Source organism: Thalassophryne amazonica, chromosome 2 (genome assembly GCF_902500255.1).
Source record: "Thalassophryne amazonica chromosome 2, fThaAma1.1, whole genome shotgun sequence".
Classification (NCBI taxonomy): Eukaryota; Metazoa; Chordata; class Actinopteri; order Batrachoidiformes; family Batrachoididae; genus Thalassophryne; species Thalassophryne amazonica.
In genome coordinates, this window is record NC_047104.1 from 151,513,427 (window position 1) to 151,657,605 (window position 144,179).

Sequence of the window (144,179 nt, forward strand, 5' to 3'; positions counted from 1 at the left end):
CATGGAATATTGTCCTGGTTAAGCAGCTTCAGAAAAGCTTACTGACAACAAAAATTAATTTGAGAAATTTGAACACAAGTGAAAACAGATTTAAACCTTCAACAAAGAGTTTCATAAAAGCCAAGAAATTTTTCTATGGCAATATTTAAAAAATGTAACAGAACTGTAAATACATTTTCCCCAAAAGCCAGTTGTCCTCCTCATATAGTACAAACGACCACATCTAGAACCTGTGGTTCCTGGGTCAAGGTCCTAGTTTATGAATGTCTATCCATTCCTGCATCTCAGGCTTGCAGCACATTCCAAAAAAAGTTGATACAGGTCGTATCGAGGTTACAGAAAATTAAATAATGATGCTATTTAAAACAGATGATGTCAACAGGTGAGTGTAATTATGATTAAATCCAAAAGCAGTATCCATGAAAGGGCGACTCTTTGAAGAGCAGAGATGGGCAGAGGATCTCCAGGTTGTCAACAAGTGCATAATAAAAATTGTAGCAATGTTTAAAAACATTGCTTCTCAAAGAAAAAAGAAAGATTGGAAGGAATTTGCAAATTTCTCAATCTACAGCACATCATATAACATAATATCATTTCTGATTCAAGGAATCTGGAGGAATTTCAGTGTATCAACATCTCTGGGCTTGAATCATCACACAGTGGAAATGTGCTGTGGTCAGACGAATCAGTATTCTGAATCTTTTTTTGGAAGAAATGGACACCCTGTGCTGTGAACCAAAGACAAAAAGGACCATTCAGACTGTTATCAGCAACAAGTCCAAGTCCAGCCTTATGACCTGTGGTTGTGTCAGAGCCCTCGGCAAAGGCAATTTACACCTCTGTGATGGCAACATTAACACAGAAAAATACACTGAACTTTTACAGAAATATATGCTGCCTTCAAAATGACATATTTTCCAGGGATGTCTGTGCATTTTTCAAAAAGACAATGCAACACCACATTTTGCACACATAAGAAAATTATGACAGTGGAACAAGAGGGTACGGCTACTGGGCTGACCTGCCTGCAGTCCTGACCTGTTCCCAAGAGAAAATGTGTGCAGAATTTTGAAGGGAAAAATGCAACACTGACAACCCCGTACCACTGCATATGTTAAAATGCGTTTGCAGAAAGAACAGGACAAAATTAACACCTGAAACACTTCATCGCTTGGTATCCTCAGTGTTAAAATATTTAGTTTTGTTTTGTTTTAAAGTGTGGTAAGAAGGAATGGCAACATTACAAAGTGGTGCTTTAGCGTCCCCATTTTTTGTAATATGTTACATGCCTGAAATGCAGGAAGTCTACGAACAAATGGAATCAAGTTTACCAATCAAAACATGAACACAGTATATAATATCTTAGGTTGATGCTGTCTGCAATCAAATGAAAGCCAAAGCAAATGTAAAGGCGGAGTCACACTGTGACAGACTGAGCAAACTGATTAGCAATAGATTGAAATCATTTGTATGGTGGCATAAATCACCTAATCTGTTGGTCTCCAGTGAATTTGGGGCTCTGTTGGAGTGAGTGAACAACCACGGATTGAGGTGCGCAGCACTTCCAGACACAAAAGGAAGACCAACAGATAATGCAGGGATAAAACTAAGGTTTACTGGCTGTCCACTGGCACGCTAACGAACAAGTATCAGGAAAAAAAAGGTTAAAAAACATGCAACCACCAGGTAAGCTCTCAGTCTGCTTTCCGCTCAAAGTTTTGAGTGTGTGCAAAACTTTCCGACTGATTTCCCACACATCAGCTGAAATCAACATTTAATGAAAAACGGCTTTTACAGGACAAAAACAGACAGGAAGGGAAATCAAAATTTCGGATCTGTTACTCATACATTTCGTCAGAGTGTGACTTAGATGAGAAGATTGCTACGATTTTGTTTCTATTCATATTTTTATCATCCCAACGTTCCTAACTTTGGGTTGCAGTATCACCACTAGCTATGTTTTCTATCCATTTCGTCATTCCAATTTTACTCTTCCTTTTTTTTGTAGTTTTCCCATATTTTGTTTACTCATCTTCATCGACTTATCATTCGATAAATATCGAGACGAACACGATCATTTTGCAGGCCTCGATACATCATCCTTTACATGGGTGTTTGTTGTCACAAACATTCCAGTGAGCTGCGCTGCTGCTGCTTTTGTCCCTCTCAGCCTCCGTCAGCAGGGGAGAAGGGGGGCGCTGTGGGCTCAGCCCCCTGTGCGTGTGAGGCGCTCCGCCCATACACACACAAAGTGAACAGTATGCCACAGTAAACAGCCACCCGAGTCGACTGCACAATTATATCCAGAACGTTTCAATCCCAAAAGGAGGAGTACATGGACTTGGTTTCAAAGCCTAATTCCACAGCTGTTGTGTGAATGTTTCAGACTGAAGACGGATCAGTCAGGAGAACCCAACGCAATTGAGCCGCTACATCACCTTTGCTAGAAAACAGCGGCAGCAAAAACTGGAAATACAACCAACCACAAAATGTGCCTTAAACATCACCATCCCATCCTGATTACCCGACTGGGAACAAAGACTGCAGCTGGATGTGGAGAGACACCCCCGCCCAATACCTCGACAATGCAAATATAAACAAGACAGTGCAAAATGGTGCACATTCACAGTGATACTCATTTTAGAATTAAAGGGATGCAGCCATTCAACAAAGCTGAAAAGCAGCATCTCAAAGGATGTACTTGCATTGTTATGCAATATCATTGCATCAATGGCATAAAATGGTCTTAAAATAATCTAGACAATAATATTGTGATATTATCGATTATCGTGATATTTTCTTAGGCAAGATATCATCCAGCAAAATTTGTTATTGTGACAGGCCTACTGCTGATGGATTGTACTGTCAGCATACTTTTTCTGTTATAGTTTTGCATGTTTGAAAATTCTTTGTTGTATTTTGTTTACTTGATCTGGAAAGAATGGCCGAAGCAGTGGGTCACCCCTCAGAGGCCGGTCTGCTTAAGATTTCTTCCTCACAAAAATGCCAGAGGGAGTTTTTCCTTACCACAGTTGCCTACGTGCTTGGCAAGGTTAGCCCCTAAACTTGTGAAGTGCCTTGGGATGACTTATGTTGTGATTTGGCACTATATGTAAACACTATATGAATAAACTGAATTACTGTGCGTCACAATTCTCCCCACAGTCACTACCTTAACATCTTTGGCTCACGCTCATGTGCCGGGGAGCACCAGATGGTGGAGCATATCTATATGTCTTGCATATCTGTATGTATGAGTGTCCACCACCTAATCACAGGTGGCACCGGTCTCTCAGACTGATATCAACTTCAACTTCAACTTTTTTTTTTATATAGCGCCAAATCACAACAAACAGTTGCCCCAAGGCGCTTTATATTGTAAGGCAAGGCCATACAATAATTATGAAAAACCCCAACGGTCAAAACGACCCCCTGTGAGCAAGCACTTGGCAACAGTGGGAAGGAAAAACTCCCTCTTAACAGGAAGAAACCTCCAGCAGAACCAGGCTCAGGGAGGGGCAGTCTTCTGCTGAGACTGGTTGGGGCTGAGGGAAAATATATACATATGATATATACATTAAAAATTGCTGAACTGTGTTGTCAAATATACCTGGGTGGTTAACCCAAATAAAAGTTTGTCTGAGAAACCTTGGTGTTAAAATGGAGAAAGACGAAACAAATCATTCATGCATCTGTCGATGGAGATCTTGCACCTGTGTATGATCATGAATTGGTTGGTTAACAAATGTCAGGAAATAATTTTAATATGTCAAAGTTAAGCACAAGATGAACAATGGATGAACTATGGTAACAAACACATTTAAATGTGGTGTTTTGTTCAAAGACCTACAACCAAAATAATTTCGATTTCCAAAGATTCAAACAGAATCTTACATGTTTTATTGACTGATAAATCAAGAAATCGTTCCTGCATTATGTAACTTATTTAACCATAAGAAGATAAGAATAAGATAAGGACAGCAATGGAAGTAAAAAGCATTTAAGGTTTTATTAACGCTCACATGACTGACTTAATTAAAGGGGGTCTGGTACCTGTCTGCAGTAAGGGATCATCCTGCAGGACGGGTCGCAGGAAAGTTTCACTCTCCCAGGGTGCAGCAGCACCTGACAGCCTCGTCAGACTTGATACATCACATTTCTGAAAAAATGTACAACTTTTTAACTGACAAAAGGACTATCTCTGTAGAGTAGCTTTTCCTTCAATAGCTCTACAGTTAAAGATAATTTCAACAATAGAAAAGGGCAAATAGTGGTGCAGCCTAGCTACAATTTCCATAAAAATTGTTCATTTTGTGATAAAAGTATGGAATTTGGCACATATATGCTAAATTAACTAATGTTCATTTTCAGATATGGCGCCATCCTGGAGCTGACCTCTATTGAGCTATTGAGCTACAGGGGTCAATAAAGAATTACACAGGGGTCAAAATTTAACAATGCTCCAATCATGTTGAAACCCACATGGGGTGTGCAGCCAGTACATTCTGAGTGCCGGTCCCAAGCCCGGATAAATGAGGAGGGTTGCGTCAGGAAGGGAATCCGGCGTAAAACAAGCCAACCCAACTATGCAGACTCAGAATCGAATTCCCATACCGGATCGGTCGCGGCCCGGGTTAACAACGTCCGCCACCGGTGCTATTGCCCAACAGGTTGCCGGTGGAAATTGGGCTACTGCTGGGCGAAGACGACGAAGAAGAGGAGGAAAACGTTGCCACGAACAGCAGGAGAAGAAGAAAACTAGAAGGGTGGAACTGAGGATGGAGCCACCAGGCAGGAGGAGAAGAGGGAGACCAAAGAGGAGGTTCATGGATGTGCTGAGAGACAACATGCAGGTGGTTGGTGTGACAGAGGAAGATACAGAGGACAGGGTGAGATGGAAACGATTGATCTGTTGTGGCGACCCCTAACGGGAACAGCCGAAAGACAAAGAAGATATATGCAATGTACCATTGTCAATCCAGGGAAGGTCCTATGTATTCTCAGCTTCAACTGTGATGGAGGGGTAGTTTTTCAATAATCTGCAGTGTTGTATAAAGTACCGGAAAATCACACTTAAGGAAAAGTACAGATACCCATTAAAAAAATGACTTTGGTAGAAGTTCAAGTCACTGATTGAAATGCTACTCAAGTAAAAGTCTTAAAGTATCTAGTATTTATTGTACTTAAGTATGACAAGTAATGTACAACTAAATGTACTCAAGTACTGAAAGTAAAAGTAAGTAAGTAAGTAAATGTTAATAATCAAAAACGGACTGATTTTTTTTTTTTATATAAAAGTTTATCTAGGCTTGTAAATGACTGGTAGTATTAGTCAAAATACTGAAAATTGTGCAAATCACACAAAAACACTTCAGAAACAAGGTTTCAAAACCTAAACGAGAGTAGGCTACTCACTAGGTGTTCACAGGAAACAGTTATTTATTTCTATATGTATTTATTTATTTTCATTGTTACATGGTTTTATCTTTTCTGTTGTGTTTTGTTTCATTAGGTTCTTTTTGTCTCTTTCTCTAAAATTGTATTGTAACATTATTAGTCTATTATTATTGACTATTATTGTTGTTGCTATAATATATGAATAAAAATAAATTTAAAAATTACAATTTGACTCTTTTACGACAACGAACGCTGAGCCATTAATTATACAGAAAACAAATCAACACAAACATGCTGATGCGAACAGCTTAATGCTGACTTTAACATTGAAAACACCATAGACACCATAGACGCGTTAGCATCGGTCCCGTTTTTAAGTTAGAAAATACATCTATCAACTGTTTCAGAAGACCATAACAGGTCGGTTTAACATAAAAATATTAAATATTACTCACAGACATATGCTCTTCAGGGTTTTAGCGGGAAAAATTAGGATAAATCGAAATAAAACAATCAATCCACGAATCGTAGATCGAAGCACTACTTCGACCTGCGAATCACTGCTTCGATTGGTTGAAAGTTCAAAGCAAAGCCGCACTGCAGAAAAGCTGATTGCAGACAGAGAAATGATCATTTTCCTGACAAACACCCCCCAAGTGCGCAACTGCAAAAAAGCCTACTGGACATGCCTCATGACAAATCAGCCTGACTTCGTTGCAGTCACTAGTAATCAGTGGTGTCTCTGGGTGAAAACAGGACTTTTTTCGTGTGTGTGGGGGGGGGGGGGGGGGGGGGGGAACGAGTAACGGCATGGCGCATAGAAAATGTATCGGAGTAGAAGTATGCAATTAAGGTCGGAAATGTAGTGAAGTAAAAGTGAAAGTAAGCTGAATTAAAAAACTCAAGTACAAAGTCTCCCAAAACGTACTTAAGTACAGTAGTGAAGTATTTTTACTTTGTTACTATACAACACTGATAATCTGACTTAAAAATAAAGCATTTGGGGTGTATTTCTGTTCTATATATCAAACAAACAAGTTGCTTCAGTTCTAAATTATGTTGAAAGCAAGAGAATGTGAAAAAAATTAATCGAAATGTTCCATATTCCTCACTGTCTTGTGGCTGTAGTTCATGTTCATTGTTTAGTTCCAATAATCTTTTGTGTTCAGTCACCTTCTGATTTCATTCTTAGTTATTATGTTTGTTTTCAACCCTGTTGCTCAGTTTTTCACTCCAAAGGCTCACATTTGTTTTTGTATTCTTGTTTCTCCTGTTTTGTGGTTATGTTTGGTTAATGGATTATCAGAGATGCCGGTTACTCTAATCTGACCTCTTTTTTCAGTAACGAATAATCTGACACGCTAATCTTTCCAAATTAGTAATCAGATTAAAGTTACTTCTCCAAATCACTGTGTGTTACTATTATTTTTGCGTTGTGGGTCGATCACACCATTAAACGTGGCCCGCGGGCAGGGGGTCGGGGTTCGACTGAACTGCCCACTTTTCCCACTTTCAGTAAGCTGCGAGCTTTTCCTCCGCAGTTTTCTGCAGCAGTTCTGAGCTGAATAAACAGTTGTCATTTTTCAAAGCGCGGTGACGACGGAACACCTGCACTCAACTTTACAAAGACATTTTTACACTTATTTCCCTTTATTTTAAACTCTGTGCCGCTCTGTCTTCTCTCTAAAAACAGCTGATCCGTGACGTGTGAACAACTAATACTTTTTTCCACCCAAATGCACCTAAACTCATGTTGCACCTAAACGACATGACATATAAAGAAACGCTGATAACCCTAACCCTAACCCTTACCTGTCAATCTGGTCGTGTTTTCTGTATAAAGAAACGTTATCCCTTCTTCCTGCTCAAACACCAAAGCAGGGGCGAATCCAGACGAAAAGGGGACGTGGAGCGGGGCAGGGATGCACCCCCCACAACACCCCTAAATTAAAGATCCACTTTTGAACCCTTTTTTTTTTACTATTACTAATAACACTATGTAACACAATTTTTGTTCCTGGCTTCTAAGTGTTATAGTTCAACTGCTTATGTCTAAAGTCTACAGAAAAATGACTACATTTAGCACAAACTTTGATTTTATTATTTTTTTTACGTTCTAGAAAGTTCTAAAAGTTTCTTGAAATTTCTACATAATTCTGGAAACTTCTAGAAAATTCTGGGCAGTTCTAGCAGTTAAATAATATTCTAGAAGACTACTCAGTAGTAGTGAAGGCGAATCGAGAATATTCTTGAAAACAGACAAATTTCAAAATATTATTGTCCTGATCACAGAAGCAAAGTTTCTGTGGAATAACAGCTATTTTCTATTTATTTAAGGCATAACAGGTTAGGAAAACACACTGTGTACCCAAGAACAAAACAAAAATAAAAATTTGTTACATAGTGTAATACTTATAATAATAATTTCAACAACTAAAATGTGTAGAGAGAATTTAAATGTTAGAAAAATATTAGAAAGAATTTAATAGTTACATTTAAAAAGAATGTTGTTAGGAATTGCAAGTTTTACTGTTACACTGCTGTCAACAGTTAAATGAGATCAAGAAAGACTGACTTATTTTTTATAAAACAAGTATTTATGTTCAGTGAAGTCAAGAAAGGGTGACTATAAAGTGAGTGTTGGCAAAACGGGTTAGCATTTTCATGTTGGGGTGGCGGGGGGGGGGGGGTGTTGTCGGCAGTAACTAGTAATATAACTTAGTTACTTTTAAAATTGAGTAATCAGTAAAGTAACTAAGCTACTTTTTCAAAGAGTAATCAGCAATTGGATTACTTTTTCAAAATAACTGTGGCAACACTGGGTATTATTTATTTTCCATTCACCCTTGTTTATGTTATTTTTCTGGCTGTTGTCTTATTAGTTTTTGCCACCTTGTGTTCGGTTCCTTTCCATGTGGATTGTTTCTGTTCTCATTGTTGTGCAGCTGTTATGATTTGTTGTTTTGCATTTAAGCACTTCCTCTGCTCGCTGTCAGGTCCTTCATTCTTTCGTGCGGTTCGTCCGTGAATATGATCGTGAGTTCTGACACTGCTTCATCATTTTGTGGTTTTGGTGTTGATCACAGGCCCGGATCCAGACCGGTCTGGACCGATGAAGTTGCATCAGTCAAATTTTTTTACACATCGTTCGTCAACAGTAAAAAAAAAAAATCTTGAATAATCCCGAATAGTGCCGAACGTGTCCCCGCGGTGAACACAGCTTTTCAGTGGTTTTCATGTCAACCTATAGTGTGTAAATTATATAGATTTTTCTGAGTTTCAGAGTCATACGAATGTACAAATAAAGTCGGATATTCAGGGTTTGGTCTGCAGCGGCTCTGTAATCAACTGTTTCTGCAGCGCGACTCCACTTTGAAGCCGTGAACCACTGAAGCAATGCTTCGATCCACTAGCTCGTTGGTTCTTTGATTCGCTGCTCTTCAGAAACGGCAAGTCCGCTTCTTAACCCCTCTCAAAGCCACTAAAATACCGTGAGTCACTTTTGTGTGGATTAAAGTCAATAACTGGGACTCTTGTCTTGTTACAGTCAAGAAACTGGAATCATCCTCCGTTCCGTTCACACAGCTCCAAACACTGCGCGGCTCTCTGCCGAGACAGAGTCCAGTCGGTATTAATAACTTCAAAACGAATTGCCACTTTAAATAAAATGACACCTCTTACAAACGTTGTAATACAGACAAGAAACTACAATCGACTAAAATGTTTTTTTCCTCCCAAAATGAAATGTGCTGTATTTCTTTACAAATTACATTCTGAAGTGAAGCACAGCAGCTGTAAGAGCTCAGCTCAGATATATGGAAAGACATTCATGCCAATAATGTCTGAAAGGAAATGCTTTTAACAAAAACTACAGATTTTGTTTATTCCTATTTATGTCCAGAGATCAAGGATTCACCATGTAGAGTTTATTATGTCCAAAGTTTATGGATCCAGTGACCAATGTCACATTTATTTACTTTAAGACTCAATAAAATGTTCAATTTCAATTCAATTTCAATTTAATTGGCTTATAAAATGCCAAATCACAACAAAAATCTAAATATACTAAAACAAATACATCACAATTGTACACATATCACAACTGTGGACATATCATTACCTGCTGGACTGTTTCTAATTTTGACTGGTATCAATGGAACATGTCTTCTGTGAACTGTCTGTATCTCAATATATTATTATTAAGAATATATGCAGTCATATTTTTATTGATTTTATCATTTGAAAAAAAATCATATATAGATTCAGGTATACGAGGTCTGTCAATAAAGTAACGGTCCTTTTTATTTTTTTCAAAAACTATATGGATTTCATTCATATGTTTTTACATCAGACATGCTTGAACCCTCGTGCACATGCGTGAGTTTTTCCACGCCTGTCGGTGACGTCATTTGTCTGTGAGCACGCCTTGGGAAGGAGTGGTCCCGCCCCCTCGTTGGAATTTTCATTGTCTGGACATGGCGGAATGAAAAGGACTTTTTTTCCATCAGAATTTTTTCAGAAGCTGTTAGAGTCTGGCGCCTGGAAACCATTCGAAAAATTTATCTGGCTTTCGGTGAAACTTTTTTACGGGTTTCACAGAGAATAAGGACTGTAACTACAGCTTTAAGGACAGCTTTAAGGACAGCTTTAAGGACGCTCGACGCACTACGCTCCGAGCTGCGACAACGAGGCACAAGCCACCGGACCATTTCTAAACGGATGGCTCTGTGGATACGAGACCGTCGTGTGCTCTTTCTCTGGTTATCACAAGAGCTGGACATCAGCCATTTTCCGTCAGATTTCACTTTTAACAAGAGATTTTGTCATGGAAAGCCGCGCAGAGGCTTTGCGCGTAAAGACCGATTCGCTTTGGAAGCGAGACAAAGGAACACCTCCATTTCGGCGTGTCAGAGGACACGTTTGGACATGTTCAGCTCTGCACAATTTCACTGATACTTACTGGACTGGCAAGCACTGAAAGCCGAGATAGACATGTCCAATCGTGTTCTCTGACACGCCGAAATGGTGGTGTTCCTTTGTCTCGCTTCCAAAGCGAATCGGTCGTGACGCGCGAAGCCTCAGCACGGCTTTCCATGACAAAATATCTTGTTAAAAGTGAAATCTGCCGGAAAATGGCTGATGTCCAGCTCTTGTGATAACCAGAGAAAGAGCACACGACTGTCTTGTATCCACAGAGCCATCCGTTTAGAAATGGTCCGGTGGCTTGTGCCGCGTCGTCGCAGCTCGGAGCGCAGTGCATCGAGCGTCCTTAAAGGGGTCCTTAAAGCTGTAGTTACAGTCCAAATTCTTTGTGAAGCCCGTAAAATTTTCACCGAAAGCCAGATAAATTTTTCGAATGGTTTCCAGGTGCCAGTCTCTAACAGCTTCTGAAAAAATTCTGATGGAAAAAACCCCAAATCATTCCGCCATTTCCAGACAATGAAAATCCGACGAGGGGGCGGGACCACTCCTTCCACAAGGCGTGCTCACAAGCAAATGACGTAACCAACAGGCGTGGAAAAACTCACGCATGCGCACGAGGGTTCAAGCATGTCTGACGTAAAAACATATGAATGAAATCCATATAGTTTTTGAAAAAAATAAAAAGGACCGTTACTTTATTGACAGACCTCGTAATTGAAAGATTTTGGCAATAAATTTGATCCTGTTTACAGTCAATTTTTGTTACAGTGTTGTTTTTTAGGACATCATATTTATACAAATAAGAAGTGTTCACTATGCATCAAGTATAATAAATATATTCAAAGAAGTGTGACAGTGTATGTTGCACACGAATAAAAGAATGAAGATTATTGAATAACAAGACGCGTACGATTTTTATTTTATCATTGGGCAAAAATGCATCTGTCAGATTTTCACTCTGGATCCAGCCCTGGATCATTTATGTTTTGCCCTATCAGTTAGTTTCCCTTATTGATTATTCACTTGGGTTTGCTTTTTTGAGTCATGTTCACATTGTCAGCTGTTTTGGAACTTTAGGGGTTTTTGGGAAATGTAATAAATCACCTTGTTTTTGCACCTACCATCAGCTTCAGTTTCTGCCTGCATTACTGAGTTCAATTTAATAGTGACAAAATGTCACAATTTGGAGTGGTTGTTGTTTTGCTTTTGTTTGCTTTTTTTGTTATTTTTCAGCATTATTTTTCATTTACTTCATTTTTTTCTTTTTTTTAATAAATCAGCCTGGTGGGGGTTCTTGTTGACCCGATGTCTCACATTATTGGTAGTACTGCACGATCCAAAGTATAAATAACTTAAACTGACCCATAACCAATTTTCTTCCAATTGATTAGTTGTCTTCTTAGTGCTAAGAAACAGGGATCACAGGTAACTTCAGTTTGGGAAAACAAAAAGGTAAAATCTTCTTACTGTTGACCGAATGAAGTTGATCATCTTTATGTAACCGTAGTCATCCAAATCTAATAAAGAAAAGAAGAGTGAGCAACTGCAACAGCAGCAAAAAAAAAATGTTAGTGGACATGAAAAACAGCACAGAGGACGTCTGCGGGTACTCACTGTGTTTTCTTATCACGTCCACGAGGCTGAGCTGGTGCTCAGCTTTGCAGTGCTGCAGGGCGGCCGACACCGAGCTCAGCAAGCTGAAAAACAGCAACACGTCCTCAGACAGAAAACAAATACCAATATGAAATGTGTCTCGGAAGGAAGCTTTAATTTAAAACATTTACACAAACAAGCTGTGAAACAAAAGGCAAGCAAAAGCTCAGACACCATCTCTGAATCACTGATATGTACCGCTGTTAAACAGAAATAAAACACTTCTACCTCAGCATTTAATGGTTCAAACCAACATGATTCTTTCATTAACAGTTGCATCATAAAGTCTAGTTGCTTGTGTGTGTTTGAGATGCGCTGCGTTAATTTTATGACTCAGAAAAGCTGCACAATAAAAAAAGAAAATTCCACGAAATACAGGTTTGTTTATGATGTCATAAAGTGCATATGAGCATCAACAATAACTTCTATGGAGGAGGTAACATTACAGGGTTCAACGTTAACTTTTTTTAATTAGACCAGAGCATCAGTTGCCTGTAACACTCATGAGATCGAACCTTACATCAACTACATCAAAATTAAGTTCACAAACAGACTTTGTGAAATTGTTTACAACATAAGAATAACAATACAATAATGCCCCACTGAGCGTCTTTCTAGTTTGTTACTCAAAAACCTTTTAGCTGATCTCCACAAAGCTAAAGAATTTAGCCATTTTCAAAAGCCAGTGGAGGCCAATTCCTGCAACTTCATGTGATGCTGGGTCATACGGGAAGAAAATATAATCCCAAAATATTTTTTCCACACTGAACTGAACTGAAGTACACATATTGGTAGACATTTACATCACATTTGAACAAGTCACATTATATGAGACATGCCAAAAGACAACTTGATTTTTGCAGCTGGCCTGCAAAGAGCCTTAGGAGAAAATAAAAGGCTACTCCTAGAGATCCAAACCAAGATACGAGGGTAGGCTGAAAAGTTCTAAGGCTCCCCATGAAGGAGTAATGCATTAACTGCATTATAGTGAGCCTTAGAACTTTTCAGCCTACCCTCGTATACCAGCTACTGTTCTGGCACTTCCAGTTGTGTATATGTGGGAGGCCAATGATCACAAACTGGCTATTTTAGCAGCCCAACTATAACCTCTATCCATAACCTAGAATTACATTTATGCATTTGGCAAACACTTTTATCTAACTCATCACTCACTCATCTTCAACCGCTTATCTGGGATTGAGTTACAGGGGCAGCAGCTCCAGCAAGCTGGGTTGGCCGGCACCTTCTCTCCTGGAATATTACACCGGAATTTTCCAGAATTTACTGGCATGTGGGTATAAATTTTGTACCCGCACTGATGTCTATTTTGAACCCCCTGCTGTAGAGTGTTAGACATGAAAACGATCGTATTGAATTTCCAATACTATCAGAGATTCTGACAGATTATGCCAGAAAATTCCACCGGACTGGCAAAATCTAGAAAAAGCGGCATTTTCCAGGGTAAATTCCGGAAAATTCCGGCGGAATATTCCAGAAGAGAAAATGCCGGCCAACCCTGCCAGCAGGGGACCCCAAACTTCCCTTTCCTGGGCCATAGTAGAGAAGCGTGAATCTTCGACTGGACTGGGTTGCTTGACGTGAGTCCAGCAACCACCTGGACAACTGAGAGCCTACACAAAAACTTTCCTGAGCCACATTGACCACCTCTGACTGGGGGATCCCGAGGTGTTCCCAGGCCAGAGTGGAAATATAATCTCTCCACCTCGTCCTGGGTCTTCCCCGGGGTCTCCTCCCAGATGGACGTGCCTGGAACACCTCCCTAGGGAGGCGCCCAGGGGGCATCCTTACCAGATGCCTAAACCACCTCAGCTGGGTCTTTTCAACACGAAGGAGCAGCACAAACAAGAAACGATTCTGCATTTGATTCTGTGGGGTGAGACTGTGGAACGGTATGAATGAGGAGTTAAAGCAGTGTCCAAACATTCAACAGTTTAAAACAAAATATAAGGAATGTGTTTTCACAGGACACAGGGATGAAGTGTGAGAGTTACTAGGTGTTCACGGGAAACTGTTATTGATTATTTATTTCTATATTTGTATATGGATTTATTTATGTTCATTGTTAGTTGGGTCTATCTTTTCTGTTGTCTTTTGTTTTGGCGGGTTCCTTATGTCTGTCTTTTTTCTAAAACTGTATTGTATCATTGTATCATTATTATTGTTACTATTATTTGTTGCTATTATTATCATCATCATTATTATCATGATTGTCAATAGTATTTTTAAGGAAACAGGGATTGATATATAAATCATTATACAGGGAGAAGGGGTGGGATTAGATAAGTTCCAACTTCTCACTCCTTTTTGAACTAACTTTAATTTTACGTTGTCTGTCGTTTTATTTTTTCTTTTATGTTCAAAATAAATCTATTTCAATTCAATTTTTCAATTCAGTTCAAAGAGGAGACACCAGCCACCCTCTTGAAGAAACCCATTTCGGCTGCTTGTACCCACGATCTAGTTCTTTCGGTCATGACCCAACCCTCATGACCATAGGTGAAAGTAGGAACAAAGACTTGACCAGTAGATCGAGAGCTTCGTCTTTTGGCTCAGCTCCCTTTTCGTCACAACAGTACGGGAGAGTGAATGCAACATCGCCCCTGCTGCGCTGATTCTCCGGCCAATCTCACGCTCCATTGTCAACTCACTGGTGAACAAGACCCTGAGGTACTTGAACTCCTTCACTTGGGGCCTTCCATGTTCCATGCCCCTAGAGCTAGCCTCTGTCGCCCGGGTGTGGTCCGTTGAGGCCCTCAACTCTCACTGCCACCTATGGGACCGTGCACCTGACCCTAGCGGTTCCCCCTGCAGGTGGTGAGCTCACAGGGTTGGAGATGGAAAGACCATACTGCCTTTTGGGCTGTGCCCAGCCAGGCTGCTGCAAGCCCAGCCACATGTGTTCGCTGACGGGCTCTCCGGGCTTCCTCTGGGTCAGATCATGTTTCCTCTTCCTCGTTGTTCCATGGGTCAACACTTTTATCATGGTGTACATATGAACAGTGAGCACGGAGGCCAGAAACAGCATGGTCAACCACTGAACAGGAGCCTTACCAGGCCCAGACCACTCATATTTTAAAGAGTAAAATATGTGAATTTATAAAGAACCCTGAAAGCAAATCCACCCCCCGCCACCAACATCCCCCCCAAAAAACAACAACAAAAAAATTTAACAGTGACCTCACCTGTCACAAAACAGACACTCAACCGTTTGACTGTCCTCCTCCAGCCACTGTTCTTCATCTTCATCATCCTCACTCTCACCATCAGACAGCTCAGGAATCTCCTCAACACCTCCATCACAGTCTGTCAAAATAAAAGCTCCATCATAGCATGACAAAATAAAATCTTTATTAATAGCTCCCATTTAAATAAAAGATTATTGCAAGCACTGCTGGTGTTACTGGTTAAGCTATGTTCAAATTAACTGGTGATAGCCATTAATTTTATATCCATAGCCAAATGTTTTGTAGGCATGGTGTGTGAGCCTTAAGGCCCAAAAATAAAACTTAAGGGAGGTTCAACAAATGCAACATATATATATACATATATACATATATATATATATATATATATATATATATATATATATATATATATATATATATATAAGTATCGGACCTTTTTATTTTTTTCAAAAACCATATGGATTTGAATCACGTGTGATTGCATCAGCCAAGCTTGAACGTTCGTGCGCATGCGTGAGTTTTTTCACGCCTGTCGGTTGCGTCATTCGCCTGTGAGCAGGCTTTGAGTGAGCAGTGGTCCACCCCTCTCGTCGGATTTTTATTGCGAATAAAATGTCTGAATGATTTGGAGCTTTGCTGCATCAAATTTTTCCAGAAACTGTGAGAGACCTCCAGGTGGACACCATTCGGAAAATTCAGATGGTTTTCAGGGACGATTTTATGGGGATTACACAGATTAAGGAGTGTTACAGCCAGTTTAAAGACCGCCCACAGTGTCTGAGAGCGCAGTGCACTCCGAGCGCCGATAGACAGGCTGAATCAACCAGATCATTTCCAACGTGAAGGCTTTGTTGATCCGGAACGTCGTCTGACTTACACAACAATGGCAGAAGACGTGGACATCAGTACTTTTTCGGCACATTCCACTGTTACAGGAGTTTTTTTTCATGGAAAGAGGAGCGGAGGGATGCGCCACCATGCCGCTCATGGCGCGGCACAAAACCACCTCCGTGTTGGTCTGCATGGCGCAAAGCAACGCCGTGATGAAGCCTCACAGGACATGTTGGGGCATGTCCAGCTCATGCACAATTTCTCGGATAGTCACATGACTGAAAAGCCGTCTGAAAGCCGTCCTGTGAGACCAACACCTTGGGCAAGGTCCTTAATCCCCTAGTTGCTCCCGGTGTGTAGTGAGCACCGTGTATGGCAGCAACTTCAGGGTGAATGTGAGGCATTATTGTAAAGTGCTGCCTTTGAGCATCTGATGCAGATGGAGAAGCGCTATATAACAGAGCTGGGTATCAATTCAAATTTCCAGAATCGATTCGATTCCAATTCTTAAGATTCAGAACCGATTATTTCCGTTCGATTCAATTCGATATTGATTTGTGTTACTGTTATTAAAACCGTTTTTGAGCTGTTACCTAATTGTCTAGTTATGCAACATACTTATACTAGTATTATATTGACGATCTGTCAGCAAATTAATGAAGTATTGGTAGTTAATAACGATGGCTATAAGACTGATGGCACAGACTAATCCCCCTCCCAGAATGATAGAGTAGTATTTTTATTTTACAAACAGGTTGAAGGGCAGCCAAAAGAGGGCGCCAGAGGGCCCTGGTTCATTGGCCCTGACACAGGTACATTTTCACAGGCTTCCATGTTTTGGCCTGATGCTTTGTTTCTTTTGGGTTTAAAGTAAGGCTCTAACAAAGATTAAAAAAAAACTATGGCTTTACTTCACAAAATGTGGTCCTCAAAATGCAGGCAACAGTGTTTCAGAGAGTTACAAATTTTAAAATTTTCCCGGGTCAAACGATCCCGGTCTCCCCTACAGCACTGGATGTGCAGCATGCATCAGCAGAACTTCAACTACAGTCAGTCTTTTCCCACAGCCACACAGCAAGTGCTGGTGGAAAAGACTGACTGAAAGTCTGTCCACAACACAGAACCTTCACGCTCTCTCCCACAGAAAAGGCATGTTATGAGGAACGGAAAAAAAACCACCACTGTGTGAATTAAACGCCGCACGATTCTCTTTTCTTGCCCGCAACAGACAAGAGTCCCGTTATCATGATTGACATCTTTAAATAGCTTTGACAGAGGTTGATGAATAAATTGTGGACCTGTTTCTTGGACAGCACCACAGACCAATTGCAGCGTCATTTCCTCAGTGACACTGTTCCAACGCCGGTGAGAAGTGGGTGTTGGACGGCCACTTGTTTGTCACCCATCCTGTTTGTGATTTTCATGGACAGTGTTTCAAGGTGAATTCAAAGAGTAGAGGGTCTCCAGATTCATGAGCTCAGAATTACATCTCTACTTTTTGCAGATGATGTAGTTCTGTTGGCCTCAGACAGTTATCTCAGAAGTGCACTGAGCAGGTTTGAGACTGAGTGTGAGGTAATAGATGATGATCAGCACCTCCAAATCTGAGACCATGGTCCTATGTCGGAAAAGGATGGATTGCCTCCTCTGAGTCGGGGAGAGCGATTGTCCCAAGTGGAGGAGGTCAAGTATCTTTGGGTGTGTTCATCAGAGACAAATCAGTGCTGCATCTAATGTCTTGTGGACATCATAGTGAAGAAAGAACTGAGCCAGAAGGTGACGCTCTTGATTTAACAGTCGATTTATGTGCCTATCCTCACCTCTGTCATGAGCTTTGAGGAGTGACTGAAAGAACAAGGTCACTGATACAAGTGGGGGAAATGAGGTTCATCAGCAGGGTATCAGGGCTTACACTCAGGGACAAGGTGAAGAAGCTCGAATATCTGGGAGGTATTTGAAGCAGAGCTGGTTATCTGCACACTGAAAGGATCCAGCTCACCCGGTTCAATCATCTGGTAAGGATGCCTCATGATTATCTAACTAGGAGGCCTTGGGGACAACCAGGACATGCTGGATGGATTATCTCTCCCAGTTTGCTTGGGAACACTTTGGGATCCCCCAGAAGGAGTTACAGGGCCTAGCTGAAGATACTAAATTGTGGGATTTAGCTGCTTCATCTGCTGCCATCATGACCCAGACCCAGGTAAGCACCAGAAAATGAATGAATGTAAATGTCTTTGTCATGTCTTTTTGTCTGGGGCTGTGTCTGCCTTGAACATTCCCGACAATGCCCTTAGGTTTTTGGGAAATGGACGCAATCAAAAAGAACAAAGAGTGACAACAGAAGGTTCTATTTAACAGTGACCATATATGACCCTTAAAACTACTTGGTATTTTCTGTGCACTTGTAGCAAAGCCTAATGTGTTAAATTAAAAGTAACTGCTTGCTGCGAGGATCTTAAGTCTTCCAAATCAAACTTTATATGAAAATTCACTAGGTATGTCTTCTATAATATATTCTATATTCTTTATATATATATATATATATATATATATATATATTATTCATAATATATTTTTATTTTCTAGAATATATTATTTTTCTATTTATATGATTAGTTTTCAACAAGTTTAAATGAAGCTTTAATTCATTTCTAACACAATGTTTAGATTAGAGCCCGACCGATATATCAGCCGGCCGATAATATCGGCTGATATAAGCCCTTTTCAAAGGACTCACTATCGGCCGAAATTCTGCCGATAGAATGCTGATAATTTCTCATAAACAGAACAGTTACTGAAATAATGTTTGTATCGGCAATGTAAAATGTCCTTGCACCATTTTCCATTAGATGGAGCTCTGACTCCATTCAACTGAGACCCCTGCCTAACCCCTTAACGCCCATCGTCACATATATGCTACAATCTCTGACTCAAATTTGCAACTTACCAAATTGACCTGTATGCCTGTTGTTGCAAATTTGGAACATACCATCATTATTATTATAACATTATAACATAAAGTCATTACCAGAATACCCAATATTACTATCTAGTTTTTGTGCAAAAGTGAAATTAATAATCTCAACATTATTTACCATCTACTTAAAGGCAAAAACACACACAAAACATTTTTTTATATACAGCGATATAAATTCGGGCATTAAGGGGTTAAATGTGTTCATCACCGGCCCCCGTAGTTCGCCGTCACACTGCACTGATCGGCTGACAAAAGCATACAAGTAAGTTTATAAGGATGTTGTGGCAATATTAAGAGTACCTGAAACTAAAGGGGGCTTGTGAAAAAGTTAACTTATGTTTACATAATGAAAAATATCCTGCCAGTCCTGTCGTCTGTTTGATTTGCACCCAAAGGGACCAAGAATGAAAGGCGAATGTTTCAAGATTTGTTTAATAACTTTTGTAGAGTTGAGGTTTTTTGTTTTTTTGTAATGTTATTTATCTTTTCCTTAGAGATTAATACAACTTTGCATATTATTTTCTACTAGACAGTTCTTTGTTACTGTTCTTGAAAATTGCACAAACATACTACAGGGTCTTGTGAAAAGAATCATATTTTACTGTTATATGATAGTTTCCTCACGTTATATCAGGGTCCATGTTTTATTGTTAAAAAGTTCTACCAGCACTAAAAACCAACCTCTGCTTGCACTAAGGTTGTTTGAAAGTTTTTTGTTCTTGAAAGTTGCAGAATAGAAAAATAAAGGAGTGTTGTGAAAATAATGTTTCCTTAGTGTTTGTGTTTCTTTCTTCTCACAATTATTTGTCTGCAACTGAAAAAGTTTTTCTACCTGTAAATAACCTATATCTAAGTTGCAGCACAAGAGGTACAAGATCAGATCAGAACTCTTTTTAAGGATATGTATTTACTAATTTCACAAAGGTTTAATTCTTGATTGCATTTTTTGAACTTGAAAATTCTTCTCTGTTATAAAGTTAATCGGTCCAAAAAAGAACATTTTATTCATTAAAAAAAAAAAAATAATAATAATATCGGCTGATTTATTGACTATCGGCAAATCAGTTGATTTATTGATTAACGTCATTTTTTTTCATCCAAATATCGTTATCAGCATCGTCCTCAAAAAATCCATACCGGTCGGGCTCTAGTTTAGATTTTATCAGAACACAAACTTGAGCTGCAATATTGCTGTGAAATGATACAACACTGATTTTGAAGGTGTCTAAATTTCAGAAACATCTTTGTGGACTTGATTTGTAAGAATCCACTCACTGGCCACTACATTAGGTACACCTGTTCAAACTGGTTATTGCACCAAATACTGAATCAGCCAATCACATAACAGAAACTCAGTGCATGTACATGTGTAGGCATGGTGAGGAGGATCTGCTGAAGTTCACACCAAGTATGAAAATGGTGTTGAGAAGTGATTTAACGGACTTTCAACAGATGGGTCAGTACTGAGTGGTTCAGAAGGTACTGATCTACAGGGGATTTAACGCATGACCATGTCGATAAGAGTTCACACAGAATGGTCAGGGAGAGAAATAAAACATTCAGCGAGCTGTGGCTCTCTGGACAAAAATGTCTTGTTCATGGCAGAGAACAAAGAAGAATGCCCGAACTAGTTTGAGCCGAGACAAAGGCAACAGTCAAGCAAAAAAAAATGTTTTCAAAAATGTTTGTTGTGTGTTGGGGGGTGTGGCTGGATGTTTTGGTGTTCTTTTCTTTTCTTTGCTCTTCAGGTGGCATGAGAACTGATTTGTCTGTGGAGAAGGTGCTGGCTGAAGAGTCCTCACCCTCATCAACATCATGTGCAGCACCTGTGACTGGTGCTCACATGCAACCTTAAAGACTTTCAGCTGAAGCAGATAATTGGATGGCGTTCTGCATTTAAGGCATGTGTGATTCAAGCAGAACTGCCGGGAACTCGACCTTGTGATGTCCGTTTGTGAGACGCTGAGGACCGCGCCTGGGTTTGACACATCGAGCCCGTGAAGCAAGGAAGGGTGAGGACACATGCTGTCAGCACATGTTAAAGGTGATTAAGTGTTCGACTAATTGTTGATAGTAACTTGGTGTTTTGTTACGCAGTATACTGGAATTGTGATGAGAATTGTGCAGTTTGCTTCTCACTGCTGTGGCGTGCAGGATAAGTGATCCTCCACTTGTTGTGAGAAGCTGCTCATTTGCATAAAGTTAAAAAATACAGACCTGAATGTGTTGCTGATAGCGTGTGTCTTTTGAAAGATATTGTTGTAACTGCTGACTTACCTCACCTCTTCTTTGCTTCACAGAGAGTCAGTTTGTCGTGTCCACCTGGGGGGGTGTTTGTCTGGTGGTAGTGGGTCCAGGAACGCCGGGCTTCTATCCTTTTGGGCGCTTAAGAGCGTGCCAACAGTCACTCCACCAGAAGGACGTTCTTTTAGTTTTGTACACATTATTATGCACAGGTGAAAAATAAATTGTTTCTGTTGTTGGAACCGCTTTCTGGTTATTTTTAGCGCTGGGTTCTGTCTGACGCAGGTCCGCTCCTCAACTCACGTCGACACATAACAGTAGTTCCCGGCCATTCCATAATGGACCCAGCGGCAGAAGCGGTTCCTTTTGCCGAAAAAGTTCAAGAACACTTGGAGAAAATATGGGAGCAATTACAGCATCTCGCAAACCAAATTAAACAAACAGACGCCCGTGTTACGGAGCTTGCAGCGCAAGCCGCTCCGCTTCCTGCTGCTCCAGCTGCGGCATCATCGATACTAGTGCAGATAACTCCGTCACCCAGAGATTCGGCGTCCGAACCGATTGTTTGTCGTCCGGAGCCTTGTGCGGTGATGCAATGTTCTCTGGTTTCTACTCAGTCAGGTTGGAGCGCCGCAGCTTTACGAGGAATGTTTGTAGATGGGTTAAATGAGTCATTAAAAGACGAGCCAGCAGTCCGTGACGAGCCAAACAATTTAGATGAGCTAATATCGTTGGTGATTCGTCTAGATGATCGGATGAAGGAGCGTGGACGCCCATCAGAGCGGGTTTTTTCGTCTCGGGGCTTTCCCCGACACAGATCTGGGCTGCCTCTTCTTCGCCCCACTGAAGCTCCTCCGACGGGACCTCTGGCTCCTCCTGTTGACGAGCCCATGCAGCTCGGACGAGCAGAGATTACTGTATTGCCCCGACATGTAAGCGTCAAGAGAAATAATGGTGACGTATCTCCAAGTGTTCTGGGACAGGCAAAATAACACACATAAAAAAAAAAAAAAAATCTAGCACGAGTAAATGTTTTGTTTTCTTTAAATAGGGGTTATAATTGTATGGGGAGTCAGAGGCGTATCTGGTGGAGTGATTGTTAGGCGGTTAGAAGTCCGCCTGGGCTCACTTAATTGTTAATTTTTTATGTGTTTTTAGGTATTTTCTGTTTGGGTTGTTGGGTCGTTTTATTTTGTTGTTTTTTTTATTTCTCTACATCCCTAACCCCAACCTCACTTGCCCCAAGACCGTTTGTCTTGTGGGTTGTGGGGTGGTGCAGGTTGGTCACGCTGAGCATTCTCAGAAGACCTCTGCACCTAGGGGGGGAGGTGTTAGAGGCGTTTTTCTTGGTTTGGTTAGGGCCCGGTTCCACTCCAGCCTCGGTGAGCCTTTGTACCGTTCATCATTGGTGTTGCCGGGGTGTGGTGCAGCGGAGACTTACCTCAGTCGGAGGGGTGGGCCGATCTGTTGCCGTTCGCCATTTCGGTAGTTCCACCCCTCCCGAGAGGCTGGGGTATGGTCGAGTTGGGACACCGGACGTATTTCCGGTTCTCTGCTGCGCCTTGGGGTTGGAGCTGGGTTAGTTTTTTCCTGTTCCCTTCTCCGGCTTAATGTTTTGAGCCGTTCAATAAGTTGAGCCGCCGAGGGGCTCTGGGAGGGACCCGGGGTCTTTCGGGGTGCCGGGGAGGGTAACAGGGTTTACGGTCGCTTTATATCCCCCCGGGGTTGTTTTTGGTAGTCCTCCGGGGGTTGATTTTTGATTTTGTTCTGTTTCCTTCCGGGTTCCACCTCCAGGGTTGATGGGACGGTCCTCTGGGGGGGGAACTGGCTTGGGGCCAACTAGCCAAGTGTGACCGGGTCTGGGGTTCTGGGGTTGTGGGGAGGGTACCTCCTGGGGTTGATGGTACGGTCCCCTGGGGGGCGCCGTTTTGCTCCATGTACACCTGGGGACCTTTGTGGGATTATGGTTCTGGCTGTTCCTCCTGGAACTGGCGATGAAGGCCTTCTGGGGGGGGGGGGGGGGGGTTGGGCTCTGCAGGTCATTCTGGCAGGGTTGTTTGTTGTTTTTCTTTTATGCATTTACGTTTGTATTGTGTTTGTGGGGCTGTGTTGGGTTTTTGCGTTTGGGAGTTTTTCTTTTCTTCCCGGGGTGGTTTTGTGTGGGTTTTATGTTTTTTTCTGTGTTGAATTGTACTGGGGAATGTTTTAAGGCTTTTGTTGATTCCAGCCGGCCTTCCAGCTGCGGTGCCTGTCCTGCTGTCTGTGGTGGACCTTAGGAGCGTGGTGCTGTCTGCTTCCTGACGTGGACCCCGGAGGGAGGTGCTGTTCTCGGGCCTGGTCTGTTCGGTCGCCTGGAGGCTTCCCGTTGATGGGCGGGTACTGTTGTGTGTTGGGGGTGTGGCTGGATGTTTTGGTGTTCTTTTCTTTTCTTTGCTCTTCAGGTGGCATGAGAACTGATTTGTCTGTGGAGAAGGTGCTGGCTGAAGAGTCCTCACCCTCATCAACATCATGTGTAGCACCTGTGACTGGTGCTCACATGCAACCTTAAAGACTTTCAGCTGAAGCAGATAATTGGATGGCGTTCTGCATTTAAGGCATGTGTGATTCAAGCAGAACTGCCGGGAACTCGACCTTGTGATGTCCGTTTGTGAGACGCTGAGGACCGCGCCTGGGTTTGACACATCGAGCCCGTGAAGCAAGGAAGGGTGAGGACACATGCTGTCAGCACACATTAAAGGTGATTAAGTGTTCCACTAATTGTTGATAGTAACTTGGTGTTTTGTTACGCAGTATACTGGAATTGTGATGAGAATTGTGCAGTTTGCTTCTCACTGCTGTGGCGTGCAGGATAAGTGATCCTCCACTTGTTGTGAGAAGCTGCTCATTTGCATAAAGTTAAAAAATACAGACCTGAATATGTTGCTGATAGTGTGTGTCTTTTGAAAGATGTTGTTGTAACTGCTGACTTACCTCACCTCTTCTTTGCTTCACAGAGAGTCAGTTTGTCGTGTCCACCTGGGGGGGTGTTTGTCTGGTGGTAGTGGGTCCAGGAACGCCGGGCTTCTATCCTTTTGGGCGCTTAAGAGCGTGCCAACAGTCACTCCACCAGAAGGACGTTCTTTTAGTTTTGTACACATTATTATGCACAGGTGAAAAATAAATTGTTTCTGTTGTTGGAACCGCTTTCTGGTTATTTTTAGCGCTGGGTTCTGTCTGACGCAGGTCCGCTCCTCAACTCGCGTCGACACATAACAATGTTCCCAAATTTTTTTTAACCAGAGCAAGAAATTTTCAACACAGCATTTCTGAACATCCTATTCAGGATCATTACATTATTTTACTTTGCACACAGAAACATAAGTATTTCACAAAAACTACCAGGGTCAAAATTATTATGCCCCTTAAGAATTGACCTTTTTGTTGAACCATAACACAAGCCGCTGTGGTGCAGTGATATGCTTTAACTTTGTGAATCAAGTAAAAAACTGAGGGTCATCATCCAATGGACACAAAGTATAAAAACTAAAATCAGGGTTTGAGCTGTCACTTGATAGAACATCATGCCAAAAACAAAAGAAATCACTTTAGACTTGAGAAAAAGAAATGTTGACGCTCACAAAGCAGGAGAAGGATATAAAACGTTATCACAGTGTTTCCAAGTGTCAAGAACTGGAGTAAGAAGCATCATCAAGAAATTCAAAGAGAGCAACTAAGTACAAAATAAACCTGGCAGAGGCAGGAAGTGAAAGATGTCAAAGAACTAGTGAAAGATGTGTCTAAAGACCTCAGAAGAACTGCCAAGACATAAGTAAATGACTCAGCCAAGTCGGTATTGTTAGTCTCAAAGAAGACAATCACTGGAGCCCTGGACAAGAATGGACTGTGAGGTTGGAGACCAAGAAAAATGCCACTTCTGCAGGAGAGACGCCTTCCTGCCAGACTGAAGTATACTAAGGACAGCCTGGAGAAATATTATGCATACTGGAAGCATGTCCTCTGGTCAGATGAGATGAAACCAGAGCTCTTTGGTCATAAAGACATTGCTTATGTTTGGAGAAAGAAGGGAGAAGCATATAACCCAAAGAAGACCTTCCCCACAGTGAAACAGGCAGTGCAAGTATTATGCTGTGGGAACGAGTCAGTGGATCTGGAACTAGGAATCTCCTCCAGGTGGATGGAACCAATAAGGAAAGAAGGATATGTGAAGAGTCTGAAAGAAAACCTCAAGCAGTCAGCAGCAAAACTGGGTCTGGATTGTCACTTTGTCTTTCAACATGACAATGACCCAAAGCATGTGTTGTGAAAGTGTAGAGACACGGACCCACAACAGGGGGCGCAAATGAACGGTCAATAGATGAGCCAAAAAATAACAATTTAATGTTGTGAAGGTGCACAACGAACATACAGACAATCTCAGAATATGATTACAGTCAATCCACAAAGGTGACGTGTGGGCAGGCTTGAGGATAGAAGACGCCTGTCCTGAGAAGAGCCGGAACCACACGATTTCCGCCGCCACCGAACCTGGTGAATACTGGAGCCGCCAAGTCCCGAATTCCCAGGTGATCACTGTCCCCGACTGTCGGATCTGGTACTGCTGGCGAAGAACAAAGACAGTCAAGTGTGGGTGTGTGTACACCCCGTAACAACAACGGTGGGAATGCCACCTCCACCTCTCACTCAATATTCTGTAGAGTACCGCAGTGATTCCTCAGGAGAAAAGAGTGCCGTCCTGCACTCACTCAGCTTCCACAGAAAGAGGAACCGGTACTCCTGCAAACACTCACAATATACATATATTGCAAAACACAAACGGCTGAGTCTATTACCTCCAAAGAAGTACGATATCTCGGCAACGAGGTGGAGATGACGTCTGGTCTTTATGGAGTGAGATGATGTAGAGTAGATGGGTGACAGCTGTCAAGAGATAATGAGTGTCCGTGGCGGCAGCGCCCTCTCGTGCCTGAAGCCCGCACTTCAGGCAGGGCGCCCACTGGTGGTGGGCCAGCAGTACCTCCTCTTCTGGCGGCCCACACAACAGCATGTGTCACTCCTGGTGAAGAACTACCTCCAAAAGACCAAAGTGAACGTTACTGATTAACGTGCACAAAGCTCTGAGTTGAATCCCAATGAAAATCTATGTGGTGAACTCAAGACCAAGGTCCATGACAGAAGACCATCACAGCTGAAAGAGCTTCACAAGAATGAGCTGGGATTCCTCAGGAGTCATGTCTGAGACTTGTTGAAAACTACAACAAAGCCTGCAGGCCTTTGTTGGATAACAATCCAGAAAAAAGGACACACATCTAAGTATTAGCATCAGGGGGGCTAATAATTTTGACCCTGGTAGTTTTTGTGAAATAATTGTTCCTTCTGTGCAAATTAAAATAATACAACCCCTGGCAAAAATTATGGAATCACCAGCCTCAGAGGATGTTCATTCAGTTGTTTAATTTTGTAGAAAAAAAGTAGATCACAGACATGACACAAAACTAAAGTCATTTCAAATGGCAACTTTCTGGCTTTAAGAAACACTATAAGAAATAAAGAAAAAAAGATTGTGGCAGTCAGTAGCGGTTACTTTTTTAGACCAAGCAGAGGAAAAAAATATGGACTCACTCAATTCTGAGGAATAAATTATGGAATCACCCTGTAAATTTTCATCCCCAAAACTAACACCTGCATGAAATCAGATCTGCTAGTTGACATTGACCGTATGTCATGACATTGACCCTGTGTGTCTTTCTGCAAGGAATGTTTACACAGTTTTTGCTCTATGGCAAGATGCATTATAATCTTGAAAAATGATTTCCTCATCCCCAAACATCCTTTCAATTGATGGGATAAGAAAAGTGTCCAAAATATCAACATAAACTTGTGCATTTATTGATGATGTAATGACAGCCATCTCCCCAGTGCCTTTACCTGACATGCAGCCCCATATCATCAATGACTGTGGAAATTTACATGTTCTCTTCAGGCAGTCATCTTTGTAAATCTCATTGGAACGGCACCAAACAAAAGTTCCAGCATCATCACCTTGCCCAATGCAGATTCGAGATTCATCACTGAATATGACTTTCATCCAGTCATCCACAGTCCACGACTGCTTTTCCTTATCCCATTGTAACCCTGTTTTTTTCTGTTTAGGTGTTAATGATGGCTTTCGTTTAGCTTTTCTGTATGTAAATCCCATTTCCTTTAGGCAGTTTCTTACAGTTCGGTCACAGACGTTGACTCCAGTTTCCTCCCATTCGTTCCTCATTTGTTTTGTTGTACATTTTTTGATTTTTGAGACATATTGCTTTAAGTTTTCTGTCTTGACGCTTTGATGTCTTCCTTGGTCTACCAGTATGTTTGCCTTTAACAACCTTCCCATGTTGTTTGTATTTGGTCCAGAGTTTAGACACAGCTGACTGTGAACAACCAACATCTTTTGCAACATTTCGTGATGATTTACCCTCTTTAAAGAGTTTGATAATCCTCTCCTTTGTTTCAATTGACATCTCTCGTGTTGGAGCCATAATTCATGTCAGTCCACTTGGTGCAACAGCTCTCCATGGTGTGATCACTCCTTTTTAGATGCAGACTAACGAGCAGATCTGATTTGCTGCAGGTGTTAGTTTTGGGGATGAAAATTTATAGGGTGATTCCATAATTTATTCGTCAGAATTGAGTGAGTCCATATTTATTTCCTCTGCTTGGTCTAAAAAAGTAACCATTACTGACTGCCACAAATTTTTTTCTTGATTTCTTATAGTGTTTCTTAAAGCCAGAAAGTTGCCATTTGAAATGACTTTAGTTTTGTGTCACGTCTGTGATCTGCTTTTTTTTCTACAAAATTAAACAACTGAATGAACATCCTCCGAGGCCGGAGATTCCATAATTATTGCCAGGGGTTGTATAAGCCCTTCGGCTGCTACCTTGTTTTTCCACTTGGGGTTGCCACAGCAGATCCAAGGTCGGTCTGCACGTTGATTTGGCACAAGTTTTACACCGGATGCCCTTCCTGATGCAACTCCAATTACATGGAGAAAAGTGGCAGGGGTGGGATTTGAACTGGGAACCTTCTGTACTGAAACAAAGCACACTAACCACTTGGTCATCACCTCTGCCACAAAGTAAAATAATGTAAGCATCCAAAATCCAAAACAAGGCTGTTTAGAAATGCTGTATTGAAATGTCCTTGCTCTGGCATGTGGAACATGTTGAAAAAAAAGGAAAAGAGTTCAATTTCATAGGTGGGCTAATAATTTTGCCCTCATTTGTGCAGCTTTCAGAGTTATAGTAGAGAAGCTTGAATCTTCGAGTGGACTGAGTTGCTTGACGCGAGGACGTTTCGCTTCACATCACAGAAGCTTCCTCAGCTAAAATTCTTGCTCTGGTAGTCTGACTTCTGGTTCTTCTCTACAAGGGTCAAGACAGAAGTCAGACTATGGAAACCACCTGGACAACTGACAGCCTTCACAGAAACATCTTTCAGAGCTGTAACGGGTGTCTTGGGGGCTTTCGCCAGTTGTACCCCTTCTTGCATAATCCCTGCCTACTCCAGCAGTATCAAAGCCAATCATTTCTTAAAGACCTGTTCAGTGATGTGGAAATGTTCATGTGTCCATCTGAGGTTCACCAACTCCTTCCATACCTTTATTTAAGGTTAGTCCCACTGAGATCGAGAACTCATTTGCAGGGGAGTCCTGGGTAATTATAAAGTTTCCAATTCACCAAACCTGCATGTCTTTAAATGTGGGATGAAACGGGGAGAACATGCAAACTCCACACAGAAAGGCCACAGGTAGGACTCGAACCTATGACCTTCTTGCTGTAAAGCAACAGTGCTAAACACTGATCCACCACATGCCTAAAAGTTAACAACCTACACTACAAGCACATCTGGATTGTTTCATTTCAGCAAAAAATGTGCCCAAATACTTATGGACCTGAATGCAACTTCAGGCTCGTGTTTTGCACTGAGGGTTTGTTAGTCCCCTCCGTTGTGTGTTCCAAAGATGGGAGCTTTTTATCTCCTCACGCACGCATTTTACAGAGAATTAATTCAACTATATGTTGTTGTGAAAAACTCGGTGCGAGCATCGACCCGACTAAAGAACACTTCGTGACAATTCACGCGCTGCACAACAAAACCATATCGTCACCTGCAGCACACAGAAACAACAAGACCTCCTCAACACATTCTCCACCCTTTCATAAGAGCTAATATTTATATTCTCACACTCACGTGGGTCTGTGTTTTCCGCCATGCTGTCGTCTGGTTGTTGTTTTTTTTTTTTTTTTTCCAAAAACTTTATTAAACAGGATATTTATTTCTCGTAAAAACGTATTACAGCGTCAAACTGCAAATGTAACACCAAAACTAAATAATACAATAGTAAGTACTATAATAAAATGGACATTTGTATAGTAGTATAGTAAAATGGTAACTTATTTGCTTTATTGATTCAAGAACGTGTAGATGACAAAGTGTTTTTAAAAGGTTTAAATTAAACAAAATCAGCTAATCAATTAAGTGTGGTGGACATTATCCAACGGACAAGAATCGAAATATAAAATCAGAAAATTAAAAAAAAAAATTTATAGTTTTGCTTCCTTGAGAGCTGACGTCATGACTACCGAGGTATTTCTATTGCGTCGCCACAAGATGTCGCCAAATCTATTTTAAGTATTTGCTCTTCTTTTTGTGCACATTAATACATGGATGCGTTAAGATAAGATAAGATCAACTGTATTGATCTCACAGAGGAGAAATTCACACGTTACGTAAGCTCTTAAGAAAACACAGGGTGGGTGCAAGTAGAGAAAAATGTTCATTAAACACCGTGTGCAAGATAAGCAATAATAGTAATACTTGTAACAGTACAAGACATAAGAAATGAGGTAGAAATAGAATATGTAGCTTTAATCTTCTGATCTGTTACGCATCCATGTATTGCACATTAATACATGGATGCATTAAAACATAAAGTTGTGTGTTTTAACAGCTGTTTTTGGAATAAATGGAAAAATACTTTTGGATTTCACTTTCCATTCATATATATATATATATATATATATATATATATATATATATGTGTGTGTGTGTGTGTAGAGAGAGAGAGAGAGAGAGAGAGAGAGAGAGGTGCTCCCCCCCCCCCCCATCGTTGTTTTTCTTTAATCTCTGTGTCAATTGTTCATGATGGAGAAGAGATAATCATGAGCATTGAAGATGTGATCGAGCAGTCTGTTCTGCAGGAGGAACCAGAACCAGCTGAGGAACCACAAGATGCGGTTCATGATGCAGAAGAGTTAATCATGAGCATTGAAGATGTGAGTGAGGAGTCTGTTCTGCAGGAGGAACGAGAACCAGCTGAGGAACCACAAGATGTGGTTCATGATACAGAGGAAATGATGACAATTGCAGAAGATGTGATCGAGCAGTCTGGTCTGCAGGAGGAACCAGAACCAGCTGAGGAGCCACAAGATTTGGTTCATGACGCAGAGAAAATGCTCACAATTACAGATGTGATCCAGCAGTCTGATCTGGAGGAGGAACCAAAACATGTGGATCATGATACAGAGATGATCACTAACACTGAAGATGTGATCAAGCATTCTGCTCTGAAGGTGGAACCAGAACCAGCTGAAGAACTAGGTCCACCACCATCTTCAGAGAATCTCCTCAGGGTATGTTTGACTTTGATTGGTTAGAGGTCCATTTTGGTTCTTTAATTTGGTTCATTTGGGACATAAATTATTGGTCCTTTAACTCTGCCCTGTCTGTCAGTCTGTGGAGGTACATCATTAAAAATATGCAAACAGTCAAACCAGTGCTGATCTACCAAAGCTGTCAGATGTGAAAAGACCTTAAAATGCAGTTAAAGTGATGAATAAGTGAACTGATGCTGTTTCCTTCACAGGCGCTGTTCCATAGTTGTGTGTATAAACGAGCTCTGGAACTCTGCTGGGACGAAGATTTCTTTTTCTCTCAGGTAAGACTTATGTCAAACCTTTAACATTTCTGTCGTCACGTCCAAATTAAACACCTTCTTCATTCTGATGGATGATGTTCATGTGCAGAGATTTGAGTCAGATGTCACATATGTTCTTCTTCATGTGGTGTGTGTTGTTGAAGGCTGTACTGATGGCAGAACTTCTCAACCTGCAGCAGAAGCAGGAGCTCCCACCTGAGGTGACCGCTGAAGATCTGACGGACCTTCTGGTGGAGCAAGTCAGCAGGTCAGGGGGAGCGAGGTGAGTTCATGACACACAGACACACTCCAGCACCATCAAAATGTCTCTGATGACCACCAGAGGACGGGTAAAGATCTAATGTGTCTCTCTGTGTTTGAAGGCTGTGGAGGCAGGAACTGAACATTTATGAGGACACGGATATCTACCACCTTCTCGCCCTGGTAACCAGAATCCAGAAAGCTTCCAATAGTTTGGATGAAATGATTCCATGAAGGTGGACTGATGGTGTAAATACATATGTCACATGTCTGCACGTTTCTTTCTTTGTTTCAGGTCTGGCAGGTCAACGTCGGCATGAAAATGAGAGACGTTGAGTTTGAAGCTCGAAGGAGACTCACATCACGAGTGTCCCAAAGGCCGTCTTTTCAGTGAGTCACATCAACTCGTGTCTTTACAAAGTCACTGGGAGGGTTCAGAGGGATTCTGAGGTGTTTTAAAATATCACTTTATCCTACAGAGATGCTGAGACCAGCAGGACGGCTCAGGACATCGCCAGGAGTCTGATGGAGATGCCTCCGGAGGCGTTTGGCTGCAAACGCTTCGGCCTGCAGGAGGTGGTGATGGAGGTTGTCCTGAAAGTTGTGCAGGACTTCTGGCCTCATCCTACAGGACTGCCCCACAGCATCATGGCCTCACTGCACCTCAGCGACACGGCCGTTAGTATCGCCAAGGCGGTTTTGGACTGGCTCTCCCCCACTCTGTCCACCGTGGACCATCGGGCCACATTCTCCTGCACCGACAGGGACCACATGGTTCTGTCCATCCTGGAAAAGGTCAGACAGATGTACAGCAAAGACGTGCTGGAGGAGGAGCTGAACTCCTTCTCTCCAGAGGTGCTGACCACCATCATGGAGGTGACGGTGTTATGTGTCGACACGGGTTGAGGAGTGGACCTGCGTCTGACAGAACCCAGCGGTAAAAATAACCAGAAGGCGGTTCCCAACAGAAACAATTTATTTTTCACCTGTGCTTACAAATGTAAAACATAAAAAGCGTCCCTCTGGTGGAGTGATAAGTGGCACGTTCTCCAGCGCCCGCAAGGATTAAAGCCCGGCGCTCCTGGACTCACTACCACCGCCAAACACCCCCCAGGTGGACACGACGAACCGATTCTCTGTGGAGCAAAGAGAAGGTGAGGTGAGTCAGCAGATATAACTCTATCTTTCGCATAACACACGCTATCAGCAACACACTCAGGTCAATGTTTCTCTTTAACTTTATACAAATGAGCAGCCTCTCACAACAAGTGGAGGATCACTTATCCAACAAGCCACCGCAGTGAGAAGCAAGCTGCACAATTCTCTTCACAATCTCAGTTTACTGTGTAACAAACACCAAGATACTATCAACAATTACTTAATCACTTAATTACCTTTAGCGTGTGCTGACAGCATGTGTCCTCACCCTTCCCTGCTTCACGGGCTCGATATGTCAAACCCAGGCGCGGTCCTCAGCGTCTCACAAACGAACGTCACAAGGTCGAGTTCCCGGCAGTTCTGCTCAAATCACACATGACTTATATGCAGACCGCCATCCAATTATCTGCTTCAGCTGCAAGTCTTCAAGGCCGCACGTGAGCCCCTGCCACAGGTGTTCCACATGACGCTAATAAGGGTGAGGACTCTTCAGCCAGCACTTTCTCCACAGACAAATCAGCCCTCATGCCACCTGGAGAGCAAAGAAAAGAAAAGAACACCAAAACAGCCAGCCACGCCCCCCCCAACACACAACAGACGGTGCAGGAGATCAGGCGGCTCTTTAAGAAATAATAAATGAATCTTTGTCTTACAGTCACTTGAGTCTCTTTTCATTCATTGTGAAGTTTGTGTCACGGTAAGTGGGCTTCCATGTGTCTTTTACTAAGGAGTGGCTTCCATCTCACAACACTCCCATACAGGCCCATTGGTGGATTCCTGCAGAGATGATTGCCCCTTCATTCATAATCCCTCAGTGTCTGAGAACTGTCTACACCAGACAGATTTAACAAACAGTATCAAAGCCAGTCATATCTTAATGATTAACATAAATGAAAGTGATTCGGAAATGTTCATGTGTCCATTCTAGTTTGACAGACTCCTTCCATACTGTTTTTCACTTTCTCCAAACCAGATTTTTAATTTAGTCCCACTGAGATCGAGAACATGCAAAGTCCACACAGAAAGGCCACAGGTGGGAATCGAACCCATGACCTTCTTGCTGTGAGGCAACAGTGCTAACCACTGAGTGACCGTGCTGCCCAGATGCCCTCCACATGACTAAGAGTAACAACCTCACTTCAAGCACATCTGGATTGTTTCATTTCAGCTCCTTGTGGTGTACAGAAGCAAAATAGCATCGACCCGACTAAAGAACACTTCATGGTTTTTGTGTAGGCTCTCAGTTGTCCAGGTGGTTTCCATAGTAGAGAAGCTTGAATCTTCGACTGGACTGGGTTGCTTGACGCGAGGATGTTTCGCTTCAAATCGCAGAAGATTCCTCAGCTAAAATTCTTGCTCTGGTGGTCTGACTTCTGTCTGACTCTTGTAGAGAAGAATAATCAAGAAGTCACAAAAGCTGGAGTTTTAAAGGGGTCTGGTTAGGTTTAAAACTCCAGCTTTTGTGACTTCTTGATTATTCTTCTCTACAAGAGTCAAGACAGAAGTCAGACCACCAGAGCAAGAATTTTAGCTGAGGAAGCTTCTGCGATTTGAAGCGAAACGTCCTCGCGTCAAGCAACCCAGTCCAGTCGAAGATTCAAGCTTCTCTACAACACTTCATGGTGTTACAACCCGGCTCAAGAGGTCGCAACAAAAGAGGGGAGACCACGCAGACCAAATGTTTTAACAATATTTATCAGAAAAAGGGATAGAAAAGATAAAAGAATGTCTGGCGTCGACTGCAGGACCCGCTGGAACGGCCCTCGTGCTCACAGCATGGCGGTGGTGGAGGCAGAAGAGTCTCTTCAGCGCTCAGCTTCACACCTGCACACAGCTTTAATAATCATCATCCAAATCAGGAGCAACGAGGAGCAGCTGTGCAGAAAGCAAAAGAGGAGACCACAGCAAACAAAAGTCCTCCCCTAAATAACCCCAACACGGCCAGGGCTGTAACAGTGACAATTCACACGCTGGACAACAAAAGCATACAGCACACAAATTCAAATTCAAATTTATTCATTTATACTCAACAAAAATATAAACGCAACACTTTTGGTTTTGCTCCCATTTTGTATGAGATGAACTCAAAGATCTAAAACTTTTTCCACATACACAATATCACCATTTCCCTCAAATATTGTTCACAAACCAGTCTAAATCTGTGATAGTGAGCACTTCTCCTTTGCTGAGATAATCCATCCCACCTTACAGGTGTGCCATATCAGGATGCTGATTAGACACCATGATTAGTGCACAGGTGTGCCTTAGACTGCCCACAATAAAAGGCCACTCTGAAAGGTGCAGTTTTATCACACAGCACAATGCCACAGATGTTGCAAGATTTGAGTGAGCGTGCAGTTGGCATGCTGACAGCAGGAATGTCAAGCAGAGCTGTTGCTCGTGTATTGAATGTTCATGTCTCTATCATAAGCCGTCTCCAAAGTTGTTTCAGAGAATTTGGCAGTACATCCAACCAGCCTCACAACCGCAGACCACGTGTAACCACACCAGCCCAGGACCTCCACATCCAGCATGTTCACTTCCAAGATCATCTGAGACCAGCCACTCGGACAGCTGCTGGAACAATCGGTTTGCATAACCAAAGAATTTTTGCACAAACTGTCAGAAACCGTCTCAGGGAAGCTCATCTGCATGCTCGTTGTCCTCACCGGGGTCTCGACCTGACTCCAGTTCGTCTTCGTAACCGACTTGAGTGGGCAAATGCTCGCATTCGCTGGTGTTTGGCACGTTGGAGAGGTGTTCTCTTCATGGATGATGCGAAGGAGATGTGTTGCACTGCATGAGGCAAATGGTGGTCACACCAGATACTGACTGGTATCTCCCCCCAGTAAAACAAAACTGCACCTTTCAGAGTGGCCTTTTATTGTGGGCAGTCTAAGGCACACCTGTGCACTAATCATGGTGTCTAATCAGCATCCTGATATGGCACACCTGTAAGGTGGGATGGATTATCTCAGCAAAGGAGAAGTGCTCACTATCACAGATTTAGACTGGTTTGTGAACAATATTTGAGGGAAATGGTGATATTGTGCATGTGGAAAAAGTTTTAGATCTTTGAGTTCATCTCATACAAAATGGGAGCAAAACCAAAAGTGTTGCGTTTATATTTTTGTTGAGTGTATATAGCGCTGAGAGCTATAGATAGCTATAGAGAGCTGGGGTAGCATTGCTTATTGCTCCCCAGCTCAGTCGCCATGTGCTGGAAATCACTCCGGTGAATGAGAGGGTTGCGTCCCTATGCCTTCGGGTCGGGGACAGGTCTCTCACTGTTGTCTCGGCCTACGGGCCGAGCAGCAGTGTAGAGTACCCGACCTTCTTGGAGTCCCTGGGAGGGGTACTAGTGCTCCGATTGGGGACACCATTGTTCTCCTGGGGGATTTCAATGCCCACGTGGGAGGCGATAGTAAGACCTGGAGGGGGGTGATTGGGAAGCACTGCCTCCCCGATCTGAACCCGAGTGGTGTTCAGTTGTTGGACTTCTGTGCTAGTCACGGTTTGTCCATCACGAACACCATGTTTGAGCACAAGGGTGTCCATAAGTGCACGTGGCACCAGGACACCCTGAGCCGGAGGTCGATGATCAACTTTGTAGTCATATCATCTGACCTTCGGCCACGTGTCTCGGACACTTGCGTGAAGAGAGGGGCTGAGCTGTTGAATGATCACCACCTGGTGGTGAGTTGGATCCGCTGGGAGGGGAGGAAGCCGGTCAGACCTGGCAGGCCCGAACGCATCGTGAGGGTCTGCTGGGAATGACTGGCGGAACCCTGTGTCAGTGAGGTCTTCAACTCCCACCTCCAGGAGAGCTTCTCCCAGATCCCTGGGGAGGTTGGAGACATGGAGTCTGAGTGGACCATGTTCTCTACCTCCATTGTTGGTGCGGCCACTCATAGCTGTGGCAATCCCCAAACCCGGTGGTGGACGCCAGAAGTAAGAGATGCTGTCAAGCTGAAGAAGGAGTCCTACTTGTCTCTGTTGGTAAGTGGGACCCCAGAGGAAGCTGACAGGTACCGGCAGGCCAAGCGTGCTGCAGCCCATGTGGTCGCAGAGGCAAAAACTTGGGTCTGGCAGGAGTTCGGGGAGGCCATGGAGGAGGAGTATTGGTCGGCCTCAAAGAAATTCTGGCAAACCGTCTGATGCCTCAGGAGGCGGAAGCAGCTCTCCACCGGCACTGTCTACTGTGCAGGTGGGGAGCTGTTGACCCTGACTGGGGATGTTGTCGAGCGGTGGAAGGAATGCTTCGATGATCTCCTCAATCCCATCGTCACATCTTCCGAAGAGGAAGCAGAGACTGGGGACTCAGAGGCAGACTCATCTATCACCCAGGCTGAAGTCACCGAGGTGGCTAGAAAGCTCCTCGGTGGCAAGACTCCCGGGGTGGATGAAATCCGTCCTGAGTACCTTACGTCTCTGGACGTTGTGGGACTGTCTTGGTTGACACGCCTCTGCAACAGTGCGTGGCGGTCGGGGACAGTGCCTCTGGATTGGCAGACCGGGGTGGTGGTCCATCTGTTTATGAAAGGGGACCGGAGGGTGTGTTCCAACTACAGGGGTATCACACTCCTCAGCCTCCCCAGTAAGGTCTATTCCAGAGTACTGGAGAGGAGAATTCGACCAATAGTCGGACCTCGGATTCTGGAGGAGCAGTGTGGTTTTTGTCCTGGTTGCGGCACACTGGACCAGCTCTACACCCTCCATCGGGTGCTCGAGGATTCATGGGAGTTCGCCCAACCAGTCTACATGTGCGTTGTGGATCTGGAGAAGGCGTTCGACCGTGTCCCTCGGGGCACCCTGTGGGGGGTGCTCCGGGAGTATGGGGTCTGGGATCCGGGGTCCTTTGCTAAGGGCTATCCGGACCCTGTACGACCGCAGCAGGAGCTTGGTCACAGTAGTAAGTCAAACCTGTTTCCGGTGCACGTTGGCCTCCGCCAGGGCTGCCCTTTGTCACTGGTTCTGTTCATTATCTTTGTGGACAGAATTTCTAGGCAAAGAGAGGGTGAAGAGGGTGTCTGGTTTGGGACCCACAGAATGTTATCTCTGCAGTTTGCGTACGATGTGGTTCTGTTGGCTTTGTCAAATCAGGACCTTCAGCGTGCACTGGGGTGGTTTTCAGCCGAGTGTGCAGTGTCCGGGATGAAAATCAGCACCTCCAAATCCGAGGCCATGGTTCTCGACCGGAAAAAGGTGCCTTGCCCTCTTCAGGTTGGTGGAGTGTCCTTGCCTCGCTGGAGAGGTGTTCCGGGCACGTCCAATTGGGAGGTGGCCCAGGGGAAGACCCAGGACACGCTGGAGGGACTACGTCTCTCGGCTGGCTTGGGAATGCCTCGGGGTTCCCCCGGAGGAGCTGGGGGAGGTGTGTGTGGATCGGGACGTCTGGGTGGCTTTGCTTGAGCTGCTGCCCCCGCGACCCGACTCCGGATAAAGCGTAAGAAAATGGATGGATATTGGAAAGGTTTAGATTAAGTGAAAATTTTATTTCAATGGTTAAATTGCTCTATGCTAATCCTCAGGCTCATGTGCTTACCAACCAAATTCTGTCACCACGTTTTTGTTTACACAGGGGGACAAAACAGGGGTGCCCCTTCTCCCTGTTGATATGTACCCTGGCAATAGAGGCCCTCACTGAAAGCATACACAAAGATCCAACTATTTTTGGCTATGATACTAATAAAACCTGTAACAAATCTCACTTTATGCTGATGACGTTTTGTTATATATCACTCGGCCTGAACTGACACTTCCTGCCATATTGAACAAAATTAAGCTATTTGGGTCCTTCTTCGTATATGGGATAAATTTGCATAAAAGTGAACTTATGCCCGTAAATGTGAATAATCCGTCCTGGTTGCAAAATCTCCCATTCAAAATAGCCTACGAGAACTTCACTTATCTGGGAATTCAGGTGACACAGTGCTATTCCTCTCTATTAAAGTTTAACTTTTCTCCTTCTGAGCTTTAACTAAGCATACAATTCTGGAATATGCTTCCCATATTACTCATTGGTAGAGTTAATGCTATAAAGATGATTATTCAATTTTCACCGAGTACAGGGAGATTCATCTCTCACACCTATGAAAGTCTGATGTCAATGACCCCTACAAACTCAATTTTTATCAAATCTAAATGGGACGAGGAATTAGGCTTAGAGAATATCCATAAATGCTCATACAATCAAGACACTGTTTGAATCAGTTCAAAGCTCTTCACCGTTTACACTTTTCTAAAGAAAGGTTACATAGAATTTATCGTGGGGTCTCTCCCGTTTGTGAGAAATGCTCCCTAGATGCCGTTACGTTAAGTCACAGTTTTATTCTTTGCTCAAAAGTTCAGAAATACTGGACTGACATCTTTGACCAAATGTCTCAAATTCTCCATGTGCAGTTGAAGCCTGACTCTTTAACAATTATTCTGGGCATTTTTGACAATGATGTGGGGTTAAACAGTGCACAGCAGTGTTTTGTATCCTATTGTATATATATATATATATATAAAGCTGACCACGTGTGTGTTTGCTATGCACAGCCGCAGGAATTAAGCTAGTTCAATCTGAAAGAAAAGTCGAGATACATCTGATAACTGTCGGCACATGAATGTCAAATAATAACTATATTTTGCACTTATGAATAAACTGTGGGTATAACTGGAATGAGATCAATGAAAAGACACGAAAAACAGTTATAACTAAGGAGATGATGGTCTAGTGGTGAAGGCACTGGGCTTGAGACCAGAAGATCCTTGGTTCAAATCCTAGCCTGACTAGATTAATCCCCTATTGTGTATAGTATAGTGTGTAGTGAGCACCTTGTATGGCAGCACCCTCACATCGGGGTGAATAGATGGAAAAGCGCTATATAGATGCAGTCCATTTACCATTTATGGATGACGTTATGGTCTCCACATTTCACTGATTTCAATTATCAAAATTGGGAGCATAAAATTTTTTGGGAGTGTGGGGATGAATAAAGATCAAGAGATGAACTGGTATCAAAGTAATAATTTTTGATATGTTGAGATTGAAAAAAAGAAAAACGTGAAAATGTTTCAAAATCGGATTATGCCCAATCAATTGAGTTTACTCCAGGTGGAGTCCAATTAAGCTGTAGAAACATCTCAAGGATTATCAGTGGAAACAGGATGCACCTGGGATCAATTATGAGCTTCATGGCAAAGACTGTGAATAATTATACACAAGTGATTTCTTTTTTTTGTTTTTTTGTTTGTTTGTTTTTATATATAAATTTGCAACAACAACCCAAACAAAAACAACAAAAAAAAAACCTTTTCACATTGTCATTATGGGATTATATATTGTGTATAGAATTTTGAGGGGGAAAAGAAAATGGAATTTCATCCATTTTGGAATAAGGCTGTAACATAAACAAATGTTGAAAAAGTGAAACACTGTGAATAATTTCTGGATGCACTGTATCTGATGGGAAGCCTTGTGGGTTTAAAATATCAGGGAAAAGTGCCACAAACCTTCAATAATTTAACAAATGTATTTTGTCAGGTAATGATAACATTCAGTATTTGAGATGTGTGAAACACAATATTGACAGAAATGATAATCAGAAATAATCTGTTTTTTTTAAATCAATGACTAAAATGTCTTGACTGAAATGAGACCAAAATACAGTTTTAGTTTTACGTAAAACTAGACTAAAATTAACAGACTTATAGGTGACTAAAACATGACTAAATCAAAATGGTATGTGAATGACTCAATATGATCAAAATTAATAAGGGCATTTGACATGAGACTAAGACTAAATTAACCAACAGATGACAAAATTAACACTAATGCTTCCACTTCTAACCATAATGAAAAATCTTGAGTCGTGAAACACTGAATTATTGTTTGGGTTAATAGGTTCTAAAAGGAATAGTTTGGATTATGTGTCGTGCTTAGTTATCATGTTATGGGATAACATATGTCACATGTCATTGAATCCAATGGATGTCAAACATGTTTGACCTTTACTTTGGAGAAAAACATTCAGCACAGTCAAAACTATTTTATTTGTTAATCCTATTATTTCATCCAATACCTTGCATAATTTTTTTTAATGAAATTGGAGCAACTTTAACTTTTGATCCCTGTACAAACTGAAACTAACCTTTGTCACCATTTTTGCTGTTTTTACCCCATAACTCCAGAACATTCCATCACAGATAGTCCAAACTATACCTTTTTGGAATTGTTATGATCAGACAAATAATGTAGTGTAATTTTCAATATGATTAGCATTTTTACATTTTGACCTCTTTAACTACCACCCTGGAATGGTTATCATACATTTTTTTTTTGTAGGCCATGGTCCACTGAGACTGGATTCTAAGTGTCATTTTGTCACCTTAATTGGTACAGATACTCGTATGGTCAAAATTGATGACTGGCCCATTGACTACAATCCAGATTTCACATTCAGACATTGCGTCTGTCGAGCTGCTGTATAACATTTAAACCTGCAGATGTCACTGTCGTACACAGAATACCTCCATGAGTCACCTCATTCACACAGCAGACCTGAAAAGTGTTTATTAAAGGTTCTAAAAGTTCATTAAGTTTACTTTTTATGCACAGTTTTCACCTACATTAGTGTCTGCTATTTACATCACAGAAAAATAGATATGCTGATGAATTATGTGTAAAATGTTAATATTTTGAGAATAAATAGCCTAACAATATGCAGAAAAAAGGTGGACATGATCAAAGACTAGGTTTTTCTTGAAGTTAGTTACTTATCAGAAGAAACACTCAAACAACCGTGTGCTTGAGTACTACATTTCTGCAGCTTTGGAGGTCCCAGTGAGCACAGTGGCCTCCATCATCCATAAATGGAAGATGTTCAGATCCACCGGACTCTTCCTACAGCTGTCTACCTGTCTAAACTGAATGATCGGGGGAGAAGGACCTTAGTCTCTGTGGAGAGGAGAGAACCTTCCAGAAGCACAACCATCTCTGCAGCAATCCACCAATCAGGCCTGTATGGTAGAGTGTCCAAACAGAAGCCACTCCTTCAAAAATGGTACTTGACAGCCCACCTGGAGTTTGTCAAAAGACACCTGAAGGACTCTCAGACCAGGAGAAACAAAATTCTCTGTTCTGATGAGACAAAGATTGAACTCTTTGGTGTCATGTTTGGAGGAAACCAGGCACCATCCCTACAGTGAAGCATGGTGGTGGCAACATCATGCTGTGGGGATGTTTTTCAGCAGCGGGAACTGGGAGATTAGTCAGGATTGAGGGAAAGCTGAATGCAGCAATGTACAGAGACATCCTGGATGAAAACCTGCTCCAGAGCGCTCTTGACCTCAGACTGGGGCGACGATTCATCCTTCAGCAGGATAATGACCCTAAGAACACAGCCAAGATATCAAAGGAGTGGCTTCAGGACAACTCTGTGAATGTCCTTGAGTGGTCCAGCCAGAGCCCAGACCTGAATCTGACTGAACATCTCTGGAGAGATCTGAAAATGTCTGTGCACCGACGCTCCCCATCCAACCTGATGGAGCTTGAGAGGTGCTGCAAAAAGGAATGGGCAAAACTGGCCAAAGATCAATCATCAATCAATCAACTTCTTTCTTATATAGCGCCAAATCACAACAAACAGTTGCCCCAAGGCGCTCCATATTGCAAGGCAAGGCCATACAATAACCATGAAAAACCCCAACGGTCAAAACGACCCCCTATGAGCAAGCACTTGGCCACAGTGGGAAGGAAAAACTCCCTTTTAACAGGAAGAAACCTCCAGCAGAACCAGACTCAGGGAGGGGCAGTCTTCTGCTGAGACTGGTTGGGGCTGAGGGAAAGAACCAGGAAAAAGACATGCCGAGAAGGGGGGCAGAGATCGATCACTAATGATTAAATGCAGAGTGATGCATACGGAGCAAAAAAAGAAAGAAACAGTGCATCATGGGAACCCCCCCACAGTCTACGTCTAGATAGGTGCACCAAGCTTGTGGCATCATATTCAAGAAGACTTGAGGCTGTAATTGCTGTCAAAGGTGCATCAACACAGTATTGAGCAAAGACTGTGAATACTTATGTGATTTCTTAGTTTTTATTTTTAATAAATTTGCAAAAATTTCAATGAAACTTTTTCATGTTGTCATTATGGGTTTTTTGTGAATATAATTCTGTCCATTTTGGAAGAAGGCTGTAACACAACAAAATGTGAAAAAAGTGAAGCGCTGTGAAGACTTTCCGGATGCACTGTATTTCAGTCTTTCTTCTCTGTGTCATGTTTTCAGTGGGTCAGTACTGACCAGACTCTTTTTAAACAACATGAAAAGATTACATGAATATAGGATTATTTATATAGATTCAGTAAAGCTTCCAAATGATTAATTGGAATAATTAATGGTTTTAATTAGAAAATTTATGGTTTTCTCAAAAGATTGCGCACAGTTGTGTGATGATCTTAACATTTTCACATCTGAGGAAAACTCTATTGAAAGTGTGTCCCCATGCAACCTTTTATTTTAGAAGTAAGTATCACTTTATTTTCAATGCTAAGGAAAAAGTCTTGGTGGGTAATTTATTAAAGTGACATGTGAGACATGACTGTACACACATTTCCATGTTTCATTACAAAAGCAAAGTCCTTCACATATGTAATTTCTCCCGGTTCTTTTTGTAGTATTGTGGCCCTTACTAAGAACCAAACCATTACTTTCCTCATTTTGCGTTTATTTAAGGTCACGATAAAAACCGGGCCTGGTACCATCACAGACAGCGTCCATCTTGTGAAGGCCCCATACGTACCTTGTACAGCACTTTTTTACTAGATGGGTGTTACAGTGGGTGTGGTTTAATCTCACATTTCTAATGTTACTGGCTCTCACCAACAGGGGGAGCTCTCCCTGTATCTGATAGAGGTGAGCTATACCGGGAATTTTGGATTGATTCAATACCAAGTAAATACAGGTCCAGTATCACCAATATTGATACTGATAGTTTTTTAAATTTAAGCTTCATAGATCCAAAGGATCCAAAAGATCTAGGACAGAATTTCGCCAAACATTGTACGTGACAACAAAATACTTTATTATCACAATCAACATTTTTGTTAAAAAAAAAAAAAATCACTCAACACAACTTAAAACAAAATCTCCTGAGGTAGAGGGCTGACAAACCACAATACAAGGGTCCCTGTTGTGTGACACAGCGCAGCGCTGCTCTTATAGACAGAGAGTAGACTTTGATGAATCTGCATACGCAGCAGTCAGTGCATGCGGGAGAGAAAAAAAAATGCTTGAGTATCGAACATTTTATACAAGGATCGTTCAATATCAATACCAGCGCTGGTATCGATATTATCATTGGTGTCAAAAGTACACACATTTGTTACTTAAGTAGAAGTATAGATACTGCAGTTTAAAAACACTCTGGTAAAAGTTGAAGTATCAACTTGACCTCTTTACTCAAGTAAAAGTGAAAAAGTATGTGCTCCAAAACCTACTTAAAGTATAAAAGTATAAAGTAACCTTAAAAAAAAAAAAAAAAAGTAGGTGCCACTATATGAATTGAAAGCTTCATTTAAAAACTGATTTGTTCTACATGTGGCCCAAGACCCAAAACCCAAAATTACCCCCCAACACCACCTGCACGAAAATGTTTCAATTGTAGAAGCTCTGAAATGCAATCTGGGACTATTCCAGACAATAAACTGCAGTGCGAACCACTGCTTCGATTGGTTCACGGTTCAAAGCAAAGCCGTGTACATATATATATATATATATATATATATATATATATATATATATATATATATATATATATATATATATACGAGGTCTATTAGAAAAGTATCCGACCTTATTATTTTTTTCAAAAACCATATGGTTTTGAATCACGTGTGATTACATCAGACATGCTTGAACCCTCGTGGGCATGCGAGAGTTTTTTCACGCCTGTCGGTTACGTCATTCGCCTGTGGGCAGTCTTTGAGTGAGGAGTCGTCCACCCGCTCGTCGATTTTTTTCATTGTTTAGGAATGGCTCAGAGACTGTTGCTTTGTTTGATAAAAATTTTTTCAAAACTGTAAGGCACAACTGAGTGGACACCATTCAATAAATTCAGCTGGTTTTCGGTAAAAATTTTAACGGCTGATGAGAGATTTTGGTCTGGTAGTGTCGCTTTAAGGACGGTCCACGGCGCCTGACGGCGATCTGCGCTTCGAGGCGGCAGCGTCTCGCCGTTTCAAGTTGAAAACTTCCACATTTCAGGCTCTGTTGACCCAGTAAGTCGTCAGAGAACAGAGAACTTTCAGAAGAAGTTGGCATGAGGAGTTTATTCGGACATTCCATTGTTAACAGTCATTTTGTAATGAAAGAACGTGCGGGCAGAGTCGCATGTCGGGCTGGACCCGACCGCGGGGGGTCGCGGCAGGAAAAACACCTCCGTTGGAAATCTTAACGGGCAAGTTGGAACATGCCCAAGCTGTTAAACAATTTCTCAGTTACTCACTTGTTGAAAGCCATTAAAAGCCGCCTGAATTCTACAAATGGTTTTCAACACGGAGGTGTTTTTCCTGTCGCGGCGCACACAGATTTGCCGAGTCGTCACGGAAACGACTCGGCGAATTTGCGCGTACGTCTTTCATTAAAAAATGTCCTTAAACAGTGGAATGTCCGCATAAATTCCTCATGCCGGCCTCTTCTGAATCTTCTCTGTTCTCTCACGATGTCCTGGGTGAATTAAGCCTTAAATTAGGATGTTTTCAGCTCGAAACAGGCCGACGACAGCGCCTGGAAGCACTGCAGGACGTCCCGCTCCGTGGGAAGTCCTTACACCGACAGAAACACCCCATAATCTCTCATCAGCCATTAAACTTTTCACAGAAAACCAGCTTAATTTCTCGAATAGTGTCCACTCGGATATTCCTCACAGGTCCAGAAAAAATTTTGATAAAGCAACGCGCGCCGTCTCGAGCAGCGTTTGAAACAAAGGAATTCAGCCGAGAGGGCGGGACCACATCTCACTCAAGGCCTGCCCACAGGGAAATGACGTCACCAACATGCGTGAAAAAACTCACGCATGCGCACGAGGGTTTAAGCATGATTGGTGTAATCGCATGTCATTCAAATCCATATAGTTAAAAAAAATAATAAAAGGGTCGGTTTATTATCTAAGAGACCTCGTATGTGTGTGTGTAGCGGGATGAAAGTCCTGGGTCCCAATTGAAAAGACGTTCCCGCTAGCTTGGCTAATGGAGAGTTCCCCTTTGGCTGACCTGGTAGAGGAACGGTGGGTTCGATTCCCCACCGTCGTCCCGGCCACGAAGGTCCTGCTGCTTCATAAGGAATTAGCACAGCTATTATCTGACACATACCACTGCATTCTTTATGATTTGGTGGGTTGGACACCATTGACCACTCGTAGACAACAGCACTGATACAGAAATCCTGGGTAAATTTCTGCAAACAAGGTTCTCTGCATCAGCTCAGCTCATTAGCTACATTTTTCCAAGCAGTTGCTCTCTAATGTTCCCTGAGATTTTGACAGAAGTGGAGAATGATCCAGGTCCAGTTCCAGCAGAGGAGGGGGGCTGAGTGTGTATTTGAATAACAACTGGTGTTCAAAGAGGCATTTGATAGACAGCCACAGCTCATGTGACCTGGAGTCACTGTCGGTGTTGTGCAGGCCAAGAGAACTAACTGCAGTCGTTCTGACAGCTGGTTACATCGCTCCTGATGCTAACGGCAGCTTAGCACTGGCTTACCTTCACCAAACCATCAGCAAACAGCAGAAAAATCACCCTGAAGGTGCCCACGTGATTGCAGGTGATTTCAATCAGGCATGCTTAAAGTCAGTGCTCCCAAACTCACCCACTATGTGAACTGTGCCACCAGGGGGAGAAAAAATACTCTTGACCCTGTCTATTGTAATTTAAAGCAGGCCTACAGGACAGTGCTGCTCCCCCGTCTGGGACTCTCTGATCACCTGTCTCTGCTGCCTTTTTCCTGCCTACATCCCTCTTAGGAGGACAGCAAAACCCTGCATTAAAACTATCACAACATGGACCGATGGAGCGCTCTCACAACTCCACAACTGTTTCTCAAGCACTGATTGGTCCCTGTTTGAACATCTGGATCTTCAGCAGTACACAGAAACTGTTCTGTTCATTTTACTGTTCTTATAAAAAAAGTGTTAAAATTGGTAAAACTTGAATGAATTAAGTTGTTTGAACTTAAGTTTGTAAATTAGATTAACTCTCAGTCAAGTCTAACTTACAAACGTAAGTTCAAACAACTTAATTCATTCAGGTTTTACCAACTGTAATGATTTTTAAGTTCGTTCTTTTTTCAGTGTAGGTTTGAACAGTTGTTGCTTTACTGAAAATAAGAATTGAACCAACTTAAATGAATTGTTTCAATTTGTAACATTAAGTTGTTTGAACTTGTTTGTAAGTTATAGTTGATCTAATTTACTAACTTAAGTTCAAACAACTTAATTCATTCAGGTGTTACCAATTGAAAAACTTTTAAAGTTGGTTCTTTTTCCAGTGTGTATTGTAACATTTTTTTGTTTTCATTAGTTTGTTTCAATATGCTGTGATGGGTTGTGATCTTGGCCAGGTTTGCCCTATGGTAGAGATTTTTAATCTCAACGAGACTTCCTAGTTAAATAATGGTAAAATATAAATAAATAAGACCAGGAAAAATATAATAATAATAATAATAATAATAATAATAATAATAATAATAATAATAATAATAATAATAATAATATAACTAACCCAATACTTCTAGAGCACATAGTGACCTCCAAAAGTATTGGCACACTTGGTATTTCACATATTTTAATTTGTTCATGCCATTTAAAATACAAAAATAAAAATTTCTAAAAGTATCTTCCTTTAACTCATACTGAAAGCAAATCTCTACAACTTGATATAAATTAATTAAAAATATAAGAGCCAAGATGAGGGGATGCATAAATAATGGAACGCTTTGGTATAATATCTGTAAATAATCAGTTTAATTGCCAGTTTTCTTCAGACAAGTCAGGGGATGGATACATGAACATTTCTGAGTCACTGAATATGTCTGAATATGGTATAGAGGAGGATTTTCTTAAAAAGAAGATTTGAAAGTTCAACTACAGTTTGCCAGAAGGAAGATCTGAGATTCAAGCATAGATTTGATGTTTTGGTGAAAGAAAATCCTCTTCTGTACCACTTCATCATGAAGCTATATAACTGCAAAACATGCACAATGTACAATTTCTCCAATCGCAGCCAGAGAAGCCTATAACTTCTTCTGGGTTGTCTGGGTGTCCTGGTGGCTTTCCTCACTCTTCTCCTTCTTGCACAGTCACTCAGTTTTTGAAAACTATCTACTCCACACAGATTTAACATAGAGTGCCATACTGTTTGTATTTCTTCATAACTGATGCAAATAAAGTCCAAGACATATTCAGTGACTTGGAAATGTACATGTATCCATCCCCTGACTTGTCTGAAGAAAACTGGAAATAAAACTGATTATTTACAGGTATTATACCAAAGGGGCCGATTACTTATGCAACCCATCATCTTGGCTTTTAGACTGAGTAATGTTAATTTTTTGTATATATATGTATGTATGTATTTGAACACCCTGTGATTTTGCAAGTTCTCTCACTTAGAAATCATGGAGGGGTCTGAAATTTTCATCTTAGGTGCATGTCCACTGTGAGAGACATAATCTAAAAAAAAAAAAAAAATTGGAAATCACAATGTATGATTTTTTTTTATATAATTTATTTGTATGTTACTGCTGCAAATAAGTATTTGAACACCTGCCAATCAGCAAGAATTCTGGCTCTCACAGACCTGTTCATTTTTCTTTAAGAAGCCCTCTTATTCTGCACTCTTTACCTGTATGAATTGCACCTGTTTGAACTTGTTACCTGTATAAAAGACACCTGTTCACACACTCAATCAATCACACTCCAACCTGTCCACCATAGCCAAGACCAAAGAGCTGTCGAAGGACACCAGGGACAAAACTGTAGATCTGCTGGGATGGACTACAGGACAACAGGCAAGCAGCTTGGTAGAAGACAACAACTGTTATGATTATTTATTAGAAAGTGGAAGAAACACAAGATGACTGTCAATCTCCCTCAGTCTTGGATTCCATGCAAGATCTCAGTTTGTGGGGTAAGGATGATTCTGAGAAATATTAGAACTGCACAGGAGGACCTGGTCAATGACCTGAGGAAAGCTGGGACCACAGTCACAAAGATTACATTAGTAACACATGATGCTGTCATGGTTTAAAATCCTGCAGGGCAGCAAAGGTCCCCCTGCTCAAGCCAGCACATGTCGAGGCCTGTTTGAAGTTCACCAGTAACCATCTGGATGATCCAGAGGAGGCATGGGAGAAGGTCATGTGGTCAGATGAGACCAGAATAGAGCTTTTTGGAATCAACTCCACTTACCATGTTTAGAGGATGAGAACAACCCCAAGAAACCATCCCAACCGTGAAGCATGGGGATGGAAACATCATACTTTGGGGGTGGTCTTCTGCAAAGCGGACAGGACGACTGCACCGTATTGAAGGGAGGATGGATGGGATCATGTATTGCGAGATTTTGGCAAACAACCTCCTTCCCTCAGTAAGAGCATTGAAGGTGGGTCATGGCTGGGTCTTCCAGCATGACAATGACCCCAAACACACAGCCAGGGCAACTAAGGAGGGGCTCCGTAAGAAGCATTTCAAGGTCCTGGAGTGGCCTGGCCAGTCTCCAGACCTGAACTCAATAGAAAATCTTTGGAGGGAGCTGAAACTCCAAACCTGAAAGATTTGGAGAAGATCTGTATGGAGGAGTGGAACAAAATCCCTGCTGCAGTGTGTGAAAACCTGGTGGAAAAACTACAGGAAATGTTTGACCTCTGTAATTGCAAACAAAGGCTAATGTACCAAAGATTGATTTTCACAGGTGTTCAAATACTTATTTGCAGCAGTAACATACAAATAAATTATTAAAAAATCATAAATTGTGATTTCCAGATTTTTATTTTTATTTAGATTATGTCTCTCACAGTGGACATGCACCTAAGATGAAAATTTCAGACCCCTCCATGATTTCTAAGTGGGAGAACTTGCAAAATTGCAGGGTGTTCAAATACTAATTTTCCTCACTGTGGATATATATATATATATATATATATATATATATATATATATATATATATATATATATATATATATATATATATATATATATATATATATAAACATTGAGGACAGTTGTGCTGAACTGAAACTTGTGGTTCCTTGAATGCGCTATGTGACAGCTGGAGTAACACGAGGCTCTCTGCATCATTCAGAGTCATCATAGAGTTCTTGGTATAACTACGTTCCCTGTCTGATATGCGGTGTGGTTGTAAATGTCGAATTGACCTGGATTACAGTTGTGTTGTGACTAAGGCTGGTCTAGATTGCTGCATCATCACACGTTTTGGCATCTTCTGTCACACGCTTCTTTGACCTGGTTTGACTGACAGCTTGATGCTTATCAGTAATTTCAGACGGTTGTACGACTTCCTACATCGGTTTCCAGCTCTCACACCTCCCACATCGGTTTTTCCCTCGCCGTCTGTTCAAAGTGCTTACACACCATATAAGGGAGCATGACTGTCACTTTACTGACTTTCCTGTCATGGAAAATTATGGTGTCAAACGTAGCTAGTATAAGCAGCATTTGAAATATGATGCCTGATTCTGTTTTTTTCTCTCTGTTTGAGGTGTGGCTCCATCCAGAGATGGGAGCAGATGTCTTCTTCTGCAAGCCTCCTGTCCTGTGCACCAGCATGGACTCCCAAAATTTCCTGTCTATTCGTATTGTTAATTGTTTTGTTATTTGTGTCTGTATCATGGCCCAAGCAGAGGGTCACCCCTATGAGTCCGGTCTGCTTGAGGTTCCTTCCTCAAATCATCAGAAGGAGTGTTTCCTTAACACTGTCGCCTGTGTACTTGCTCTAGGAGTTGGTAAGGTTAGACCTTACCTGTGTGAAGCATCTTGAGGCAACTCTGTTGTGATTGAATTGAAATGTGTATATTTCTTATTGTATCTTGTGGTTTAGTGTAACTCAGTTTCACAGTCTTTTATTCGTGATACCGTCACAAAATGAGCCACATTTTGATGATGTGGTCAAGTTCAGTTCACTATTTTTAACTCTACCCCAAACCCTAATCATACCCCCACCTCCCATCTCCCACATCACCCCAAATTTCATGAGACCATCACAAAATAATTTTTTGATGCCATCATGAAAACGTCACACAAACTAAAATCACTTTTCATGATGGCATCACAAACTGGCGTGAGATTGGGTTGACCTACGAGAGTTTCTCGTGTTTCAGGTCATATCCGGATAATGAGGCAGAAGCATGTTTATGTTTGTAGCATGGCCCAAGCAGAGGGTCACCCCTTTGAGTCTGGTCTGCTTGAGGTTTCTTCCTCAGAGGGAGTTTTTCCTTACCACTGTTGCTCTGGGGGTTGGTAAGGTTAGACCTTACCTGTGTGAAGCGCTTTGAGGCAACTCTGTTGTGATTTGGCGCAATATAAATGAAAATAAATTGAAATTGAAATTGAATTGAACTGAATCAGGACATTTTCAGAGTTTTTGAACCAAGTGAATATTCTTCCGTGACCAGAAGAGGACTTAATTTCGCTGTTTGTCCAGAATACGCTGTGACGGGAGCACGAGAGAGTGACGTGGGGGCGCGTGGGGAGGTTATGGTTACAAAGAGTGACAAGGGGGGAGTCAGGGTGGGGGGGGGTCTTGGCTGGGGAGAGGGTTAGAAATAACAAACCATGTCACAAAAATATTAAAAACCCAATGACCCGCTAAAGTGGGTCACGTGATAACATCATCGCGCTCGACCAATCACGGCATGTTCCGGACAAATAACCAAAGTAAGTCCTTTTCCCGCCACTGAAAAATATCCACTTCCTTTTTGGTGTGTTTGTTTGTCTTTTGCAATTGCAAGATAGAATTTTTTATTGTGAATCCGTTTCTTGTATCTTAAGTGTGTAAGTTAATGAAAGATACGGTTTGACTTTCGATTAAATCAGCGTTTTTTTTTTTTTTGACTGACTCGACAAAGAACACTGACTGTGAGGTGAGAAAAAAAATCCCATTTTCTTTGGACGACGTGTGATGAAAAGCCAGTGCAGGATAAAATAAATAAATAAATATACAAAACAGTCACAGGAATTATTTTGACTCGTGTGCTCAGTTTTTCTCATGTGGTCAATTTCCATCTCCTCAGAGAGATGCAGGTAGGTCTTTCTAGGACTGAGAGTTTCATAGTGGCTCAGAGGTGATGCTGAAGCTGAAGTGGGGACTTTCTGCAGAAAAAACACTGCTGTGGTCTGTCAAGTAAACACACTCGCTATCCAAGAACACACAGCATGGGAGTAATACTCAGAACATGATGGCGTGTCTCTTTGTTCTTTCCTTCTCTGCCTTTTTAAAAAAGTGGTCAACGTGCTCAAGCAGTTTATTAATAAATAAGTACAAATATAGGCTGTCTAAAAAAAACATGTACCCAAAAGTAGTCTGAAATATGAACACCACAAAATGGTTTTACTGGGAAGTAATGCTGTTTTTTCTCATTTCAGGAACCCTAAAGTTTGTTCTGCAAGACATTAAAGTCCAGGAAAAATGCCACACTTGACCCCAATTCAGAGAACAAAAATCGTCAAGTTCTGTGCAACGCATCCTAACGGCTGACCTGCATCTCTTTCCACACAAAATTCAGTCTCAGAGTGAACTAACTCCCCAGCAAATAGCAAGGAGACTTGAATTTGCTCAGTGGTTTTCTGGAAAACTGGAGACAGATGATTTGTTTCTCCAGAAACTTCAGACGAAGAGGTTACATTGATCATGTGGTGTAAAAGATAAAGAGTTAAAACATCATATGTGTATTGTAAAAATCACTATCCTTTTTAACATTGAATGAAATTTCAAAAATTCATACCTCTTGTCAAAAACATCAAATGTCTTTCATATCTGAGAGCATTATGTAGGATGGTATCCTTTATAGATGGACAAAGTTTGATCCAGATTACAAATTTTCTGGCCATTTGAATTAATATTGAAACGCTGTACGTGTTCCATTATATCTCAATCAAAATGCCTCAGTCAGTCTCATTTTTCTATTATGGATTTACCTACACCACCAAAATTCAGAAACCAAATGCCAAAAAAAAAAAAAAAGATAAATAGTGCATAGCAGAGATAACCAATGTTCTGTAAAAATTATTTGAAAAAGAATTCAGAAACTGAAAAAGTAAACAAAAAATAAATAAATAAAAATAATAATAACCTGACAACACCACAAAAAAACTTTGATTCAAGCACATGAACTAAATGCATCCTCTTGACATTTGATCACATCTATTTTGAAAAGGTACTTCTATCAGGAATTTGACCTTGAAAATCTTTTTCAAGGTAAAATTTTGTGGAACTGGAAACCAGTGCTGGCAGAGGTTTGCGCTCTAAGAGTGCAGTACTCTAATTTAATATAAGATCACGAGGTCAGTCACCCTCCCCACTTTACTTCTTATGGAGTCATATTAATACAGTAGTGTTCAGAATAATAGTAGTGCTATGTGACTAAAAAGATTAATCCAGGTTTTGCGTATATTTCTTATTGTTACATGGGAAACAAGGTACCAGTAGATTCAGTAGATTCTCACAAATCCAACAAGACCAAGCATTCATGATATGCACACTCTTAAGTTTATGAAATTGTGCTATTAGTAAAAAAAAAAGTAGAAAAGGGGGTGTTCACAATAATAGTAGCATCTGCTGTTGACGCTACAAACTCAAAACTATTATGTTCAAACTGCTTTTTTTTTAGCAATCCTGTGAATCACTAAACTAGTATTTAGTTGTATAACCACAGTTTTTCATGATTTCTTCACATCTGCAAGGCATTAATTTTGTTGGTTTGGAACCAAGATTTTGCTGGTTTACTAGTGTGCTTGGGGTCATTGTCTTGTTGAAACACCCATTTCAAGGGTATGTCCTCTTCAGCATAAGGCAACATGACCTCTTCGAGTATTTTGACATATCCAAACTGATCCATGATACCTGGTATGCGATATATAGGCCCAACACCATAGTAGGAGAAACATGCCCATATCATGATGCTTGCACCACCATGCTTCACTGTCTTCACTGTGAACTGTGGCTTGAATTCAGAGTTTGGGGGTCGTCTCACAAACTGTCTGCGGCCCTTGGACCCAAAAAGAAACATTTTACTCTCATCTGTCCACAAAATATTCCTCCATTTCTCTTTAGGCCAGTTGATGTGTTCTTTGGCAAATTGTAACCTCTTCTGCACATGTCTTCTATTTAACAGAGGGACTTTGCAGGGGATTCTTGCAAATAAATTAGCTTCACACAGGTGTCTTCTAACTGTCACAGCACTTACAGGTAACTCCAGACTGTCTTTGATCATCCTGGAGCTGATCAGTGGGTGAGCCTTTGCCATTCTGGTTATTCTTCTATCCATTTTGATGGTTGTTTTCCGTTTTCTTCCACGCGTCTCTGTTTTTTTGTCCATTTTAAAGCATTGGAGATCATTGTAGATAAACAGCCTATAATTTTTTGCACCTGTGTATAAGTTTTCCCCTCTCCAATCAACTTTTTAATCAAACTACGCTGTTCTTCTGAACAATGTCTTGAACGTCCCATTTTCCTCAGGCTTTCAAAGAGAAAAGCATGTTCAACAGATACTGGCTTCATCCTTAAATAGGGGACACCTGATTCACACCTGTTTGTTCCACAAAACTGATGAACTCACTGACTGAATGCCACACTACTATTATTGTGAACACCCCCTTTTCTACTTTCTTTTTACTAATAGCCCAATTTCATAGCCTTAAGAGTGTGCATATCATGAATGCTTGGTCTTGTTGGATTTGTTAGAATCTACTGAATCTACTGGTACCTTGTTTCCCATGTAACAATAAGAAATATACTCAAAACCTGGATTAATCTTTTTAGTCACATAGCACTACTATTATTCTGAACACTACTGTATATGAAAAACAGCAGCAGCACAAATTAAAATCTCAACAGCACAAATGTTTGCGACACTATTTTTGTTTAATTTGGGGAATGTGATCTTTAAAACGACAAGTAGAATAAACACTTTTGCAGCACAAACGACTGGTAAGAATCTGTTCTGAAGATGGTGAGGCCAACTTCACACAGGTTTCTTATCTTCTACATTTTTGTCCCTCCTTCTACCACTTTTTCCTTGCTGCTGCCTTTTTTCCATTTGCTGGATTGTCCAGTCAGTTATGTCCTTCCCATCTTTCCTGATTTTATTTTACCTCCATCTTTTCACACCAGTGTCCTGTTCTTGTTCATTCCTTCACTGTCTCATCATCTCATGATGATATGATTTTTGTGGATTTACGTGTAGGCGGGACTCAAGCAAAGTGTCACATCTCTCAGAGATCAGTGCTTCTATTGTTTCACATCACTGATCTTATCAGTGAAGCAAAAGCACCTTTGCTTTGATCAGCAGTTGCTGCAGAGCGTTGGAGATCTGCAAAAATCTCCCCTCTGCTTTCCAATGTGCTTATCAGCTCAAAGATCAGATGGGACCAGACCATAAATACATCTGCATGGACAGAGGAGACACATGAACGCTGCAGAAGAACCAGACAGGAACGCAACATGAAGCTGTTGGACATTGTCTTCACAGGCCTGGTGAGCTCTTCTTCTGCTTCTTTTTTTTTTTTACGTTAAGCTTTTTTCAGCAATTTAACAGCTCTGTGCTGGCATCACAAGTCATAATTAACGCTTTAATATCCTGACATTTTTCAAGAGAATGTGCTCTACCAAATGTCTGAGACGACCATTAAAGGGTTAAATTCACACAAAAGTGTGAATTGTGAATTCCAAACCTTGACTATCCAGGGTTGGGACCAGGAAGCAGAGTTGTAGTCTTACACACCTCTCTGCAGCTTCTCTCCCCCTGCCATCCCCTCATTACCCCATCCCCGTAGAGACGGTGCCTGCTCCCAGACCACCAATAACCAGTAAAAATCTATTTAAGCATAAAAATTCAAAAAGAAAAAATAATATAGCACCTTCAACTGCACCACAGACTAAAACAGTTAAATGTGGTCTATTAAACATTAGGTCTCTTTCTTCTAAGTCCCTGTTAGTAAATGATATAATAACTGATCAACATATTGATTTATTCTGCCTTACAGAAACCTGGTTACAGCAGGATGAATATGTTAGTTTAAATGAGTCAACACCCCCGAGTCACACTAACTGCCAGAATGCTCGTAGCACGGGCCGGGGCGGAGGATTAGCAGCAATCTTCCATTCCAGCTTATTAATTAATCAAAAACCCAGACAGAGCTTTAATTCATTTGAAAGCTTGTCTCTTAGTCTTGTCCATCCAAATTGGAAGTCCCAAAAACCAGTTTTATTTGTTGTTATCTATCGTCCACCTGGTCGTTACTGTGAGTTTCTCTGTGAATTTTTAGACCTTTTGTCAGACTTAGTGCTTAGCTCAGATAAGATAATTATAGTGGGCGATTTTAACATCCACACAGATGCTGAGAATGACAGCCTCAACACTGCATTTAATCTATTATTAGACTCTATTGGCTTTGCTCAAAAAGTAAATGAGTCCACCCACCACTTTAATCATATCTTAGATCTTGTTCTGACTTATGGTATGGAAATAGAAGACTTAACAGTATTCCCTGAAAACTCCCTTCTGTCTGATCATTTCTTAATAACATTTACATTTACTCTGATGGACTACCCAGCAGTGGGGAATAAGTTTCATTACACTAGAAGTCTTTCAGAAAGCGCTGTAACTAGGTTTAAGGATATGATTCCTTCTTTATGTTCTCTAATGTCATATACCAACACAGTGCAGAGTAGCTACCTGAAGAAAATAAGAACAACCCCAGGTTTCTTTTCAGCACTGTAGCCAGGCTGACAAAGAGTCAGCGGTCTATTGAGCCGAGTATTCCTTTAACTTTAACTAGTAATGACTTCATGACTTTCTTTGCTAATAAAATTTTAACTATTAGAGAAAAAATTACTCATAACCATCCCAAAGATGTATCGTTATCTTTGGCTGCTTTCAGTGATGCCGGTATTTGGTTAGACTCTTTCTCTCAGATTGTTCTGTCTGAGTTATTTTCATTAGTAACTTCCTCCAAACCATCAACATGTTTATTAGACCCCGTTCCTACCAGACTGCTCAAGGAAGTCCTACCATTAATTAATGCTTCAATCTTAAATATGATCAATCTATCTTTATTAGTTGGCTATGTACCACAGGCTTTTAAGGTGGCAGTAATTAAACCATTACTTAAAAAGCCATCACTTGACCCAGCTATCATAGCTAATTATAGGCCAATCTCCAACCTTCCTTTTCTCTCAAAAATTCTTGAAAGAGTAGTTGTAAAACAGCTAACTGATCATCTGCAGAGGAATGGTCTATTTGAAGAGTTTCAGTCAGGTTTTAGAATTCATCATAGTACAGAAACAGCATTAGTGAAGGTTACAAATGATCTTCTTATGGCCTCAGACAGTGGACTCATCTCTGTGCTTGTTCTGTTAGACCTCAGTGCTGCTTTTGATACTGTTGACCATAACATTTTATTACAGAGATTAGAGCATGCCATAGGTATTAAAGGCACTGCGCTGCGGTGGTTTGAATCATATTTATCTAATAGATTACAATTTGTTCATGTAAATGGTGAATCTTCTTCAAAGACTAAGGTTAATTATGGAGTTCCACAAGGTTCTGTGCTAGGACCAGTTTTATTCACATTATACATGTTTCCCTTAGGCAGTATTATTAGACGGTATTGCTTAAATTTTCATTGTTACGCAGATGATACCCAGCTTTATCTATCCATGAAGCCAGAGGACACACACCAATTAGCTAAACTGCAGGATTGTCTTACAGACATAAAGACATGGATGACCTCTAATTTCCTGCTTTTAAACTCAGATAAAACTGAAGTTATTGTACTTGGCCCCACAAATCTTAGAAACATGGTGTCTAACCAGATCCTTACTCTGGATGGCATTACCCTGACCTCTAGTAATACTGTGAGAAATCTTGGAGTCATTTTTTATCAGGATATGTCATTCAATGCGCATATTAAACAAATATGTAGGACTGCTTTTTTGCATTTGCGCAATATCTCTAAAATTAGAAAGGTCTTGTCTCAGAGTGATGCTGAAAAACTAATTCATGCATTTATTTCCTCTAGGCTGGACTATTATAATTCATTATTATCAGGTTGTCCTAAAAGTTCCCTGAAAAGCCTTCAGTTAATTCAAAATGCTGCAGCTAGAGTATTAACGGGGACTAGAAGGAGAGAGCATATCTCACCCATATTGGCCTCTCTTCATTGGCTTCCTGTTAATTCTAGAATAGAATTTAAAATTCGTCTTCTTACTTATAAGGTTTTGAATAATCAGTTCCCATCTTATCTTAGGGACCTCATAGTACCATACCACGCCAATAGAGCGCTTCGCTCTCAGACTGCAGGCTTACTTGTAGTTCCTAGGGTTTGTAAGAGTAGAATGGGAGGCAGACCCTGAACCATCCCTTAGTTATGCTGCTATAGACTTAGACTGCTGGGGGGTTCCCATGATGCACTGAGTGTTTCTTTCTCTTTTTGCTCTGTATGCACCACTCTGCATTTAATCATTAGTGATTGATCTCTGCTCCCCTCCACAGCATGTCTTTTTCCTGATTCTCTGCCCTCAGCCCCAACCAGTCCCAGCAGAAGACTGCCCTTCCCTGAGTCTGGTTCTGCTGGAGGTTTCTTCCTGTTAAAAGGGAGTTTTTCCTTCCCACTGTCGCCAAGTGCTTGCTCACAGGGGGTCGTTTTGACCGTTGGGATTTTTCCGTAATTATTGTATGGCCTTGCCTTACAATATAAAGCGCCTTGGGGCAACTGTTTGTTGTGATTTGGCGCTATATAAATAAAATTGATTTGATTTGATTTGAATGGCACATAATTAACTCATCATTCACTCATCATCACACCAAAGCAACAAACAAAACTGATGCAGACTGTATTGTAAATTTAAACTATATCATATTTTCAACATCCAGTAGTGAAACTCGGCTAGACTTTGGGGGGATATTATAATAGGGAGGGGTGTTATTTCAAAACATTTGGAAATCTATAAATGTTTGCATGGAATATGGAAATATACACAGAATAAACCATAGCAGGATAAATTTTGGGTCATTTGGTTCCAAAAACCCATATGGACAGAGCCAGTGAAGATATCGGGTTCAAAAATCGCCAGAAATATTGACGAAAATGTCATATCTTGAGAACTGCTGCACCTAGAGACTTAAAATTTGGCTCCAAATGTTGCTTGACCCCAAGTTTATATTCAACTTCCATACTAACAATAAGCTTATCTTGTGTTTTTTAAGAGTAATTGACAAAAAACCTAATTTCAGTACATATGTTATGATCAATTGGAACAAACAAAATCTATGTAGTTTTTATTTCAGGAACATCAGTTGAGTATAATCATCACATGTAACGAATGACATGGCAACAGAGTGGTTTTCTACGTCAACAGCACATATATGACACACGCGTTACTTGAAATTTTCAAACGCTCCATCCATATGGGTTTTTGGAACCAAATGACCCAAAATTTATCCTGCTATGGTTTATTCTGTGTATATTTCCAAATTCCATGCAAAAATTTATAGATTTCAAAAATTTTTGAAATAACACCCCTCCTTAATTCTAATTATATACCAACAGAAAAAGCTAATAATGGTTCACAGATATTTTTGTTGCCATAAAGTTTATGCAACAAATCTACTGGTAAAAACAAAAGAAAATGCCCACTTTTCAAGTTGGATTCAAACATGCGACAAGGTAACTCTTGCTCATTTCCACCTCCTCCACTCATGCATGAGGCGTGTTATAAGAAGTATCCGATGAGGTGATCAGAAATGTAACTTTTAGTGTTCGTCTGACCGCCATCTTCAAACATCTACACCACGCAGCCAGCAGAAGATATTTCAGGAATTTGATGTTCAACACCAGAAACACACCAGATATCTTTTTTTTTTTTTAATGTTGCTGTGATGATGGTGTTAACCTCCCTGGACGTCTCTGCTTCTCAGATATGCTGCAATGCATTCTGGGCAGTCTCCTGTGCCTCTGAGGCTGGCGATCCTCCTGTTCCATCTGGTTCTTCTGTGTGTGACTCCAAGTTGGTGTTCTCCTCAAAGGACTCCTCCTCCTCCTCCTCCTCAAGAGGAAACAATGACATCAACCGCAGGTCTTTGTCTCCATGGAGCTGGAGGTCAGTCGGGCATGAAGTATATGAATATATGAAATGTATTCTTATTTTGGGGTATTTTGTGCACCTTACTGCAGCCCCCCCACCCCGACACATACACACACACACAAACAAAAGGATGAATTGTCATGGCTCATGTGTGTCTGTGAGACTGAACAGGTGAGCAGGTTGGCACATTCCTTGCGTGAGTGTCTCCAAATAGACCAGATCACTCAGTGGTCAGAATGAACAAAAATATCATAAAAAAACAAACACACATTTTCTAGGATAATATCACATCAAATAAGGCTGGAGAGACGAGAATAAGAATTCCAGGCTTATTGGGCTCCTGTATCTTCAGACACCTATGTAATTTCAATCCTGTGTATGTCTGGGACATATTGGCATTGACAGTAAATCTGACTTTGACTTATACTCTTCTCATGTGTGTGTGTGTGTGTGTGTGTGTGTGTGTGTGTGTGTGTGTGCATGGGGTTAGAGTTACAGGTTTGATTCAAATTGTCACATCAGTTTCCCCACATTTCTTATTTTTTTATTGTGCTACTTTTTGCTATATGATGAATAAATGTATTGTGTTCTTTGTTGCAAACATAGTACAGAACTCTGCCACGTTTTGTAGGGGAGGTGATGGTCTAGTGGTTAAGCGTTGGGGTTGAGTCCAGAGGATGCTTGGTTCAAATCCCAGCCTGACCAGAAAATCACTAAGGGCCCTTGGACAATTTAGGTCCTTAATCCTCTAGTTGCTCCCGGTGTGTAGTGAGCACCTTGTATGGCAGCACCCTCACATCAGGGTGAATGTGAGGCATTATTGTAAAGCGCTTTGAGCGTCTGATGCAGATGGAAAAGCGCTATATAAATGCAGTCCATTTACCATTTGTAGGAAATGCATATTGATTAGTTTGATTGGAGGGCGCTGGAGCATTGTGTCATTTGTTTATTGTTTTTCCCATGTATGTGTGGTTTTATTCCTACACAAACAGTGCAAACACCTGAGTCAACATGATTAAATTATCAGTGATTTCAAGCAGGACACAATTTCTGTGATAGACTTTTATTATATATATACACTATATATATGTGTGTGTGCTTGAAATCTCTCTCTCTCTCTCTCTCTCTCACTCACACACACACACACACACACACACACACACACACACACACACACACACACACACACACACACACACACACACACACACACACACACACACACACACACACACACACACACACACACACACACACACACACACACACACACACACACACACACACACACACACCCTGAATGAGCTGTAGCTGTGTCGGCCCTGCAATAGACTGGCGTCCTGTCCAGGGTGTACCCCATCTCTCTCCCAGTGACTGTAAGATGTAAGATGTAGGCACACATGACTGAGCTGCTAAAATGTCACATTTCAACAAATGTAGTATTGACAGTGCATCTGGAAAGTCTTCACAGTGCTTCACTTTTCCACATTTTGTTGTTACAGCCTGATTCAAAAACATGAAAAAGGTTTTATTGGTATTTTTGCAAATTTATTAAAAATAATAATAATAAAAAAAAATCATGTGTACATAAGTATTCACAGCCTTTGCTCAATACTAGGTTGATGCACCTTTGGCAGCAATTCCAGCCACAAGTTTTCTTGAATATGATGCCACAAGCTTGGTGCACCTATCTTTGGGCAGTTTGGTCCATTCCTCTTTGCAGCACCTCTCAAGCTCCATCATGTTGGATGTGGATCGTCTGGGCACAGCCATTTTCAGATCTCTCCAGAAATGTTCAATCAGATTCAGGTCTGGGCTCTGGCTGGGCCACTCAAGGACATTCACAGAGTTGTCCTGAAGCCACTCCTTTGATATCTTGAATGTGTGCTCAGGGTCATTGTCCTGCTGAAAGATGAACCGTCACCCCAGTCTGAGGTCAAGAGCGCTCTGGAGCAGGTTTTCATACAGGATGTCTCTGTAAATTGCTGCATTCATCTTTCCCTCAATCCTGACTAGTCTCCCAGTTCCTGCTGCTGAAAAACATCCCCACAGCATGATGCTGCCACCACCATGCTTCACTGTAGGGATGGTGCCTGGTTTCCTCCAAACATGACTCCAAAGAGATCAATCTTTGTTTCATCAGACCAGAGAATTTTATTTCTCATGGTCTGAGAGTCCTTCATATGTCTTTTGGCAAACTCCAGGTGGGCTGCCATGTGCCTTTTACAAAGGAGTGGCTTCCGTCTGGCAACTTTACCATACAGGCCTGATTGGTGGATTACTGTAGTGCAGAGTTTTTTCCTCCTCTCTCCACAGAGGAATGCTGGAGCTCTGACAGAGTGACCATCGGGTTCTTGGTCACCTCCCTGACTAAGGTTCTTCTCCCCTGATCACTCAGTTTAGACGGGCGGTCAGCTCTACAAAGAGTTCTGGTGGATCTGAACTTCTTCCATTTACAGATGATGGAGGCCACTGTGGTCATTGGGACCTTCAAAGCTCCAAAAATGTTTCTTTACCCTTCCCTTAATTTTTGCTTTGAGACAATCCTGTCTCGGAGGTCTACAGACAATTCCTTTGACTTCATGCTTTGTTTGTGCTCTGACTGTCAACTGTGGGACCTTATATGTAGACAGGTGTGTGTCTTTCCAAATCATGTCCTAGCAACTGAATTTACCCCAGGTGGACTCCAATTAAACTGTAGAAACATCTCAAGGATGATCAGTGGAAACAGGATGCACCTGACTTCAATCTTGAGCTTCATGGCAAAAGCTGTGAATACTTATGTACAAGCGATTTCGTAGATTTTTTTTTTTATGAATTTACAAAATCTTAAAGAACTTTTTCACATTGTCATTATGGGGTATTGTGTGTAGAATTTTGAAGAAAAAAAATGAATTTCATCCACTGGAATAAGGCTATAACACAAAGTGTAGTAAAAGCGCTGTGAATAATTTCCAGATGCACTGCATCAAAGTGTGGCTGCTTTAGAAAAATACTTGCCTACAGTGTTTTGTTTTTGTTGCTATTGTTTTAGTGTCAGTTATAAATATGAGTGTTCACCTTAGACTACAATGTGGTTTTGTCTCTAAACTGATCAAATACTTGTTTTGTTTTTTAGAACATCCACGGACAAGAACCGGATCCCATTAACCCTGTGGGAGGCTGAGTGCAACGGCAGCTTCTGTTCCCGTCCAAACCCCCAACACAAGGATGGACTGAGTCTGAACTCAGTCCCCATCTATCAGAACATACTGATCCTGACACGTAACGATTCAAGTCCATGCTTCACTGCCTCCTACCGCTCTGTGGCAGTTGGTTGTACCTGTGTCTGGGCTAAAATCATCCAGAACTGAATTGGCTGTAATGGAATTAGCTGAACCACACATCATTCATTTTCACCCACCGTAGACAGCCACAGTGTTCAAAAATAGAAATTAACCCATCAGTTGTACTTTATGTTCCATTTTCTTCCAGAAAATGGGATTATTTAATTTTTTTAACTTATAATTTATGACTTTTAATTTCATTGTACCTTGTGTATAATGACAATAAAAAGCATTCTATTCTATTTTTTTTCCTGTTGCAATCATCTGCAGGAAAGCTGTTTTATTGCTATTTTATTTATACTTATGCTTAAGATACAGTTGCTGTAATAATGTGGTCTGTTGCAATCTTTAGTGCACATGGGCTGAGATTTTTTTTATTTAGTTACTTGTCAGTCAAAACTAATAAATTTTCATTCATGAAAACTAAAATTGTATTGTGTTGAATCAGCAGTTAATAACAGATTAATCGAACTGAGTCAAATCTGCTTTGCACTGGAGCATCTACACATAATTATCTACAGAAGCTCAATGCCCACATTCACTATTAAAAAACAACAATAATAATTTTTTTTTTTTTTGGGGGGGGGGGGGGGTGTTAAATGGTGAAAAAAATTGGGAGCTGTAGTTACCAGAATAATTCTGTATAAAATACAGCAAAAACACATAAATATCTTCAGAAAAACCACTATTGGGAATTGATCCCATGACCTTCTTGCTGTGAGGCAACAGTGCCAACCACTAATCCACTGTGCTGCTGTTGGGAAGTCCTCTGATAATAAAATAAACTGCACTTCATCTTGCTATATTAACTTATTTTTACTGTATTTGTACAAAGTATGTTAACAGGAGAAGTTCTGAAAAAAAAAAATCACTCCCGGTTTCCAACTGAGTATGATATATGTCAAGAGCATGAAACAGATTACTCACTCCATGTGACAGAATGGTGCCACAAGCAGTTCGTGTACTTGCTTTCCAAACAGAACATCCCCAGGACTACCTTTTCTCTATGTATTTATTTGCAAATTAAAATGGTATTATACTATAAAATTTACAGCATTTTCGACTGAAAGGTTCTGCCTCCATCTTGATTACTTCAATACCAGGCAAGATATCAAAGTGAAAGCAGTACATTGTATCCAGCACCTCCCTTTTACCACATTTTGTTACATTACAGCCTTATTCCAAAATGGATGAAATTAATTTTTTTCCTCCACATACTACATACAGTAAGTACCCCATAATGACAATGTGAAAAAAGGGTTTTTGTTGAGATTTTTGAAAATGTATTAATAATAATAATAATAATAATAATAATAATAATTAAGAAATCACATGTACATAAGTATTCACAGCCTTTGCCATGAAGCTCAAAATTGAGCTCAGGTGCGTGTTGTGAAAGTGTAGTGACACGGACCCACAACAGGGGGCGCAAATGAACGGCCAATAGATGAGCCAAAAAGTAACAATTTAATGTTGTGAAATGTGCACAACGAAATACAGACAATGTCAGAATATAATTACAGTCAATCCACAGAGGTGACGTGTGGGCAGGCTCGAGGATAGAAGACGTCTGTCCTGAGAAGAGCCGGAACCACACGATTTCCGCCGCCACAGAACCTGGTGAATACTGGAGCCGCCAAGTCCCGAATTCCCAGGTGGTCACCGTCCCCGACTGTCGGATCTGGTACTGCTGGCGAAGAACAAAGACAGTCAAGTGTGGGTGTGTGTACACCCAGTAACAACAACGGTGGGAATGCCACCTCCACCTCTCACTCAATATGTTGCAGAGTACCGCAGTGATTCCTCAGGGGAAAAGAGTGCCGTCCTGCACTCACTCAGCCTCCACAGAAAGAGGGACCGGTACTCCTGCAAACACTCACAATATACAGATATAGATAAACACAAATGGCTGAGGATATTACCTCCGATGAAGTACGATATCTCGACGATGAGGTGGAGATGACGTCTGGGTTTTATGGAGTGCGATGATGAAGAATGAGTGACAGCTGTCACTCCCGGCTGTGTCCGTGGCGGCAGCGCCCTCTCGTGCCTCAAGCCCGCACTTCAGGTAGGGCGCCCTTTGGTGGTGGGCCAGCAGTACATCCTCTTCTGGCGGCACACACAACAGTGCGTCCTGTTTCCACTGATCATCCTTGAGATGTTTCTACAGCTTAATTGGACTCCACCTGGAGTAAACTCAGTTGATTGGACATGATTTGGAAAGACACACACACCTGTCTACATATACGGTCCCACAGTTGACAGTCAGAGCACAAACCAACTTAAGTAAATGTGATTTCTTAGCTTTTTTTTTTATTTTTCATAAATTTGTTAAAAAAAAAAAAAAAAAGGGAGGGGGGGTTCTCTCATTTTATGGGGCGTTGTGAGTAGAATTTTGAGGGAATAAATTAATTTACACCATTTTGTTATAAAGTAACAAAATGTGGAAAAAGTTAAGAATGCGTGTGTATACTATATATATATATATATATATATATATATATATATATATATATATGAAACATCCATCTCTGCTCCACACAAATTCTTTCTCTAAACCCGATGAGTTGTGGCCACGGCTGAGTGTGATGAATGGTGTTATTTTCAAATCTTCATTGACATCAGTATTGTTGAAAATACAATAAAATATCATGACGCCGTTTTAAGTCTGTCAGCCATCCCCACAAGACGCTACTAAGGTCAAGCAATAGTATCTGATATCCTCTCACTTAAAATCACACAGTTTTTTTGGTCTCTGGATTTTTATTGTAGAATCCTAATGAAGAGAACAAGTAACGGTGGAGGTCTGCCACACGGTCTGCATCAAGGTGGTCTTGAAAAATTCCATCCTCAGTAGCCTTATTTTATAATCATAACACAGGAACTTTTAATAAAAAGTTACTAAACATTGTTTCAGTCATGAATGTCTTCACACCACCTTGGACATGATTTATAAAAACCAAGAAAGTTTCAAACATCACTTATCATGTAAGATTGAAGATAAAGTAGCATAACTGTTACACAGTTTTTACATTTTTATTGATTTCATCTTTTTTTAAACAAGATCCATGTCCTACTGGGAATCATTTTCCAAAGGATTCCTTTTGCTCAAATACAAGTTTTCATAGTCGTTATTCTATTCTATTTATTTGGATTCCCATTAGCTGCAGCTACTCTTCCTGGGGTCCACACAGATTTACCAGCACAATATACACTCAACAAAAATATAAACGCAACACTTTTGGTTTTGCTCCCATTTTGTATGAGATGAACTCAAAGATCTAAAACTTTTTCCACATACACAATATCACCATTTCCCTCAAATATTGTTCACAAACCAGTCTAAATCTGTGATAGTGAGCACTTCTCCTTTGCTGAGATAATCCATCCCACCTCACAGGTGTGCCATATCAAGATGCTGATTAGACACCATGATTAGTGCACAGGTGTGCCTTAGACTGCCCACAATAAAAGGCCACTCTGAAAGGTGCAGTTTTATCACACAGCACAATGCCACAGATGTCGCAAGATTTGAGGGAGCGTGCAACTGGCATGCTGACAGCAGGAATGTCAACCAGAGCTGTTGCTCGTGTATTGAATGTTCATTTCTCTACCATAAGCCGTCTCCAAAGGCGTTTCAGAGAATTTGGCAGTACATCCAACCAGCCTCACAACCACAGACCACGTGTAACCACACCAGCCCAGGACCTCCACATCCAGCATGTTCACCTCCAAGATCGTCTGAGACCAGCTGCTGAAACAATCGGTTTGCATAACCAAAGAATTTCTGCACAAACTGTCAGAAACCGTCTCAGGGAAGCTCATCTGCATGCTCGTCGTCCTCATCGGGGTCTCGACCTGACTCCAGTTCGTCATCGTAACCGACTTGAATGGGCAAATGCACGTTGGAGAGGTGTTTTCACGGATGAAACCCCGTTCACACTGTCCAGGGCAGATGGCAGACAGCGTGTGTGGCGTCGTGTGGGTGAGCGGTTTTCTGATGTCAATGTTGTGGATCGAGTGGCCCATGGTGGCAGTGGGGTTATGGTATGGGCAGGCGTCTGTTATGGACGAAGAACACAGGTGCATTTTATTGATGGCATTTTGAATGCACAGAGATACCGTGACGAGATCCTGAGGCCCATTGTTGTGCCATACATCCAAGAACATCACCTCATGTTGCAGCAGGATAATGCACGGCCCCATGTTGCAAGGATCTGTACACAATTCTTGGAAGCTGAAAATGTCCCAGTTCTTGCACGGCCGGCATACTCACCGGACATGTCACCCATTGAGCATGTTTGGGATGCTCTGGACCGGCGTATACGACAGCGTGTACCAGTTCCTGCCAATATCCAGCAACTTCACACAGCCATTGAAGAGGAGTGGACCAACATTCCACAGGCCACAATTGACAACCTGATCAACTCTATGTGAAGGAGATGTGTTGCACTGCATGAGGCAAATGGTGGTCACACCAGATACTGACTGGTATCCCCCCCCAATAAAACAAAACTGCACCTTTCAGAGTGGCCTTTTATTGTGGGCAGTCTAAGGCACACCTGTGCACTAATCATGGTGTCTAATCAGCATCTTGGTATGGCACACCTGTGAGGTGGGATGGATTATCTCAGCAAAGGAGAAGTGCTTTCGACTGGTTTGTGAACAATATTTGAGGGAAATGGTGATATTGTGTATGTGGGAAAAGTTTTAGATCTTTGAGTTCATCTCATACAAAATGGGAGCAAAACCAAAAGTGTTGCGTTTATATTTTTGTTGAGTATACATAAATCAAAAATGCATTCAAAGGTATAAAAGTTAAAAAAAAAAAAAATCCAATCAAATTAATCATCACACACGGTAAAGTCCATACACATAAAAAAATCCATATATGTTATGTGCAGACGCGAGTTGAGGAGCGGACCAGCGTCTGACTGAACCCAGCGCTAAAATAACCAGAAAGCGGTTCCAAAAACAAAACAAATTTATTTCCCTTTTGTGCAATAATTGTGTACAACATAAATGTGCGGTTTGTCTGGCGAGGTGAAGGACGGCGCGCTCTCCAGCGCCCAAATTAATCGAAGCCTCTGTGCTTCTGGACCCAGACTCACCGCCGAACACCCCCCAGGTGGACACGACAAACTGACTCTGTGAAGGATGGAAAAGGTGAGGTAAGTCAACAGCTTGTTGTCGTGTGTTACCTGTGCTGCTCCACAGCCTGTTCAGTGGATTTTTATTTTATTTTTTAGCACTGTTGTCATGTGTTACCTGTGCTGCTCCACAGCCTGTTCAGTGGATTTTTATTTTTTTTTTTAGCACTGTTGTCGTGTGTTACCTGTGCTGCTCCACAGCCTGTTCAGTGGATTTTTATTTTATTTTTTAGCACTGTTGTCGTGTGTTACCTGTGCTGCTCCACAGCCTGTTCAGTGGATTTTTATTTTATTTTTTACCACTGTTGTCGTGCGTTACCTGTGCTGCTCCACAGCCTGTTCAGTGGATTTTTATTTTATTTTTTAGCACTGTTGTCGTGCGTTACCTGTGCTGCTCCACAGCCTGTTCAGTGGATTTTTATTTTATTTTTTACCACTGTTGTCGTGCGTTACCTGTGCTGCTCCACAGCCTGTTCAGTGGATTTTTATTTTATTTTTTACCACTGTTGTCGTGCGTTACCTGTGCTGCTCCACAGCCTGTTCAGTGGATTTTTATTTTATTTTTTACCACTGTTGTCGTGTGTTACCTGTGCTGCTCCACAGCCTGTTCAGTGGATTTTTATTTTATTTTTTACCACTGTTGTCGTGCGTTACCTGTGCTGCTCCACAGCCTGTTCAGTGGATTTTTATTTTATTTTTTACCACTGTTGTCGTGCGTTACCTGTGCTGCTCCACAGCCTGTTCAGTGGATTTTTATTTTATTTTTTACCACTGTTGTCGTGCGTTACCTGTGCTGCTCCACAGCCTGTTCAGTGGATTTTTATTTTATTTTTTACCACTGTTGTCGTGCGTTACCTGTGCTGTTCCACAGCCTGTTCAGTGGATTTTTATTTTATTTTTTACCACTGTTGTCGTGTGTTACCTGTGCTGTTCCACAGCCTGTCCAGTGGATTTTTATTTTATTTTTTACCACTGTTGTCGTGCGTTACCTGTGCTGCTCCACAGCCTGTCCAGTGGATTTTTATTTTATTTTTTACCACTGTTGTCGTGCGTTACCTGCGCTGCTCCACAGCCTGTTCAGTGGATTTTTATTTTATTTTTTACCACTGTTGTCGTGCGTTACCTGTGCTGCTCCACAGCCTGTCCAGTGGATTTTTATTTTATTTTTTACCACTGTTGTCGTGTGTTACCTGCGCTGCTCCACAGCCTGTTCAGTGGATTTTTGTTTTGTTTTTTGGCACTGTTGTCGTGTGTTACCTGCGCTGCTCCACAGCCTGTTCAGTGGATTTTTGTTTTGTTTTTTGGCACTGTTGTCGTGTGTTACCTGCGCTGCTCCACAGCCTGTTCAGTGGATTTTTGTTTTGTTTTTAGCACTGTTGTCGTGTGTTACCTGTGCTGCTCCACAGCCTGTTCAGTGGATTTTTATTTTATTTTTAGCACTGTTGTCGTGCGTTACCTGTGCTGCTCCACAGCCTGTCCAGTGGATTTTTATTTTATTTTTTGGCACTGTTGTCGTGCGTTACCTGTGCTGCTCCACAGCCTGTCCAGTGGATTTTTATTTTATTTTTTGGCACTGTTGTCGTGTGTTACCTGCGCTGCTCCACAGCCTGTCCAGTGGATTTTTATTTTATTTTTTGGCACTGTTGTCGTGTGTTACCTGCGCTGCTCCACAGCCTGTCCAGTGGATTTTTATTTTATTTTTTAGCACTGTTGTCGTGTGTTACCTGCGCTGCTCCACAGCCTGTCCAGTGGATTTTTATTTTATTTTTTGGCACTGTTGTCGTGTGTTACCTGCGCTGCTCCACAGCCTGTCCAGTGGATTTTTATTTTATTTTTTAGCACTGTTGTCGTGTGTTACCTGCGCTGCTCCACAGCCTGTCCAGTGGATTTTTATTTTATTTTTTGGCACTGTTGTCGTGTGTTACCTGCGCTGCTCCACAGCCTGTCCAGTGGATTTTTATTTTATTTTTTGGCACTGTTGTCGTGTGTTACCTGCGCTGCTCCACAGCCTGTCCAGTGGATTTTTATTTTATTTTTTAGCACTGTTGTCGTGTGTTACCTGCGCTGCTCCACAGCCTGTCCAGTGGATTTTTATTTTATTTTTTGGCACTGTTGTCGTGTGTTACCTGCGCTGCTCCACAGCCTGTCCAGTGGATTTTTATTTTATTTTTTAGCACTGTTGTCGTGTGTTACCTGCGCTGCTCCACAGCCTGTTCAGTGGATTTTTGTTTTGTTTTTAGCACTGTTGTCGTGCGTTACCTGTGCTGCTCCACAGCCTGTCCAGTGGATTTTTGTTTTGTTTTTAGCACTGTTGTCGTGCGTTACCTGTGCTGCTCCACAGCCTGTCCAGTGGATTTTTATTTTATTTTTTAGCACTGTTGTCGTGTGTTACCTGCGCTGCTCCACAGCCTGTCCAGTGGATTTTTATTTTATTTTTTGGCACTGTTGTCGTGTGTTACCTGCGCTGCTCCACAGCCTGTTCAGTGGATTTTTGTTTTGTTTTTAGCACTGTTGTCGTGCGTTACCTGTGCTGCTCCACAGCCTGTCCAGTGGATTTTTATTTTATTTTTTAGCACTGTTGTCGTGTGTTACCTGCGCTGCTCCACAGCCTGTCCAGTGGATTTTTATTTTATTTTTTGGCACTGTTGTCGTGTGTTACCTGTGCTGCTCCACAGCCTGTCCAGTGGATTTTTATTTTATTTTTTGGCACTGTTGTCGTGCGTTACCTGTGCTGCTCCACAGCCTGTTCAGTGGATTTTTATTTTATTTTTAGCACTGTTGTCGTGTGTTACCTGTGCTGCTCCACAGCCTGTTCAGTGGATTTTTGTTTTGTTTTTTGGCACTGTTGTCGTGTGTTACCTGTGCTGCTCCACAGCCTGTCCAGTGGATTTTTATTTTATTTTTTGGCACTGTTGTCGTGTGTTACCTGCGCTGCTCCACAGCCTGTTCAGTGGATTTTTGTTTTGTTTTTTGGCACTGTTGTCGTGTGTTACCTGTGCTGCTCCACAGCCTGTCTAGTGGATTTTATTTTTTTTTTTTTAGCACTGTTGTCGTGCGTTACCTGTGCTGCTCCACAGCCTGTCCAGTGGATTTTTATTTTTATTTTATTTTTTTTTGGCGCTGTTGTTGTGCATTACCTGTGCTGCTCCACAGCCTGTCCAGTGGATTTTGATTTTTATTTTATTTTTTTTAGCACTGTTGTCGTGCGTTACCTGTGCTGCTCCACAGCCTGTCCAGTGGATTTTTATTTAGCGCTGTTGTCGTGCGTTACCTGTGCTGCTCCACAGCCTGTCTAGTGGATTTTTATTTTGTTTTAGCACTGTTGTCGTGCGTTGCCTGTGCTGCTCCACAGCCTGTCCAGTGGATTTTTATTTTTATTTTATTTTTTAGCACTGTTGTTGTGCGTTACCTGTGCTGCTCCACAGCCTGTCTAGTGGATTTTTATTTTGTTTTAGCACTGTTGTCGTGCGTTACCTGTGCTGCTCCACAGCCTGTCCAGTGGATTTTTATTTTGTTTTAGCACTGTTGTCGTGCGTTGCCTGTGCTGCTCCACAGCCTGTCCAGTGGATTTTTATTTTTTAGCACTGTTGTTGTGCGTTACCTGTGCTGCTCCACAGCCTGTCTAGTGGATTTTATTTTGTTTTAGCACTGTTGTCGTGCGTTACCTGTGCTGCTCCACAGCCTGTCTAGTGGATTTTTATTTTATTTTATTTTTTAGCACTGTTGTTGTGCGTTACCTGTGCTGCTCCACAGCCTGTCTAGTGGATTTTTATTTTTATTTTATTTTTTAGCACTGTTGTTGTGCGTTACCTGTGCTGCTCCACAGCCTGTCTAGTGGATTTTTATTTTTATTTTGTTTTAGCACTGTTGTCGTGCGTTACCTGTGCTGCTCCACAGCCTGTCCAGTGGATTTTTATTTTATTTTATTTTTTAGCACTGTTGTTGTGCGTTACCTGTGCTGCTCCACAGCCTGTCTAGTGGATTTTTATTTTGTTTTAGCACTGTTGTCGTGCGTTACCTGTGCTGCTCCACAGCCTGTCCAGTGGATTTTTATTTTGTTTTAGCACTGTTGTCGTGCGTTGCCTGTGCTGCTCCACAGCCTGTCCAGTGGATTTTTATTTTTTAGCACTGTTGTTGTGCGTTACCTGTGCTGCTCCACAGCCTGTCCAGTGGATTTTTATTTTTATTTTTTAGCACTGTTGTTGTGCGTTACCTGTGCTGCTCCACAGCCTGTCTAGTGGATTTTTATTTTATTTTAGCACTGTTGTCGTGCGTTACCTGTGCTGCTCCACAGCCTGTCTAGTGTCGGATTCCCTGTTTGGGAATCCGCTAGCTTAGCGTAGCTACTAGCTCTTAGCCGTTTTAGCATGGCGGCTTCTCCTGTCTCTCCCGTACTTTTCTGCTCTGGGTGTGAAATGTTTAGTTATTCCTCGGCCTCTTTTAGCAGTAACGGTACTTGTAATAAGTGCAGCTTATTCGTAGCTTTGGAGGCCAGGCTGGGCGAATTGGAGGCTCGGCTCCGCACCGTGGAAAATTCTACAGCTAGCCAGGCCCCTGTAGTCGGTGCGGACCAAGGTAGCTTAGCCGCCGTTAGTTCCCCCCTGGCAGACCCCGTGCAGTCGGGAAGGCAGGCTGACTGGGTGACTGTGAGGAGGAAGCGTAGCCCTAAACAGAAGCCCCGTGTACACCGTCAACCCGTTCACATCTCTAACCGTTTTTCCCCACTCGACGATACACTCGCCGAGGATCAAACTCTGGTTATTGGCGACTCTGTTTTGAGAAATGTGAAGTTAGCGACACCAGCAACCATTGTCAATTGTCTTCCGGGGGCCAGAGCAGGCGACATCGAAGGACATTTGAAATTGCTGGCTAAGGCTAAGCGTAAATTTGGTAAGATTGTAATTCACGTCGGCAGTAATGACACTCGGTTACGCCAATCGGAGGTCACTAAAATTAACATTGAATCGGTGTGTAACTTTGCAAAAACAATGTCGGACTCTGTTGTTTTCTCTGGGCCCCTCCCCAATCAGACCGGGAGTGACATGTTTAGCCGCATGTTCTCCTTGAATTGCTGGCTGTCTGAGTGGTGTCCAAAAAATGAGGTGGGCTTCATTGATAATTGGCAAAGCTTCTGGGGAAAACCTGGTCTTGTTAGGAGAGACGGCATCCATCCCACTTTAGAGGGAGCAGCTCTCATTTCTAGAAATCTGGCCAATTTTTTGGGATCCTCCAAACTGTGACTGTCTAGCGTTGGGACCAGGAGGCAGAGCTGTGGTCTTATACACCTCTCTGCAGCTTCTCTCCCCCTGCCATCCCCCTATTACCCCATCCCCGTAGAGACGGTGCCTGCTCCCAGACCACCAATAACTAGCAAAAATCTATTTAAGCATAAAAATTCAAAAAGAAAAAATAATATAGCACCTTCAATTGCACCACAGACTAAAACAGTTAAATGTGGTCTATTAAACATTAGGTCTCTTTCTTCTAAGTCCCTGTTGGTAAATGATATAATAATTGATCAACGTATTGATTTATTCTGCCTAACAGAAACTTGGTTACAGCAGGATGAATATGTTAGTTTAAATGAGTCAACACCCCCGAGTCACACTAACTGTCAGAATGCTCGTAGCACGGGCCGGGGCGGAGGATTAGCAGCAATCTTCCATTCCAGCTTATTAATTAATCAAAAACCTAGACAGAGCTTTAATTCATTTGAAAGCTTGTCTCTTAGTCTTGTCCATCCAAATTGGAAGTCCCAAAAACCAGTTTTATTTGTTATTATCTATCGTCCACCTGGTCGTTACTGTGAGTTTCTCTGTGAATTTTCAGACCTTTTGTCTGACTTAGTGCTTAGCTCAGATAAGATAATTATAGTGGGCGATTTTAACATCCACACAGATGCTGAGAATGACAGCCTCAACACAGCATTTAATCTATTATTAGACTCTATCGGCTTTGCTCAAAAAGTAAATGAGTCCACCCACCACTTTAATCATATTTTAGATCTTGTTCTGACTTATGGTATGGAAATAGAAGACTTAACAGTATTCCCTGAAAACTCCCTTTTGTCTGATCATTTTTTAATAACATTTACATTTACCCTGATGGACTACCCTGCAGTGGGGAATAAGTTTCATTACACTAGAAGTCTTTCAGAAAGCGCTGTAACTAGGTTTAAGGATATGATTCCTTCTTTATGTTCTCTAATGTCATATACCAACACAGAGCAGAGTAGCTACCTAAACTCTGTAAGGGAGTTAGAGTATCTTGTCAATAGTTTTACATCCTCATTGAAGACAACTTTGGATGCTGTAGCTCCTCTGAAAAAGAGAGCTTTAAATCAGAAGTGTCTGACTCCGTGGTATAACTCACAAACTCGTAGCTTAAAGCAGATAACCCGTAAGTTGGAGAGGAAATGGCGTCTCACTAATTTAGAAGATCTTCACTTAGCCTGGAAAAAGAGTTTGTTGCTCTATAAGAAAGCCCTTCGTGAAGCTAGGACATCTTTCTACTCATCACTAATTGAAGAAAATAAGAACAACCCCAGGTTTCTTTTCAGCACTGTAGCCAGGCTGACAAAGAGTCAGAGCTCTATTGAGCTGAGTATTCCATTAACTTTAACTAGTAATGACTTCATGACTTTCTTTGCTAACAAAATTTTGACTATTAGAGAAAAAATTACTCATAACCATCCCAAAGATGTATCGTTATCTTTGGCTGCTTTCAGTGATGCCGGTATTTGGTTAGACTCTTTCTCTCCGATTGTTCTGTCTGAGTTATTTTCATTAGTTACTTCATCCAAACCATCAACATGCTTATTAGACCCCATTCCTGCCAGGCTGCTCAAGGAAGTCCTACCATTATTTAATGCTTCAATCTTAAATATGATCAATCTATCTTTGTTAGTTGGTTATGTACCACAGGCCTTTAAGGTGGCAGTAATTAAACCATTACTTAAAAAGCCATCACTTGACCCAGCTATCATAGCTAATTATAGGCCAATCTCCAACCTTCCTTTTCTCTCAAAGATTCTTGAGAGGGTAGTTGTAAAACAGCTAACTGATCACCTGCAGAGGAATGGTCTATTTGAAGAGTTTCAGTCAGGTTTTAGAATTCATCATAGTACAGAAACAGCATTAGTGAAGGTTACAAATGATCTTCTTATGGCTTCGGACAGTGGACTTATCTCTGTGCTTGTTCTGTTGGACCTCAGTGCTGCTTTTGATACTGTTGACCATAAAATTTTATTACAGAGATTAGAGCATGTCATAGGTATTAAAGGCATTGCGCTGCGGTGGTTTGAATCATATTTGTCTAATAGATTACAGTTTGTTCATGTAAATGGGGAATCTTCTTCACAGACTAAAGTTAATTATGGAGTTCCACAAGGTTCTGTGCTAGGACCAATTTTATTCACTTTATACATGCTTCCCTTGGGCAGTATTATTAGACGGTATTGCTTAAATTTTCATTGTTACGCAGATGATACCCAGCTTTATCTATCCATGAAGCCAGAGGATACGCACCAATTAGCTAAACTGCAGGATTGTCTTACAGACATAAAGACATGGATGACCTCTAATTTCCTGCTTTTAAACTCAGATAAAACTGAAGTTATTGTACTTGGCCCCACAAATCTTAGAAGCATGGTGTCTAACCAGATCGTTACTCTGGATGGCATTTCCCTGATCTCTAGTAATACTGTGAGAAATCTTGGAGTTATTTTTGATCAGGATATGTCATTCAAAGCGCATATTAAACAATATGTAGGACTGCCTTTTTGCATTTACGCAATATCTCTAAAATCAGAAAGGTCTTGTCTCAGAGTGATGCTGAAAAACTAATTCATGCATTTATTTCCTCTAGGCTGGACTATTGTAATTCATTATTATCAGGTTGTCCTAAGGGTTCCCTAAAAAGCCTTCAGTTGGTTCAGAATGCTGCAGCTAGAGTACTGACGGGGACTAGCAGGAGAGAGCATATCTCACCCGTGTTGGCCTCCCTTCATTGGCTTCCTGTTAATGCTAGAATAGAATTTAAAATTCTTCTTCTTACTTATAAGGTTTTGAATAATCAGGTCCCATCTTATCTTAGGGACCTCGTAGTACCATATTACCCCATTAGAGCGCTTCGCTCTCAGACTGCGGGCTTACTTGTAGTTCCTAGGGTTTGTAAGAGTAGAATGGGAGGCAGAGCCTTCAGCTTTCAGGCTCCTCTCCTGTGGAACCAGCTCCCAATTCAGATCAGGGAGACAGATACCCTCTCTACTTTTAAGATTAGGCTTAAAACTTTCCTTTTCGCTAAGGCTTATAGTTAGGGCTGGATCGGGTGACCCTGGACCATCCCTTGGTTATGTTGCTTTAGACGTAGACTGTGTTTCATAATTATTGTATGGCCTTGCCTTGCAATGTGGAGCGCCTTGGGGCAACTGTTTGTTGTGATTTGGCGCTATACAAGAAAAAAGTTGATTGATTGATTGAAAGGCACACACTATCAGCAACACATTCAGGTCTGAATTTAAGCTTTATGTAAATGAGCAGCTTCTCACAACAGGTGGAGGATCATCAGTCCGTACGCCACGGCAGTGAGAAGCGAGCTGCACAATTCTCATCAATGTTCAAATATACTGCGTAACAAAATATCCAATTACTGTTAACACTTATTCAGACAATCATCACCTCTGATGTGTGCTGACAGCATGTGTCCCTCACCCGTCCTCCTTCACAGGCAAGATGTGTCAAACCCTGGCGCGGTCCTCAGCGTCTCACAAACAAACGTCACAAGGTCGAGTTCCCGGCAATTCTGCTTGAACCACTCATGGCTTAAATGCAGAACGCCATCTCATTATCTGCTTCAGCTGAAAGTCTTTAAGTTTACACGTGAGCATCATCCACAGGTGCAGCTAATAATGCTGATGAGGGTGAAGGACTCTTCTGCCAGCACCTTCTCCACAGACAAAAACCAGTTTGCATACCACCTGGAGAGCAAAGAAAAGAAAACAACACAAAAACATCCAGCCAAACCCCCCAACACACAACAATATATGTGTGAAGGTACACCAATAAATACAACCACTCCATGTATAGATAAGCAGATTTAACCCAGATTGCTCATTATGTTAATAAATGCAGTTTTAGAAGTGTTTAAAAAAAAAAAAAAAAACATTAATTTGAAGTGAGTTTGATATGATCAGGTAATAAATTCCATTCCTTCATACTCCTAAAGATGACAGTGTTCTTAATGGCATTACGTCTGGCCACATTTAGTGTAAGGTTTCCCACCACAGCATGTCTGGTTATGTATCTATGATTTTCTGAACTAAAAGAAAATATTCTAAACAAAATACAAGGTACCTTAGTGACAATAATCTTTCTAGTAAAAATGATCAGTGAATATAAAAGTCTGTCTTTAACTAACAGCCAATTTAAAATTTTATGCATTGTGGTATTTGTCCTATACGAGTAGCCATAATTTGAATAATCTGTAATTTATTTATCATTTCTCCAGTGGCATTTGACCAAACTGCTGGGCAATAGTCCAGGTATACTAATAGTAATGCTTTAATAGCATAATTCATTGTAGCACAACTTAGAAATCTTGCATGTCTTCTCATAATCGATATACCCCTGCCCATTTTTACAAAAATATTATTTATATGTTTTTTCCATGATACTTTTGAATCTACCATTACACCCAGCAGCTTGGTCTCATGTACTTGATATATTATCATATTATTAATTTATTGTTTAATATGGGGTTTTTCATAACAACACAACTGGAGCCAATAATCATAGTTAGTCTTTACTGCACTTAACACTAGCTTGTTAGATGTTACCCAGTCAACTACATTATGCAGTTCCATATTTAAAACAGTTTGTTGATCACTGCGTGAGCATGTTGATACTCGTATAAATGGTTGAATCACCTGCATACATCACTGTACTAGCTTTATGTAAAATACATGGTAAATCATTCGTGAAACTTGTAAATAATAATGGACAGAGGAAACTCCCTTGTGGCACTTCACATACTACACTCCTGGTGTTAGAGAAGCTGCAATTAAAAAAACACTCTCTGTGTTCTGTTAGATAGGTAACTATAGAACCAGGTAAGAGCTGATAACTCAAAACCATAACCAGCCAATTTTTCCAGTAACAAATCATGGTCAATGATATCAAAAGCAGCAGAGAAGTCGAGAAACACAGTACCAACTATATTCTTCTTTTCAACCCCTCTGAACCAATCATGGGATATATGAGTCAGCACCATGGCATTGGAGTGACTCTTTCTATACGCATGTTGGAAATCCCTGATTAAAGTTATTAGAAGTAAAAGTCATTAATTTGCTCATATACAATAGACTCCATAATCTTTCCTAACACAGGTAGACTATTTAAAGTCGAGAATGTAAGTCTAAATGAGTTTCTGAAATAGCAAGTATGTGTAGTTTGTATTTACACAACAGATGAGTGACCTCACTGATTTTCTTCCTCAGACTATTAATGTTAATATGTGGAATTCTGAGCCTCCTCTTCGGTAATCCGTGTTGTGATTGTGTCAGTCATATGAAAATAAAAACGACAAAAAAGCTTTTATGATATCATAACCTTAAAGTTCCAAGATGACTTTGGAGTGCTGGAATGAGGACGCATGACAACCTTATGTCTGAGATAACCGATGTCAACTGGTTTTCTGAATTTGTTGTTGCTGCTGTAATTTTTCTATTTGTCCTTCTCCTTGTAGTAAGACCCTTCGGCTGCTCCCTTGTTTGCACTCGGGTCGCCACAGCAAATCCAAGGTGGATCTGCATGTTGAATTGGCACAGGTTTTACGCCAGATGCCCTTCCTGATGCACCTCCACATTACATGGAGAAATGTGGCAGGGGTGGGATTTGAACCCGGAGCCTTCTGCACTGAAACCAAGTGCATTAACCACTTGGCCACTACCCCTGTCCTTCTCCTTGTAGATTTTGTATTTTTCCAAATAACTAATAAAAATTTAAATATGTCCACTGAGAATTGAAGCAATTGGGTTTTACTCTGTGGTCTGGTTAGCTCCATGCTAATCATCCGAAACATGAAACTTATGGAACTCCATGTCTTATTCTTTTCCCCCCACCACCATAAACTCAAGTGTTGCTCACTCACTCCATTCTTGTGATAGGAACATTATCATTCTTGTCCACTTTCCAGCAGGAATGTTTAAATTGACTTACAGCGCCACCTGCTGATGTTAACGCCAAATAAGTGGGGAAATGTGTCAACTAAAATAAGTAAGTCCTTTCGGCTGCTCCCTTGTTTGCACTCGGGGTCTCCACAGCAAATCAGAAGTGGATCTGCATGTTGAATTGGCACCGAATGCCCGTCCTGACGCAACTCCACATTACATAGAGAAATGTAGCAAGAGTGGGGTTTGAACCAGGAACCTTCCGCAATGCCACCACTTGGCTATTCTAATATAGATGGCACATTGAAATGTCTGAGATATGTTATGGAAGTTGCCATAAAAACACCCGCTGTTACCATGGAGAACTGATACCTGTTGCGCTACAGATTCGGCATCGTGTTTTCTGGGTTCCTCCCCATTGTCTGATTGGGGTTTAGTCTCAAACACAGTCACTGTGAGGTCATTCATTTGCATATACTGCCCCAAATCAGTGACCCTTTTCTCAAAAAACACACCCTTTTCTTTCTCCATATTCTGCAGCCTCAGAACTTTGACTTGCTCCATCAAATCCAGGACAGTTATCTGCAGTAGTCGGACAGTCGGAATCTCCTTAGAGAAAGTCAAGGATTCTTGTTCAGTGCTGTAAGAAATGTAACAGCAATAAGGCTTCCCATGTGAAGAAACTCAGATCTCTCCAGCTGGGATTCCTGACTCCAACTCACAAAGTCTCTGTGCTTCAGCTCTCACTAAAAACTAACAAGGCCGGATTGGCATCCGACGGTTAAACAGGTGGGCCTCAGCAGGCAGGCTGGTCTGGGCAGGTCACTTTTAAACACTACCAGCTTGTATTTGTTCTAAATGTTTTATTGTGAAAACATTGTTTGCCACACAGTGACAAATTTAATGGCGCCATCAGCTGCAATAGAGACCAGCACCCAACATTACTGTTGTATTTGCTTAATAAGAGCAATCAGAGATTTGAGCTCCACCAATCCAGCTGTAGATCACCTCCAAAATTCAGTGGAGTCTTCTTTCCTTCCATGTCCAAATATCTATCTGTGGTGCAAATTTCATCAAAATCCACGCAGTAGTTTAGATGTAATCTTCCTAACAGACAGACAAATAAATCAGTGATTTTATTACATCCTTGGTGGACGTAATAAAAAATTTGAGACAGGAGAGGTTTACAAAACTGCTGTTCTCATAACTCACTCTTATGGACTTTCTTTTCCTTGTGCCCCCCAAAAAACAGTTTGGCTTAATCCTGATTGACATTCACTCTGAGGTGTCCACAACGTCCACAGTGAGTATTATAGGCATATCCAGCTCTGGGGGAGTTAATTGTGTAACTAAAGTTTGAGGTAAAGATGTTCTATGGTTGTAAAATAAATGGCCCAAGCAGAGGGTCACCCCTTTGAGTCTGGTCTGCTTGAGGTTTCTTCCTCAGAGGGACTTTTTCCTTACCACTGTTGCTGAAATGCACACTGAGACAGAGGAGTCAATGTATTTCTGTATAATGTGTTAATATTTTCTTTTATTTATTGCACTGTATGAACCCGACTAGACAACAGTGTTTTTTTTATTTTCCTTTTGTTCCCCCACTTGGAAATATATCAGAAAAATATTGTCATATTCATTTATATTCCTCATCTCAATTTTTACGTCATATACATCCACAACAGTAGGTGGCGCAAAATAGCCACAAAATTAGTGTGGTCCCCATGCTCAGAAAGCACCTCCTACTGCCACTCCCCCACCCCGACACTTTTTAGAAATTCTCACAACAATGGACCCACATTATATTATTTCACTGTTCCAACTGCAACAGGAGAGACTTGAGGTAAAAAAAAAAGAAGAAAGAAAAATCACACCACGTCATGCACTGTTTACTTCTGCCTTCCTCCCTTTTTGATAACAGGGACTGGTGGCTCATTGTTATAAAACTCATTTTGTTTGAAACAGCAGAGGGGGAAAAAAAAAAACTGATTTTAAATCTCCTTTGGTGCTTCCCTCTTGTTCCTTCATGAGAAAATCTTTGAAGATGCTTCATTATGCAAGTGGTGAGAACGTACAGTAAGTTCCATGTGTGGAGAATTAACCGACTGACTGACATGACAATCTGAGAATCGAACACAGACCAGTTTGCAGCACTGATGATTGCACTATACTGCTTTACATAATTTAGCCAGGGTTTTTTTTTCCATGCAGTGTGCTTGTATTAGCATTATTTATCAAATAAAACAATTGTATTTATACTTAAAAACCCCAAATTTTGGTTTTCAGAAAGTTTTTTTGTTTTTGTCTTATAATCAGGGTCATCTTATATTCAGGATAATCCATTACTGTTGTACTCTGACTAACGACATAGATTCAGGCATTTGGCAGTAAACTGTTTCGCAAAAGGACACAAGGGGTGTAGGTTTTAATTCCTAACAACCACATTAGCAGGTGATTTTACTGACAAACTCCAACCCTAGTGTGGTCCCGAAAAACAAACTTTAATGTTTTCAAGGTGCTTCTTCATTTTTTGGGATCCTGTAGGGGATAAAAAAATAAATGGGTGAAATCTAAGTGCACAGGGGCTCTCACACTTACATTTTGAGTCCTCTACACCCACTTTCTGGAAGTCAGAATTTCTGCAGACCTTTTCTAAGGAAATTATATGTAGTAACCTGAAACATGGAGTTAGCTGGGGAAGCGTGGAAGCATTAAAAAGTAAACAACTGCCATAATGCAAATAAATATTCCATGTAATTAAAATGTGTAAATCTCACAAGTAAATTCTTTTTGACTGCATAATCATAAGCAACATGTCACAATGTGCTGTTCCATTCTGATTTATACCATTTTGAGCCCGTACGCCTTCTTGCACTTGTCATTTTCCAGTTGATGTCATTTACAGTCGAGGTCAGAATGACCCGAAAACCATTAAATCTGAAATACACATTTTAAAATATGTTCAGAAATAAATGCAAACCAGTTTTGTAAAACAAAAGATTATAAAAAAATACAATTACTGAAGACAAACAACAAAACAAAATGTTTTTATGAAGTGAAATAAAAAAACAAAACAAAAATGAAATGTACGCCAGACACTGCTATTAGCACCCTTTGATGAATTTGCAGTAAAACGTGACTTTCACAGCAGGAGACGGACACATCAACATTTTCAGGTCACCGTGCTCATCTTGGACTTCACATCGATCATTACGAAATACTGCTGCATCACCAGTCACAGCTTCACGGTGGAGTGGTAACGAGAAGGACGTTCATAAAAAGAAAAACAAGAAAGTAAGCTACAGTTTGCTAGAAGGCACATGGGAGGCTGAAGCCTAGTTTGGTCCACTGCACCATGGAGCTGTGACTGGTGACACAAGAGTCAAAAGTTGTACCATGCATAGCTTCTCCAATCACAACCACAGAAGCCTTCAACTCGCACAGAACTGTCACAGGTGTATTACTGGCTTCCCTCACTAGTTCTGTTATTTTTGTCAAAATATTTTTATTATACAAAAATTGGTTTACTTGCATTTATTTATGAACATGTTTTAAAATGTGCACTAAAAATATATGGGTGCTGGTAATTCGGACCACAACTGTAAATCTTGAAAAGGTCAAGGTCTGGGTGCCTGGAAAAACAAAACAATGTCCAATCTAAACCTCAGGCGAGACTATATGAATCTCATTGCAAATTTTCAAATCTGAGGTTGGGCAGAGTCCAGGATAATCTTAGGTATATAAAAGTGGTCATGCTGGTGGGGTCTGGCCGGAACATGTTAGGGGATGGGGGTTCGGTTTCGGCTAAAATCCAAATGATTTTCTAACTGTTGGGTCTTCTGACCAATGGTTATTCTGTAAATAAGGCTGCTATAATGTACAGTAACTGTCGTCCATGTGCACGGGGGTCATGGATCCACATCTGTTTTAATCCCCACCTGAAGCCAAACATATTTATATTACGAGTCCAAATCATTCTGTAATCTTTAAGTGTGTACACCAACATGCAATCAGGAAGTCATATATATATTCAGGCAGCTCAGTGGCTGTAAGGCATCATCTGTGACACTGCATTGACAGTGTACACCACATTCCCTTTTGATGGACTTTTTTCTGTATTTGTCCATCACTGGACAGTAGCAAAAAAAAGCCTTCAGGGAAAAACAATAGTTTAGTTTAAAGTCACATTAAGTGCAGATGATGTCGTCTGTTCATCACATGTCCACATGTACTGCAGGTCTACTCTCTTCCCAGACTTGAGGTTATTTGTGTTGGAGCCATCTTAAAAGTTTGCTTTGGCCATCTTAAAAGTTCCTCCAAGTTGAAGTGAAAACACTGACTGACCAGTGTTTTACATCCATCTCATTTCAAAGCCCTGTTACGTGGTTATACGAGGTCTATTAGAAAAGTATCCGACCTTATTATTTTTTCAAAAACCATATGGATTTGAATCACGTGTGATTACATCAGACATGCTTGAACCCTCGTGGGCATGCGAGAGTTTTTTCACGCCTGTCGGTTACGTCATTCGCCTGTGGGCAGTCTTTGAGTGAGGAGTCGTCCACCCGCTCGTCGATTTTTTTCATTGTTTAGGAATGGCTCAGAGACTGTTGCTTTGTTTGATAAAATTTTTTTCAAAACTGTAAGGCACAACTGAGTGGACACCATTCAATAAATTCAGCTGGTTTTCGGTAAACATTTTAACAGCTGATGAGAGATTTTGGTCTGGTAGTGTCGCTTTAAGGACGGCCCACGGCGCCTGACGGCGATCTGCGCTTCGAGGCAGCAGCGTCTCGCCGTTTCAAGTTGAAAACTTCCACATTTCAGGCTCTGTTGACGCAGTAAGTCGTCAGAGAACAGAGAACTTTCAGAAGAAGTCGGCATGAGGAGTTTATTCGGACATTCCATTGTTAACGGTCATTTTGTAATGAAAGAACGTGCGGGCAGAGTCGCATGTCGGGCCGGACCCGACCGCGGGGGGTCGCGGCAGGAAAAACACCTCCGTTGGAAATCTTAACGGACAAGTTGGAACATGCCCAAGCTGTTAAACAATTTCTCAGTTACTCACTTGTTGAAAGCCATCAAAAGCCGCCTGAATTTTACAAATGGTCTTCAACACGGAGGTGTTTTTCCTGTCGCGGCGCACACAGATTTGCGTCGTCGTCACGGAAAAGACTCGGCGAATTTGCGCGCACGTTCTTTCATTACAAAATGACCTTTAACAGTGGAATGTCCGCATAAACTCCTCATGCCGGCCTCTTCTGAATCTTCTCTGTTCTCTCACGACGTCCTGGGTCAACAGAACCTTAAATTAGGATGATTTCAGCTCGAAACAGCCAGACAACGTCGCCTGGGAGCGCTGCGCGACGTCCCGCTCCGTGGGAAGTCCTTACACCGACAGAAACACCCCATAATCTCTCATCAGCCGTTAAACTTTTCACAGAAAACCAGCTTAATTTCTCGAATAGTGTCCACTCGGATATTCCTCACAGGTCCAGAAAAAATTTTGATAAAGCAACGCGCGCCGTCTCGAGCAGCGTGTGAAACAAAGGAATTCAGCCGAGAGGGCGGGACCACATCTCACTCAAGGCCTGTCCACAGGGAAGTGACGTCACCGACACGCGTGAAAAAACTCACGCATGCGCACGAGGGTTCAAGCATGATTGGTGTAATCGCATGTCATTCAAATCCATATAGTTAAAAAAAAAAAATAAAAGGGTCGGTTTATTATCTAAGAGACCTCGTATACTGCGATATCAGAATTTTGCGTGACAGATTTTAACATCTTGGTTGACTTGACTTAAACTCAGTGCAATAGAACCATCCCTTTGTTCACCTGAGGACTTTTCCTCTTCCCTCTCATTTCCCTGAAGGTTTTCCCAAAGCAGCAATCCCCATGTTCTCAAGGATCTCCATCTTCTGCTCAGGCTGAAGCAGAGTGTTTGACACCATCGCTTTCGCCACTGTCTGGATCGGTATGGACATGGACTTAAAGCCCACATGAAAGAGGGCGCCGAAGAACTTTCTGGCCATCCACTCGCCGGGCCGACTCTCCTCCCTGTCCACCAAAAGAACCCTGTAGGAGAAAAACAGAGGTTTACCAAAGATACGACAGCCAGTTTTGCTAATGACGTCATTGTCTCCTGCAGTATTGTACCTAATATGTCTACACATGCACTTCATAGCTTTTGGAACAGATGAAAAATAATTTTATCTTTTATTAGTGTGAAACACTGTGTTGATAAAATTAGTGAATAAACGCGATCGCTCACCCGGGTCTATAAATCGCGTATCTGTCAAAGCCCAAAGCTTGGATCGCTGCTTCCACTTGTCCCTGGAACAAAATCCAGTCATTGTCACGTCTTATTTATTGACCTCGACAAACCTGCTCAGTGTTTTTCGTGTTCATACTGAAAAAGTTAAGACAAAACACCTTGACTTTTAGGTAGAGAAAGCTGCTGGTTTTATCGGCTCCTCTCGAGGACTGCAGGTGAAACTGTGAGCAGCCTCCTGCCTTGGCAAGTTCTGCTGATTTCAGAACGTAGTCGTGATCAACACGGATGAACCCTTCCTGAAGAAAAAAAAAGAAAGAAAAAAATATATTCAAACAGATTTTTTTTATTTTTTTTTATTTACAATGACACTTGCCTGATTAATATCAAAAACAACAATTCTCCATATCATATATACACATCTACGAACCCACGTAGGGGGCGCACTAGTACTATTGTGTTATTTTGTTTATAAAGTTTACTAGTATAGCAGATAACTGTAAGAATCGTTCAAATCCGGTTACAAGCACCAAAATTTGACCGTGTATACCTTTTGGTACATACTGTAGAAAAATAATGTTAACCATTTGAATTTTCAATAGGGGGCCAAGTAGGGGTCAATTGAAGAACTGTATAGGGGTCCAAAACAAAAAATGTTCCAATCATATTGAAAGCTATACCACATTATGTGTCTGATCACAAAGATTCCAAAAAGGTATAGTTTGGACTATCTGTGACTGAATGTTCTGGAGTTATGGGGTAAAAACAGCAAGCGTGGCGACAAAGGTCACTTTCAGTTTGTACAGGGGTCAAAAGTTAAAGTTGCTCCAATTATGGTAAAACATGATGCAAATTATTGGTTGAGTTAGTAGGATCTTAAAAAGGAATAGTTTGCACCATGTGTCATGCTTAGTTATCGTGTTAAGGGGTAACATATGTCACATGTCATAGAATCCAATGGACGTCAACATTGTTTGACCTTTACTTTGGAGATCAAACATTCAACACAGTCAGAACTATTCCATTTGGAATTCCTTTTTGGAATCTTTGTGATCAGACACATAATGTGGTATAACTTTCAATATGATTGGAACATTTTTTTGACCGCTATGCAATTCTTCAATTGACCCCTACTTGGCCCCCTATTGAAAATTCAAATGGCTAATGTTATTTTTCTAAAATATGTACCAAAAGGTATACACAGTCAAACTTTGGTGCTTGTAATTGGATTTGGATTCCTCTGCAAATATTCTGTTATCTGCTGCACTATGCAAAGTTACCATGTTACTTAGTCTGACGAAAACTTGTCATTTTTCAGGCAACATGTAAAATTACCTTCAGATGTACATTAAGCTTTTTTCTTGGCAAAATTGTGACTAAATGTGTTTTACAGCACATTATAAATAACACCGCTCACAGTTGAGGCAGCTCATGCTAATGTTGGCCCATTATCATTGTGTTAAGTGATGCTAGCAAGTTGTGATGCTAACATTAGCCCATTAGTGAGCTTTCGGGTAGGTGACAGTGCAATGCTAACGGCGTATGTGATGCTAGCAAGTTTTCACACTAACATCATCCCGTTAGTAGTACATTAAGCATGTAAAACATGTAAAGCAAGTGTGTACTTACTCAACAAAAATATAAATGCAACACTTTTGGTTTTGCTCCCATTTTGTATGAGATGAACTCAAAGATCTAAAACTTTTTCCACATACACAATATCACCATTTCCCTCAAATATTGTTCACAAACCAGTCTAAATCTGTGATAGTGAGCACTTCTCCTTTGCTGAGATAATCCATCCCACCTCACAGGTGTGCCATATCAAGATGCTGATTAGACACCATGATTAGTGCACAGGTGTGCCTTAGACTGCCCACAATAAAAGGCCACTCTGAAAGGTGCAGTTTTATCACACAGCACAATTCCACAGATGTCGCAAGATTTGAGGGAGCGTGCAATTGGCATGCTGACAGCAGGAATGTCAACCAGAGCTGTTGCTCGTGTATTGAATGTTCATTTCTCTACCATAAGCCGTCTCCAAAGGCGTTTCAGAGAATTTGGCAGTACATCCAACCAGCCTCACAACCGCAGACCACGTGTAACCACACCAGCCCAGGACCTCCACACCCAGCATGTTCACTTCCAAGATCGTCTGAGACCAGCCACTCGGACAGCTGCTGAAACAATCGGTTTGCATAACCAAAGAATTTCTGCACAAACTGTCAGAAACCGTCTCAGGGAAGCTCATCTGCATGCTCGTCGTCCTCATCGGGGTCTCAACCTGACTCCAGTTCGTCGTTGTAACCGACTTGAGTGGGCAAATGCTCACATTCGCTGGCGTTTGGCACGTTGGAGAGGTGTTCTCTTCACGGATGAATCCTGGTTCACACTGTTCAGGGCAGATGGCAGACAGCGTGTGTGGCATCGTGTGGGGGAGTGGTTTTCTGATGTCAATGTTGTGGATCGAGTGGCCCATGGTGGTGCTGGGGTTATGGTATGGGCAGGCGTCTGTTATGGATGAAGAACACAGGTGCATTTTATTGATGGTATTTTGAATGTACAGAAATACTGTGACGAGATCCTGAGGCCCATTGTTGTGCCATACATCCAAGAACATCACCTCATGTTGCAGCAGGATAATGCACGGCCCCATGTTGTAAGGATCTGTACACAATTCTTGGAAGCTGAAAATGTCCCAGTTCTTGCATGGCCGGCATACTCACCGGACATGTCACCCATTGAGCATGTTTGGGATGCTCTGGACCGGCGTATACGACAGCATGTACCAGTTCCTGCCAATATCCAGCAACTTCGCACAGCCATTGAAGAGGAGTGGACCAACATTCCACAGGCCACAATTGACAACCTGATCAACTCTATGCAAAGTAGATGTGTTGCACTGCATGAGGCAAATGGTGGTCACACCAGATACTGACTGGTATCCCCCCCAATAAAACAAAACTGCACCTTTCAGAGTGGCCTTTTATTGTGGGCAGTCTAAGGCACACCTGTGTACTAATCATGGTGTCTAATCAGCATCCTGATATGGCACACCTGTGAGGTGGGATGGATTATCTCAGCAAAGGAGAAGTGCTCACTATCACAGATTTAGACTGGTTTGTGAACAATATTTGAGGGAAATGGTGATATTGTGTATGTGGAAAAAGTTTTAGATCTTTGAGTTCATCTCATACAAAATGGGAGCAAAACCAAAAGTGTTGCGTTTATATTTTTGTTGAGTGTATGTTAGCATGTATGCTTACATACCCTTGCAGAATTTTTGAGTTTTTTGGCCATTTTTCAGAGAACATGAATGATAATACAAAAACTTTTTTCCACTCATGGTTCATGGTTGAGTGAAGCCATTTATTGTCAAACAACTATATTTACTCTTTTTTAAAATGATAATGACAACAGAAACTACCAAAAGGTCCCCGATCAAAAGTTTACGTACAGTTCTCAAAGAAGGAGAAGAGTGAGGAAAGCCAACAAGACATCCAGACAATCCAGAAGAAGTTACAGGCTTATGTGCCTGTGACTGGAGAACTTGTGCACAGTGCAAGCTTTGCATGACAACTACAAGTTGTCCCAAGAGCTGTCAAGTGAGTCAAATATTTTGTAGAAATCAACTGGGACTGAAACATGCTAAGAATGATGCTTGTAAGTACTTAGCCGTTGCCAAGGCCACAGGGCAGTGCAATGTCCCTGCAGTTGTTGCGATTAAAGCAATGACCCTGTCATTTCCAGAGAGGAACATCAAGTCTGTTCTTGCACTCTACTGGGATGATCTCCATCTCCCAAATGGAACCAAAGACTGCTTGCAATCCCAGTAGAATAACATTTTCACCTGCCTGGAGGACATCAGTCCAGATACCACCAACCCCCCCAGCTGTTCTACAACCTTTGCAATCTCAGTGAAATTTGGTGGTTCACAGTGGACGCAGCCACCAGAAAACCCTGGCACCACACATCTTGGCAGGAGCATCAGGCTGATACAGCTGCTCAAAGGACGATATATTACAAGCACAGACAACTGATTGAATGTTCTCCCGCAATTCTGGCACCCCACAAAAGTAAGGCCCTTTGGCTCCCCCCACTCCAATTTGGGATCGCCAAAGTAACAGATCAGATATGGATCTGCATGTTGATTTGGGACAAGTTTTATGCTGGATGCCTTTGCTGATGCAATTTCACATTACATGGAGAATAGGCAGAGGTGTTCATGAACTGGGAATCTGTTAGATAATAGTTGTGCTAATTCCTGATTTTATTATTTTAGGTTAGTTATCAAGTATTTGTTTTTGTAATCTGTTTAGAAGTGCTTGGAACCTGGGTCAAAGTTTCAACAAAAGAGTTAAGTTACACATGTGCAAGTTTCAGATAAAGAGTAAGATTAGGATTGTGAGACTAAAACCCACCCACTATACCGCTTACATTGTCTTGTATAAAAAAACAATTGTCGTCCATGTTTGAGGTCTTTCAGAAGCTGTGTCTCTGAAGTCCCAGGCCTGGTTTTCGGCATGATTTTCAATCAATGCAAACTGAGGAATATATAAATGTTGTTCTTTGTAAGGAGCAGTATCTACAGTAAGAGTAAGTCCAACACACCTCTGACCAAACTGTTCCACAAGTTTTTCATCTGAAGACAATATTCCCACTAAGTTTGGTGAAAATCCATCCAGCGAATTTCAGTTATTTTATTCACACATTGACACATGCACAAAAGGAATTGCAATACCCTGCTTTGGTGGCAGTGTAGGGAAACAAGCATGACAACATAATGCCCCACACCCTATGCCCACGGTGCTGGGACATAATAAATATACTGAGCAGACAGTTAAGTGAGGGCAACTATGGCCTCCAACCGGCCAAAATCCCCAAAACTGATAACTGCTTTAATACGTCACAATTTATGATTATCTTAACTGATGCAGTCCATATCAAATGGAAACACGGTACAAAAACACTTATAGTTTCTTTCAAAACTTAACAAAATTAAAACAAACATTTTTTTAATTTATCATGTTACTTTGAACAGCATCTCTCTATAGCGCATATGAAGGGTGACTTAGAAATTTTGAGCTTGACCCGGAAGAAGTAGGGCATGGTTCTCCATCTTTTGCATTCCGAGAAACGTTTCTGTGTAGACTCTTAGTTGTCCAGGTTGCACCGCAGAGAGGGCGCCAGTGGACCTCAGTCTGCAGTTCATCTCCACCTTAAAGACACTAACCACACGTTTGAGGACAAGGAAGTTAAAATCTTAGCCAGAGAGAAGAAATGGTTTGAGAGAGGGGTGAAGGAGGCATTCTATGTGAAACAGTTGAAACCCAGCCTTAACCGGGGAGGGGGTCTGAGACACGCTTTGTCCCCTGTTTACAATGGGGTGCTCAGGTCAAAGCAGTTTCAGTCTTTTCTTCATGGTAATGAGTCATTCATGTCATCAGGAGAGGCGTCAGTCCCATCGTTAAGAGGGACAGCGACCCTGTCATTAGGAGGGTGCTAACAACAATAGGTGCTAATTAAAGCAATTGCTTAGTCACTAGCCAACAGCAGTCTGCCTCTCGGTAGGAGGGGTCTGGTTAGGTTTAAAACTCCAGCTTTTGTGGCTTCTGTTTGTTCTTCTCTACAAGGGTCAGACAGAAGTCAGACTACCAGAGCAAGAATTTTAGCTGAGGAAGCTTCTGCGATTTGAAGCGAAACGTCCTCGCGTCAAGCAACCCAGTCCAGTCGAAGATTCAAGCTTCTCTACCATTCAGAGAAACCAACAATTCTCAACACTGCACCCAGTTATTCAAAAACTCACACATTCTCGGGAAATTTAGGGACAGCTCAGGTGGGACGGTTTGAAGACAAAGTCAGAGAGGTGAGATTGAGATTGTACTGGACATGTGCAGAGGAGGGACCCAGGGTATATAGGGAGAAGGATGCTGAGGATGGAGCGACCAGGCAGGAGAAGAGAGAGGCCAAAGAGGAGGTTTATGGATGTGCTGAGGGAGGACATGCAGGTGGTTGGTGAGACAGAGGAAGATACAGAGTACAGGGTGAGATGGAAACGATTGATCTGCTGTGGCGACCCCTAACGGGAACAGCCGAAAGAAAAAGAAGAAGAATACAAAAGATAGAGAACCACACCCTACTTTTTCTGGGTCAGGCTCAAAATCTCTCAATCGCCCCCTCGTACATTATATAAACCAAATTTCAAAAAGAAAATCCCTTTTACAGTTGTTGCAATATCACCCAGACCAAAAGTGTCCATGTATCTGTGCATGAAATTCCTTGGTATTACTGTGTAGCTCAGCCCGAAAAAAACATCCATCAAAAGAAAATCAAAAGAATTATTAGTCGCAGCTCATATTCAAATTTTAGCAAAACCTATCACAGCTTTAAATATCTAACATTAAATACAATTTCTTCTAAACTGCTAACCTCGCATATATGGTTTTGTCATTATCTTATGTGTGTTCAACATTTCAGTATTAATGTAGTAGACCATACTGACACTGCAGTAATGTCGATTTCTGTGTCATTTGAATTACGATTTGAGGACAAACCATCGCACATACAGCTGCCCCGAAGATATATCAAGTAATACAGTTATAGCAAGAAATGCTAAATAATTGCTGAGTCACTGTTACTCATCAGAAAAATACAAAACCATTCAAGGTATTGATTTCTTCTAACAAACACTTTTTAATTTCGTACTCATATTTGAAACGTACTGTTAATATGCACATGTTAATAAATGTCTCCATTTTTGTTTAGTTTCACGATGACCTCAAAGTGTTCACAGAAGGTTTACGGTGAACTCACAGTCCCTGCTTTGGCTCTGGTTGTTCCCAGGCAGCAGTAACCAACATCGTGGCCCTGGAAGGCAGCTGCATAATCATCAAGCTTCTCAAAGTCCACCACCTCTTGAACCTGCAGACGGACATAACAGACTGTGTACGAAGAGTAAGAGTAATGCCCCGTTTACACTGGACTGAGACCCATGTAGGACCTACAAGACTGTGACATGGTGTCAGCTCTCACAACTCTTGGCAGGTCTTCAGTTTAGTTTAGATTTGACAGAGCTTTATTGATCCCTTGGGAAGACACACTTGGGGAAATTGAGGTTTCAGCAGCATTGGATAGCAGCACACAGGGTAAGAAGCACACAGAGTATCAGTTTGAACATTAAATATCTTGTCTTTGTGGTGCGTTCATTTGAATATAGGTTGAAGAGGATTTGCAAATCATTGTATTCTGTTTTTTGTACATTTCACACAACGTCCCAACTTCACTGGAATTGGGGTTATACACAATATAAATACCAGGCATACTGATCAATACTGGTTCACTAGCTACTACTGTTTCTCTCATTCCTGTCCTCTGTCTTCCTGTTACTCCTCCTCCCCTGAGTGAGGAGTTGTACAGTCTGATGGCCTGCGTTGTGCAGTCTGATCTGCTATTTGCGTTTACACCAAGCTTGCATTGTGACGGAATTGTGCAACTGAAATACATGTTAATATCCCCCATGCAGAGTCAATTGAGAGTTTATTAGGATCCATAGGATCAGGATGGGACCTGTGAGAGATAACAAGATCGATTATGTGTGTCTTTTAACTGGTCACACAACTTGTGCGAGTGTTTTAAACGGTTCAATACACTCGCGCACCAGTTGGAGACTGATGGCAACTAGGATGGATCTTTGTTCCGACCATGGAGACCCCTCTGTGACCAGCCTGCAACCCCGGTGAGAGCCAGTGAGATTGATGGCGAGCAGAGGCCATTTTTTTGATCACACATGGGTCGTGGACTCGGTCTAAAATGGCTCTCAAAATAGTTAATGTGCATTTCAGGGAATGGGTTCCCTTATCTGAGGCCAGCTTGATTATGGCAAAAGTTATAACCCAATTATTTTGGCTAAAACTGACATTTTGATTGTATAACACAATTGCTCAATGACTTTTGAAACATCTTTATTTAGTGAACTTTGAAAAAAAGTATTTTAACAGTGGATTCACACACACACACTAGATTCATCACACATGGCAAAAGGAGGGCATCATTACGAAACTGAATGTGGTAAAAGCGATCGCTTTATCTTAATGATAGATAAAGTATATATAGTATATCGTATAGTAGAGCCCGGCCCATATATCGGCTGATATAAGCCCTTTTCACAGTACTCACTATCGGCCGAAATTTTGCCGACAGAACGCCGAAAATTTCTCATAAACAGAACAGTTAGTGAAATAATGTTTGTGTCGGCAATGTAAAATATCCTTGCACCGTTTGTCCAGTAGATGGAGCTCTGACTCATTCAACTGAGAGCTGCTTACAGCCCTGCTTAAATGTGTTCATCACCGGCCCCCATAATTCGCCATCACACTGCACTGATTGGCTGACAAAAGCATCCTTATCCTGAACCTGTATCTAAGTTGCAACAACAAGAGGTACAATATCAGATGTATTTCACAACTCTTTTTAAGGATATGTATTTGCTAATTTCACAAAAGTTTAATTCTTGATTTCATTTTTTTGAACTTGAAAATTCTTCTCTGTTATAAAGTTAATCAATATGAGGACAAAGCTTCAGCTTTTAGCCCATACCTTTTTTGTTAAGAGTCCAAAAAAGGAACATTTTATTCATTAAAAATAAATAAATAAATAATATCGGCTGATTTATCGGCTATCGGCAAATCAGCCGATTTATCGATTAGCAGCATTTTTTTCATCCAAGTATCATTATCGGCCTCAAAAAAATCCATATCGGTCTGGCTCTATCGTATAGTAACCAAAATTGTGGTTGAAATCAAAATTGAATTCATCTCCAGCATAACCTTAATCATCACTGCTCTCAGCTACCTAAAGTCTCGCCACACTCACCAGGTTTTTGTCCACTTTGCCCTCAAAGTTGAGCTTCCTTCTCCCGATGAGGGTGATCTTGGAGAAGATGCTGCGCTGTAACAGCTCCTGAAGTAACACCTTCCCGGTTTCCCCAGAGGCACCGAGGATGAAGCAGCTTTTATTCTGCTGCCTGAAGTTTTCTTCCAGAGTTTTCATGTCCTCAGCCATACTGTGTGTGTACAATAAAAGGAACGCCATCTCAACAGGTTTCTAACATTTCTCATGTAAGCCAGCGGCCAATATAAAAGACACACACAGGAACAACACACACACACTTCAAAGTACAAGGTGTGTAAAGCAAATGTTACATGGGCTTTTAATCAGTCAAGGTCATTTAATAACAAAATATTTGATCTCATTTCTGCAATTCTGGAATCCACTTGAGTGTGTACCACGTTTGGTCCAAATCAGTTGGACCCCCCCCCCCACCCTCAAATTCCTTGACCTTTTCCAAAATGATTATTTAAACATGTATTTCAGGGCAGACCTTCAGTAACGGACTTGAGATCTGTAGGCCAAAACACCAGCAACCATACATGACCTTGACCCCAGTGACTGACATTCAGCGAATTTGACCTCATCAAGAAAGTTTCAGAAACCAGCTACACATGTGCACAGAGTTTGATCTCAATCCAAATGAAAAAGTTAAATTTTGATATTTGACCACAATGACCTTGACCCAATGATTACTTTTTTGTTTTTTTGTTTTTTTTTTTAGAAATAAGTACTTAAAACATCACTGACGTGCAATCAGTACCATTAATTAATGGTACTTGTACATGTTGTACGTGCACCTTTAGGTTTAACATGTCAGTAAAGATTATAACTAATGACATAATTTGTATAGTCTCATTTAGAAGAGTAAAATAAATAAAACTGAAAAAAGTCGATTTTAAATCAATAAAGATCTATTTAAATAGAAAGAAAAAAAAATGTTTTTTTAAGAAAAAAAATGGTCTTTTTCTACCAGCCTTGGCAAGACAAATAAAAAGCTGGGAATATGACTTTATCAACAATCAAAATGATTTTCTCATCCAGCAGTGCCATGCTTGGATCACAAGTTGTTCGCGGTAATAACGCAGAAGCTCTCAGATAGTCACATACACTCGCTGCTTCACAATCAAATCAACAAATGTGCCTGAATCCAGACCCTCTTTTTAGTGGGCAGAATTAAAAACAGGGACTAGATGATCAAGACTATGTCTGTGCTGAAAGGGAGGAACAGAGCGGCCCGACTAGTGTGCCTAGATAGAAAGAGTGGCATCAACTCAGAACATGGAGCCATTTTGGTTCCAACTGCGCTGAACTACTGAATGAACCTTTTATATTTTCAACATTTTTTAAAATCATTTAACCACATGCAGCAACACATCCAGGTACAGGTGCTATCAAGATAAATATGAAAATAGTTAAGCTATCAAATTTACGTAAATGTATTATTTATGATGATTTATTTAATTAATTTAAAGCCTGATTTATGCAGCTGCAGTTTTGTAACTCTGTGTCATACAATGACGTGTGTGACAGTTTTAAAGTTCAGTCTCTGGATTATACTTTATTCTGGATTAATTTGACCCACAACAAGCTTTTCCTTCTACAATCGACACCTCCAAATCAAAGGTAATGATTGATGTACATTTGTGCTGTAAATGTGTGGACTTTTCTGACCCATTTATCAGTGTGCGCACTATAAAAACTGTTATGATGGGAGACAAAGGACTGAAAGCAAAAACGTGTCAAATCACAGCCTTTTGTGTCTTATTTAACAGGTGCACGTCAGGGTTCAGGTCCCAGTCTGAACACGGTGTGAAAAAAATAAACAGTTGGACTTTTAATCACAGAAATGACTCCGGTCCCACTTTCCTCAAACTGGCGAGTGTCAGAGCTGAACTTTAATTTGTACCTCTGTTACTGTGCACGTCCAGACTGCTCTGGGTTTTAATGGAAATATATTGCAATCGGACAGGACATTTTATCCAACGTGAGTGAAAAGCCATTGTACAAAATCTGTTAAATACGGTGTTTATTACATGGAAAACAATACTAAAACTTTGGGACTTTTTTTGTCCAGTGACCAGAACCCTTTTTAAAGTTGGGGGAGCAATATTGAGTTGGGGGGTCTGGGGGACCAAACTGAACCATTTTCTAGAAAAATGGTGCAATTTGGTGCATTCCCATCTGTTAAAATGCACAGGAATGCACTAAATTGCACCATTTTTCTAGAAAATGGTGCAATTTGGTCCCCCAGACCCCCCAACTCAATATAGCTAACTTTCAAGCTCACCTCTCTTTTCAAAGAATTTGGTTAGCAGCTGCTTTCCCTCATTTAGTTTTCTTTCCCTGTTCTTTTTTCTCTTGTTTTTTGAAATCTGGACTTTGATTTTTTTTTTTTTAGGAAAGACATATTTTATTTCAGCCTAAACACTAGGGCTGCAAGTAACGATTATTTTACTAATCAGTTCATTGGTCGATTATTTTTTCAATTAATCGTTTTTTTTTTTTTTTTACTAACGTGAGTTTTGCCATTATTTCTTTAAGTGGGTTATTATTAAAAGGACTTTATCACACAACATCAATGTTTGAGTTTGTAACAATGTTATATTCTTGTCAAAAACATACCTGTTTGTTTTATTTTGTTTATTTTTTATTTTTGTTTATTTTTATTTTGTGTTTTATTTTGCACATATACATACATCACCGACACACCACAAAGAGATTTCCATCAGGTTTAGATGCCTACAGCAACTATCTCAACCACTGACAACATATTACAGCAAGAGTCCACAAAAGTATTTTAAAGGCCTGACAAAAGTGTAATATTATATTTAATAAGATATTTTCATGAAAAAAGACACAAATGTGCAGTTTACTGCATTTTATTTTTTTCTTGTGTAAAAACACAGCTTAGATGTGGTTTGACCGAAACAAATTGTCATTAAACTTAAATAAAACAGGGATGAAGTGGAGGTTTAAGAGTTACTAGGTGTTCACAGGAAACAGTTATTTCTATATTTATTTATGTTCATTGTTAGTTGGTTTAATCTTTTCTGTTTTGTTTTATCAGATTATTTTTGTCCGTTTCTCTAAAACTGTATTGTGGCATTATTAGTTATTATTACTATAACTGTTGTTGTTGCTATTATTATTATTATTGATATATAAATAAATGAATAAAATATTACAATTTGTAATACATTTGACTCTTTTATGACAACAAACGCTGAGCCATGAATTATTATACAGAAAACAAATGTGCTGACAGCTGCAACAGCTTAATGCTAACTTCAACATTGAAACGCGTTAGCATCGGTCCCGTTTTTAAGTTATAAAATGCATCTATCAACTGTTTCAGAAGACCATAACAGGTCAGATTAACATAAAAAGGTAAATGTTACTCACAGACATATGCTCTTTGGGGTTTTAGTGGAGAAAAATTAAGATTAAGCGAAATAAAACACTGAATCAACAAAGCACCAGATCGAAGCAGTGATCCGCAGATCGAAGCACTGCTTCGAATGGTTCGAGGTTCAAAGCAAAGCCGCGCTGCAGAAACGGTTGATTTATATGGAAGAAACGAAACATTTGCGGTAAAACAAAGTTATTTAACAACAAATTGATGACTAAATTAGTTCTAACGTTTAGAACTAATTTAGTTAAATTAGTTCTTAATTCTAACATGCACTTGTACCCCTTTTGTGCAGCTGTAAATTGAAAATGTGCGGTTGTAAATCCAAATTTGTGCAATTGTAAATACAAACTTTTTACATATTTTTTTCACATTTTGCTTAATTTTCCAAAATTGCCATGATGAAAAGAGTTGATGTTAATATTGAACCACAACAGAAGTCACTGATCACTCAACAACAATGTATTTTTATTTTCATTAAATTTACAATGTAATTCAAACGTACTTAATATTTATTAATAACTTAGATATTACTTCTAACTACTTCATACTTTATAAACCATGCAATTGTTACTTATTACTTAAACAATTAGGATTATCAACCATTATTGCTTTTGACATTATAAACCTCAATGAGCAAAAGAAGCAAAAACCCATAATCTAGGGGTCATACCAGACGTACAAGATCATAAACCTCAAGTTACAACAACACAAACCTAAAATAAAGTTAACTTAAGTGTGGCTAGCATAGTAGCATTTAAACCAATGTTCAAGTAAGTGCACCTCATTGGCTGTCTTATGTGTCTTTGGTAAGAGTCATATCAACATCAACCTTAGGGCTTGTGCAGTTGTAAAAAAATCCTTAGAATAAACCGTGATCTGGTTTATATAATGACGATTTAGGTGAGTTTTACTGTACATGGGACAGAATAATAAATTTACCTCTCAAAACTTTGACAATGTCAGCTTGCATCCCACAGAGCTGACTTTATTTTCTCACATTTTTTTTCTATTCGGATCTGAAGGGAATCTGTACATTTTTGAAGCCCTCGTTGTGTCCATTTGTGCCTCCAAATGCACACCAACCCGGCATTTTTGGTAAATAAATAAACAAAATAGCTGGATTTACATGCAGACACATTAACAGCAAACGCTATTTTGAACCCAAGATGGCACTACGAGTCACGTGGCCGATTTTTTTCCGACTCCTCATGTTGCCACTCTCTCTATTAAGGCACTCTAGTTGAGCTGCCCTGACCCCCCAGTTGGAATGGACTCGCACCGCCACTGTAACGAGGCTCTGTGGGCATTTTAAGGGAAGAATTCGAGAAAAAAAAAAATGACTTAAGAGACAAACAATTTGACAAACTAATAACACTGTCTTGTAAAACTCATATGCTTTCCAGAAAAGTCAGGAAATTTAAATCGGCAGACTGTCGCTCTCAAAAGCTGTAAATAGACGAGCAGGAGGAAAATAACATTCGGACGATCACACACCCTAAAACGGCCATAAATCTTCGCCGATTACACAGAAGCTGCATTTATCCATAAATAGGGAGGTTGGACGGTCTTTACCTGGTCGACAGAACCGGATCAGAATCCTCCAGATACGTTAAGACCACAACAACGACAGCGACTACAGCGGTAATAAACGCGGTGGCTTTGCCCAGCATGGAACCAGCAATATTACATCAGATATCACTAAATATCACAGATATTTAGATGAGATATCAGCGAACAGTCCAACGTTCTCTGCTCTCTTCCTGGTTCAACGACACGCAGAAGAACCGCGAAAGTGACTGCGCCGAGTGCGCGCCTACACTCGACTTTACGGTAATACTATTTCTTTTTAGTAAAGTACACCAATGCTGATAGTATCGTTAATAAAAGGCATGAATTCCAGGAGAGAGTGAGCAATGAAAAACCTAATGTAGTTGTTATTACTGAAGTTAACCCCAAAAATCAGAGATACAACACCACAAAATACGAGCTGGCAATGGATGGCTATACACTCTACAGCAATGCAGAAACCAAAGGCGTACAAGGTGGGCGGATCGATCCTAATATCGATAATATCGATACCAACGCTGGTATTGATATTGAACGATCCTCGTGAAAAAAGATCAATACTCAAGCTTTTTTTCTCTCCCACGCGCACTGACTGCTGCACACACAGATTCATCAAAGTCTACTCTCTGTAAGAGCAGCGCTGCGCTGCGTCACACAACACGGAGCAGCGCACCCTTGTATTGTGGTTTGTCAACCCTCTACCTCAGGAGATTTTGTTTTAAGTTGTGTTGAATGATTTTTTTTTTTTTTTTAAATGTTGATTGTGATAATAAAGTATTTTGTTGTCACGTACAATGTTTGGCGAAATTCTATCCTTGGTCTTTTGGATTCTTTGGATCTATGAAGTTTAATTATGAAAAAGTATCGGTATCGTATCAATATCGGCGATACTGGGTCTGTATTTACTTGGTATCGGATCAATAACAAAATTCCCGGTATCGCCCACGTCTAGTAGGCAGCTACTGCCAAAGTGCCTCATCATTTATTGATGCTGTCAATGATTCCCTCCTGTACCAGCATGTTGAATTCCCTACACGACATAGACCAAATCAAACTCAAAACATTTTAGATCTTATTTTTACTAATGAGGAATCACTGGTGGAGCAGGTGACTAGTAGCACACCACTTTGTAAGAGTGATCATGCAGTGATCAACATCAAATTGAGGTGTTACATTGAAGTGGCTGATACTGTGGCAACTCGCCACCAATATGAGAACGTAGACTTTGACAAAATGAACAAATCCCTCAACTATGACTGGGGCACCTTGTTTAAGAATAGAAGTACTGAAGAGAGATGGCAGATTTTTCTTGAGAAAATGAAGCAGGCTATGGAGGAACATGTACCATTGAAGAAGCATACAACATCAGAGGCAGGCAGACACCTGTGGTTAAACCGGGGAACCATCCGTTCAATACGTTGCAAGCATAAAGCATGGACAAAACTGCAGGAGTTGCGAACTGATGAGGCCAGAAAGAAATATGAAAGAGCCAGAAATCAAGCTAGGTGGGCCACTCGGAAGGCAGTTAGAGAATTTGAAAAGTCAGTTGCAATGAACACAAAGATAAACCCAAAACTTTTCTGGAAGTATGTTCGTTCAAAACTAAGACTAGACAATCAGTATCTAACTTGTATATGGAAAATGGCACTCTTACCAAGACTGATCAGGAAAAGACCCAGGTTCTGAACAAGTTCTTTACAAGTGTCTTCACAAAGGAGGACCTTACCAACGTCCCCAGCATCAATGACCAAGAGGGAATAATGGAGCTGGACACCTTCCAGATCACTGATGAAGAAATACAGAAGAAACTGAACAAATTAAAATCCAGCAAGTCACCTGGACCTGATGGTTTACACCCTAGGCTTCTGAAGGAACTGGCACCTTCTTTATCACACCAACTAAGCTTGTTATACCATTCTTCACTAAATGAGGGGGTGCTCCCAAGAGACTGGTTGGTGGCCCATCTCCCCCCAAGAAAGGTGCAAAAACTGATGCTGGAAATTATAGACCAGTCAGCCTGACATCAGTTATTCAAAGTAATGGAGGGCTGTGTACGTGATCAAGTAGTGAAACACATGATGGAAAATGACTTGTTCAGTCCACACCAACGTGGGTTTATGGCAGGCCGATCAATTGTGACAGCTTCTGGAGACGATTGAATTTTGTTCGCAATCATTGGATGAAGGGATAGGAGTTGATATTGCATACTTGGACTTTCAAAAAGCTTTTGACTCCGTTCCCCATCAATGCTTGCTGAAAAAGATATTCAGCAATAAGATTACGGGGAAGATATACTCTTGGATTGAAGCATTCTTGTCAAGTCGCCAACAGCGGGTTATAATAAATGGAGCAGAGTCAGACTGGGCAGAGGTAACCAGTGGCATTCCACAAGGGAGTGTCTTGGGTCCGATGCTTTTCACAATCTTTATTAATGATATGCCAAGTGAAACTGTGTGCCCAATTAAGTTGTTTGCAGATGACACAAAAATATATCATAGAGTTGAGAATACAGAAGACTGTGACAAAATCCAAGAAGATCTGGAGAAACTACAAGACTGGGCAAACTGGTGGCAGTTGTGCTTCCATCTCAAGAAATGTACCATCTTACAAGTGGGTGCTAATCATCCAGATTACAGGTATTACATGATAGATGGGAACATAAAGGTGGAGTTAGCCAAGTCAGAGTGTGAGAAGGACCTAGGTGTATATGTAGACGCTTCCCTTAACTTTGATTACCATATCAGCATGATAGTCAAAAAGGCAAACCAAGTGATAGGAATATTGTGGAGGTCATTCAACTATATGGCCAAAACCATGTTCAAGATACTGTATAAGACAATGATAAGATCTCACTTGGAGTATGCAGCACCTGTTTGATCACCGCATATGTGGAAGCTAGCCGAGGAAATAGAGAAGGTGCAGAGAAGAGCAATTAAGAGGGTGCCAGGACTCGGGGATTTCTCTTACGAGCAGAGGTTAAGAAAGTATATGTATACAGGAGACTGAGAGGAGACCTGATTAACACATACAAGTACCTCACAGGCGAATATGATGTGGACTCATGTTTACCACCATTGGAGGAGGACAGAAGAACCAGAGGCCATGATAAGAAGCTGAGGAAGATGTACAGCCAAACAGATAAGAGATGGTACTTCTTCACTCAACGAGTAGGTACCTGGTGGAATAGTCTTCCTCAGGAAGTGATAGATGCACCCACGAAAAATTCATTTAAAAGCTGATAGGGTGATTTCAAGGATCACCCTATGGTCTACAGCTACAGGGCGCTCGACTGTCCAGGCAACGCACATATGACGGAGGACCAGGTCTAAGTTTCAGTCAGGTTTTAGAATTCATCATAGTACAGAAACAGCATTAGTGAAGGTTGCAAATGATCTTCTTATGGCCTCGGACAGTGGACTCATCTCTGTGCTTGTTCTGTTAGACCTCAGTGCTGCTTTTGATACTGTTGACCATAAAATTTTATTACAGAGATTAGAGCATGCCATAGGTATTAAAGGTACTGTGCTGCGGTGGTTTGAATCATATTTGTCTAATAGATTACAATTTGTTCATGTAAATGGGGAATCTTCTTCACAGACTAAAGTTAATTATGGAGTTCCACAAGGTTCTGTGCTAGGACCAATTTTATTCACTTTATACATGCTTCCCTTAGGCAGTATTATTAGACGGTATTGCTTAAATTTTCATTGTTACGCAGACGATACCCAGCTTTATCTATCCATGAAGCCAGAGGACACACACCAATTAGCTAAACTGCAGGATTGTCTTACAGACATAAAGACATGGATGACCTCTAATTTCCTGCTTTTAAACTCAGATAAAACTGAAGTTATTGTACTTGGCCCCACAAATCTTAGAAACATGGTGTCTAACCAGATCCTTACTCTGGATGGCATTACCCTGACCTCTAGTAATACTGTGAGAAATCTTGGAGTCATTTTTGATCAGGATATGTCATTCAAAGCGCATATTAAACAAATATGTAGGACTGCTTTTTTGCATTTACGCAATATCTCTAAAATTAGAAAGGTCTTGTCTCAGAGTGATGCTGAAAAACTAATTCATGCATTTATTTCCTCTAGACTGGACTATTGTAATTAATTATTATCAGGTTGTCCTAAAAGTTCCCTGAAAAGCCTTCAGTTAATTCAAAATGCTGCAGCTAGAGTTCTAACGGGGACTAGAAGGAGAGAGCATATCTCACCCATATTGGCCTCTCTTCATTGGCTTCCTGTTAATTCTAGAATAGAATTTAAAATTCTTCTTCTTACTTATAAGGTTTTGAATAATCAGGTCCCATCTTATCTTAGGGACCTCATAGTACCATATCACCCCAATAGAGTGCTTCCCTCTCAGACTGCAGGCTTACTTGTAGTTCCTAGGGTTTGTAAGAGTAGAATGGGAGGCAGAGCCTTCAGCTTTCAGGCTCCTCTCCTGTGGAACCAGCTCCCAATTCAGATCAGGGAGACAGACACCCTCTCTACTTTTAAGATTAGGCTTAAAACTTTCCTTTTTGCTAAAGCTTATAGTTAGGGCTGGATCAGGTGACCCTGAACCATCCCTTAGTTATGCTGCTATAGACGTAGACTGCTGGGGGGTTCCCATGATGCACTGTTTCTTTCTCTTTTTGCTCTGTATGCACCACTCTGCATTTAATCATTAGTGATCGATCTCTGCTCCCCTCCACAGCATGTCTTTTTCCTGGTTCTCTCCCTCAGCCCCAGCCAGTCCTAGCAGAAGACTGCCCCTCCCTGAGCCTGGTTCTGCTGGAGGTTTCTTCCTGTTAAAAGGGAGTTTTTCCTTCCCACTGTAGCCAAGTGCTTGCTCACAGGGGGTCGTTTTGACCGTTGGGGTTTTACATAATTATTGTATGGCCTTGCCTTACAATATAAAGCGCCTTGGGGCAACTGTTTGTTGTGATTGGGCGCTATATAAAAAAAAAATTGATTGATTGATTGATTGATTGATTGAAATCCCGCAAAATCTCGCAAAACTTTGGAGAGGTCGCCGTTCTGTGAGATGTTAGTAAAAGTGAGAAATGCATTGAGACGCTCTGATCAGGCTGCACTTTAACTGCTGCACACAGACAACAGCATTAACATCGCAACATAAAACTCTTTGTATATTGTGCCAAAAACTCTTGTGAATATATTGTCTGGGTTTATAGATGTTGTTATTGTGTTTGTTTTATGTAAATATGCGAGAAGCTCAGGTTGTTTCGCCGTTATTTTCAGTGAGAATGGCTGTGAGCTGCGATCGCTTCCTGTTCATGTCGTTCTGCGGGAAAGTGAAGTTTGCTCTTTAACGTCCTGCTTATTGTCCTTTACAACACTGTTTGTCCAGTTTGTTCCAGAGTAAAATATATAAGATGTTTGAAATTCAGTTTGCGTTTATTAAATTCCACGCAGATTAAATGTAGCAGACACAGATTATTTGGACTATGTGTTTGAGCAAGTTTTCAGGGTCTCATGCAGCAGCCTCTTATTAACGTGATGAAAAGCATAAAAATGTACGCTTTGGTAGTATAATGTTCATTTGCAATTGTTGTCATGTGGCTTCTCCATGTTGTTTAGACTGCAGTGACTCTCTGGTGCGCAAGGGATTATGGGATATTTCAATAGGGTGAATACAAAATTTTTTTTTTTCTATTGCACTTCTTTTCTGGATTTTTTTTTTCTTAAATAAACAAAATGTACAAAATTATCACTCCACAACAAATGTTATAAAACAAGTACAATGTGTGTTCAAGAAATACAAAATTTGTCCTGTTCAGCGCCGTTCTTTTCTAAGTGCGGCAGTGCATACAGGAAACAGAAACTAAAGTATCGATCTCATTACGCTGGTATCAATCAATACCAACGTTGGTATCAATATTATCGATATTTGGATCGATCCACCCACCACTGCATTACAGTTGAGGCACAAGAAGGTGCTCAAGCTGGAACTCTGATAGATATGACTGTAGGACCTTTGTGGACGGGACGGCGGTGGGATTGAACCCCGAACAGCTCGCACTAAAGACCATTCCTCTACGGTCAGCCAAAGGGGAATTCCCTGTTAGCCAAGCTAGCGGGAATGTCTTTTCAATCAGGACCCAGGACCTTCATCCTGCTACACAGAGGTTGGCATCAGGTTCTTGGTCACCTCCCTGACCGAGGCCCTGACTAAGGTTATTGATGTTCTCCTCTTGGTCATCTTCACCTCCAAAGACAGTCCAACATAATTCTTGCATATTGTTCAGTTTGAACACCAGTAAGTGATGCCACTGCCTTGATTCAGAAAGTCAGACCCTACAGCATCCAGCACCCGTTTCAAAATGACTGTTCTCCTCTCACACAGTCTGACAGTGAGGCCCAGCCTGTTTGGATGCTGTAGGTCCAGTCTTTCACTGTAGGTCAACGGTTCCTGCAGAAGCCATTGGAGAGGCTGCAGGTTCTAATAGGGTCCATTTAAAAAGAATCCATGCTCTGAACACTCCCTGATAAAATGGTGATCATTTCACACACACTCCGTGCATTCCACACCTAGCTACATCCAGTTCATCCATGCTCAGTGGACCACCAAGCTTCTCATTAGTGTCTTCAGACACTCTGGGAAGGTTCTGATGAAAGGAGCCCAGAATGTCCCTATGGTTGTTGTCCTCATTGCTGTACAAGTCATGGTAGAACTGGACCACTCTTCTATCTGACTGGATTCAATCAGAAGCCCCCCCGTCACTGACTTCAGGCCGTGGATGAAACTTCTCTGTCCATTCTTCTTCTCCAAGCCAAAGAAAAACCTGGTTGACGAGTCTGTGATGGCAGCATTCTGGAAACTGGACCGCACTTTTTAGACAAACCTTTTTAGGTTGGAAGATTTCAAAATGTTCCCAATTTCCTCTGAACTCTAGAACAGCCAGTAGATCCACAGTGTGTCTCTCCAGAGCCCTCATGGATTCAACGATGACCCTACTTGATTTGCACTTTCCTAAAATCCCACCACTGCTTCTGAGATTTAAAAATCATACCTACTGTCATGGGCTGCCTTTGTCTGCCTCTCTCCCCTTCCTTCCCCTTCTGTGTTCTCTTGTGTGTTGTTTGTCTGTTTTCCCTCCAGGTGGCGTGCTGCAGAGCCGAGGAACACCTGCAACTCATCATCTTTTTGTTCACAACCCGTTCTCGTCCTTGCTCCTAGCATGAGTCCATCGCCTGTAATGGTCCCGTCCTGTCCAGACCCCTAACCACAACACCTGTGCTCTCTGAAATACAGAGCAGAAGAAGGCATGTGGACTGTTTTTGTCTATCATAGAAATGTTTCTGAATATCAGTCAAAGTCTGATCAATTATCAGCTGCTTCATTGCTGTTTTAGAAGCAGCGTCAGGTTCAAGGTGATTCCTGTCCATCTGATCATTTTCTGTGCAATTAAAATCTCCTCCCCTCTTTAGTTACAGCTACTTAAAAAGCAGCCAATCTTATTTAAATTTTGAACTCTGTCAGGACAGGTAGGAGCGTAGGCGTTAATAAAAACCTTGATAAAACTCTCATAAATCACTCTGACCATCAACGATCGACCTGCGACCAGCCCTTTTATTTCATGTGATTGTGGAGTAAAATTTCTGGAAAAGAGTACTGGAATGTTTAAAATGGTTAAAAAGCACATCTCCAGTCTGTCATTACAAAAATCACTGAGTCTCCTGCAGAAAAATCAGATTAAAACATCTGTGTTTGATTAGTTCAGGAGCAGTTATGTATAAAACCATGTTAGACTCCTCCCTCCTCAGTGCACATTCTGGACGTGTTTTCTCAATCTATAAATGTTGTGATCAGTTAAAACCTCGTCTGCCATCAGTTTCTTCACTGAATCAATAAAAACATCCATCCATCCATCCATCCATTTTCTTCCGCTTTATCCGGAGTCGGTTCGCGGGGGCAGCAGCTCAAGCAAAGCCGCCCAGACCTCCTGATCCACACACACCTCCCCCAGCTCCTCCAGGGGAACCCCAAGGTGTTCCCAAGCCAGCTGAGAGATGTAGTCCCTCCAGCGTGTCCTGGGTCTTCCCTCCTCCCAATGGGACGTGCCCGGAACACCTCTCCAGCGAGGCGTCCAGGGGGCATCCGGAAAAGATGCCCGAGCCACCTCAACTGACTCCTTTCGACATGGAGGAGCAGCGGCTCGACTCCGAGCTCCTCCCGAGTGACCGAGCTCCTCACCCTATCTCTAAGGGAGCACCCAGCCACTCTGTGGAGGAAACTCATCTCGGTCGCTTGTACTCGCGATCTCGTTCTTTCGGTCATGAGCCAAATCTCATGACCATAGGTGAGGATCGGAACATAGATCAATCGGTAAATCGAGAGCTTTTCCCCCCTACTCAGCTCTCTCTTCACCACAATGGCCCGATACAGCGACCGCATCACTGCAGATGCTGCACCGACCCGTCTATCGATCTCACGCTCCATCCGTCCCTCACTCGTAAACAAGACCCCGAGATACTTAAACTCCTCCACTTGAGGCAAGGACACTCCACCGACCTGAAGAGGGCAAAGCACCTTTTTCCGGTCGAGAACCATGGCCTTGGATTTGGAGGTGCTGATCTTCATCCTGGACGCTTCACACTTGACCTGTAAATTAATCGAGAACCTTCGCTCCCCTACTGTTTTTTTTTTTTGTCTTCTGTAAAAATTCTATAATATGTTCCGAAGATGTGAATTTTTTTTTTTTCTGAGTCTGGGGGTCAGAATCAGACAACATCAACCGCTGACATCCTGAGAACTTGCAGCCTCCGTAAACACCTGACAGACAACACCCACAGCGTGCTAAAGCTGTGAGGCCTCGAGGCCTGCAAGTTCATTTGAGAAGCTGGTTTCCCATATCTTGGCAGTTCTAATTCCATCCTCAATGAAATCCGGCTGAAAAATAAAAGTGGAAATATATATATACACTCATTGGCCACTTTATTAGGTACACCTTTTCAATTGCATGTTCACACAAATATCTAATCACATGGCAGTAACTCGGTGCATTTAGGCTTCTGGATGTGGTGAAGACGGTTTGCTAAATTTCAAACTGAGCATCATAATGGGAAAGAAAAGGGATTTGGGTAGATGAAAATGCCTTGTCGATATCAGAGATCGGAAGAGAATGGGCAGATGGATTGAATGTCAGTATGGACCAACCAGCTCAGTCTCATGTTTTTTTTTCATGCCCCTGTCACTAAAAGCACCCCATTTTCTTGACAGTTTTTTTATTTTGCTATTTACGAGGTCTGTTAGAAAAGTATCCGACCTTTTTATATTTTGCAAAAACCTGATGGATTTGAATCATGTGTGCTTGCATGAGCCAACCTTGAACCTTCGTGCGCATGCGTGAATTTTTTCACGCCTGTCGATTGCGTCATTTGCTTGTAAGTAGCCTTTGTGTGAGGATGGGTGGAGTCTCTCATCGGATTTTCTTTGCAAGGAAAATGGCGGAACGACTGGAGCAGCGCGACTGCATCAAATTTTGCCAGAAACTGGGTGACAGCCAGGTGGAAACCATTTGGATTATTCAGACGGCTTTTGGTGACAATGCTTTGGACATCACACAGATTAAGGAGCGGTACAACCGGTTTAAAGACGTCCGCACAACGGTGGAGAGCCATCAACATGCTGAAATGACCAGATCATTTCCAAAGTGAACACTGTGGTGATGCGGGACCGTCGTGTGACTATCCGAGAAATTGCGGAAGAGGTGGACATCAGCACTTTAATAAAGATTTGGCCATGAAAAGAGTGGCGGTGAAATTCATGCTGATGGCTTCGGCACGAAGCTGCTGACGGAGCAAAAGCGCCTTCGTGTTGACGTCTCACAGGACATGTTGTGACATGCTCACCTCATCCACAATTTCTCGGATAGTCACACGACTGAAAAGCCACGAAATCATCCGAATGGTGGAAGAGGTGGGCATCATTTTTCAGAGTCACAGCAAAAGATTACTAAACCATTTAATAACATAAAGTACACAAGGGCATTGTGTACATACAACTGAAAAAAAATCTGCTTGGACCATGCTACAGACATAAATTACAAAGCAATCCACAAAATGAATATACAAGAAATGTTGACAGGAGGGTTTCCGGAACAGAGACCACACACATTTCTGGATGGAGCCGCACCTCAAACAGAGAGAAAAGAAAAACAGAATCAGGCATCAGAAAGACAACAAATACAGTATAGTTTGTCAGCATTAAGTCCTAGTCCTGCACCCTGAGAACACAGAGCCCAGGTCGGTAGATATCACCATTATACCGAACACTCCATTTTAATACAATCATTAAGTTAATGTAACTCAAACTTTGAAAAAAATTAGAGTCACTCATTTCTATTAATTAAACTAACTCAAAAATGAGTTGTTGTCATACCAACTCAGTTCCTTTAAAGTTTTGGGGCATTTAAATGTTGGCGATGTATTTCCAGTGCATTCCATTCACTCATTTTAATTGAGTTTATACCATTATGAAAAACTGCAAGTTCTGTTCATGGGCTACCATTTAGCATTTTTCATTCTGTTGTAGTCCTTTTAGATTTTTTTTTTTTTAGAAAGCAGATTATTGTCAACAAGTAAACCAAAGAATGCATCAAAAATGTAATCCAAAATATAGTGCAATTTGTTAGGCAGAAATTTATTTGTCACTTTTTTTTTTTACTGAAAAACAAACTAGATTTACATAAGTTTAATTAACTAGAAATTGTTAAGTTACTAAAACCTTAATTAAATTTTTGCAAATTTAAGTTGGCAAACTCAAATGGGTTGCTCAAATGATTTGAGTTCAACTAACTCATTGCGTTTTACAGTGTAGGGTTTAATTTGGTCAACTAGGTAGGGAGGTGCCAGTCCATGAACAGTTTTATAGACTAATAGGAGAAACTTAAAATCTGATCTCACTGGGACAGGAAGCCAGTGAAGAGATGCCAAAATGGGTGTAATGTGGTCGAACTTTCTGCTTCGTGTCAAAAGTCTGGCTGCAGCATTTTGAACCAATTGGAGACCCCTAATGCTGGACTGCGGTAAACCAGAAAATAGAACATTGCAGTAGTCCAATCTAGAAGAGATGAATACATGGATCAGGGTCTCAGCATCAGCCATAGACAGGATGGGACGAATCGTCGCTATATTTCGCAGGTGGAAGAAAGCAGTCCTCGTAATATCTCTAGTGTGGAGGTCAAAGGACAACGTAGGATCAAAACTTACCCCAAGGTTCCTCACTTTGTCAGTGTGATGTATGACACACGAGCCGAGGCTGAGCGTTAACTGGTCAAATTGATGCTGATGTCTCACATGGTCACTGGGTGCTTTTCTGGCCTGAGGTGCAGGTGGACCAGGACCAGATTCAGCCTGAACTCGAAAATATAAATGTAATAGTTTGAAACAGGACTGTTCGGCAGCTTGTGGATGATCAGTGCTGCAGATGCCCACCAGTGTTTTTAGCTCAGTGTTCAGGAGACAGAATGAAATAGTGGAACTATCTTGAAGTCATGTGTTCATGTGTGCATTTTCTTTTTTCATTCGAGTGTGAACCAGGCCAAGCATGAGATGGACAAAGAGTCAAAGTGTGTGTGTCCACTTGTGGGAATACGGAGACATTGTCATACTTATTACGCAATGTACAGAACATTCAGAACTGTGATTGAAGTGTGAAGAATGAGACCAAAGCAGTGCCAACCATTTCTTTATAATCCATATATACTTTAGTGCATGCTAATCAATAGCCAATTGACCACTTATTGGTATTTCCATCTCCAGCGGTGGAGCTGTAAGAGGAAATTGAACCACGTTTCTGCCACGCACCAACTGAGACATAAGCCTTCTTCCTGCGACTTCTAGTCTGATCAATGCGCGAGACAATGACTCAACAGGTGCAACAGACAGGAGCTCAGCAGCAGCTTTCCTCCCTCCCGCTACGTCCAATTAGAACCTGCGGCTCCGGAACAAAGAGGCGACATTTCATTTCAGCAGAGTGCCAGTTTAAGGCCTCTTTACTTTCTGTCTGTTACTGCTGACATCTTTAAAGGATCATCCCTCGCGCCATCATATTCTATTAGATGGGGTCGATGCCTTGTGTTCCAAGTGGCAGGAGTGTTGGAAACATGGGGCGTTGATGAATTCATTGCATGTGAGCGGACTCGCTGCCTTTGTCTGAAGGTTTTGACAAATGAAGCCCCCTGAAGGGTTGACAAAAGGCAAAGACATCTTACAGGCTTTGGTTTTCTGAACACGTAACACACCAAACAACTATTCTGCTTATAAAAAAACAAGGGTAAACATATGCTCAAGTGTGTTCAAACAACTTTTAAGATAAACGGTGTGTCCAGCAAGGATGTTTCTCGTCTTTTTCTCTTTATCAAAAATGACTCAAAATATCCTGTTGACTAAAGGCTGTCGAACGTTACTCAATTTAGAACTTTATTTTTGTCCACAATTTGTGTCCTGATTCCAAAAAGAGGAAATTGGGGACGATTTATTACAACATCAGTTAAAATTGGTGTTTCATATTACTCCAGAAGGGGGGAAACTCAAGCACTTTGCTAATATCTAAGACAGGGGCAGTTTGATATCAGATTAACATTCCATTAAAGGGGTCTTATCATCTGGACGAACAAATCCAGTTTATGATTATGCAGAGCACAGTGAACCATCTAATTAGTCATAGATGCAAGTGTTAAAAAAATAAGCCTGACACATCTGTACTTCTAGATGTTATCCACTACCTGGACCTGGATAAAGTAGCAGAAAAAGAATGAATAAATCAGTCCACCTTGCATCCACTGTGGTGATCCCAAGTGAAAACAAGTGAGAAGCTAAAGGGACATACTTTACTGCACACATGTCAAAATAAATTGTCACTGTAACTGAGATTTATGATGTAGATTTCCAAATAGAAGGGCCTTCTTAAAAATAAATAATGAAATTTCAGCTGCAATTTGCCAGAACACACATGGGAGACTGAAACCTAGATTTGATCAGTTTTCTTGAATGAAACTCCTTCTTTGCCCACTCCATCATGACGTTCTGACTGGGGTACATACATACGTATACATCTTCAACTGCTTATCTGGGATCGGGTCACGCGGGCGACAGCTCCAACAGGGGACCCAAACTTCCCTTCCTAAGTCACATTAACCACCTCTGACTGGGGGATACCGAAGTGTTCCCAGGCCAATGTGGAGATATAATCTCTCCACGTAGCTCTGGGTCTTCCCCGGGGTCTCCTCCCAGCTGGATGTGCCTGGAAGGCCTCCTTCCTTGGGCATCCTTCCCACATGCCCAAACCACCTCAGCTAGCTCCATATAGCAGCGGGTCTATTATCTGCCTCAAGTGATGTTCCCTCAAGTTCAAAGTTCTCTGTAGTAAGTTCCAGGCAGCAGGTGCAAAGTACATGAAGGATTGCTTACCTAACTCAGTGCGAATTTTGGGTACATTAAGCAAATAGCAATCACTGGAACGCAAGGAGTAAGTGCTCTGGGTTCTCAAAATGTAGCCACATAGATACTGGGGGAGTAGACCTAAGATTGCTTTGTAAATAAAAATGTGCCAGTGTGAGAGATGACGTGCAGCCAAGGAGGGCCACTCAACTCTGCTATATAAAGTACAATGGTGAGTGAAGGTTTTGCAACATGTAACAAACCTCAGGGCACCATGATACACAGAGTCCAGAAATTGGAGACAATTTGCAGGGGTATGCATATAAAGAAGGTCGCCGTAACCCAATAAAGGAAGAAAGGTGGCAGCTACTAAATTCTTCCTAGCGGCAAAGCTAAAACATGTCCTGTTACGATTTAAAAACCCCAGTTTTAGCTTTAGTTTTTTATCAGGTTCTCTATATGAGACTTAAAAGAAAACCTGTCATCAATCAGCACACCCAAATACTTGTAGCAAGGCACTAGCTCAATCGTGTATCCTTGCAGGGAGAACACATTAAGGGGGGACTCGGGTCTCTTCCTGCCATTTGAAAAAATCAGAAATTTAGTTTTAGAAATGTTAAGAACGAGTTTCAAATTTACAAGCTGACGTTCCAAAAGGTTAAAAGTGGTCTGTAAAAAGCCAACGGCCTCAGCAAGGGTGGAGCCACAACAGTAAATATCAGTGTCTTCAGCATGAAAATGGAATTTAGTATCAGGGACATTTCTGCCAAGTACATCCACAAAAATGCTAAACAAAATTGGACCCAAAACAGAGCCCTGAGGCACAACAGAGGAGACCTTTAACATTGTGGAGAAACTACCACCGAAGTGTGTACGTTGCATTCTGTCAGACAGATAGTTCGCAAACCAACCCACTGCTTGCTTTGACAAACCAATGTTCAACAATCGTTGTTTCAAGATGGAATGATCCACAGTGTCAAAGGCCTTAGAGAGGTCAACAAACAGAGCTGTACAAAATTGTTTCTTATTCAATGATTCTATAATATCATTTGTGACTTTGAGGTGGGCTTCATAGATAATTGGCAAAGCGTCTGGGGAAAACCTGGTCTTGTTAGGAGAGACGGCATCCATCCCACTTTGGATGGAGCAGCTCTCATTTCTAGAAATCTGGCCAATTTTCTTAAATCCTCCAAACCGTGACTATCCAGGGTTGGGACCAGGAAGCAGAGTTGTAGTCTTACACACCTCTCTGCAGCTTCTCTCCCTGCCATCCCCTCATTACCCCATCCCCGTAGAGACGGTGCCTGCTCCCAGACCACCAATAACCAGCAAAAATCAATTTAAGCATAAAAATTCAAAAAGAAAAAATAATATAGCACCTTCAACTGCAGCACAGACTAAAACAGTTAAATGTGGTCTATTAAACATTAGGTCTCTCTCTTCTAAGTCCCTGTTAGTAAATGATATAATAATTGATCAACATATTGATTTATTCTGCCTTACAGAAACCTGGTTACAGCAGGATGAATATGTTAGTTTAAATGAGTCAACACTCCCGAGTCACACTAACTGCCAGAATGCTCGTAGCACGGGCCGAGGTGGAGGATTAGCAGCAATCTTCCATTCCATCTTATTAATTAATCAAAAACCCAGACAGAGCTTTAATTCATTTGAAAGCTTAGTCTTGTCCATCCAAATTGGAAGTCCCAAAAACCAGTTTTATTTGTTATTATCTATCATCCACCTGGTCGTTACTGTGAGTTTCTCTGTGAATTTTTAGACCTTTTGTCTGACTTAGTGCTTAGCTCAGATAAGATAATTATAATGGGCGATTTTAACATCCACACAGATGCTGAGAATGACAGCCTCAACACTGCATTTAATCTATTATTAGACTCAATTGGCTTTGCTCAAAATGTAAATGAGTCCACCCACCACTTTAATCATATCTTAGAGCTTGTTCTTACTTATGGTATGGAAATTGAAGACTTAACAGTATTCCCTGAAAACTCCCTTCTGTCTGATCATTTCTTAATAACATTTACATTTACTCTGATGGACTACCCAGCAGTGGGGAATAAGTTTCATTACACTAGAAGTCTTTCAGAAAGCGCTGTAACTAGGTTTAAGGATATGATTCCTTCTTTATGTTCTCTAATGCCATATACCAACACAGTGCAGAGTAGCTACCTAAACTCTGTAAGTGAGATAGAGTATCTCGTCAATAGTTTTACATCCTCATTGAAGACAACTTTGGATGCTGTAGCTCCTCTGAAAAAGAGAGCTTTAAATCAGAAGTGCCTGACTCCATGGTATAACTCACAAACTCGCAGCTTAAAGCAGATAACCCGTAGGTTGGAGAGGAAATGGCATCTCACTAATTTAGAAGATCTTCACTTAGCCTGGAAAAAGAGTCTGTTGCTCTATAAAAAAGCCCTCCATAAAGCTAGGACATCTTACTACTCATCACTAATTGAAGAAAATAAGAACAACCCCAGGTTTCCTTTCAGCACTGTAGCCAGGCTGACAAAGAGTCAGAGCTCTATTGAGCCGAGTATTCCTTTAACTTTAACTAGTAATGACTTCATGACTTTCTTTGCTAATAAAATTTTAACTATTAGAGAAAAAATTACTCATAACCATCCCAAAGATGTATCGTTATCTTTGGCTGCTTTCAGTGATGCCGGTATTTGGTTAGAATCTTTCTCTCAGATTGTTCTGTCTGAGTTATTTTCATTAGTTACTTCATCCAAACCATCAACATGTCTATTAGACCCCATTCCTACCAGGCTGCTCAAGGAAGCCCTACCATTATTTAATGCTTCAATCTTAAATATGATCAATCTATCTTTATTAGTTGGCTATGTACCACAGGCTTTTAAGGTGGCAGTAATTAAACCATTACTTAAAAAGCCATCACTTGACCCAGCTATCTTAGCTAATTATAGGCCAATCTCCAACCTTCCTTTTCTCTCAAAAATTCTTGAAAGGGTAGTTTTAAAACAGCTAACTGATCATCTGCAGAGGAATGGTCTATTTGAAGAGTTTCAGTCAGGTTTTAGAATTCATCATAGTACAGAAACAGCATTAGTGAAGGTTACAAATGATCTTCTTATGGCCTCAGACAGTGGACTCATCTCTGTGCTTGTTCTGTTAGACCTCAGTGCTGCTTTTGATACTGTTGACCATAAAATTTTATTACAGAGATTAGAGCATGCCATAGGTATTAAAGGCACTGCGCTGCGGTGGTTTGAATCATATTTATCTAATAGATTACAATTTGTTCATGTAAATGGGGAGTCTTCTTCACAGACTAAGGTTAATTATGGCGTTCCACAAGGTTCTGTGCTAGGACCAATTTTATTCACTTTATACATGCTTCCCTTAGGCAGTATTATTAGACGGCATTGCTTAAATTTTCATTGTTACGCAGATGATACCCAGCTTTATCTATCCATGAAGCCAGAGGACACACCAATTAGCTAAACTGCAGGATTGTCTTACAGACATAAAGACATGGATGACCTCTAATTTCCTGCTTTTAAACTCAGATAAAACTGAAGTTATTGTACTTGGCCCCACAAATCTTAGAAACATGGTGTCTAACCAGATCCTTACTCTGGATGGCATTACCCTGACCTCTAGTAATACTGTGAGAAATCTTGGAGTCATTTTTGATCAGGATACGTCATTCAAAGCGCATATTAAACAAATATGTAGGACTGCTTTTTTGCATTTACACAATATCTCTAAAATTAGAAAGGTCTTGTCTCAGAGTGATGCTGAAAAACTAATTCATGCATTTATTTCCTCTAGGCTGGACTATTGTAATTCATTATTATCAGGTTGTCCTAAAGGTTCCCTGAAAAGCCTTCAGTTAATTCAAAATGCTGCAGCTAGAGTACTAACGGGGACTAGAAGGAGAGAGCATATCTCACCCATATTGGCCTCTCTTCATTGGCTTCCTGTTAATTCTAGAATAGAATTTAAAATTCTTCTTCTTACTTATAAGGTTTTGAATAATCAGGTCCCATCTTATCTTAGGGACCTCATAGTACCATATCACCCCAATAGAGCGCTTCGCCCTCAGACTGCAGGCTTACTTGTAGTTCCTAGGGTTTGTAAGAGTAGAATGGGAGGCAGAGCCTTCAGCTTTCAGGCTCCTCTCCTGTGGAACCAGCTCCCAATTCAGATCAGGGAGACAGACACCCTCTCTACTTTTAAGATTAGGCTTAAAACTTTCCTTTTTGCTAAAGCTTATAGTTAGGGCTGGATCAGGTGACCCTGAACCATCCCTTAGCTATGCTGCTATAGACTTAGACTGCTGGGGGGTTCCCATGATGCACTGAGTGTTTCTTTCTCTTTTTGCTCTGTATGCACCACTCTGCATTTAATCATTAGTGATTGATCTCTGCTCCTCTCCACAGCACGTCTTTTTCCTGGTTCTCTCCCTCAGCCCCAACCAGTCCCAGCAGAAGACTGCCCCTCCCTGAGCCTGGTTCTGCTGGAGGTTTCTTCCTGTTAAAAGGGAGTTTTTCCTTCCCACTGTCACCAAGTGCTTGCTCACAGGGGGTCGTTTTGACCATTGGGGTTTTTACGTAATTATTGTATGGCTTTTGCCTTACAATATAAAGCGCCTTGGGGCAACTGTTTGTTGTGATTTGGCGCTATATAAATAAAATTGATTGATTGACTGACTTTTAGGGAGGCTGTGTTGGTACTGTGTTGCTTCCTGAAACCGGATTGATATGGAGAGAGAATGTGGTTTTGTTGGAGAAAGTCCTTCAGCTGATTAGTTATCAATCTCTCAAGGACCTTTGACAAAATGCACAAATTGGAAATAGGTCGATAGTTATTCAAACAGGTGGGATCACCCCCTTTTAAAAGAGGAAGAACATGAGCGACCTTCCAAATTGCAGGGATACAATTATTGGTGATTGTGAGATTGAAAATACATTGGATAGGTTTAGCAATTAAATTAGCAGCTAACTTTAAAAACCGGGGTTCTAAACCATCTGGGCCAGCAGATTTTGTAATATCCAGAGAAAGGAGAGCTCTATGGACTTCTTCCACTGTGAACAATGTGAAACAAAAAGGCTGACCAACAGGTATGTGACAATCATCTGGATCAGGGGGCACTGGACCTGAGGCTGGTAAGACAGTTGGGGGGGTTAGAGAACAGGGAACCAGAGGCATTAAAATGCTTATTAAAGCAGTCAAGCATGGAAGTCCTATCACATATAGTGGTGTCATTATAAACAATACTAGGTGGGAGGTCGCTATGATTCTTGTCGGCTGAGATGGATTTAATCACCATCCAAAATTATTTGGGGTTATTTAAGTTTTCTGTTGTTGTTGAGAGATAAAAATCGGATTTGGCTTTTTTGATCAAAAAAGTAAAACGATTTCTGAGTCTCCTGAACGTAAGCCAATCAGTTTCAGACCCAGTGTTTCTGGCCGTAGCCCAAGCCAGATTTCTTTTTCGCAAAAGGTCAGATAGCTCAGGTGTAAACCATGGGTTATCTCTCCCTTTGACTTTAGTCAAGAACAAGTCGATTAATGATGATTTGTCGGGGGATTTGAGCCTGGGATGTGTGGGGCTCTGTATGAGCTGTGTAAGATTAATTGAGGTACAGACATCTTTGATAGCATCAGATGATGGTTTTAGCCATTCCCAATTTAAGTCTCAGGTCAGAATTAATTCACTATAGTTCAGGCCAGCCAACAATTTTGTCAGAGAGGTAAGGGTCTCAGCATCAGCTGAGAGTGGTCTATAGCAACCCACCACAGTTAGGCAAAACCCAGTTGATACCTCAAGATTAATGGCCAAGAACTCAAACTGTTTACTGACAGATCTGGACTGCAAAACGTTCACATTGAACTTAGATTTACAATAAATCGCAACCCCGCCCCCTTTCTTGGGACGGTCAGTCGTAAAAACATTACAACCCTTAATAAAAATGGCTTTATCAGAACATGATTTAGTAAGCCATGTTTCAGACAAAACAGTGACATCTGCATCAGTTGATATGGCCCAAATGTGCAGCATATCAGTCTTTGGAAGCAAGCTACGAATATTCAGATGAATTACACCAAGGGCAGATCTATCTTTAAACTCCACAGGGGTATTACATGTAGCAATGTCTGGGCCAGGGTTTGGCTGTAAATTGTTCAGACGAGCTGCGCTCTGATGCGGTGCGCTGACACAACCACTCACACTGCTCCTTTCTTCTTTACTCAACTTGACGAGCTGCGCGTAGTGTTGGCGAGTAGATCGCACAACTTTGTATGACATTTATGCATGAAAGATTTTTTGAACATTTCAGAATTCAAGTGTCGGGGGCCTTAAGAGAAACCCACCTTTATAGCCCCACCGGATGGGAGTCCAGTCTGACACAAGTATCCATATACAGTAGTGTTCAGAATAATAGTAGTGCTATGTGACTAAAAAGATTAATCCAGGTTTTGAGTATATTTCTTATTGTTACATGGGAAACAAGGTATCAGTAGATTCAGTAGATTCTCACAAATCCAACAAGACCAAGCATTCATGATATGCACACTCTTAAGGCTATGAAATTGAGCTATTAGTAAAAAAAAAAAAAGTAGAAAAGGGGTGTTCACAATAATAGTAGCATCTGTTGTTGACGCTATAAACTCAAAACTATTATGTTCAAACTGCTTTTTTAGCAATCCTGTGAATCACTTAACTAGTATTTAGTTGTATAACCACAGTTTTTCATGATTTCTTCACATCTGCGAGGCATTAATTTTGTTGGTTTGGAACCAAGATTTTGCTCGTTTACTAGTGTGCTTTGGGTCATTGTCTTATTGAAACACCCATTTCAAGGGCATGTCCTCTTCAGCATAAGGCAACATGACCTCTTCAAGTATTTTGACATATCCAAACTGATCCATGATACCTGGTATGCGATATATAGGCCCAACACCATAGTAGGAGAAACATGCCCATATCATGATGCTTGCACCACCATGCTTCACTGTCTTCACTGTGAACTGTGGCTTGAATTCAGAGTTTTGGGGGTCATCTCACAAACTGTCTGCGGCCCTTGGATCCAAAAAGAACAATTTTACTCTCATCAGTCCACAAAATATTCCTCCATTTCTCTTTAGGCCAGTTGATGTGTTCTTTGGCAAATTGTAACCTCTTCTGCACATGTCTTTTATTTAATAGAGGGACTTTGCGGGGGATTCTTGCAAATAAATTAGCTTCACACAGGTGTCTTCTAACTGTCACAGCACTTACAGGTAACTCCAGACTGTCTTTGATCATCCTGGAGCTGATCAATGGGTGAGCCTTTGCCATTCTGGTTATTCTTCTATCCATTTTGATGGTTGTTTTCCATTTTCTTCCATGCATGTCTTTTTGTTTTTGTTTTTTTGTCCATTTTAAAGCATTGGAGATCATTGTAGATGAACAGCCTATAATTCTTTGCACCTGCGTATAAGTTTTCCCCTCTCCAATCAACTTTTTAAACAAACTACTCTGTTCTTCTGAACAATGTCTTGAACGTCCCATTTTCCTCAGGCTTTCAAAGAGAAAAGCATGTTCAACAGGAGCTGGCTTCATCCTTAAATAGGGGACACCTGATTCACACCTGTTTGTTCCACAAAATTGACGAACTCACTGACTGAATGCCACACTACTATTATTGTGAACACCCCCTTTTCTACTTTTTTTTTTTACTAATAGCCCAATTTCATAGCCTTAAGAGTGTGCATATCATGAATGCTTGTCTTGTTGGATTTGTGAGAATCTACTGAATCTACTGGTACCTTGTTTCCCATGTAACAATAAGAAATATACTCAAAACCTGGATTAATCTTTTTAGTCACATAGCGCTACTATTATTCTGAACACGACTGTACACCCGGGTGGACATGGGCAATGCAGACTGAGTGTCTGTGTCTAAGCACGGAGAGAAGTAGCATGGGTGGGAGTCAAACCCAGGTCTACATATTGGCAGGTCAGATCCTTATCCACTGAGCTACCTGATCTACGATACAGCAGATGGCTTGATTGTTAATGTATACAAGAACTGTTAGTGGCAGCTCTCATGCATGTGCACTTGTCACAGTCACACACATACATATAAACACAGCTTAAGACTAACGAGGCTGCAGATCCTCAGACTCTGAAGTGTGATGCTAATGTGGTAATTAATGGAGCCTGACAGCACAATCTGCTGCCCATTGTGCCCCAATAAACAAGCTTTACAGTCCACATGGGCCACAGAGGGGCCACAAGGGTGGAGGGTCAGACCTCAGGGGACCACACTGATCCTGAAGTGGGGATTAGCACAATTAGAGGGGTGCTGTCTGATCGAGATGCAGCATGTGATGATAACTGTGAGATGTGTGCATGTTGAGAGAAGCTGACATCATTAGAGGCGACTGTTGCCGCTGTGTGTTGCTGATGCAGCTGGTGTGCACAAATGGCTGAGATGATGACTTTTCACTTCGCTGTGACCTTCTGATCAGGTATCCGTTTGACAAACATTTTCAATGCTAATTAATCACCACTCTGTTTTGTCATCCACACAGTCGCAGATAATGAATATTTCAGGTTAATTTGGGTGAATACAGATCGACCTTTGTTTTTCTTTGTTTGCTTTGCAAAGGGTTTTTTTTTTTAACTCATTATTAAGAGAACAGTTTAAAATTTTCACTATTTTTTTCTTTATTCAAGGTGTTTCCAGTTTTCTGCTAAATGCATGTAAGAAACCATATTATATAAAAAATAATCTGATCTTTTTGTGTGGAACATAAATTAAAACTAACATTTTCCTTCAATAAGAACGTCACACCAGGTTAACATGCTCATATAGAGACTATAAAATGATCGAAACGTGGCAAAGAAGCAACAGGAAATAAGATATAGATAATTGATTTGTTGGGAAGGTACTCGTGGACCATAAGACAGGGAAGATCAAAGATAACACCCATCTATGAGGTGTACCACTTGCAGATGAAGGTGATGGCTGACATCAAGAAGTCCTCCATAGTAAACAGGGAGCAAGATGCAAGTTGGGACAGTGTACACTGAGAGGCACAACCAAGTTGGTAAAGTGTACAGAAACATTTGTGCCAAACGCAGACTGGAAGTACCAAAGATCAAGTGGAGAACATCACCACAGCTTGGTTGTTGAGAACAGCCAAGCTCAGCTGCATTGGGGGTTGATGTTCCATATAGACAAACAGGTGCTGGCAAAACTGACCAGACATGGTGATGGTTGAGATATGGCAATTCCACGCAACAGCAACATCACAAAGAAAAAGCATTACAAAACTGAGAAGTACCAAGGGTTAAAGGAAGAACTTTAAAAGATGTGGACGGTAAAGGCTCCATTGATCTAATTGGTAACAGGTGCTCTTGGGATTGTCGCCTTCAACTTTGGACAATGGTTCCAGCAGATACCATGTCCAACCTCTAAGGTCTCTGTCCATGAGTGCAGTCCAACGAACATTTAAGATAATGCAAAAGGACAGATCTGGCAACTTGCTTCTGACGAATTGTTTGTTGCTGTCACGCCACTCTGAACTTCACACGGTTGTAAACGCTTCTTTTATTTCTGTTTAGCACTCTTCTGGTTATTAATTGTATCTACTCTGAACGTTATTTAACAACAGTCCTGTTGTGAATCGCTAGCAGTTAGCATTCGCTAGCAGTTAGCTTTCGCTAGCTAGGTCGACCCCTCCCCTCTCTGTCGTTACTTTTTATAGCTGTTCTTTTTTTACCTGTTTAATACTTCTGTTAGTTTTTCAGTTGAACTGCTGTGAATTTTAAGTAATTATTTTACTCCTGTGTAAAATCTTAGGAGCGGCTAGCATTTTCGCTAGCGGTTAGCTTGCGTTTGCTATTTTGGACCCCCGTCATAGTTTTTTCATTTCATTTTCTTACACTCCTGTTAGTTAATTAACTGTTTAGTGTATTTTATAGCTGCTGCTTTTTTACCTGTTTAATACTTCTGTTAGTTTTTCAGTGTAACTGCTGTGAATTTTAATTCATTTATTTGCGTCTGTGTGAGCCTTAGGAGTGGTTAACTTATCCGTTATTGGTTAGCTCGTGTTTGCTTGGCTATATTCTTGAATTTCTTAGTGCACAAAGTACGCTACTAATTGTACTTTACACCCTCCGTAAATCCTGCGTGATGTTGGAAGATAGAGTGGCTCTCTGAGAGAGCCGTGTCCGTAAGTTAGAGCAGCTTCTTAGCTCAGTAGAGTTAGATGTTACGGGCACTCCAGATGAGGTTAGTGTTGGGCCGGCTAGCAAACCTATTAGCATCAACTTAGAAACGCTGGCTGTGCAGGACGGCTTTTGGACTGTGGCTAGGCGGAGGAAGCCCCGTAGGGCTTGGTGCCCGGTTGTGGTACCCCGATCACACTTGCCAGTGTGAACTGTGAATTGGTTCTCCTCCTTGGATTTGCCAGATGTGAATTCTCTGAGCCCACAAGTGACTTCCACTTCTGTCTCCAGGCTGAAACACTGGACTTTAGTGATAGGGGATTCTATCACCCGCAAAGTCAGGTTACAGACGCCGGCTGACATTAAATGTATTCCTGGGGCCAGAGCTCCCGACATTGCATCTCATCTTAGGGTGCTGACGCTGCAGAAGGGAAGACAGACAAAGGAACATGACATGAGATATAGTCACATAGTTATTCACGTTGGCACCAATGATATCAGGATGAAGCACTCAGAGGTCACAAAAATGGACATAGAGAGGACTTGTGACCTTGCCAGAAAGATGTGTCGGCATCAATTAATAGTCTCTGGTCCCCTCCCCTCCCGGGGTACTGATGAGGCTTTTAGCAGGCTGACATCGTTAAATAGGTGGCTGGCACAGTTTTGTAGACAACAAGGCTTTAGCTTTATTGATAACTGGACTTCGTTCTGGGGCTGCCGTGGCTTGCTGATGCCGGACGGCCTCCACCCTTCTGGAAAGGCACCGCCATCTTGTCTGCGAACATAGATAGAGCTCTACAGGGAGGGTAACATTAGGAATCTACAGCAGCCCACGGAGCAGGTGATTAGAGACCCTGCAAGGCTTATGACAAATGTGGATGTGGAATCCATTAGCTTAGTGGGGAATTTAGTGCAGAAAATCCACTATGGTGATAGTGCAGTTTATTTGCCAGGGAGGGAATTTCAACAAGTTGAGACTGTGGCCTGCTTCCGTAGTCGTGTCCATAAAAATCGTAGAGGGATTTGCTTTCCAAACTTAATACCCATTACTATATTGGATGATGTTAAAATTGAGGATGGCCCAGTGGTTGTTCCAGCAATAGCAAAGATTTCGTGTCTGCTACCTACAACGCACGTAGAATGTCTTAAACCTAAACCTACTTCTAGGCATCTTATATATGCTACTCTGGAACCAACCCTAAACCCAAAGAGTTCAACTGTCAACCCCACTGAGGTCCTTAGACTGGGTCTCCTTAACATAAGGTCACTGTGCTCAAAATCATTGTTGATCAATGATCTAATTATTGATCATCACTTAGATATGATTGGGCTATGTGAAACCTGGCTTAAACCTACAGCTGTCCTCCCCTTAAATGAGGCCTGCCCACCAGCTTATACTGTTGTGTGGGCCGCCAGAAGAGGAGGTACTGCTGGCCCACCACCAGAGGGTGCCCTGCCTGAAGTCCGGGCTTCAGGCACTAGAGGGCGCTGCCGCCTCACAGGACCAGCCGAGGTGACAGCTGTCACTCATCAACTGTGACAGCTGTCACCGATCATCTGCACTTCATCCCGGATAAAAGCAGGATGACACCTCCACCACGTCGCCGAGATATCATTCTTCTAAGGAGGTAATATTCTCTGCTGTACTAAAGGAATTATAACTTACGTGTGCTCTGTTAGCAGCCGTTGTCCTGTGGTGCCTTGTCAGCTGATTGGTGGTTTGTGAGAGTGCCGACGTCTTCGCCTCTCACTCTTTCCAGATAAGTGCTTAAACAGGAGCTGCACGAGTGTGTGATTTGAGGTGGAAGTGGAATTCCCACCGTTGTTGTTACTGGGTGTACACACACCCACACTTGACTGTCTTTGCTCTTCACCAGCAGTACCAGATCCGACATGCAGAGACGGTGGCCACCTGAGGGACTCGGGACCTGGTGGCTCCAGTATCCTTCGGGTTCGGTGGCAGAGGAAATCGTGTGGTTCCGGTTCTTCTCTAGACGGACATCTCCTATCGTTGAGCCTGCCCACAGGACTTGACTTTGTATCATTCTATAATCTGCTGTGTATGGTTGTGGCATTCACAACAGTAAAGTGTTCAAATTTGACTCCTTCTATTGTCCGTTCATTTGCACCCCCTGTTGTGGGTCCGTGTCACTACACTTTCACAACATATACATTTAGTCACATCCCTCGTGATGCGAAGCAAGGCGGGGGTGTTGCTCTTATTTATAAATCTAGGTTTAGCTTATTAGCTGTTGGGGGTTACAAATATCAGTCGTTTGAGCATCTGATTCTCCGCTCTGCTCAGGATATTACACATTGCCAAGGTCAGAAGAATAAAAATCAGTCGTCTTACTTTGTCACTGTATATAGGCCTCCTGGCCCATATTCTGAATTCTTAGATGAATTTGGTGCGTTCATCTCTAACTTGTCAACTAGTGTAGATAACATTCTGATCATTGGTGACTTTAACATTCATATAAATAAGCCTTCTGATCTCCTTTGCAAATCATTTATGGAAATTGTGGATGCATTAGGATTTCAGCAATGCATTCAGGATTCGATGCACATTATTGGAAATACCCTGGATCTGGTTCTCGCACGTGGTATTGCTGTCACGAATATTGACATCATGCCTCTTACATCAGTGGTGTCTGATCACTCACTTAAGTTTACAGTTTCGCTGCCGTGTTTAGTGAAACAACAACCTTATATATCATTACGGCGATGCATCAACTCCTCAACTAAGACTGAACTTGAAGCTAAACTGCCTGATGTCTTAGCTTCACATTTGACAAATACCCAGTCAGTAGACAGACTTGTGGATAGTTTAAACTAAGTGCGCAAAACTACACTCGACATGACTGCCCCACCTGTGTTAAAACCACGCTCCCCCAAATCACAGTCACCTTGGTTCAATGATTATCTGCGTGATCTCAAGCATAAAGCAAGAGGTCTAGAACAGAAATGGCGTCGTTCAAAATTAGAAGTATTTCACCTTGCATGGCGTGATGCTGTCTTAGACTATAAGCATGCATTATTGGCTACAAAGCGGACTTACTACTCTGATTTGATCAACAAAAACAAGTGTAACTCAAAGTTCTTGTTCGACACGGTGGCAACACTTATGCATGGACAACCACCTGTAGTTCGCTCTCCTTTTACAGCACAAGATTTGCTGGATTACTTTGGGAAGAAAATAGAAGACATCAGGTTAAACATATCCCGGCATGCCTTAACCCAGCCACTACACCCTGCTATTGAGGTGGGCGCCACTACTGAAGTATTACCTAGATTTACAGAATTTGATAGTATCTCACTAGGCATGCTGACAAAACCCGTAATGTCAACAAAAAGCACAACCTGTTTACTTCTTGGGCCGACTGGATCTGTTCCTAAATGTTTCAAATCTGCAGTGATTAAACCATTACTTAAGAAACCTAATCTTGACCCTAGTGTATTGACAAACTATCAGCCAATATCAAATCTATCATTTTGCTCTAAAATTCTGGAAAAAGTGGTGTCACGGCAGCTCGTAGACTACTTCTTCTTCGTAGACTTCTGCTTACAATGGATTCGGACACCAGTACGGTTCTGTTGCTGTTAGATCTCAGTGCTGCATTTGATACAGTGGATCATCATATTCTACTTGATAGGCTGGAAAATAATTTTGGGATTACTGGGAGTGCCCTTGCATGGCTGACGTCATACTTGACCAGTCGTTCTCACTGTGTTTTGTACAGTAACACTACCTCTAACCTTAGTGACATGAAATTTGGGGTTCCACAGGGGTCTGTCTTAGGCCCCCTGCTTTTCTCCCTTTATACAGCACCCCTTGGTCACATATTGCGGCGTTTTGGGACTACCTTTCACTGCTATGCAGATGATACTCAGTTATACATGCCGATAACTGCTGGTAATCTCGCTCACATAAAATCCTTAGAAGATTGCTTTGCAGCAGTGAGAAGTTGCATGTCTAGAAACCTCCTACTTTTAAACTCTGATAAGACTGAAATGATGGTTCTTGGTCCAGTGAGACATCGGCATCAATTTGACCAGTTAACTCTCAGCCTCGGCTCGTGTGTCATACATCACACTGACAAAGTGAGGAACCTTGGGGTAATTTTTGATCCTTCATTGTCCTTTGGCCTCTACATTAAAAATATTACTAGGACTGCTTTCTTCCACCTGCGAAATATAGCGAAGATTCGTCCCATCCTGTCTATGGCTGATGCTGAGACTCTGATCCATGCATTTATCTCTTCTAGATTGGACTACTGCAATGTTCTATTTTCTGGTTTACCGCAGTCTAGCATTAGGGGTCTCCATTTGGTTCAGAATGCTGCAGCCAGACTTTTGACACGAAGCAGAAAGTTTGCCCACATTACACCCATTTTGGCATCCCTTCACTGGCTTCCTGTCCCAGTGAGATCAGATTTTAAGGTTCTGCTACTAACCTATAAAATTATTCATGGACTGGCACCTCCCTACCTAGCTGACCTAATTAAACCTTACATACCGGCCTGGGCTTTACATTCTCAGGGTGCAGGACTACTTGTGTCCCTAAGGTGAATAAGAAGTCTGCGGGTCACAGAGCTTTCTCTTATCGTGCCCCTGTTCTGTGGAATGATCTCCCTGCGTCAATAAAACAGTCAGATTCTGTGGAGATTTTCAAGTCCAGACTTAAGAAGCACTTATTTTCCCTTTCATATGGCTAGCATACTGGTACAGTTTTGTTTTACAATTTTTTTACTCTTTTAATTCATTTATTAGTAATTGGAGCGGGCTGCGGCCTCAACTTTACCTAAATTCTGGGTCTTTTAGTGAAGTTTAGGGCTAGTGGCTGGCGATCACCTTAGTATTTCTTTGTTTTTCTTGTTGTTTAATGCTGGCAAATTATACAGTATTTGTTGTCTTTCTGATGCCTGATTCTGTTTTTTTTTCCTGTCTGTTTAAGGTGAAGCTCCATCCAGAGATGGGAGTTGTATTCGTGTTGGCGATCCTCCTGTCCTGTGCGCCAATAGCATTTCTTGTATATTCGTCTGTGAATTGTTCTGTGAATTATTTCTGTAATTTATGTTTGTAGCATGGCCAAAGCAGAGGGTCACCCCTTTGAGTCTGGTCTGCTTGACGTTTCTTCCTCAGAGGGAGTTTTTCCTTACCACTGTTGCTCTGGGAGTTGGTAAGGTTAGACCTTACCTGTGTGAAGCACTTTGAGGCAACTCTGTTGTGATTTGGCGCTATATAAATGAAAATAAATTGAAATTAAATTGAATTGAAAATGCACAGGACCATTATAATCAGGACCAGGACCCAATCTAGAGGGAGACACACATACACACCACCAACAACCCAAAGAGGGGGTAGTGAGAAAAAGAAGACATAAGCCCTAAACAGGCCTTGAAGCACATTGGTGTCATTGCTGATTGATGTTTCCTTGACAAGACACAAGACCATTACAGGTTGGACCATCACAGACTGGATCCCATTTACAACTAGGTAGAGTGGAGCAATGCAGATGAAGCGTCTTGTCCAAAGATGAATCGGATACCGGGAAGAACAAACCTGGAATCAAACAGACTGGTAGGCCAACTCCATTATCCAGAGCATGTGTATAAATGCAGGGTACCCAGGTGTGAGATTTCATTGACATTTGTGTTTGGTTTGCCTCTGACAGTCCAGGTTTATAGATAATAGGTGCATACTGTAGATTCAACAGTGTTAACAGTTTGAGAATAATTTCATATAAAATGTCACTTTCATCAAAATAAAAAATTGTCAACTTCCTGTTAATATCAGTGAGATTACATTGTAAGATGGACTGCATATATACAGTGGTTTTCCATCTGAATCAGAAGCTCAAAGTGCTTTACAATGATACCTCATATTCACCCACACACACGTCGGGGTACTACCGCCATGCAAGGTGCACAACTGTACACCAGGAGCAAACGGTGGGAGTAATGCCCTTGTCCAAGCACACTTTGTGATTATCCAGTCTGGCAGGGGTTTGAACTGAAGACCGGATCTGGTCTTGAGACCACCACTTAACCACTAGACCATCACATCCCCTGTACATACGTACAGCAGTCCAGTCTCTGGGGTTTTTTTCTTTTTTGTGTTCCCGTCACAAAATGAGTCACATTTTCGTGATGCATTTGTTTTTTAAATTTTACATTGAAAAAAGAACCAACAAAAAATGTTGTTTCAGTTGGTACCACCTGAATGAATTAAGCTGTTTGCACTTAAATTAGTAAGTTAGATCAACTCTAACTTACAAACTTAAGTTCAAACAACTTAATACATTTACAAAGTTGGTTCAACTATCCTCTTTTGTTCAGTGTACTTATTTCTAACCCTACACCTTCCCTTGACCCTAACCATAACCTCCACAGACCCCCCCCCCCACCCCGACATCACCCTGCATAACGTGCTCCCATCATGAAATGAATTCATGCTCCCATCATGAAATGAATTTTACATTTTTGTGATGTATCATGAACCATAAAATAATTTACTTTTCGTGATGCCATCAGGAAATGGCATGAGATTGGGTTGACGTACATACATCTGTGTCCGGGGTTGGGGGGGTTGTGTGTGGGGGAGCTACCTCATATGTTAGTACTGTGGTCATAACTCTGTCCTATAAAGACCCATCAATGGGACATTACACTGAAAAAATAGAATAGTCGAACTTAAGTTTGTAAGTTAGATCTAACTTACAAACTTAAGTTCAAACAACTTAATCCATTTAGATGTTACCAATTGAAACAACTTTTTTAAGTTGGAACTTTTTCAGTGTAGAGAAAAGGTACGCGGAAATGAAGCGTTTAAGGGTTTAAAGGTCGCAGCAGCTGGCATGTGCTCTGCTATGGGGCTGAATAAAGGGCAGAGAAAAGTAACTCGGCAACAGGACTCAGACATTGTTACAGGCTCAGACTCAAGGCTCAGACCTTCACAATATGTTTGAAGCAATGCAAAGTGTCAGTGGTGTTCAGAGGAGCTATCCTGTGCAAAGAGATTGAGATAAGCAGCACAGACACCTCCTGAGAAACAATGACATCATTAAACGAGCAAACAGATTATCACGGATTGAGAAGAGGATGCTACAAAGGTCTGCGGTACCCAACATTAACCAGCATTGAGAGATCAAAAGTTACTCGCACATCTGCCAAATCCCATGGTTTACTACCAACAGGAAAACTATTGCTACGGTGTAAAACATGAGCTTTAAATATTAGATTCCAGGTGTGGTCAGAAGTTCACACACACTCATCATGTACATGAATTTTATGGGATTTTCCAGCTTTTTATGATTTCTGTTAAGTGTTGTTTTGCTGGGGAAGATTTATTACACAACATACAACTTTGAGAGAAAAATCCCCAAAGATTTGGTGCAAAAGCTATGATTTGTTTTGTGATTTATGACGTTAACATCACACCAAAACGTAAAATACGAATACATAGATATAAAATTTCCTGTATATTAGTTTTGTAAATTGTTTTGTTAATTGTGTCTATAGAATGGCCCAAGCAGAAGGTCACTGCTTAGAGTCTGGTCTGCTTGAGGTTTCTTCCTCAATATCATCAGAGGGAGTTTTTCCTTACCACTGTCGCCTGTGTTCTTGCTCTGGGGGTTGGTAAGGTTAGACCTTATTTGTGTGAAGCACCTTGAAGCAACTTTGTTGTGATTTGGTGCAATATAAATGAAAATAAATTGAAACTGAAATATGAAAAATAACATTTACTTCACAGAACACTGTTTGTGTGAGAGAAAACAAGAATCAAACCACTCTGGATGAGCTGAAATTATTATTTACAGTTGTGCTCAGAAATTTACATACCTTGGCAGAATTTTTGCTTTTTTGGCCATTTTTCAGAGAATATGAATGACAACACAAAAACTTTTTTTCCCACTCATGGTTAGTGGTTGGGTGAAGCCATTTATTGTCAAACAACTGTGTTTCCTCTTTTTAAATCAAAATGACAAGAGAACTACCCAAATGAACCTGATCAAAAGGTTACATACCCCTTTTCTTAATACTGTGTGTTGCCCCCTTGAACATCACTGACAGCTTGGAGTCTTTTGTGGTAGTTTTGGACGACGCTCTCTGATGGTAAATATGTTTCAGACTTTATTTACATTAATTATAAAGAAATACAAACAGTATGGCACTTTATGGTAAATCTGCACTGAGTAGACAGTTCTCAAAAACTGAGTGACTGTGCAAGAAGGAGAAGAGTGAGGAAAGCCACCAAGACACCCAGACAACCCAGGAGAAGTTATAGGCTTATGTGGCTGTGATTGGAGAAATTATGCACAGTGCAAGCTTTGCATTTTGTATCAGCAGTTATCCATCTTCATGATGAAGTGGTATAGAGGAGGATTTTCTTAAAAAGAAGAACTGAAAGTTTAGCTACAAATTGCCAGAAGGTACATCTGAGATGCAAGCCTGGATTTGATCTGTTTTGGTGAAAGAAAATCCTTCTCTGCTCTACTCCTCTATGAAGCTAAGAGTAGTGATGCAAAATGCAAAGCTTGCACTGTGCACAATTTCTCCAATCACAGCCACATAAGCCCATAACTTCTCCTGGGTTGTCTGGGTGTCTTGGTGGCTTTCCTCACTCTTCTCCTTCTTGCACAAATCAGTCAGTTTTTGAGAATGTAGGATGACTGACAAAGTTTTGATCCAGATCTGATCCGGATTGTGGATTTTGTGGACATTTCAATTTAACATTGAAAAGCCCATTTTGTGCACATTTTGCATTATATCTCAGTCAAAAGTGCCTCAGTCACTCTGAGTTTTCTGTTATGTATTTACGTACACCACCAAAATTGGATGGAGGTTCCAATTTTATGCCTGTTTGTCTTCCATTTATCAGTTGGAAACAAAGTGCAAACAGCAATGACAAATTGTGCATAGCAGAGATAACCAGTGTTCTGTGAAAATGATCTGTAAATGAATTTAGATAACGAAAAAGTAAAAAAAAAAAGAAAAAAAAAACCCTTTCACCACCACAATAAACTGTGATTCAAATGCATGATCTATTCTAAATACATCCTCCTGACATTTGATCACATTTAGCTTATGAAAAGTCACTTTTAACAGGACTTTGGCCGTGAAAATGTTTTCCAAGGTAAAACTTTGTGGAATTGAATGAATGAATGAATGAATGAATTTATTCAGCACACACAGTCCAAAACAATAACAGAAACCTTTCCTGGTCATCTGAGTGCCAGCAATTTTAAAATGATACAAGCCCCGTAAATGATATTTTCCCTCTCTCTCAGTAAAAAATTCTTGAATTCTAAAGGGCACTTGTTTATTTTTCACTTTGTACATTAATTGAACAGTCTTGAACAAACTCATATCGTGTAGTTTTAATATTTGAGATTTAATGAACAAAGGGTTGTCGTGGTCTCGATAACTTGTTCTTAATGCTCTTTTTTGAAGAATGAATAATAAATAAATTGATAACTAGTGTTTTTGGAGGTTTATGAGCACGGTGCTCTAGTTCTTGTTGGTATACTTTTAGGAGTATGTCCCATCATTGACTTGAAATACTCCGTCCAGATTTGGGTCCAGATCTGGCGGGTGGTTATTTTATTCTGACAAAAACACTTTTAATATGTTCACATGTTGGTGATTATGGGACTTTAAACCCAAAATGTTAATACAAACAACCAAACAAACAAAAAATAGAATTAACCTCATACTGACCAGACATATAAGACATACACGTATGACGTTAGATAGATGAGGGGCAAGTAAAATCATTGTTCAGTCAGTTTATGATTTTAACTCAGACAGCTCAGACTAAAATATCATATATTTAAGAATTGGTTATCATAGATTTAAGGGTTGGTTTAACTCATTTTGTCCCCCCCCCCCCCCCCCCCCCCCACCAATTGCATAAAATGTCATTTATAAGTTACGATGAGACTTTCCCAAGAGAAAACTAAAAGTGAAACAGTTAAATGTGCATGGTCATGTATAGCAACAATAGTATAATTCAGCAAAGCTCCTTAGTGAATATTTGTGTGCGGCTTTGAATTTTCACTATCAGATCTATTTGCTGTCCTAAATCTCCCCTTTGTAGCAGGATGGGTGAGGCTTAATGACTCCTTTGAATCACCCACATCCCCGACAGAATGGCTTTCGGAATGTCAACCAACTAACCTTTAGTCTCTTTCCCACATCCAGCAACAGCGAAGGCCATGTAATGTTCATTATCCAATCAGTGCTGACCTCCTGTAATCAAACCAGTTAACCACTGCGTCCCTACAGCCCAATTTTAAACAGACTATTTAATTTACCTTTTTTTTATATACAATCAGAATGCTTCACAAAAGTTACATAATAACAAAAGAAGATATTTTCCTATGGTGAAATAATAATAAAAATAAAATGTACATTTTACACAATTCTTGGCACACTTGATGAATTCACAGCACATCATCAAAAGGATTTTCTTTAATTAAAAAAGAAAAATAATGCTAAAACAATCACATTGTTGTCTTGGTGGCTTCCCTCACCTGTCTGCTATATGACTGATGTAAATGAAATCCAAAACATATTCAACAATTTGAAATGTTCATGTACTGCTACTTACTGAAAGAAAACTGCCTGTGAAAAGTGCTGATTTGGAGTAATTTCATCAAACTGTGCTAATAACTGTGTGTGTTTTACATGCATTTTATGTCTATTTTTCTTAGTCTGTATGGTACAGGACTATGAGTTCCTAAAATTAGAAATGGACATGTCTGTCATATGGGGCAGGGCCTGGAGTATTATTTGGAGTAATTGTTATATTTATTATGCAAATTTATATCCTCATGGACTGATTTATACATGGATGATATTCCTCATGTTTACACAGCTCATTTATGCAGTTAAATTAGCACATTTGCTGAATCTGATGTAACGCATGCATGAAAACACATCATATGAAAAAACAAATGAGGATATGAAAATGTTCTTGCCTGATGTATTGACATAGCAGCCAAGTATTGTGATACATATAGTACCATGAGATCAGTATATCATCCCAGCTTTACTGCTTGTAAACAGAGGGATGTGCATTAGGGCCGCATCACACATAACACAATTGAAGATGTTTAGCGCACGAAGGAGGAATTGCATGCCAGTCATGAAAAATCGGAGCTGCCTCTAACGCCTCGTACACCTGTCGCTACAACTATTCACGCACACCAGCGGCTGAAAGACAGAGAGTGCCCTGTGAGAGCCCATTCAGTCCCTCTCGCGGCAGGTGTCGGACAAATTCCAGGTGACACACACGAACATCCAACACCGCTCCTAGAGCACTTAGGAAATGTGTGGCCATTCGCGCTGTTAGTACGAAAATAGTCAGCAGATGATCACTTTCAAGCTGGATGTGAAATTTGTCTAAGTGCCCCCACGACTTTGGCATTGCAAAGCAACACGCATGTGGCGTGCCAGAGTATCGGCTACCCCCCTCAACACATGTGCCATGCATGAACCGCTGATTTGTATGTACAGATGGGGAGGGGCCAGCCACGTCTGAGCGCTCACAGCACAGCAAGCTGCCTCCCAGCTGATCACTGACCAGAGACTTGCTGACAGCTGCAAATGACAGTGACATGACAGTGCACACGACGTGTCGCATTAAAAACACAGAGACCACAGCCAGGACAGGTACATTACTACAATAACTTACACACACAATTACATAACACATAACTGAAAAAATGATCACATAACACAGAAACAGAGGGGCATGTCTGCCAACAGCAGCAGCTGTTGGGATCTCTGGTTCTGGACGTCAAAACACGTACGGTGTTTAGACGAATATGGCCTCACAACTGTCCACTGTGATGCACGTGTGTCTGCTTACTGTCCTCACGTGGAAATACATAAAAACATATCTCACTGTTGTGATGGGTTGCAGCGAGTGAGCGCACGGTGGGCACATTGATAGGCTGTCACAGGTGAAATGGACCGTCAGATCATAACACGTGTGTCACGTCTGTCTGACAGGACACACGTGTCCTGTGAGCGGTGTGCCACAGGACTATGCCAAGCCAACAGTGCCACAAATACGCCACTTACAGTCACGTATCACCAAAAACATACCATAACAAACACTGTTTTGGCAATTATTATGGCACTTAAAACTTACTACGTTTATCTCCTTGTTGATTTCAGGCATTTTACGCTGCCATCATAAGACAGCAATGGTAGTGCAGTGGTACAGTTTCTGTCTGTTAGTCAGAGTTTTCCAAATTGTAGGTTCGAATTCCACGGATTGCATGCATTTTTAATTTTTATTTTTTCTACAGCAGCTGGGGGATGTGGTTCGACATGGTCCAGCTGCTCTCACTGTGTTCCCGCTACAATGGTTTCAGATTGTTCACGCCTGCCCGACCGTGTGTCCCTCCCGACGTTGGCTCGATGTTTTTGTGGTTTGCTCATTCGGGCTGTTTTGCTGTGATTCGTCCTGATTATTTGTGCTACAGTAGTGTTCAGAATAATAGTAGTGCTATGTGACTAAAAAGATTAATCCAGGTTTTGAGTATATTTCTTATTGTTACATGGGAAACAAGGTACCAGTAGATTCAGTAGATTCTCACAAATCCAACAAGACCAAGCATTCATGATATGCACACTCTTAAGGCTATGAAATTGGGCTATTAGTAAAAAAAGTAGAAAAGGGGGTGTTCACAATAATAGTAGCATCTGCTGTTGATGCTACAAACTCAAAACTATTATGTTCAAACTGCTTTTTTAGCAATCCTGTGAATCACTAAACTAGTATTTAGTTGTATAACCACAGCTTTTCATGATTTCTTCACATCTGCGAGGCATTAATTTTGTTGGTTTGGAACCAAGATTTTGCTTGTTTACTAGTGTGCTTGGGGTCATTGTCTTGTTGAAACACCCATTTCAAGGGCATGTTCTCTTCAGCATAAGGCAACATGACCTCTTCAAGTATTTTGACATATCCAAACTGATCCATGATACCTGGTATGCGATATATAGGCCCAACACCATAGTAGGAGAAACATGCCCATATCATGATGCTTGCACCACCATGCTTCACTGTCTTCACTGTGAACTGTGGCTTGAATTCTGTCTGCAGCCCTTGGACCCAAAAAGAACAATTTTACTCTCATCAGTCCACAAAATATTCCTCCATTTCTCTTTAGGCCAGATGATGATTTAACAGAGGGACTTTGCGGGGGATTCTTGCAAATAAATTAGCTTCACACAGGCGTTTTCTAACTGTCACAGCACTTACAGGTAACTCCAGACTGCCTTTGATCATCCTGAAGCTGATCACTGGGAGCCTTTGCCATTCTGGTTATTCTTCTATCCATTTTGACGGTTGTTTTCCATTTTCTTCCACGCGTCTGTTTTTTTTTTTTTTTGTCCATTTTAAAGCATTGGAGATCATTGTAGATGAACAGTCTATAATTTTTTGCACCTGCGTATAAGTTTTCCTCTATCCAATCAACTTTTTAACCAAACTACACTGTTCTTCTGAACAATGTCTTGAACGTCCCATTTTCCTCAGGCTTTCAAAGAGAAAAGCATGTTCAACAGGTGCTGGCTTCATCCTTAAATAGGGGACACCTGATTCACACCTGTTTGTTCCACAAAATTGATGAACTCACTGACTGAATGCCACACTACTATTATTGTGAACACCCCCTTTTCTACTTTTTTTTACTAATAGCCCAATTTCATAGCCTTAAGAGTGTGCATATCATGAATGCTTGGTCTTGTTGGACTTCTGAGAATCTACTGGTACCTTGTTTCCCATGTAACAATAAGAAATATGCTCAAAACCTGGATTAATCTTTTTAGTCACATAGCACTACTATTATTCTGATCACTGCTGTATGTGTGAAGGGGTCCTTAACACTCAAATTCATCATCAGCACTCATGAAATGACAAAACTTAATTGAAATGTAATAACTTTTAAAATTTTAAATCAAATAAAAATAAAAAACAATGTAAAAGCAAACTTTTAACTAGAGCACCACGCTCATAGACTCAACTCTTAACCTCCACCAACACTAGTTTCCAATTCCACAAACGTTTACCTAATTTTTAAAGTCAAAGTCCTGTTAGAATTGACTTTTCATAAGCTAAATTAGATGTGATCAAACGTCAGGAGTATGTGTTCAGTTCATGCACTTGAATCAAAGTTTCTTTTGTGGTGTTGTCAGGTTTTTTCAAACTTTTCGGTTTCTGAATTCTTTTTCAGATCAGTTTCACAGAACATTGGTTATCTCTGCTGTGCACAATTTGTCATTGCTTTTTGGCACTTGGTTTCTGACTGATAACTTGAAGACAAACAGGCATAAAACTGGAACCTCCATCCAATTTTTGTGGTGTAGTTAAATCCATGACAGAAAAATGAGAGTGATTGAGGTACTTTTGATTGAGATATAATGCAAAATGTGCACCAAATAGGCTTTTCAACATTAAATTCAAATGTCCACAAAATCCACAATCCGAATCAGATCCGGATCAAACTTTGCCAGGAGATAGTGAGTGACAATCTACACCTCCCTCTCAAATATGAAAGTGATTGGGGCATGTTTGATTAAGATATAATGTAAAATATAGTGTACATTAAATGGGTTTTTCAATGTTAAATTTAAATGGCCACAAAATATGTAATCTGGATCAGATCTGGATCAAACTTTATCAGACAATAAAGGATACCATCCTACATAACACCATGACAGAGTTATGAATTTTTGAAAATTCATTCAATGTTAAGGATAGGGATTTTTCCAATTTTCCAAGATTCTTCCTGACTTTGACCTGTGATCTATGACCTTGAAAACTGAATCCATTCTTGCCTATCAGGATATGAATCTTCAGTAAAAATTCATAATGATATATGAAAAATTGTGGGTTCTGGGCTGGTCACAAACAAACAGACAAAAAACAAACAGGGACGAAATAATAACCTCCTCCAACTTTGTTGGTAGAGTTAATGAATCTGGCTTGTACCATATTTATATGCTGGATTTCTTCCTCTCTGGGTTGCCTGGTGGGGCGCACCAAGACAGAGCCGGCCACAAGATGGTCCAAGCGTGGGCTCTTTCTGTGTCTGGAGGTATATGGAGCAAATCCTGTGACTGGACATGTTGTTGTTGTAGGAACAAGATGCTCAGCTGCTCCAAACACATCTATGTCAAATTACATAATTAAATACAGCCCCTTAGCACCCTCTGCTTAAAGCCCAGGTTCCATTGTCGATTTTTGACAAATGATTGGTTGCGTTTGTTGAACAAACACCTAAAATAGGATGTAATAGGTGCTAATAGATGGCAAAAAGTAGCATTGTAAAGTGTCAGGAACTATCTACGAAAGTTTGAAACATTAAAAAAAATAGTGATTTGGGGACACATCATGATTCAAAATATCAAATAGTCAGATGTAATTTGTGCAAGTATCATATAACACCTAAATAGATCCTTGTCATTTGATTGGTGGTTTGTATGTCACGTGATATTGATCATTTGTCCCATTTGCAATTTTGTTCCTTTTACAGTGCAATTTTGGTGCCATACATTTTGTGCCATTGTACACAGCAACCACCCTAACGTAAAAACTCAACATAATGCGTTTGTGTACATGCAGCAATCAAGCATTGATGGGCCACGCGCTCACACTAGCACTCTTGCAACCTTTGGCACAGGGATGGCGCTTAGTTTAAAACCAAACATGGCAGAGTTTGTTTTGGTTGACAGACGATAATTTCAACAAGCTTATTGACAATGCTCATTCTTCGACCCCCCCCCCAAACCCCCCCCCCCCCCCCAAAAAAAACAAAAAACAAATCCAGTACACCGCAAGCCGTCTGGATGCATTTGCAGTATTCACTGGGACGTCTCCAGCTGAAGTAGAAACGCTGTTGGCAAATGCCAAGGATCCATTTTAGGTGTTATATACAACAAATAATGAATGATATTTTTTTCATTACTGCAATGGGAAGAATATTTCATTCAGGAAGATGATGAAATACTCTTTCCATTGCACTCATAAGCATTCATAATTTGTATAATATTTAGCTGAAATCAGGGCATGTAATTGATACAAGCATGACGGGCATGATGTGGAGAGGACGGACTGTGGCTGGAGAGTGCCTGAGGCAGAATATTAGAGAATGGATTCTGTCTTGCTCTTGACGTACTGGACCATACACACCATGTGTCTTTATGTTATCCAATGCCTTTTATATTATTTCATCAGTGCATCTTGAAATAAGTCATTTCTGATCGAATGTGGATTTGGCTGCTCAGTTATTTTGGTGCTAGGCTACAGTATAAGTTAAGTTACAATACAGTGCAGATTGTGATCTTCACATGATCTGTTGTAATCAGAAATTTGATGCACAGATATGAAGGCAGAGCACTGAAATCTGTAAATGGCATTATTTTGGCTCAGGTTAACACCACACTGAGCTCAGTCAGGTTTGAGTCAAGAATGTGGAATCACTGGGATTCTTGTTTGTGTATTTATTGATCACTGTGATGCACTTTAAACATTTTTTTTAGACTTTTATTTATTTTAATATTCCTGATCTCTGCCTGTTTTTGACCAAACATCTTTGTATGCTCCTATAAATCTGTGCTATTAATGTCTGTGGGACAATAAATTTGATTTTACCTTCCACTGTTGTGGTTCTCTGCATTGGGGTCCTTTTGCCAAACTATCAAACAACTTGATAGGTATTTATTAATTACATCTGCCAGAGACATAATATAAATCATCTGTGTTTATTTATTTATTTATTTGTCTGTCTGTCTGACTGTTTGCAGGATTATGCCAAAAATACTGCACGGATTTAGACAAAATTTTCACCACAGATATACACTCAACAAAAATATAAACGCAACACTTTTGGTTTTGCTCCCATTTTGTATGAGATGAACTCAAAGATCTAAAACTTTTTCCACATACACAATATCACCATTTCCCTCAAATATTGTTCACAAACAAGTCTAAATCTGTGATAGTGAGCACTTCTCCTTTGCTGAGATAATCCATCCCACCTCACAGGTGTGCCATATCAAGATGCTGATTAGACACCATGATTAGTGCACAGGTGTGCCTTAGACTGCCCACAATAAAAGGCCACTCTGAAAGGTGCAGTTTTATCACACAGCACAATGCCACAGATGTCGCAAGATTTGAGGGAGCGTGCAGTTGGCATGCTGACAGCAGGAATGTCAACCAGAGCTGTTGCTCGTGTATTGAATGTTCATTTCTCTACCATAAGCCGTCTCCAAAGGTGTTTCAGAGAATTTGGCAGTACATCCAACCAGCCTCACAACCGCAGACCACGTGTAACCACACCAGCCCAGGACCTCCACATCCAGCATGTTCACCTCCAAGATCGTCTGAGACCAGCCACTCGGACAGCTGCTGAAACAAGCGGTTTGCATAACCAAAGAATTTCTGCACAAACTGTCAGAAACCGTCTCAGGGAAGCTCATCTGCATGCTTGTCGTCCTCATTGGGGTCTCGACCTGACTCCAGTTCGTCGTCGTAACCGACTTGAGTGGGCAAATGCTCACATTCGCTGGCGTTTGGCACATTGGAGAGGTGTTCTCTTCACGGATGAATCCCGGTTCACACTGTCCAGGGCAGATGGCAGACAGTGTGTGTGGCGTCGTGTGGGTGAGCGGTTTTCTGATGTCAATGTTGTGGATCGAGTGGCCCATGGTGGCGGTGGGGTTATGGTATGGGCAGGCGTCTGTTATGGACTGTTGGGTATTTTCTCCTCCAAACATTCTTAAAACCTTTAACAAGACAAACAGAGTCAAGAAACACCAGTGAGAGAGAAAGTCAAATTTAGCTCGCAAGGAGTGCAGACAGTCCGTACACGTAGTACCACTGAAAGCACTGGGGACTGCTGCGCATGCTCACTCCTTTTATTAGGAAAACCTACCCACATTGTGAAACTTGTCCTAAGGGGGGGGGGTTCGCATGACAAGTTTCCTCCCGTAATACAAAACATCTCATGGCACGTATGCCAATGGTTGCAGCTGTGTGGAGAAACGGTTCCTTTTGTTTAATCATATCTTTGAAGGTCAGCACATCTCGTTCTTGCAGTCTCCTCTGTTTGCACTTATCATGTGTTCTGCAAAAGCTTGGAGTGTCCTGTTTAAAACAGTAAGCATTTGTACAGCATAAGGTCAAAATAACCTCCATCTCTTCACTCCCAGTCGTTAGTGGCTACAAAAACAAAGTTGTGCTGTCAGTGTAATAATAACAAGTACATTCTCAGGGTTACGTTAAGACAGGTGCAAAACAGCTCAATAACATTTCATCAGAACAAAGACAAAGGAACAAATGTTTAACAGTGATAAAAATATATATATATATAAAATCTTTAACATTTCCCTCCTGTTATCGCTTGTTAAACATATAGTAGGCATCACCTAGCTTAGCACTTCTTTTGAGATTTTCACTAAGAGGTTCATCATGGCATGTTCTACAGGCTTACACCCCAGAGGTTATGTCATCATTGTCATCATCATCGGTGTCTGGGTCATCATACTTCCATTGGTCTGGGTACAGGTCATGAGAGCCCTCTTCCTCCTCGTCGTCGTTTTGCCCCAGGAGTGGATATGAAGCTGGTCCCCCTCCTGGTCCTGGACCTATTGCTGTGGTTATCATTCTATTTGCAAGGCCTCGAAGACATGGAATACAACAACATCCACACAATGTTAGAATCGCAGCAAATACTGCTATAGACACTAATAGTGAAGAAATCAAAGACCTCCATTTTCCCATCCCTTCCAGCCACCAATCCCAGCCTTCGGTGTTTACTCCACTGTGCTCTTTCATCTTCCTGTTCAACGTCCTCAGACCGTCGATGGCTTGAGTGAGGCTGCCATCTGCAGCTGTGTTGTTGGGAATGAATGTGCAGCATTGTTCTCCGAACATGGCACAAACACCTCCTTTCTCTGCCAACAACATATCCAGAGCAATACGGTTCTGGAAGGCCATAAGGGACGTGGCTTCTAACTGTGAATGGACAGCCTTAAATCCTTCCTCAGTCCAATTTCCTAATTTCTGCACATTGTAGTGGATGTAGTTTATTCTGTCTACGTTCTTATTAATTGAACACCACCAACAGATGGAGGATTCGAATCCAGCTGCTATTTGATCAACCAGTTTATACTCGTCAGGCACTCCTCTGGGGACTCCTATCGCATCAATATATGTTGGATCTCCCACTCCTTTCCAATCTCTTTTTACTCTATGTCTGGCTATGCCTTTCTGCCAATCTTCAGGAATAAGAGAAGCTGCATATGTCATAACGTCTTCAGGGGTCATGGGTATAGCTTTAACTGGTAACAATAATGATATTAATGCACAATAACCTGACACATTTCTTGGCAGTCTGTCAAAGATTCTGTTATCACCACACCACCACCATACATCACTCCTACTGACAGGTTTGAATGTGGAATTACTATGGACCACATCCTTACACCAGGCAGTGTGGTTTAAGCTACCCAAAGTCTTACTTGTCCCTGTCAAGTTTACACATGTATGGTTAGCATGCCCAACTTTGCTTGAAAATAAAGGTTTAATCTTAGTCAATTTGGTCAATGGATATCTTGTCCCACTTAGAACAATTGTTGTTTGCTGCAATGTATGTCTGTGTCATTACAGTCAGCAGACAGTCTTTGGGTAATGCTGCCGGTATTACCTGTAATATAGGTCTGGGTCCCATACATACAACACAGTCCTTCTTTGTAGCTAGTCCTGCTTGTTCTGCCATTAAAAGCCAATTATTATTTTGTCCACTAATTCCTGTAGTTACTAGGAACCAGTCATCTGTTTTCATGTCTTTTGTATTTCTTATGGATGCACCCTTTGTCCTGCCACTATACCATGATCCCTGTTGATCATCCTGTGTCCGTGTCAAGGATGTAAAAGGGACTTTGATTACTACTGAAGCATTTCGGGGAAAGCAGGCCTGTACATCAAATTGATATGCTCTTTGTTTACTACATCGATGCCCTACAGGTATAAGTGGATTGGGGTCTTTGTCCTCTCTTTTTGGCCTATTTAGTTTGTTGATGTGTCCTGTATTGTCTTGTCTGACACTTATGGCTTTCACTAATAAGCCTAATCCAAAAAAGAAAAGTAACATAATAAGGACTGTCCATGGGGTCCAGGGACCCTCGTTCTTTTTGTTTTTTACTTTCGTCATTTCTACACACTACAGCACACCTATGTTCAGAACAGTGGCTTCTTAATGTCTTCTGCTAGCTTTCGTGTCTAACCTGGATCTTAACACCAAGCTCACACACTATTACTAGTCTTATCCTACTGCTCTTACTGTTTGTCTGTGTCTGCAGAAATGACTTTCTTACAGTGAGTTAAATGAATCCATGTACTTCTTTCCCCAATTTTCAAAGCTGTGGGTGTTGTGAGTAGTACTTGATGGGGCCCTTCCCACTTAGGTGAATGCCAGTGTTTTCTCTTGATGCTTCTTATCAACACCCAGTCTCCAGGTACCACTTTAGGGTCTTAGCTTGGAGTGTCCTGTTTAAAACAGTAAGCATTTGTACAGCATAAGGTCAAAATAACCTCCATCTCTTCACTCCCAGTCGTTAGTGGCTACAAAAACAAAGTTGTGCTGTCAGTGTAATAATAACAAGTACATTCTGAGGGTTACGTTAAGACAGGTGCAACACAGCTCAATAACATTTCATCAGAACAAAGACAAAGGAACAAATGTTTAACAGTGATAAAAATATATATATATATATAAAATCTTTAACAT

General features: G+C 41.2%; 3 protein-coding genes and 1 long non-coding RNA gene across 6 annotated transcripts in view; 2 read left to right on the forward strand and 2 right to left on the reverse strand.

Annotated features, from left to right (window-relative positions):
• Window positions 1-29,504, reverse strand: part of prmt3 (protein arginine methyltransferase 3) — a 326,098-nt gene extending 296,594 nt beyond the window's left edge. The window contains exons 1-5 of the mRNA XM_034163908.1: window positions 29,471-29,504; window positions 15,177-15,297; window positions 11,935-12,017; window positions 11,788-11,837; window positions 4,054-4,159 (exon numbers count right to left, since the gene is read on the reverse strand). Of these exons, the coding sequence (XP_034019799.1) occupies window positions 4,054-4,159; window positions 11,788-11,837; window positions 11,935-12,017; window positions 15,177-15,297; window positions 29,471-29,492 (382 nt within the window). The 5' untranslated portion in view covers window positions 29,493-29,504. The remainder of the gene's footprint in view (window positions 1-4,053; window positions 4,160-11,787; window positions 11,838-11,934; window positions 12,018-15,176; window positions 15,298-29,470) is intronic.
• Window positions 29,505-31,577: 2,073 nt separating this feature from the next.
• Window positions 31,578-32,053, forward strand: LOC117503223. The gene is made up of 3 exons (XR_004558521.1): window positions 31,578-31,640; window positions 31,753-31,847; window positions 31,937-32,053. It is a non-coding gene; the product is annotated as an uncharacterized LOC117503223 (long non-coding RNA).
• Window positions 32,054-55,337: 23,284 nt separating this feature from the next.
• LOC117504439 (interleukin-17F-like) lies at window positions 55,338-63,382 on the forward strand. Its single transcript, XM_034163915.1, has 3 exons — window positions 55,338-55,370; window positions 59,815-59,996; window positions 63,100-63,382. Exons 1-3 carry the CDS (start codon window positions 55,338-55,340, stop codon window positions 63,332-63,334), a joined length of 450 nt encoding a protein of 149 aa, XP_034019806.1. The 3' UTR covers window positions 63,335-63,382.
• Window positions 63,383-68,407: 5,025 nt separating this feature from the next.
• Window positions 68,408-99,962, reverse strand: htatip2 (HIV-1 Tat interactive protein 2). 3 transcript variants are annotated; one of them, XM_034159448.1, is made up of 7 exons: window positions 99,767-99,962; window positions 94,765-94,954; window positions 92,707-92,814; window positions 86,055-86,192; window positions 85,894-85,955; window positions 85,458-85,697; window positions 68,408-68,455 (listed from the first exon to the last, which is right to left on the reverse strand). In XM_034159448.1, the coding sequence occupies exons 1-6, from the start codon at window positions 99,862-99,864 to the stop codon at window positions 85,481-85,483; spliced, it is 813 nt and encodes a 270-aa protein (XP_034015339.1). In that variant the 5' UTR covers window positions 99,865-99,962; the 3' UTR covers window positions 68,408-68,455; window positions 85,458-85,480. The 3 variants fall into 3 exon arrangements, with proteins under 3 accessions (XP_034015339.1, XP_034015325.1, XP_034015331.1); XM_034159440.1 differs by lacking the exon at window positions 68,408-68,455 and adding an exon at window positions 99,196-99,200 and having other exon boundaries at window positions 85,308-85,697; window positions 94,765-94,958; window positions 99,776-99,962; XM_034159434.1 differs by lacking the exon at window positions 68,408-68,455 and having other exon boundaries at window positions 85,307-85,697.
• Window positions 99,963-144,179: the final 44,217 nt, after the last annotated feature.

Excerpts from the sequence above, each read along its gene's own strand:
- LOC117504439 (XM_034163915.1), top strand. The coding sequence starts at position 55,338 with ATGAAGCTGTTGGACATTGTCTTCACAGGCCTG. Across the intron at positions 55,371-59,814 it reads ACATTGTCTTCACAGGCCTG|ATATGCTGCAATGCATTCTG; the intron begins GTGAGCTCTTCT and ends TCTGCTTCTCAG. Across the intron at positions 59,997-63,099 it reads TTGTCTCCATGGAGCTGGAG|AACATCCACGGACAAGAACC; the intron begins GTCAGTCGGGCA and ends TTTGTTTTTTAG.
- htatip2 (XM_034159448.1), bottom strand. The coding sequence starts at position 99,864 with ATGCTGGGCAAAGCCACCGCGTTTATTACCGCTGTAGTCGCTGTCGTT. Across the intron at positions 86,193-92,706 it reads CCAGAGCCAAAGCAGGGACT|GAAGGGTTCATCCGTGTTGA; the intron begins GTGAGTTCACCG and ends TTTTTTCTTCAG. Across the intron at positions 85,698-85,893 it reads TACGCGATTTATAGACCCGG|GGTTCTTTTGGTGGACAGGG; the intron begins GTGAGCGATCGC and ends TTTCTCCTACAG.